The sequence below is a fragment of the Lepidochelys olivacea genome (genome assembly GCF_965140295.1).
Source record: "Lepidochelys olivacea isolate rLepOli2 genome assembly, chromosome: 22".
In the NCBI taxonomy this organism is placed as follows: Eukaryota; Metazoa; Chordata; order Testudines; family Cheloniidae; genus Lepidochelys; species Lepidochelys olivacea.
In genome coordinates, this window is record NC_140432.1 from 20,874,257 (window position 1) to 20,982,512 (window position 108,256).

The window sequence follows — 108,256 nt, forward strand, 5'->3', positions numbered from 1 at the left end:
CAGTGGTGCTGGGACAGACAAAAGCAGGACTGCTTGGGCAGGTCATTTTGAAACCATTTAAAAAAAAAAACCCCACCAGATATTCCTACACGGTACAGAAACCTCATCTACAAACCATTCAAATGCCCTCCACTGACAACTGCGAGAGGCTCTGATGACATGGGCCGTTAGCTGCAGAGGCAGCTACGTGTGGACGCTGAGCCATGAGTTTAACAGAACTACGCGTTGCTGCCCACAGGAATGGTGAAGGGCAGCCCTGTGGCTAAAGCATTGGGCTGACCTGGTTCTGCCACTGACCCCCAGGGTGACTTTGGACAAGTCACTGGCCCTCTTTGGGGAGAATTATCCTTCCTTTCTCCCAGCCTGCGTCCATTTAGACAGGGAGCTCCTCAGGGCAGCCTCTGCCTCTGACCAGGGCTTGGTGCAGCCCCTCGTCCTACGGAGGGGCCACTATAATGCAAGGAACAGAATGCAAAGGGGCTGAACCATGTGAGTTTCAGCCTTTTCCCTTCCAGTACCATGTCTTGCAGCACTGACCTGCCTGTCCACCCGGGTTCTGACACGAAAGACTCGGAGAAAGCAGGCCTGACGTTTCCATTTACAAGACAACAAGAATTGTATAATTTAAAGACAGAAGGGACCCGTCAGTGCAAGACTGTGCCTTATAGCATATTTTCAAGTGCTTTGTCAAGTCCAGTTTTAAATGTCTCAGGTAATAGGGCTTCTGCCACTTCCCTTGGGAAAGTATTTCACCAGCTCACAGGTCTCACCATTGGGACATTTCCCCTGGTATTCTGCTTATATTTCCCATCTTGGTTGTTGGCAAAATGAATTGACTTTGAAGTTCTGGAGGCACTGTGTTTTCAGGGCTTCAGGGCAGCACCAGGTCATAAATCCTCCGGACAGTCCATGCTCAAAGGGCAATCACTGGCATTTCGCCCTGTGACAGCAGACCAGCGCCGAGGATCTAGCTGCACCTGGAGCTGTTAGCAGGAGAAGCCACAGCCCCACTAGATGCCTGCCTCATCCTTAGTCACTCTCACTCTGGGAAGAGAAAAGGGAGGAGAGCACTGGTTAGACAGGAAACACCAAAGCTTCAAGCAGCACGCTCCAGGGTTGTGTTGATTTCCATGATGCACCACAACTGCCCGTAACCCTCTGTATAGGCAGTGGCACAGAGGCAGAGCGGTGCTGCGGGGAAGGGATGTTTTGGTCAAAAGGCACTGAGTCAAACCCCAGTCTTTGGGGAAGCACCAGGGGATCTGCAACACCCACAGCGGGCAGGCAGGGTCCTGGGAAAGGCTGGTGCTCAACATGGCTGCCTGGGCCAGCCTGGAACCCGTGCCTTTGCAGAGTTATTGCAGCCCGAACCCCGTTTTCCTAACAACCTGTCTGCAATGCCATAAAGACAATGGGAGAAATCCTGCCTTCAGGGATGCTGTAACTCCCCTGAGCTAGACACCGTCACTCTGGATTTACAGCAGTGGGACCAAGAGCAGCATCTGGCCCACTTAGCATTCCAGGGGATGAAGCTTTCACCCCATAACTCCCGATGAGCCAACGTGAGGCTCTAGGGCTCGCACTTTTCCTCACTTCCCTCCTTGCTGCCTCTGTCTCAGCAGGGGCTCCCAAGCCAGGACACAAGCTGGAGGTGAGGCGAGCGCTCTGCCAAGGGCCTGCGGCTGATGGCAGTTGCAGCACAAGAGTCAAGCCACCAAGGTCCTTCACGTTTGTTTGGGAGCCATCTGGAAAGCCTCTGCTCTCGCCAGGGTGACTGACCGCGGCATTCGCCTGCATACATGGGGCAGAGACAGGCACTTTCCCACTGGAGCTCAGTCCTGAGGCCAGCTCACCTCCATTTTGCTGTGAATCCAGCTGAGGAGCTCTGTAACTTGAGTGTAAACCCCGGGCTTGTTCTTCTGGCCACAGCCAATTCCCCAGCTCGTCACTCCGGCCACGTACCACCGGCTGTTATCCTCGCAGACCAGGGGGCCGCCGCTGTCACCCTAGAGCGGGAAGGCAGAGTCAGGAGAACTCGGAGGGAGACCCCGCCGTGCACTCAGTTTGCAGAGGTCTCGGGTCACTGCACAGCTGGTGCACACTCCAGGGTGCCGCCGGGTGCAGTGCCCAGAACACAGCACGTCTCCAGGAGCAGCTTGACCACACGTCTGTGCTAAGACGGGGGGTGTCTGTGGATCAATGTGGTGCCCACCCCCCTCTAGCCAACCCCCACCCCTGCTTAGGCTGCAGACCCTTCCAGACTAACATTGGCAGAAACCTCACCTGGCACGAGTCCCTCCCTCCTTGCAAGTACCCTGCACACATCATGCGGGGGGTCAGCTCGCCTTGGTACACGCTACTGCTGTTGCAGATCTTGTAGTCGATCAAGCCCACTTCCGCCTCCCGCAGCTTTGGGGAGGTGTTCTCTGGAACAGTGACAGAAAAGGGACAGGTGAAGCAGTGCCCTTGGCTTGCGCACAGAAAGCGAGTCCCTGGCCACCTGCTGTCACCGCTAGATCGCAGGCTGCAGGCCCCCGGCACATCACAGCCGTAAGTGAAGGTGCCACAGGGATCACTGTAACGTACGACTGCACTGAATACTGAATGAGCTGTTCGTACTACAGAATCCCACAGCAGGCAGGTCGCTGGCTCTTAGCCGTGCCCACAGAAAGGTATTCTCTGAAATCGTATGCCCTGTTTCCATCATTCAGACCACTGGGCTTCCTCTCACAGACATCTTCATGGTGGCTTCACAGATTAAAGTCACCTTAGCAGAACTGGCCACCAGCTTCAGGCATGTTCACTGTGGGGGTCCTCAGATCGGGACCTGTAGGGCCCTGATATTACAGAGGTGCTGAGCCCCCCTGGACTTCCATCAACAGCATCTCAGCGCCTCTGAGAATCAGGACCAGCAGGTCTCAGGTTGCGCCCCTCAGAACTGAGGCACAGAGTCATTGGCCCAGACTGAAAATTCTGGCTCCCCCGTATCCTGTAGCATGAAGCATAGCTGCCTTTTCAGGCCTCCCCCATGGTGCTGCCCGGCTGGACTGAGGCCACAGCAGGGCATGTGGCCCCTCCCCAAAGGGAATTCAGATTCAGTCCCCACTCTCACCTTCGTTCTCACTGGTTTTGCCAAAGCCAGTGATGAAGCACGTCCTCCCAGCCTGGAATGTCTGGCCAGACATCGGGAGACAAGCGGGGCGGACCTGCCCTGGGAGAGAGGAAAACACCAAACAAGGAAAGAGAGTGAGCCTGACACGCACCAGGGAATAGCTGTAGTCACTCGTATTCCAGCAGCCTCCGCAGGGAGCGTTGTCGTCTGAAGGACCTAAACTCGGGTCTTGTCTCACTAACCATCTGTCAATGGGTGGCCCCCTGGAGTGCCCTCCTGTGGCAGGCCACGGCAGAACTGGTGCATCTGCCTCAGTTTCTCCTCTCAGGTAACCCAAGGACTCTGCCAGGCTCTCCTGCCTTGGGCTGATTTATTACAGAAGCATAGTGTAAACAGTCCCTTTATCACCCCAGTGCAAATAGTCCTTCAAATCACATAGCCTCTCAGCCACTGACGGAACACATGCCACCTTCCGGCATCTTCCGCCACACCAGACTCTGTCAGCCCTCCTATGTCCCTCAGCCAGGACAGGCACCCCAGCCCTTCCAGCTGGACTGCACCCACTCTTCCCAGCCTCTCTGCTGGGAGATCATCCACTCCAGGGAGCGCCCATCGCGCCCCTTGGCCCCCTCACTGCTCCCCGGGGTTCAGCTCTCCAGCATGCAGATGTCAGTGGGTAAATTTCTCCGCTGCTCCCACACCTGAAGCCCTCTCCGGTGTGGGGAGGTCAGCCGGCAACCCCCTCTTGCTGCTTTCCTGCCTTCCCCCACGATACACCTCCTGGCTCCAGCAGCTCTCACCTGCCCCTTTTCCTGACCCTTGCTCAGGCAGCTCTGATTCACCAGCCCTTTCCCTCAGATTGTCCCTGGTCCTTCACTGTCCAGGGGCTGCCCTGCCCCCTTGCCTGGACAAAGGGGAGCAACTGTTCCGGCACAAAGGATCCAGGGCCAGCCACCCTGTGACATCCTCACTGTGACCAAGCCAAGCGAGAAGGCTCAGCAAGCATCGGCCTGGGGCGCACCTCCCCGGGGGCTGGGAGGCATGAGGCCCATGCCCGGTGTGCTCCAGGAGCCCCACACTAGCCCACACCACGTGGCAATGGCTGTCAGGCTGGTTCCTTAGCACTGGACGGAGCCGTTTTCAGATTACACGGAGGGAGGGGAAAATTCTTGGCTGTAATAGTGTTTGGACGGCGCTTCCAGGGGGTGCATTCATTGGTGCTATTCGAGTCTCATTCCCAGGTCATCTGCCCAGCATCCCATTAGCCAGACCCTAAACCGATCTCCATAAACATGCCTACGAAGATCCCAGGACCCACTTTTACAGGTATAAATCAAGAGATGTTCTCTGTATGACTCAGCAGTGCAGGGCTGTTCACCCCACATGCCCATGGTGCCCAGAGGGGATGACAATAAACACCCATTTAACGGCTCAGCAGTACCCCCTTGGCCTTCTGTCTGCCCGGTGACGGCTGTCAGCCCCGGTCCTGCCGCCGGACGTGCAGAGGGTCCCTGTGCCTGCATAAAGCCCCACTGTCACCCTCAGGCTCTGCAGGGAGACGGTCTCCGTGTGGGCATGCTCAGTACAGCGCTGTGCACCAGCTGGGCCTTACCCTGATTACAGGCAGAAAAGTGCCTGTGTAAAACCGGCACCTTCTTACCGACGGCATCTGGCTCCCCCCTGCTTCTCATGTGTCTTGGAGTCAGACCTCATTGCCCAAAGACGCTTAGCCCCTGCCTGGCCTGTGGAGCCGGAGCCGCTCTGGCTGGCCAAGTCAAGCAGACGCACAGGCCCTGCAGCTCCCAGTCTGAGGAGGGTGGGAATTAGCCTCACCCGATATCGTTAAGGGCGTGGCAAGTTTCACCAGCGCGATGTCGTAGTCGTCATAGTCATCACTGTAGTTGGAGTTGATGATGATCTGGGAGGTGGGGATGCCCTTGGCAGGATGAAGCAGGTTGGAGGCCCCGGCATACACTTTCCACTCATTGAGGATCTTCACGCTGTTCCTAAGCAGATGTAGACAGGGGGATGTAATGCAGGGACTGCCCTGAGCAGCAGGGCCAGATTCCAGCCTCCCTCCAGCACTTAGTTTCAAGGACTGGAGTTAAAAAATTGGCAGGAAATGCTCTCTCCCAGTTTTGTTCAGCTCAGACCCCGCTCCCTACCAACTTCTCCACCATGCCAATTGAGGTTTGGGTTGCTCAGCCCAATCCAAGCAGGACTTATGTCTGAGCCTGACCGGTATACGCAGGTCAGCGCTTTAATTCGCCCCCTTCAAAGGCAATGTCCCTGTTCTCTTATCTACAGCGCAGGTCTCAGCTGTACATTCTGCACAGATGCTGATTTCTTATTCCAGGCATTGGCCCCGACGTGTGTGTTTGCTATTGGCTTTCTGTCTGCGTGCCCCTAGCCGTGGATGCATCCACCTTAAAATGATTACATATAAACCGAGGGCCTGTGCAAGGATCGGCTACTGGTGTGCACTGAGAGCTGCAGCGGGCCCCAGGAGCCGGACTGGGCTGGAACACAGCTGTGATCCTGCCCTCTAGTGGCTGGCAGCTAGTGGAAATTCTGTGTTAGCTCTTGTGGTGGGGAGCTTCCAGTTTGGGTCCAAAGTCCCAGCAGAGAGAGAGAGCCAAATTCTGATCCCAGGTGACATCAGCGTTGATCCATAGTGACTCAAGCTCCAGCAGAGTCTGTCTGCATTTCAACCCTGTGACCAAGAGTGGAACATGGCTCCCGATAACTCCCATCTTCTGTTCTCCTCACCTAGGCCTTTCCCGTCATCAGCCGCAGCTAAACCAACCCTTGCTGGCTGCACCCAACACAGCCAGTTAGCAGGCATACCACTTACATGAAAAAGCAGTGGGCAGCTGTCAGCACCCACTGGGTATCAATGACTGTCCCCCCGCAGATGTGGCTCGGCCCGTACTGGAGACTAACTTGCCAGGGCCACTTACTCGCCGAAGCTTCGTTCCCCCCAATGATCCGGCCAGAAGTCCTTTGTCCACAGCCTGAAGGAAGAGAAACAAGCTGAGGAGCCAAATCTTCCCGTGGGAGCCTGAGGGGAAACTCAAAAAGGTCCATTAGCTCAGTCAGGTGCCTCAACAGGAAAAATCATGCCAGGCCCACCTGCATGTTACAGGATCACCTAACAGATCGCACACCTGGCAAAACGTGCTCACGGATAACACTCCACCAACAGGGACAGAGCATTTAACACACCAGACCAGAGCAGTGGCCCATCGGTTCCAGTATCCTGCCCCCAGCTGTGGCAACGGCTTTCTGCTTCAGTGGAACTGCAAAGAGAACCCAATAATACCCTAGACAGCTGTACAATGCTGGCTGCATGCTGGGAGGAGAGTCTAAAGTCATTCAGCCTCCACTTTTACAATCCAGCTGGACAATTGGACTCTCTGACCCCTGCAACTTTGAATTGCATGGGCTATTACTTACACCCACAGTGAAATAGGGTAGCTATTATGCTAAGTAATATATATTCCACTGAGCTGGAGGGGTAACAAAAACGGGCCGGTTTTGTTCAATATCTTCATAAATGATCTGGAGGATGGTGTGGATTGCACCCTGAGCAAGTTTGTAGATGACACTAAACTGGGAGGAGTGGTAGATACGCTGGAGGGGAGGGATAGGATACAGAGGGACCTAGACAAATTAGAGGATTGGGCCAAAAGAAATCTGATGAGGTTCAACAAGGACAAGTGCAGAGTCCTGCACTTAGGACGGAAGAATCCCATGCACAGCTACAGATTAGGGACCGAATGGCTCGGCAGAAGTTCTACAGAAAAGGACCTGGGGTTACAGTGGACAAGAAGCTGGATATGAGTTAACAGTGTGCCCTTGTTGCCAAGAAGGCCAATGGCATTTTGGGATGTATATGTAGGGGCATTGCCAGCAGATCGAGGGACGCGATCATTCCCCTCTATTTGACATTAGTGAGGCCTCATCTGGAGTCCTGTGTCCAGTTTTGGGCCCCACACTACAAGAAGGATGTGGAAAAATTGGAAAGAGTCCAGTGGAGGGCAACAAAAATGATTAGGGGACTGGAACACATGACTTATGAGGAGAGGCTGAGGGAACTGGGATTGTTTAGTCTGCGGAAGAGAAGAATGAGGGGGGATTTGATAGCTACTTTCAGCTACCCGAAAGGGGGTTCCAAAGAGGATGGATCTAGACTGTTCTCAGCGGTAGCGGATGACAGAAAGAGGAGTAATGGTCTCAAGTTGCAGTGGGGGAGGTTTAGGTTGGATATTAGGAAAAACTTTTTCACTAGGAGGGTGGTGAAACACTGGAATGCGTTACCTAGGGAGGTGGTGGAATCTCCTTCCTTAGAAGTTTTTAAGGTCAGGCTATACAAAGCCTTGGCGGGGGTGATTTAGTTGGGGACTGGTTCTGCTTTGAGCAGGGGGTTGAACTAGATGACCTCCTGAGGTCCCTTCCAACCCTGATATTCTATGATTCCATGATAAGAAACAGGGACTTTTTGCTTATATATTACAGTGACAGACACCTTAAAAACCCCGAGTTGTGACAGACAGATAGGATACAGAGATGACTAGATTAGGATAGATGAGCAGTTCTAGGGGCAGGCCCCTAGTATTTACTTGTATACGTTTACAGAAAGTGAGCACATAAATAGACAATAGCACAGACTGATATTTTCAGTCTGTCAAGAAAAAGAAAAAGAAAGAAAGAAAGAAAAAGTGTACAACTGTGATAAAGAAAAAATGGCAGTTGACATGATGTCACATGAGATCAGCTGAGCTGATCTAAATTTTGTGAACTGAAATTTTTTGTTAAAATTTTCATTGAAAATTCAAAATTTCAATGAAAAAAATAACCTCCTGAAAAGTTTGGGTGAAAATTCTCTCACTTTTCCAACCAACTGCCGAGAAACTGGGATCTGGCAACATTTCCAAAACCCAGTAAAACCATTTTCACATGATTTTCACACCAGTTCTTTCAGTGGTTTCGAGACCCGCTCTAGACCCAGCTCTCCTGTCACCATGTCTATGCTTTATGGCAATGGTAAAACCTCCCTCTTACTTGTGCATCGGAGGGAGACGTATTTTCCCGTGGGACACTTGGAGCTGCAGGAGAGAACAAAACAAACGAGAGACAAAGTCAAACATGGACCCAGGCTGAGACAGCACAAGAGAAAGAGTCCGAGTGGATGATCCCTCACCCTCCTGTCCATCCTAACATGCTCAGCCAGCATGTAAGCAACGCAGATTCTCTCTTGTTGTTCAGTAAAGAGAAATGGGAGTTCTCTACAAGATCACGTCTCCCCTTCAATTCCTGGAAAATCCCTTCAGGTTGCCTCTCTCTGTCTCACAGCTGCAGCCCCACCTCTGGCAGGTGCACACAGTGGCAGACAGACAGAGGATGACTATTTTGGAGCCACTCCAGATTTACACTGGTGTAAAGTGAGACCAGAGTTTGTTGTTCCAAGGTGTTTCGGCTCCCTTAAGCACCAGGCACCCGTGGGTCATTGCTAAAGCATGGGCCACTCTCCAGCAGGCTCAGACCTGCCCTGACTTTCCTTGCGGGTACATGAAGTTTTGCCTGGGTTCCCGCCGCAGAACGAGTGCAGGGGCTAACTGCACTTCATGGTTCTCTCAGAAATCCAGCTGACGAGAGACTGCTCAGATTGCTCCTCTGGCCGTTAGCGCTCCCATCCCATCAGGGCTGCGGAGGTTGTGCTACAGCCCTCCCCTCCCTTTCCTGGAATTGCTGGAAAAGCTGCCGTGGTGGAGGGGCTCCGTGTGCCCCCCTCCGAGCAGGGCTGCCAGACTGGGCCAAGGCGACACAACACTGTCTCCTTTCTAAAGCAAAGAGCCCAGTCTTGCCAGGTTGCCATCTCTGGTGCCCAGCCCTGCCCCCTGTTTTTGTTCCGGTGTCCACAACGAACTCAGGCCTTTTTCCCCCCGAGTTCGTTCAGAGGGGACCGTGCAGCGAGTGCCATGGGCAGAGAGGGGCCCCGAGGGCACTAGAGGACACGGGGAGGAGCAGGGAAAAGGCAACTGATCCTCTTCATTACCTGTTGAGACTCTGCTGGATCGAGGGGTGCTCCTTGGTGACAGTGAGGCTTTTGCCAGGGAAGGAGGCTGGCACGTACTCTGTGCTGAATGTGCTGGGAGGAGACAGAACAGACATGTCATGCTGCCAGGGTTCCTTAATTCTCGCTCCGCAAAGGGAAAATCAGGCATGCAGCAGAGGGGCTAAAATCCCGTAGCCCAGAGCGGGGCATCTCCCCCCGCTGCTGCCACTCACACTGAACTGCAGGGTGGTGCTGTGATGGGGCCCTGGCACTCGAACCCCGCAAAGCGCTAGTTCACGAGTACCCCACTCTGGATTAGAACCTGGGTCTTCACCCACTGTCGGTTTAGAACAACCCCCTGCTTGGGTCACCAGAGGGGCTTGAACCCAAGCACCCCAGAGCAAACAGCAAGGGCCTCAAAGGTACAGCTCCACTGCAATAAAAGATCCATGGCTTGGGCTTGCAGGGCTGAGGCTGCAGGGCTAAAAGTTGCTGTGACCCTCCCCCTTCCCAGGGTCCCTGAGCCCAAACATCTATCCCACAATTAAAGAGCCCCATGAGCCTGAGTCAGCTGACCTAGGCCAGCTGTCGGTGTTTAGTTGCAGTGGAGACAGACCCATTAGCTGGCAGCTGCAGTAGCCAGATGTGAACCACCCACTAGAGGGTAGCAAAGATCCAAACTCCTAAAGTGGGTTGCACTTAGTGTGACCAGACTGGAAGTGTGAATAATCGGGACAGGGGATGGGGGGTAATAGGTGCCTATATAAGACACAGCCCCAAATATCAGGACTGTCCCTATAAAATCGGGACATCTGGTCACCCTAGTTGCACTAGAGCTAAGGCTGGTCTATCCCGGGGATTTTTGCATTGCTGCACTGACAGTTTAGCCATACAGATGCAAATCCTAGTACACACGCACTGCACTAGTGTAGAAAGTTATTTGCACCATTGCTTGTGAAAACAACCTGGGTAACCTGCACCAGTTCAAGTCACTTCTTGCAAGGGTCCTGTGCATCTGCACTGGGGGTGGGGGGGAGTTTGCAATGGGATAGTGCAGCTACACGGGGGTTTCCCACTGCAGACAAGTGCCTTGACTCCCCTTCCAATAACAGCCGTGCATGGATCAGTGCTATTCCCCGCCATTCCCAGGTCAGGTTCCCCTTGCTGCAAACCCCAGGGTGACTTAGCGAACGCCATACAGAGGGAAGGTGCAGAGAGAAACAGGAGGAGTCCATGCAACCCTCAGCAGCTAGCAACCACAGAGCAGCGGCAAAGGAGGGGGAAGTACCTGGTGGCCGGAAGGAAGCCATTGTGGGAGAGATTTTCAAAGAACAAAGGGCTGGTAGGGGCCAGTGGCATTGCCTGGGGGCTGAGTACTTCACTCTCCCTTGTGCCTTTGGAAAGCTCCCCCTGGATATGGGGAGCCCAGGAACAGGTCATTTTGGGCGTGGGCTGGGTTTCTGGCTTCCATCCCCCATCACTACACGCACAGTGCCCGTCTCTGGGGACCTACCTTTGAAATCCCAGTTGCTGGCAGGTCTTCCTGGAGAAGGAGTCGTTCCAGGCGCTGCTGCAGACAGGCAGCCACTGATTCTCGGTGCTGGAGTAGACGTGGAGCAGAGACTGATCCCACCTGAACCGAACTGCAGCCCAGAGGAAGAGCAGCAGAATCAGCAGGGGCTCCAGCTCAGCCTCTGAGACGGGCACCTGGGCCTGGCAAGGAGCCCAGCCCACTTGTACCAGGCCTGAACTTGGGCCCTTGTGTCATGATCATGCACAAAAGCTGGCAAATGACCAGCCTGATTCCCCTCTCCTGCCCACAGGTGTAAATCAGGAGCAGCCCCTCTGAATTGACAGAGTTCAACGGGCGCCAGGCCCAGGGGGGTGAGGAGAAGCCCGCCCTGCGCTTTGCATCCATGGGCATGGCACATTCTGTGAATGGATGTGCAGCGTGACTGTGAGCTCCACCCCAGCGCCAGGTGACAGCTGGGGACCAAAGGCCTGTTTCTCCAGGGGGCAGGGGCAGCCAAAGGCAGAACTAGCATCCTGCGTGCAGCCCCAGCCAACGTGCCTCACCCTGTTCACTGGAAACCAGTGCAGGGAGAGCCCAGCTCAGCCTCTTTGTCCCCTCCAGCCTTGATCTCCCTGAGGTGCTGTCAGCGGGGCCAGGTGTGTGTAATTGGTGCCAGTTCTGAATCCCCCTGGGAATTGGGAGCACCAGCTAACCCCACACAAGCCTCACCAGAGTCATCACATGCAGCAGCTTCAGGCACTGCCCAAAATGTGAGAGCAAACATCAGGTCTGTGGCTACACCCTGCCGGCCCAGCCGCTGCCCCCTCTCACGCCAGGGGCCCCAGCTCCTCCCAGGTCCTGCACATCGGGGGTCCCAGCATTCCCTGGGCCCCATGCCATCTTTGGCAGCAGTGCAAACTCCTGCCCCAGAGATCTGGTCACGTCTGGGGGCTCGCTCGGAGCCTAGAGCACAAGGCCCTAAGACAGGGCATGGATGAAAGCTGCGGCATGACTCCAGAGCCTGTCCCGCTCCCCACTCGCCCTGCGGGACACCTGCGTCCCAGCTGTGTTACCGCAGTCCAGCTCATCACTCTTCTGGGAGCAGTCGACCACCCCGTCACAGCGTACGGCTCTGTGGCTGCAGCTCTCAGTTGGCTCCTTGTACAGAAAGCCGGTGTTGGACCGCCAGAACAGGACTGCAAACACACAGAGGTGAGCTGGAGAGAGTTGGGTGGGAGGTCACCTGCGCTGGGAGGGGATATTTCCGGCCAGCCAATTCCATCCCAGGCCTGGCAGCTCCTTCACCCCAGGCCCCAGACACCCCAGCTGGTGCATGGTCAGGGTTGCACTAACCTGGGCTGGATTCTTTGGAGCAGTCGCTGTTGTGGTTGCTCCAAAGTCCCGGTCAGGGGCATAGAGAGGATGCTCCCCAGGCACAATCCCCCTCACATGGTATCCTGCTCCAAGGTTTGCAAGCAATAAAGAGCAGGGTCACTCAGCCTGATGCCCCTCCCCCCGATGCCCCCACACTCAAGCCAAGTGATTGTCAACTCAAGCCCCCACCCCTATATCAGTGCTACAACCCGCCCCAACCCCTGCTCTCCATGAGGAACTGTCTGGAAAACTGGGCAGACAAAACTCTTTCTGAAACCTCCAGAACCTGGCCCCCTAGAAACGCAGCCAGGCTCAGTCCCGAAGGGTCACAGACCCACACGCACTCAGACGACGTGTGGCCCATTTACGGTTTGTGCTGGGTTCAGGCAAAGCTCGGTGGTCGCTAGGAGGAAGCAAGTGGAAGTCAACTGAGTTTCCCTTTGCAGTTTTGGGCTCCCCTGAACCAGAGCTCAGAGGGACGTGAATCCACATGGACGACACCCAGAAAAGAGTTCACAGTCCAAACACTGAATGCAACGTCTGAGCCTGGATCATGGTTCACAGCTCAAACCTCAGGCTGTTATAGGCCAAATCTGACTGGGCATCTTCTGAGCCAGGGTTCTGCCCTTGGGATCTCAAGGTCAGATCCAGAGTTTGCTTTAGGCCAATCTCTAGTTCACCTGATCCCCACCCTTGTTCCAGGATATCCAAAACTGCTGCATTTGACTCAGCTCCATTCAAAATCCATTCTCACTTCACGCAGTTTTAATTTGCATCTGCAAAATATTCGCCCAGTAAAAATGTTTTGAATCCACTTGATACAGCACGGGCTCAATAATGCAACTGATAAAAGGAAAACTAGCAGCTAGATTTGACAAAGGAATTTTAAAAAAATAACCGCTTCATCATCTGTAAAACCTGGAAAATAACTTTTCGGTCTCTGCTGATTTTCCCTTTCCATTTGGTGAGCTCTTACTAATTCCCCGCTGGCTGTGTGCCTGGCACAGAGATTAACTCAGAGTAGGAGGGACTAGCATATGTGCTGATGGCTGTGGCCACACCTGAAAATATTTACAGGAAATGGAAAGTGTTGGCCTTATCTAAACATCTAACCATCTGCCTCTGATTACTTGGGTGCATGTCACATCTAAAACACTAGGCAGAAAGATGTTGTTTTAATTTCCTTGTGAAATTCTTTGCTCCCAGGTGTCCAGCAGATGTCAGGAAAACTCAAGAAATAGAAGGATGGAGGCATCTCACCACCTGGGCCATCTTTCCAGGAATCACATCCTTAGCACTGCAGCTGCATTGCCTCCTTCTGACAGCCAGGCAGTGCCATTATGTGCTAGCCTGTAGTTCCCAGGCTGTGGCTGGAGTTGACAGGAACAATTATCAAACCCACCCAGGGGGATATGAAGAGCTAGAAGGAGTGGGGACCAGCTGAGCTCCTAATTAACCCCCTTCTAGTCTGTTATCAGTCTCAAATCAATGGTGTTAAACCAAGAGGTTGTATATGATGCAGAAAATACAGACCATAAATCTCTAGTCCATGTCTGTTAAGCTGAGCCCAGAGTGGAACATCAGATCTGAACCGTCTTCATTCTCAGGGGAACTTTGGACCCAAATCAGAAAATCCCAGCTCATGTCCCTCTATAACGGGCCAATCTGAGCAGCCTTGAACTTTAGAGGAGCATGGGTGCTGACACAAGCTTTACAACAACTCAGACCTATGTCTCATTGCACGATGGGACAGGCCAGAGGTATGCTGGGCAGGTTAAAGAATGTGAGAATGGGGAAATGGCTTTCATTTCTGGCTCTCCAAAGCCCACTGGAATCAGTGAGAGTCTTTGTATTTATTTGAAGGAGCTCTGAATCAGGTCCTTAAGTACTTGTCTTCTTTTCAGGGTTAGCTCCTTACTCATAGTGGGTAGGGGCGTTTGCCAAGTAACTCGGGTGGAAAGGCTAAGACAACTGTTCTGGGTGAAACCCAGATTTCTCAGTACATGAACTGTGTATAGAAGAAGATAGTGTACTCTCACAGGAGTTTAATGAGGTGTCATTTTAAAAAGTGTAGATTAGCACTAGAATCTGTTAAAAATAGAAAGCAAATGCATATCCCAACAGCAGGTCACTAGACACTGAAATTCAACACAGAAATAATCTTTCCACGTAAAAATGCACCACCGCTCACTACAGTGACATCGCCAGTGTGCAGTAATGCTAACACCAACAATAATTTACAACGCAGCGTTTGGGCTGCGCACAGATGCAGTTCTGGGATGGGGAGAAGTGGGGATTTGAGGGAGAAACTTTGGCCAATCCCCTATGCTTAGGCAAAGGGCCCCAGGGCAGGTGATGCCTCTGCTGAGTGTACAGGCCCTGTGAGTTGAGAACTACACATTCAGGCGCATGGAACCCCGTTGGTTCCTCACCCATGGCTAGCAGGGCCAGCCCGGCTCAGCCCCAGTGAGAGTTCCAGTATTAGGAAATGTGAAGGTTAGGCCACTGAGCCATCCCCTCCTGCCACCGCAATCTGAGCAGCACTGGAGAGAGCTCGAGGAGTTTGTCAGATGATTATTTCTGCAGGGATTTTCTCCATTTCCTTTTACAGGCTGTCGGGTTCCCTCCTGTTAGCGTTTCTAGTCCCAGAACCCTGCTGGCAGGCCAGTGGCTGTGCTTGGCCTGCCCAAACCCAAAGCTGGGTGACATATTTCCCGCAGCGGGCCAAGCCCCTAGATGGGCGCAGGGACTTGGCCTGCACCCCAGGATATGCCAGTTTTGCTGGTGGCTAACGAAGGGGAAAGGACTCACAGAGCAGGATGAGGGCAATGAGCAGGACTATCAGAAAGGAGAGGCAAAGGATCAGCACCAGCTTCTTCTGGCCCATGCACGACGAGGCCTTGCACCTTGCCGCTGGGGACACTGGAGATTGGGATGACAGAAACACAGTTACTAGCACACATGGTTGCCAAGACAGTCCCAACGGAGAGGAGGGATGCTCAGCCCTTTGGACACGGCAGTGGTGTTACCTAGGCCTGCGGAGGGATGTCTGGGGATGTGCGATTGCTCCTTCGCCAGCAGGCACATGCCATTTCTGACAGGCAGGGGAGCAGGTGTCCCTAACACACACCGTTCCTTCTACAGCCCAGGGATCCCAGGCAAGCTGCTTCCCACTGTGACTAGACCTCCGGAGAGCAGCCTGGGCAGAGGCAGTGCAAGGATCCCAAGGCTTCTCCTGCCAATACGCCCGGGCTCCTGCTAGGGCTGAGAGAGGCTTCGTTCTCCTAGCACATTCATTCCTTGGTCCCTCTGCTGGGGCTGACAACCCAGCTGCTCACCCCAGTGTTTTCTGGGACCCAGAAATGCAGGTCACATGGGCCACCGCACAGCGGCGCTCCGTCACGGCAGACGTGGGCTGGATTTGAACTGGCAGCCTCCAGGTGAAAGGCTAGATTAGCCCATACCATCATTGTCCCCATTACGGGTAATTTTAGTGTAAACCCTGGTTCTCACAGGCAGGATGTACAGGCCATCCACGTCACCTCCCCATTCCTCAAAGCAGGGCGCATCCCACCCTTGGGCCAGGTGCAGAGGTGATGCACAAGGTGCTGTGAGTACAGCTCCTGACACTAGCCAGGTAGAGCCAGGCCACAGGCATCTAAGTGAGTGCAAAGGAGTGTAACGTACACCCCTTACACATCGCTCTGCAGGAGGGCAATGCCCCTGGGCATTCCCTCCCCTCCTTCCACTGCTGCCACCGCATCCCACAGGCTGCAGGGAGCCTGCCAGCTCCCTGCTGAGGGTGTTCCTTTTAGCCAGCCGAGGGTGATGGGACACAGTCACCGGTAGCTCTCCATATGAGACTGCACCATCCAGGCCTATCTCCCAGTCAGCTCTCCCAGCGTGGCAGGAGCTAATGCATGAGCGACTGGGGCTCACAATTCCAAGGCTGGCTGGAAGCACACGCCCAACCTCTCCAGGAAGCAAGGACTTCCCAGTAGCTGTAGCTGCCAAGAGACCTGCCCCACCCATCTTACTTGTGTTGTCACAAACCACATATCGTGGTGGAGCCAGTCCAGACTCTGGAGCGCACGGCATGAAGTTGCTCCCACAGACCCTCTCTCGTGGATGTGCAGACGGGGTGGTGATGGGGCAACTGACTCACAAGGCATAGGGGTTGGGAGCGAGGCTGCTGTTTGGCAGAGCCAGACTGATCTGTAGGTAAAGAAAACACCATCACTCACACACACTGCTGGAGATTCCCTGATGATAGCTCCCTGTAGCCAAAGGCCAGCCTGGGTGCCCAGGGAAAGCTAGAAGACTTGCCTTCATGAAGCAAGAGCTCATTTATGCAGCCAGGAAATCCAAGTAGCAGAGCTTCCCGAAGGAGCTGGCTGGCTTTGGCAGCCGAACATCCCAGCAGATGTACCTCCAGAGTACAACGGGCCAGCTTATGGAGGCAAAGAAAGCCCAAGAGGTGCCTCTTCCCAGAGCTCTTGTTGAGCTGGAAAATGCTGAGCGTCTCTGCAAAGAATCATGCTGCATCATTCTGGTTTTTCTCCTTTTGGAGGCTGACAACCAAATTTTCCAAGCTGATCACCTAGCTCAGGGCATCTGATTACACGTTTGGTACTCAGCTCAGTCACTGGTGGCTCGTTTCCCTGTCCAGTGTCTCAGTGCCCATATGAGAACCCAGGTGAGGAATTAGGTGCCCCAATTTATGTACCCAGGTTTGGAAACTGAGTATCTATCATTATATAAGTCCTCTGAGTCACTCATTCAGAAAATGCCAATGTAACTTCCAGTTGTTATTTAGTAACATTTCATAATTGGTGTTCCAAGCCCGAAACTTCCTGAGCCCTGGAATGCTGCTCTGCAATTATGTCACAACTGATCAGTGTGAATATGGGACTAAATATTTATCTCCTCTACCCAAATTCATCTCTCCTGAGTGCTTTATTAATTTAATCCAGATACGTGTGTCATGTTCCCCCATTTCTCCTTGGAGAGAGCCTGAGCTTTGAATTTAGAACAAACATTGGTTTTGCTGCTAATGTGGGTTCTGTTTTAAATCCCTGGCTAATTTTAGCAGTAAAAAAGTCACATGCAACAGAGAACTTGCAAAAAAGAAAATTTCACTTGTGCAGGGAGGGAGCCCAGGAATGGTGCAGCAACCACCAGAATTTGCTATGAGTCAGCCTTTTGATATAGTTCGTGCAAAGGGGAAACAAGTCAGATGTTTATGGTTCATAAACATTGAGTTCATAGTTCCTTCTCCATATGAAAAATGCAAGGGCTATATCCTTTGGGGTCTTTCTCCTGGGGGGGTTCCACTCATTTTCAGTGCTTACTTATGATTTGTCCCACAGAAACTCTCTCAAAACCTTAATTCGTGACATAAGCAACAGACCTGGAAAGATCTGGCTTGACCCAAATCAGCTGCTTCCCCAGCGAGGTGCTGAGTGAGGGAGAATACTCACCCAATGAAAGAAGGCAGAACCATTCCATCATCAGGACAGACATCCATTGTTTAATCTGAGATCCTGGGCACTAACCTTTTCAAGGGCATTGGACACATCACTGTGATGGAAGTGAGCCTGAGCTGTTAGGTTTGAGCCTGAACCATTGGCCTTTGGGATTTTTCTGATGCCCATCTCTACACAACATACAGTATCACAAAGGAAGGGTGTATGCCATAAGCAAGGGACATGCCATCGGACAAGCCAGCGCTTAATACCGTTCTGCCAACCCCAAACATTCAAAAATCGTGAGTCAGGCTCCAAAAAGTCATGAGATCAGCTTAAATTCATATCTTTGGAGTTTCTTCCATTTGCCCTCTGGCTTAAGAGCCTGTAGGGGTCACTTTTTCAAGCTTGTCTCCACAACCAGGAACTTCCTTTTTTAAAAAATGTAAACTGAGATGCTGGTGTATTCACATGACTGCAGGAGCTTGGGCTTGAAGAAAACCACCGAACAGCCTGAGACTCATGATGAAATCACAAGAGCTTATAATGCAGTTAATATATTACCCTGATTCCAGCTGAATTTTCTTATTTAGGGTTTTATTTAGCCTAGTTTTGCCCAATTTGCTATGGGAATAGCAGATTCTTTCATGAGTGCATTGAAAGGCTGTCACATTTCACTGTAGACTCAGTAAATACCTTCAAGCCCTTTGTTAAAATGTAATATTTAGCTTCCTTGGGTGAGTCACCACAGATATCCCTACCCCACCTACAATCAGACTATTTTCTCTTTTTTCTCATTGGTGGAGTACAACAACATCACAAAAAGCTGCTGGGACAGGGCTCTCGGCTTGCCTACACTTACCACTTCCAGAAGGTGAATGACTGATTTGTCAGTTCTCTGGCAATTCAGAAAAATTGTAAAAAATGTTTTGGATCGACTTGAAAATGAAATTTTTGGCAAATCATAATGCTGAAAAAAAATCTTGTTTTGGGTCAACCGAAGTGTCTCGTTTGGATTTTTAGCTTTTCTTAACATTTTGACATTTTTTAGATACAACTGAAGGAAATTTCTGAACCAGAAATCCTTTCAGATCAAAACATCAAAATATTTTGACTTTTTTGGAATTTGTTTTGTTTGTTTCTTTTAAGCAATTCAGTGAAAAATGACACAAATTCAGAAAACGTTTCGGCCAAAAAATTTTGCTCCACTCTACTTACACCACTCTTGCAACACTCTTAAAATGAAGGGGTGCCTCCTTCTTGAGCCCTGCCCTGTACATCACCTGAGAGCTGTTCTGATCAGGCCTCTTAATCTAAATGGGAGCCTTTCCCCTTTAGCCTTGACTTCAATGGGCTTTGGATCAGGCCCCACAATCCCAACCTTTTGGAGGTCTCTTCCAATGTTACATGGCTGAGCCAGGCCATTGACTGAAGTCCCCTTAAATCTGGTTGTACCGTGTGGTGTTTGTGGGTCTTGCTGTCCCTTTAAAAACTCGTCAAGGGGATTTAACTGAGCGACACAAAATGATGAAAGGTGGAGTGAAAGCTGCCCATCCCAGAACACGGGCAGTCTACGTACAACACACAGCAGTAATGCTGGTTCACCCAGTGTCTAGCCTGCCCATGGAATTCACTGCACAACAGGTCACTGACTGAAAGATTGTGGGTGGGTCACTGACTGAAAGATTGTGGGTGGGTCACGTTATGACAATTCTAATGACCAACCCCAGTGGCTCACAGCCAGTGCCTCACTGGGGAGGACAGTGAGGCACAGAGGAGTTAGTGTCAACATTTTCAAAAGCAGTGGCTAATTTTGGGGGCTCAGCATGGTGCACCAAAGCCAGATTGCTAGGGATGCTGAGCACCCCACAGGCCCCATGGGCTCCAGCCGGAGTTGTGAGTGCTCAGCGCCTCCTTAAATCTGAGTGTCTCAGATTGAGCACCCAAACTTGCATGGTCACCCTTTAAAATGTTAGCCAGAGGGACTTGCCCTGCAGATCTGGGAGCAGAGCTCTCTGGGATTCTTGGCTTTCAGTCCCATCAGACCACACTGCCTCCTTCAGTAACACGTACAGGCATCTGAGGCCCCGATCCAATGCCCATTGAAATCAATAGAAAGACTCCTGCTGACTTCAGTAAGCAATGGTCAGGTCTTAAGCTAACAGCAATAAGGCCAGTCAAGCCTCATGCTTCAGTGCATGAGCTAAGCATCTGCGTGAGGCCGGAGGGGGGTGGGGGGGCGCAAACCCTCGCCCAGACAGAGCCAGCAGCACACTGGGGGTTCTTCCCTCAATAGGGAAGAGAGGCCCCGTCCTTCTCTACAGAGACCTAAGAGTCTCTATGTGCGACTGCTACCGCGGTGACCTCAGCATCACTCCTGACCAGCTAGTCCCTACACCATCAGCACAACCAGTGAGCAGCCAAGGATTAAGCAAGCTGTGAGTCAGGATCCCGAGTAGGGTGAGAAAGGTGGGCTGTGAGTGGCTCTCTGCCCTTCCCCCAAAAACACACAGAGGAGCAGAGAGGTCACTTCCTACCTGTGCCCCTCCTGAGGCTTTCACACTCCTGGAGTGGAGGATAAGAAGGGCAAGTTTGCCTTACTGTCATTTCCCACAGGACTTGGCATGTCACGGAGTGGCCCAGGGGCTGAGCTATTTTTAATTCCACTGAAATAACCAGCCTCCCTTCTCAGATCCTCCCGCAGAATAGTGTGGCTAACCAGGAGCAACAGGGGCCTGAATTTCAAAAAGGTCCACGCTCAGCTGAACCCATTTTCTGCACAGCCGGAGCTCCTTGCAGTCCCATGAGCAAAGCTCAGGTGGGAGTTCCCGTATTGTCTCGTTGGGTTCATTGGAGGTGGGACTTGTGGCAGACCAGACTCCAGAGAGAGCAAAAAAAGGTCATCTCTGTGTACCAGGTGAAGGAAGGTTTAAGTGGGACTTAAGTAGCACAAGGGGCTTGTGCTGTCTTCTGTCACCCAGACAACATGGAGTGAGAGTTGCTGGCCACTGAAAAAGTGTGCTGGGTAATGCACAAAGGGCCGATCTCAAGTGTGAGCGTGGTTTGAGCCAAACCTGTTACTGAGGTCCTGCTGCAGGGCTGAATCTTCCATCCAAAGTACAAGCCAATTTCAGGAGGCCACTGCAAATTTAATAAATGGCTGTACCAAGAATTCATGTGCTGTGCACAAAACGTTGGGATAGAAACAAGGAGGAGAGAAACTAGAAAACTAACGGGCCAGATCCTCGCTGTTGTCAATCCGCCCAGCACCACTGACTCAGCAGAGGATCAGGCCCAAGAGGTTTGAAGTAGAGCTGGTAGAATAATTTTCTGCTGAATTTCCTGATATTTTGCAAACCGATTTCTTGACAGTTCTTGATTCTCATTGTGTGCCCTGTTCCTGGAGATGGGGGGCGGGGGGAGATACATACACGAGCAGCGCTTTATTAACTGTTTGCCCCTCTCCAGTTTTACTCTTTGAATTAAAACTGGAGCACGTCAGCAATGTAGATTCATAGATGTTAAGGCCAGAAGGGACCATAATGGTAAAATCCAGGCTGCCCTGTTGCTTAGCACAAGCCAGAGAACTTCACCCAGTAATTCCTGCCTCAGTCCCAGAACTTTTGCTTGAGCAATAGTGTAGCTTTTCAAAAGAAATCTCATCTTGACTTAAAGACTGCAAGTGAGAAACAATCTGCCATGTCCCTAACATGAAGTTCACAAGGTAGGGAGACCCGCCACAGAGGGAGAGCATGGGCCGAAGCCCAGTGTTCAGAATCAAACAATGACAGGAAGGCAGATGCAAGAGACAGTTAGAAATTGTCTGCACCTTCAGAGTGGGTGTTTAATTCAAAATGAAAGGACACCACCAAAGGGCTTTAGAAACAGAAAGTCACAGGAATCATTTAAGTAGCAGTCGCATAAGAGGAATGAGATCGGTGGCAGATCAAACAACCCATGCGGTTTTGAATTAGTTGAAATGAGCTGCCTAACTATCTGCTCTTCTTCTTTCCTATTCCCCGGATCATCACACAATCTGCTGTGAGCCTCTGAACTCATTTGCCTTTCTCTGAGCTAGAGTGTAAACAGGGGCCTGGCTCTTGTGTGTGCTTGCACAGTGCGGCTGGAGCCTGATAAATAGTGCATTAACATAATAATAGTGACACTACTGACTGCCTAGCAATTGGCAAAATTCCTCCCACTGCAGAGCCAGCACAAGGTTTATGCCTCACTTGCATCTGCAGGATGGGATTAAGTGGTCAGTAGGCCCCTGTGCTGGCCAGAGTTTTACCCATTGTGAATATAAACAAATGATCCCTTCTCATGCACTATCACAGGAGGAAGTTGAGGTCAGAACATAGACAGTTTATAATGAACCAAAACCTGTGGTGTGACGAAGTAAAACCAAGCATGCTTGATTCTGCAATGCTATCTTGGATTTTTCCTCTGATGCTGTCAAGTACCCTGGGACAGGCAGCGGTCTATTTAGCACCCAGGCTCTGGGATTCTGAGCAAGGAACATGGCCATCAGTCACAGTGACTTCTCCTCTTTGAAATCTGGTCGGACACTTAGAGACCAGATGCTTTAGAAGATGCCAGCACAAAGAAGGGAATAATGCTGACATATTAAGGGAAGTTCTGCAAGGCTAAAACATTGGTTCTGTGTTGAGTCAGCTGGAGCAGGTCAGAAACGGATTCCTGCAAGTCAGTGAGACAAGCCCCTCATCCACAAATCTCAAAGCCCTCTGTAAAGGGAGTGAGCACCCTTCCACCCACTCTACAGATGGAGAAACTGACACAGGGAAGGGGCTTACCCAAGGTCCTGCAGTGAGTCAGCAGCAGAGCTGAGATCAGCCCTCAGGATTCCTGACTCCCAGGTCCATGCTTTCTCAACTAGAGGGTAAGCCAAAATTGCCCAGTGTGACTGCCTGAAGTTAGGTAATTTACTTGATATGTGAGTGTCCAAATGACTGGTCTGATTTTGCAAAGGTGCTGCTCTTCCCTTGCCTTCTAACGTCACTCAGACCTGGACTCAGCTTAGGCCAGACTGCGGGATTGATACTGGGCAGCGGGAAGCTACATTGGCCCAGGGGGAGCTCCAGAAGTGGCTGTCCCTCCCCAGCACATAGGAGGGGTGTACTTGCTGCACCAGCACGAAGGATGGTGAGTGCTGTCAGCACGCCCTGGGATCCTAGAGTCATCAATTATAGAGCCATAAGGGACCCCGGTGATCATCTACCTCCTGCCTAGCACAGGCCCTCGGCCTTGCCTGCAGTCACTCCTGTCGGAGCTAGAGCTGACTGTTTAAAAAACACCCCTTCTTGATTTAAAAATGGCCATGCTGGAAAACCTACCACCCCCAGGTGAGTTGCTCCAAGGGTTCATTACCCTCGCTGTTAAAACCTGCATTTTATTTCCCGTCTGAATTCGTCAATTCCCAGCCATTGGCTCGTGCTGGACCTTTCTCTGCTAGATCAAAGAACTCACTATTTCTTCAGGTCCATGTTGGCCCTAATGATCCAGTTTCCCCATAACCTTCTCTTGGTTAAATGGAACAAGTCCCCTGAGCACAGGGGGTGTGTTCTATTGCGGCTCAGCACCGTCACAGGCAAAGTCCAGCCTGCCCTTTCCTCCTTGCTGCACTTTCTGCCACTGCCACGGGGCCTATGCATGCCCAGCAGCGGGACTAAGGTGCGCCACCCGCAGAGTGGGGCCAATGTCCAGGGGCTGAGGCCGGGGCACAGACAGGGAGGTTTCACCACGACAAGGAACCTACTGTGCCTCAGTCGAAGTCGATGCAGCTGTTCACCCAAGAGGCTGGTTCTTTCTGCTTGGTACCGTGCACAGGGGACCGTGGTCACTGCTCGCCAGACAGAAAGGGAGAAGGCCAGAAAGAGGAGAGACGATTGTTGGATGTTTTCTGCAAAGAGCAGTGGTTCTCAAAGTTTTGTACTGGGGACCCCTTTCACACAGCAAGCCTCTGAGTGCGACTCTCCCCCCTCTTATAAATTAAAAACACTTTTATATATTTAACACCATTATAAATGCTGGATGCAAAGTGGGGTTTGGGTGGAGGCTGACAGCTCGCGACCCCCCATGTAATAACCTCGTGACCCCCTGAGGGGTCCCAACCCCCAGTTTGAGAACCCCTGGCTAAGAGGGTGAAAATCATAATTAGAAATGGGCAGCAGGAGTGGAGAGCTCAGGACTCAGGAGTTCCTGGCTCCCAGCCCCATGCTCAGATCACACTGCCTCTCTGTACCAAACACAGGACCACATACTCTGTGGGAGCACATTGGTGCTGCTCCATTGACTTCACCAGAGCAGGGTGAATTTACACTAGCCAAGCATTTGGCCTTTTCCCTGGTCCTTGCACTTCCATGAGGTCTTGGTCTATTTCACCATGAAATATCAATGCCACTGAGTTAAAAGTAAGATCCCCTTCGCTAGCACAATGCCACCATCTTCTTGGCAAACACTCGTTAAGCCTTAAAGCGCCTTCTGAGGGAGGTAACTATTATCCTGCCCCTTTTACCAATGGGGAAACCGAGGCATGGAGCAGTGATGGTCAGTGTCAGGGAATAGAACCCAGAAGTCATGATTCCCTCCCTACGCCATCAAATTCTCCCATCTCTTACAAAAATGCTGCCTGGAGAGGAACGTCCTACAGAATGGGCAGGAAAACAAACCCAGGTTCCCCCCCAGAAATTACCTGTCGTGCAAACAAAGCAGCTCGTTAATTAAACACTGATCTCAGGGAGGCTACTTCCCTGCATTGCTAACTCTGCAAGGAGCTGGAGGAGCTAGCTTACCAGATAGCTGTCCCGTTCCATGGCCGCCACCAGGGCTGGAGTCCAGGGATTACAGTGCCGCCAACTCCATGGTTTTCTGGAGAGTGTCGGATCCAAAGAGCACAGGCAGTTCTGCGGGAATGGAGCAGGAAGTCTGTCTGCGCTCGCACCTGTGTGGTAACTGCCAGGGTAATTGACAGAGGAAAACCGGCCTGACCTGTCACTCAGCTCTGCTGGCTGTTTGTTTCCAATTACCCAGTAGGTAGTGTAAAAATATCTGCCTTTTACAATCCGGCCCATCAGCCAGTCCTGCCTGCTCCTGACAGCTGGGCAGGGGTGTCTTTATACAGAGGCAACAGAAACTTGGTAGGAACCTGGCAGGGGTCCTAGTTCTCACCACAGGGTCGGACGTATCTTTCTGGAAGAACAATTCCCGGACACCCCTAGTGAGTAGCCAGATAATCTGTTATGGGCAGTGACACTCAAAGCCTGTGGGACCCTCAGAGGTTTTATTCCATTCAGAGATGGTCTGTTCAAGGCAAGTCTCACATTGAGTGGCTCGCAAATGTTCTCCCTGAGCTCAGAGCCACCCCAATCCTCCCCTTAATTGCCTTCCCCTGAGAGCAGCCCAGTTTCAAGTGAACTCCCATGGGCGTGAGGTCACACTCGTAAGGCTCCTAGCTGGAGAGTCTGACTCAGAGGACACAAAGCAGGTGCTGTCATGTCACGCCTCTTCGCCCGATCACTTATTGCCAACCTGGGTGAAAGGGACCCAGCTCCTGCACAGCAGCACAGACCAAGCTGAGGTTTCCAGCTGTGAGACACAGATCTCTGGCTATTCTGTGCTGCCCACAAGCCACAGGGGGGCATGGGAAACAGTATAAATTAGAACATCCCTGAGACTTCTCTCAGTTACACCAGGGGTCTGAGTAGGCCCTCCCACTGCCCCAGAATATGGGAGACACAAACATGGCCCCTTCCCACACCTTTCATCCTGAGCTAAAGGCAGGAGCAGATTGCAGAGGAGTATCAGGGCCCTTATCTCTTGGGAGATTTTGTCAAAAGACCCCTCCCTCTCCCGACCCACATTCCTTTGTCACTCCAAAAGCCACAGCTGGAGGAGAAAACGGAACCTAATGGGTAGCTGTTACCTGTGAACCTTCCTGCTAGTTTAAACGTTCAGTGACAATATTCACTACCCTGGCTCCTGTGGAACGATGTGATGGTCCATTTCTGACAGAGGAACAAACCATATCTCCGAGCAACGTCCTATGACAGAAGCAGGAAGAACTGGGGTGACCAATCTCTGCTGCAACAGGACACTATGAGAGTGGCCTCTGGGCTCCACATGCCAATGGGGAGCTGTCCCCAGTCCCTCCAGGGAGCCAGTGGGCTGGCTGCATTACACGGAGAAGAGTCGCTCCCATGTTGCTGTGTGATCTCGGGCGAACACTGCATGGCGAGAGAAGGGAGCCAGCTAAGGGCAGCATTTCAGACCCTTTCCTGACACTCTGTTGGCCAGATCCCCCATGGCCTGCCCCTCCTGCAGTCACTTACAGCTGTGCAAAGTGTGGCTGGAATGTTCCTCCTGGGGAATTTGGATTGGGTAGCGTTTCACAGCCCTGTGTAAACGATGATAATGCAAGAGCAAGGGGGTGGGGAATCATGCCCTCTGAGTCCCCCGTTGTTCTGCCATTTCCCCGGGGTTCCTCCCTCCCATTCACACTGCAACCCTCTTTTCATCCAGCTCCCTACCCACCCCAAATGCTCTCACTGGAAAGCCAAGGGTGGAGCCAGGGTGTCTGGAGTGTAGAGGAAAGCAGCAGCAGGTTTCTCCCTGCAGGGATTGGGATGAACATTCTCTTTGGTTTTGATCCTCCATATGTGGCTCATATGACTCTGCAAACTCAGTCACCCAACCTGGTTCCCTCTAGCCTCTTGACTCAGCTGTACAGGAGTGGGAATTCCACATGATCTGAATGCCAATCCTGCAGTCATTTCAGCTACCGTAGGGACTGGCCTCTGGTTTGCTCACAGGTTATACAGAACTTCCTGGTCCATGGTGCACAGCTGGGATTGTGTTGATTCACAAGAATTCTAGAGCAGAGCTGGGCAGGGTCCCCCCCCATCCCAAATGTATATACAAAATGGCTTTTGGACCAAACAATTTCATGGGAAATTTTAATTTTGTTTTAAGTTTTCTGTTTTTCCCTTGAGAAACCGGAAACCAAATATTTGTCAGTGAAAACTGTCAGTCTTCATTAAAAATTGCCATGTTTCAGTTTTTGGAAACCGAAAATTTGATCAAAAACAGGTTTTGAAAATGGAAAAATGTGAGCTGGAAGTGACTTTTTAATTCCTAATTTGAAATCCCCCCCTCAAATGGCATTTTTTTTACCCAGCTCTTAGCTATAGTAGAGAAGCCCAGAACTTTGCCCATGACAGTCCCCCTGCGTTTGGTCCACTATCCAAACTCCCAGATGCCACTCCCTGCGAAGGGTGCTGTGACGTGTGACCAGCATGCAGGTTTCCGAGCAAAGATGCACTGTAATTAGAACGAAACGCCTTGCATTGTCAGTTGGAAAGTGGGCTGAAAACACTTCCAGATCCGAAAGCTGCTTGCACAGGAATCAGTGATGCCACAAGCTGCAGGGCTGTGCAGATTCAGCTTCTCTGTGCACTGGATGGTTGAGGCTTCCTTCTGGACACTGATCCCAGACCAAGGGCAGTCCTTCCCAGTGCCTCGGGACTGAAGAAGAGGTCTGTGCTAACACCCTTTATCTCCCCGCAGAATGTGATCAGTCTCTGGCCCTGGGAGGCCCTTCCACACAGCATCCTGGTCCAGGTAAGTACCATTCGAGTCTCTGGGATCCCCTGAAATGGGGGCACTGTAAAGCATGCTGTTGCTATGGGTTTGTGGGCAGGCAGCCACAGGGGAATGCAGCAAATGGCTTGGTGATAACTAAGGCTACGATTTAGTTGCGGGTATTTTTAGTAAAAGTTGTGGACGGGTCACAGGCCGCCACTTTTTGATTATTACCTGTAACCTGTCCACGACTTTTACTAAAAATACCCCATCTAAATCTTAGGTGCTGGGGAGGGGAGGGGCGCTCCTGTGGATGCTGCTGTTCTGGGAGGGAGAGGTTTCTGGGGGACGCTGCTGTTCCTGGGGAGCCGGCGGCCCGGGGGGCTGCTGCTGCTCCCAGGCCACTGCTCTGGGGCCCAGGATCAATTGCCTGGAGCCACCCAAGCAGCAGCTGGTGCGGTTGGCCCCGGGGCCACCCCAGCTGCTCGGGGGGGCCTTGGGGTCAGCCACCCGGGCTGCTCCAGAAATCATGGAGGTCCTAGAAAGTCATGACTTCCATGACCTCTGTGAAAGACTTGCAGCCTTAGAGATAGCCAAAGCCTTCAGCTTCTCTTCAGTGTGTAACTTGTCTCATGGGCAAGTTATTGCTTTTTAGGCTCCATTGCCATAGAGAGCAGCTATTGAGTATCCTCATTCAGAGAATGTTTCTTTAACTTAGGTGGAAGCCACACAACCACAGGCTGTGATCTTATCCACTCTGTGATTGTATCAGCTCTGGCAAAAACTGGCATGGACAGTCCTTGGAAGAGAGAGTACCAGGAAAGCCTAGGATATCTGAAGAAGTGGGACTGGTGATTCAGTGTCTCTCTTTACACTTTTCAGAGTAACAGCCGTGTTAGTCTGTATTCTCAAAAAGAAAAGGAGTACTTGTGGCACCTTAGAGACTAACCAATTTATTAGAGCATAAGCTTTCGTGAGCTACAGCTCACTTCCTCAGATCTTTACACTGAGTCAGTGCTCAAGCAACCCCCACCAAGGAGACGTCTTATTCCAGGACATAGACAATTCACTCCCATAAGACTCAGAACCAGACCACTTCTTGTCACTGAAGGTCCCATGGCACTTTCTGGAAGAGTTGTGGGGGTGAGCCAAGGTTACCTGGCCAAATTCCACTCGGTAACTACATCCTGCATTTGCTCAACCCCTTCTGCAGTTTCAGTTGCACCAAGCATATTTCTTCACTTCCTGTCTTCAGCTGTTATGCAGCTCTGACCCAACAGGGCCCATGAGAGCTGAGACGTCCCTCACCTGCTGAGATCTGACCCAGGAGGACTTGCTTTCCTACATGTCCTCTCCATCAGTTTTTATGGTGCTGCTGCATTTGTCCCCTAAGTACAATCATTGGTAAGGCAGGTTTCCTGCTCTGAGTGGTGGAAGTGAACATCAAAGGAATTAACACCTACTTTCTACAGCCATTGTCTTTGGTTCCTTCAGCCAAAGAGTGACCGGACCTTTCTAATTACTGTTTAGTACTTGTTAGACAGCAGCACAATAACCACCAAACCCACAGCGAGATCTTTAACATTCAAAAATTAATACAGTCATCTTCCACGCCCTTGCCTGTTGCCATTTCACAGATGTTGAGAGATGCAGCAGATCGGGTGGGTTCTTCAGGGCACAGCAGGTTTTCCATCTGCCTATATTCTTTCTGTGTTGTAACATAAAGAAAATAAAGATGAAATTCTCTTGTGCTTGTTGACCTATGGAAGGACTTTCCTAAATATTGACTTAAAGTGAAATAACTCTGCAAGCCATTATTATAAATAATGCAAATCAGGGCTGCTTGGGCCCTTTGCACACCCAGACTCTAGCTGCAAGGCACAATTTCCTAATCTTTGTTGCAGACAGGACCATGACGACCATTCATCCCGACCTCTCCCACTGCATGGCTGGAGAACCTCTCCCCCCCCACATCCCCCGTCATAGAATCAAAGAAGATTAGGGTTGGAAGAGACCCCAGGAGGTCATCTAGTCCAACCCCCTGGTCAAAGCAGGACCAATCCCCAACTAAATCATCCCAGCCAGGGCTTTGTCAAGCCATTGCTCCTTGTTCTGTCATCTGCCACCACTGAGAACAGCCGAGCCCCATCCTCTTTGGAACCCTCCTTCAGGTAGCTGAAAGCTGCTATCAAATCCCCCCTCACTCTTCTCTTCTGCAGACAAAATAACCCCAGTTCCCTCAGCCTCTCCTCATAAGTCATGTGCCCCAGCCCCCTAATGATTTCCGTTGCCCGTTGCTGGACTCTCTCCAATTTGTCCACATCCCTTCTGTAGTGGGGGGACCGAAACTGGACGCAATACTCCACATCTGGCCTCACCAGTGCCAAATAGAGGGGAATAATCATGTCCCTCGATCTGCTGGCAACTCTCCTACTAATACAGCCCAATATGCCGTTAGCCTTCTTGGCAACAAGGGCACACTGCTGACTCATATCCAGTTTCTTATCCACTGTAACCCCCAGGTCCTTTTCTGCAGAACTGCTGCTTAGCCAGTCGGTGCCCAGCCTGTAGCGGTGCATGGGATTCTTCCTTCCTAAGTGCAGGACTCTGCACTTTTCCTTGTTGAACCTCAACAGATTTCTTTTGGCCCAATCCTCCAATTTGTCTAGGTCACTCTGGACCCTATCCCTCCCCCCAGCTTAGTGTCATCCGCGAACTTGCTGAGAGTGCAATCCATCCCATCATCCAGATCATTAATGAAGATGTTGAACAAAACTAGTCCCAGAACAGACCCCTGGGGCACTCCACTTGATACCGGCAACCAACTAGACATCAAGCCATTGATCACTACCCACTGATCCTGACAATCTAGCCAGCTTTCTATCCGCATTATAGTCCATTCATCCAATCCATACTTTTTTTAACTTGCTGGCAAGAATACTGTGGGAGACCATATCGAAAGGTTTGCCAAGGTCAAGGTGTATCACGTCCACCGCTTTGCCCATATCCACAGAGCCAGTTATCCCGTCATAGAAGGAAATCAGGTTGGTCAGGCATGACTTACCCTTGGTGAATCCATGCTGACTGTTCCTGATCACCTTCCTCTCCTCCAAGTGCTTCAAAATTGATTCCTTGAGGACCTCTTCCATGATTTTTCCAGGGACGGAGGTGAGGCTGACTGATCTGTAGTTCCCCAGATTCTCCTTCTTTCCTTTTTAATAGATGGGCACTATATTTGCCTTTTTCCAATCGTCCGGGACCTCCCCCGATCGCTACGAGGTTTCAAAGATAATGACCAATGGCTCTGCAATCACATCAGCCAACTCCCTCAGCATCCTTGGATGCATTAGATCCGGATCCATGGACTTGTGCATGTCCAACTTTTCTAAATAGTCCTTAACCTGCTTCGGCCTTCCTGATTACACCCCTGCATGCTTGAGAAATATTTTTATACTCCTCCCTAGTCGTCTGTCTGATTTTCCACTTCTTGTAAGCTTCCTTTTTGTGTTTAAGCTCATCAAAGATTTCTCTGTTAAGCCAAGCAATTCACCTGCCATATTTGCTATTCTTCCTGCACATCGGGTAAGTTGTTCCAGTGGTGAATTCTCCGCAGCGTGATACATTTACACCTTCTTTCTAGTTTGAATTTGTCTAGTTCCAGCTTCCAGACAGTGAATCTTGTTCTTCCTTTGGCTGCTACACTGAACAGCCCTCCACCATCAGAGATCTCTTCCACACATAGGTACTTACAGGATACCTCACTCTGCAGCTAGGAGCCTGCTTCCCGGCTCGGGTAGATAGACACACCACGCACTAGCTCTGCTTGAGTGAACACTCAAACTAGCAGTTACTGGGGGTAGCACAGACAGTAGCTCAGGTAGGCCACACAAATCCATGCAGACCCCTTGGGTACATGCTTGGGCTGCTAGCCCAAGCCACTCCATGCTGCCCACAGCTACATGGCAATTTTAACCTGATAGCTTGCACAGAGCTAGTGCATGTCTGTCTACCTGAGCCAGGGAAGCAGGCTCCTAGCTGCAGCGTAGACCGTACCCGGAGACCATGATCAAGTCACCTAAACATCTCTTGGCTCAGCCAACTAGCTGGAGCTTCTGAAGTCTCTCAATGATCATCTTTCTCCACCCACACATCCCCCCCACCCCCCAGCTTTGCCATGTCACCCGGGGTGAGGGAAGTGAGTCCTGTGGGGTGAGAGAGAACCCAGGGTCTGTGTCAGTTCTGGGAATGCATTTGTGGAGGGAGCAAGGGAAACGGTGCGGAGGGGAGGGACTGGGGAGGCCACCCTGGGGCGCAACACAGGGGGATGAAGCTCCCCTCACTCAGGCACGCTGAAGTCGGCAGACCACAACTGGTTCTCCACACCATGTGGCACCAGGGCATGCCCTGCTAGCATTTGACTCCGTACCTGGGGCCCCTGCCGCAGCAGCCCCTGACAACAGTGTATTGGCATCATAAACCGTGGCAGTGGAGGCCCAGGTAATGAACAGCTGCCTAAGTGGGAAGTGGGAAATTAACACTAGCTCATTTCCAGCTCTCCTCTCATAAGTGGCTTGCCATAGTGTCCTTTATCGGGGTTTGTCACATGTTCTAAAGGTCAGCATTGCACCTGCTGATCACACTGGGCTGGGTGCTGCATGCATTCAATAGGTCAGCTGCAAATGCAGCCCACACACTGCAAGGGTGCTCATGCCCTTCCCCTCTCCCATGTGATTGGACTGGATGTTGTGATAATGATGCAGAATGGCTGCTCTGGACATTGCTGCATTTCAAACACTGTGTCTGACAAGGTGGATGGATGTAGAGTACATGCATGTTCGTCTTTCCTGCGCCATCATGACTCTGGGGTTCATTTTGTTTTGCCGCCCCTACATTTGTTGTTTTCACGCTCTGTTGTTTGCTGGTGTAGAGCTGGAGGGGGCTCATCAGGCCTGTGCAATGCCAGTGAATTTGTACGTGCGTGCACCAGATCTGAATTTGGCCTGTCCATGTGCTGGCCAGCACTTGGGTTCCCCTTCACCTCGCCCATTGCCTCTGAGAATGATTTACAGACTCACCTTCGGGCAACTCCAACAATGATTTTTACAAAGCCAAATAAGGAAACAATGAGTCATACAAAACTCTTTAACCAACTTCATCCCCACCACCTTTCCATGCAACCTGTGGATTCCTCACACAGTTTGTTCACTTGCCCGAGCTGCATTTTCACATGCTAACATGGCTGTGTAACCAACACATTAGTTACGTAAATCACCTTGAGCAACAGCTATCCAACTAGGCAGCAGTGCTGCAGGGTCAGGCTCCCTGATGCATCCTCTGGGACCAAAGGTATTTACAAAAGGACAAAAGGAAGCCTTAGCAGTTCTGGTTTGAAAGAGCTTTCTCCCCCCCCCCCCCCCCCCCAGCTCTATCTGCTGCTGCATTACCCTGTGAACTGCCAGCATGAAACAAAACCTCAAGCCAGAGCAGTAACTTCCCCAGCTTCCTGAGCAGGTATTATTGCAAAGCCCATGTTGTACGATGCTCGATGCTCGTTTAGACCCCAACAGTGCGCACCTGGTGTCATCCTGGGCAAACTCCTCTGCTGCATGGACTTTTCATTAAAGAGACAGAGGCACCTGCTTCTGGTGAGACAAGGGGGCCCACAACGGGAAAATTAGTCCTCCCAATTAAACAAAACAATCCCCATGGGGGGCAGGGGCCAACTCAATGGACTCCACTGAAAATATGTGCTCACCAGGGAAAATATTTTTCCACTTCTGCTTCTAGGCCGTTTTTACAGTGCTGAGCTGCAGCACCATCCCATAACTGGGCATTTCACTGTAAGACCCAGTCCCTGAGCAGTCCTCTTGGGACCCATTGTTACGTGTGTGGGGAGGGGGTGGAGCGACGGTCAGACTCAGAGGTGCGAGGGAGAGTTGCACAACAGTTCTCATTGCTATTAGCTCTCTTGCTGGGGCACCCTAGGCCCCCAGCCAGGGATTGGGGTCCCAGGACAGCCGGCAATGAACAGGCTGCCTGGCCAAAGAGCTCTCCCCAGCACCGAGAGGCTGATATATTTTTTAGCTTTTTGATATTTTGGTGGAATCTTGAGCCAAGCCAAACTTTCCCCTGGCTTCCTAGTTTTAATCCTTTAACTGGGGTGAATTTGAGCAGAGGAAAACTGTAGGGTGCGGCTCTGGGAAAATCTCCAAGTAATGAGAAGCAAAGAGCTGGGGAACAGACTCCCTGGGGGAAGCCCCATTGCTTGGGCAGTTATAACAGGCCTGGACACTGAGCCCTGACCAGTGCTCTGCAGTGCCTCGCTCACCCTGACAGCAGCACCTGCCCCAAGCTAGCATGGACAATGAGCTCATTCAGTCTCACAAAACACCCCACAAGCAGCAAAAATTCCTCCAGGCCCGAGGTCAAGAGTGAGTCAATGGCACAACCCAGAACAGACCTTTGAATCCCAGCTCCCTGTCCCCTCTTCTAACTCCCTTGGCTGTCACTCGTAGGAACTTCACCGAGTTATCGAAACTCGTGTCACTCTGCGAGGCCTTTGGGTGCTTTCCAGTGTGTTGGAGATGTGGAGCAGGTGGTCAAAGCAGAGATTAGTCAATAGCTTGGAGCATGAAAGGGAAACTCAGCAGCACTTTCATAATCTGATATGATCATAAACCTCAAGCCTCCCCTCCCCAGCCTGTGTCCCTGTGTCCCCTCCTGAGCAGAGCCCACACCCCTCTCCAGGACAGATTGGTGTGTGGAGGGTTATGAAGGTGAGTGAAGCCACTCTGCCCTCGTTTATTATCACCCCCTCGTAGGCCGTGGGACAGGGCTGGAGGCGTCTGCACATGGCTAACTGATGAAGAAGCCTGTGGGATATACAGAAGGCTGGGGCCAAGGAAGAGCAAAGTCTATCTTGTCTGCTGCCTGCACAAGGCTGGGCAGATTAACCCACCAGGGGAGTCCAAGGGCCTTTCCTCTTTCCTTAGTCTGACACATCAGCTCCCTGTAGCAGGTCTCCAAGCCCATGTCCAGGTGGGCTGGCTCGCCCTGGCAGACAGATGGGAGGTGTACTGTGGAACTAGGACTCCCAGAGGCAGTAGGTGAACAGCTGAAGATACTGGGTGTGTCTGCAGTGCCTGGCGCTTGTGAACGGCCCAGGCACATCCAGACCGTACATGCCTGCGATGCTGCCGAAGGGATAAGCCATGTCGGGAACACACGTGCTTGCCCTGCCGCCGAATGCCGCCAGGTCCCCGCTGGGATGCTGAAGGCACTGGAAAGAAGGCACCTGCCGCCCCGCAGAACCCAGCAGGCACCTCTGAATCTCAGGCCTCCCGCGTGTCTAAAACACGTGTGCTGGGAACGCTGCTGAAAGTACCTGACCCCTCTGGCTCTGAGCACACCTTGTGTGCAAAGCCCTGCCGTGCTGCTGAAGGCAGCAGGGTGCAGAGTCTCCAGCAAAGCTCTCTTCAATTCACGAGGAAGCCAGTGTGTATGAGTGGCTGGGGTGGGGGTGGGGGGCTAGGAGCAGCCCTCGATATTTCCTGCCAAACAAGCTCCCTGCAGCGCCAGGCTGGGGTGTGAAACCAGCACTCTCAGAATGAGTGTGCTCCACAGGTGCGATTTCTCCTCAGTCCGTTTCATTTTCTTCTAAACTGTGCACAGCTTCCCCCAGGCCCCTTGGCCCACTGCCCGGCTGGACATGGCCATCCATGCTCTGCTTTCTTAGTGCGTCCTCCTTCTGCATTTCTCTTCCTCAGGCTTTTCACTCCAAGGGTTTTGCCTGAAACAGAAAGTAGCAGAGTGCGGGGAGTGTTGGCGTCTTCATTTCAGGCCTTGAGGGGCCCTCTAGTCAGCATGGATCAGACCTGACTAAGGGGACAGCTGTGAATTGACAGGGGACCGGCAGCTTCCCCCGCTCCAGTCCCCGGAGAAAGCAGGGAGTAGCCGTGCTGATGTAGCAAGTGGAATTGTGCACACCTGCTGCCCCATCTATTGCCCTCCGGCTGCCTCCGCCCGCAAACTCCTGGCTCTTAGGCCACGTGACACAGCCTGGTCCCTAGCACAGTGACTGCCACTGGTCTAGAGCTGGGGTAGCAGTGTTTATTTTCCCATTTGTTGAGTTTCTTATGGGCTTGGGACCTTGCCCTGCATTTCTCAGCTCCTGGGTCCCTGCAAAAGCCCTGACGTTCCTGTAGGATTTCCAGGCTCACTTTGCAGGAGCTAGAGTTTCACATCTGGGCTGGGTGAGGATCTGAATTTAAGGGACTCATCTGCAGGGTGCCAGCAGGGGCATACCCAGGAAAATGGGGAGATTCAGAAGAGAAATTTCCTGCCTCCGAGATCTCGTCTATTCAGTTCTGGAATCGCCTCCTGAGGAGGGCAGTGAAAGCCTCATTGCTTAAGACATTTACAAGTACCCAGGACAAAGCCGCGGCGGACCCAATCTGCTGCCCCTAGGAATGGGACTGGTTAGCTCTTCTCCTTTGTGGAGTTCTGCAAGCCAGTGACCTGAGCTCAGCCCAGGAGCTGGCTGAGGTTGCCCATCATGGGTGTGCCAAGGGGCTGACATCTGCTTAATTTCTCTGGGTCTTTTCTGTCTCATTCTGTTTATTTACACAGAGGAGGCACAGGTGGGAAATTCTCTTTCTCCCCTCAGCTCTACTTGAGTTTCTGAAACAGAAACTGCCTCTCTCACATGAGGGCTGCTGCACAGCTCACCGCCCACAGGAAAACCCCCCAGCCAGGGGCTTGGTTTGGATTCATTTTGCAATAGTAGAACAAAGCATTCAAATAAACTCAGTGGCCTTACAAAGCTTGAAGTACAAAGCAAGTGCCACATGTCCAAATCCGTCCTGGCATGCTGGGCATGAATGAGGCACTGTGGCATGGCCAGACCCACACCCCAGAGCAAGCATGTGCAAGAAACCCCTGTTCAGTGCCTTAGATCTAGATGCTGGGAGGATCGCTCGGAGACCACTTTGGCCTTGGGCTGTAGGATGGCACCCAAAACTTTGAAAATCTGAAGAGCCCAGTGACCCCAGCCAAAAATATAAATACCAAGATGTCTTCAGAAAATCCCCAATGCCTGCTGTTTAGAACAGGACATTTAAACACAACCCAGAGTTTAGGAAGAGCTATCACACCTCCTGCTTCAGGGCATGATCTGACCTCCAACAACTGGGAGTCAGAAAGATCTGGGGGCAGCTGATCTCATAACTTCAGGGTTTCTTGCATCTTGCTCTGAAGCAGTTGGTGCCGGCCACTGTCAGAGATGGGACACGGGCCGAGTTGGCCCATGGGTCTGATTCAGTCTGGCCATTCCCACACCCTTATGTAAAATCATTGTTAAGAGTCACTGCATGGACTGTCTGCATGGGACTGAATTTCTCCCCCTGGCAGGATGGATTGATTTAAATTACAATTTAATCCCCAAGTGGAAAACTGCAATTTAAATAATTGATTTTAATCAACTTTTCCATTTGTACTTCAGTCATTTTCTAAAGCAAGGTGCATTCTCATTGGTTGATATGACCATTAAAATATGTTGATTTACTACTAAATAGAGCCTTTACACCAAATTTGGTACATCTTTTTGCTACCTAGGAGTGAACCTATAACTATATTTATTTATTTAAGCACAGTACATAGCTTAATCTTTTCAGCTTCTTATTAATTACTTGTACATTTTACTATGTTAGAAAATGGTGGGTGAGATATTGCTGATTTATTATATCATATAACTGTTTGCTCATGATTTGTGTCAAGCTGCTTTCGGATGGTAACTGGAATTTAATTAAACACACATCAGGATATCAAATTATTTTATTAAACAAAACAAGCTCTTAGTGCAGTACATGACCTACTGTGCCATATTTATAAAAGCTTGATCTCAAAAGTTGGAACTTTTTCCATTGATAACCTGGATTTGTGCTGGAAATGGCCCAACTTGATGATCACTTTAGATAAGCTATTACCAGCAGGAGAGTGGGGTGGGAGGAGGTATTGTTTCATGGTCTCTGTGTATATAATGTCTTCTGCAGTTTCCACGGTATGCATCCGATGAAGTGAGCTGTAGCTCACGAAAGCTCATGCTCAAATAAATGGGTTAGTCTCTAAGGTGCCACAAGTACTCCTTTTCTTTTTGCGAATACAGACTAACATGGCTGCTACTCTGAAACCTTTCTTTATATAGAAAAGCAGCCTTTAACTCAAAGTTTTGAGACTCATGGATTCAGCACATTTAATTTTTATTTAAATGTTTTAAGAGATTATAACAAATTGAAGCCTAAACATATCTTGTATTAAATTCAGATTTCACTTTAAACCGGTTTATTTTTAAAAAGAAAGACATTATAATTTAAACAAAAAAATAAAAAAATCTGATTTAAATACTTTTTCTTTTCAACATTGATTTTTCTCTACCCTGCCCACTGGCATGAGATGTGCTTTTCCATTCTATTGTAATAGCAAAAGGACCATTGTCCAAGGGGTGGATAGACCATTTGGTGCGATTTTCTTTTTTCTGTAACTAGCAGTTTTTCATAGAAAAGTCCCTGGCGTGATTCGTTATAGGCCAGTTGGAGGAAATACCCAACTGCTGTTGACAAATTAGCCGCGGAGGAGTGGGCGGAAATTAGAGAAATGTGGAAACAGCAGAAGAGCTGTGGTGTAATGCTGACGCCCCCTCAGACGTCATACTGAGCTCAGCCTCCAAGAGGAAAAACAAGGGTGCTAGTGAGACCTACAGAGATCACAGCTTTCTGCTCTCCCAGCTAGGTACATGCGGACAATGCAGGTCCCAGGATGGCACCAGGTTTCTCAGCACTGACAGTGGGGGTTGTGGTGTCCCTCTGCCTGCAGATATATGGTAAGCCATCTTCAACCCTTAATCAGCAGCCAGTGACTTCCCTACTTCTTAAATACTAATCTAGGGGGCCTCCTGCTCCCTTCCTTCCTCAGCACCATGATTCACAGCCCAGGGTTGGGGTTCAGAGCTTGGCTAGGTGGGCTAAGGATAGGGGGAAGTGTGTGGAACCTCTTGGATTTTTAATATTTCATTCATATTTATTTGTATCCTTGCTTTCACATGAGATTTCTCTGGGTGACACTGGCAGGGCGGCAGGAGGGAAGTCCATCACTCTCTCCTCTACTTGAAGTACACATCTTCAATGCCTGAAATCCCCATTTGTCCCCATACATTGTCTGTCTCCATTTGGGGAATGCTAATCTGGACCCCAGTTCCCTATGAACATGGCCCCTTGTCACTGCAAAGACCCTCTGTGAAGTCAGCGTCACCAACCTCCCTGAGCTTTGCTCACTTGTGCTGGCGCACCATGGCTTTGGGAGCAGGTGGTGGGTTAATATTTGTTATTGAACGGCAGCTGCTGCAAAGGAGGTAAACAGGAAAGCAGTAACTGCCGTTAGCTGATAATATTTTGACATTGGACCTGGAAATGTTCCAGCTCAGAAGACACAAGGTGTTTGGAGACCAGAGGTCTTTCCCCTCCACATAGTGGCAGGATGGCTGGATGCAAGCTGAGAACTAAGTCATTTGAAGTTTGCAGTTACCCAAGGTCCCAGAGGCAGTCCGTAACTGTGACCGAGGAGGAAATTTAACCCAGGTGTCCTGCCTCTCACTCTAACCACTGGACCAGCCTTCCTAGGGTTTTGTCTAAAGGGTAGAGTCATTCTCAGATGTGTTCCTTCTCTGAGTGTCTTACTTGCCATTGTATCCATGCTTGTACTGGCTACACCAAGGAAGATGATGTCCCTCCATAGCCCACAAATCAAAATACCCAGGGCTGCAAGGAGCTTGCAGCCCATCTCAGTTGGATTAAATCAGCAGCAGCTTCAGAAAGGAACAAAGTGACAGGAAATTCTTTCAAACAAATTCCACAGACAGTGTTTTGTCTGGTTAGAAAATCCATTCTCCATGCCCATTCCCTAGAATGCCACTCTCACCTGGTCAAGTCTAGGAGCTGGGTTTCCTTTGGCTGGGATTTTTCTGAAAATATCTCTGCACTTTCCTGCCTTCAGCATAATCTGTCACTAGCAAGTACAGCACTTCTGTGTCATTTCAAATAACTGTCAGGTGGTTCTAAGTTCAGCAAACTAGTGTCAGATAACCATCCCTCAGTCAAAGCGGGGGAAGAGGATAACATTGAACAATTTAATTGCCAAAGCACTGTCAAAATATTAAATAAATATTCTTCAGAACACTTCATGGTCCAGTGACTGATCAGGAGACTAGGACTTGTGGATCTGGTTCTATTCCTCGCTCTGCTACTTATTTCCTGGGTGATCTTGGGCTAGTCACTTAACTTCCCTCGGCCTCAGTTTTCCTATCTGCAAAATGAGGATATTGATTAGACTGGTCAGGAATTTTTCAGCTAAAGTTTTCATCATTGAAAAATGCAGATTTGTCAAAATTGAAACTATGGTAAAGAGCCAGTTTCAATGAATTTCCGAACTCAGAAACCTGTGAACATTTGTTTACACATTTTCAAAATGGAACCACGGGTTGGTGCTTCTCACCTCTGTTTTTGTTGTTGTTGTTGTGGTATTAATGAGAAAGAAAGAAAGAAAGAAAGAAAGAAAGAAAGAAAGAAAGAAAGAAAGAAAGAAAGAAAGAAAGAAAGAAAGAAAAAGCTTTCAGCAAGTTCCTTGCTTGGAGTTTCACTCTGTGGCTTTCCTGTTAGGTGTGGACAGCACCTAATGAATATTTTAAAAGTCACGGCAGGTGGTATGTTTCAGAGTAACAGCCATGTTAGTCTGTATTCACAAAAAGAAAAGGAGTACTTGTGGCACCTTAGAGACTAACCAATTTATTTGAGCATAAGCTTTTGTGAGCTACAGCTCACTTCATTGGATGCATACTGTGGAAAGTGTAGAAGATCTTTTATACACACAAAGCATGAAAAAATACTTCCCCCCACCCCACTCTCCTGCTGGCAATAGCTTATCTAAAGTGATCACTCTCCTTACAATGTGTATGATAATCAAGTTGGGCCATTTCCAGCACAAATCCAGGTTTTCTCACACACCCCCCCCCACACACACACACAAAGCTGCTGGCCCCAGGCATTGAGAGTTTAACTGCCAGGGTGTGATCACTGAGAGCTCAGCACTCTGCTTAAAATGTTCTTTCCTTTTCCTTTGAAATGAGCGATCCTGGGGGCAGTGATGGAGTCCAACAAACGCAGCTTCACACTGAGCCTCCTGGGAGGGACACCATACAGTGCAGTAAGAGAGACTAGGGGGTTGTGGACCATATGGCTGGCATTGCTGTCATGACTCTGTTCATGGGCTACTTACGTGGGACTCTGAAGCTCAGGAAGGTTCTACTGGGTGGAACGTGGAGCAGGAGAAGACAGAACATGATAGATAGATGGAGAGAGGGAAAAGCAGAGCAGCTGATGCAGAGATGATGTAGCTGCTCCCAAGGAGGTGATATTTATAGCTATGACCCAATACTCTGCAGAAGCTCCCAGGGGGAGCAGAGTTCATCCCTGTTGTTGTTTGTGGAGGGGGTCTGTGTCTTCTCCATGATAAGTGCAGAGGAGACACTCTCTCGGAGAAGGATGGGCCCTGCTGGAGGATGAGTAGAATGAAAGGGTTGTTGCTTCTAATGCTGGGTTTCCGAGACAGACTGGAACTTCCCCCACATTCCTGTCCACAGTGACATCTCCCCAGGCCCAGCTCTGGAGTGTGTGCTGAGGTGAGCACATCACTGCAATAAGATCACACCCCACAATGCACCTGGACCCCTTGGCTCATCCCCAGGACTGGCCTGCTGCAAACTCTCCCTTTTGATTCCTTCCTGCAGGTGAGAGTCTGTCCCAACCAGGCAAAGTGCGATTTGTTGCTGACATCTTCAACTATGTACTGCACTGGACGCCCGGAGTGAACTACTCCCGTGACACGTTGTATGAAGTGGAATATAAGCTGTAAGTACCCAGGACCATAGGGAGATGAACTCGCCTCTGAAACCCAAGTCACTTTTGCTTTACACTTGCTCTGATATTTAATGTGCAAATCAGTTCACAGAAATCTTGTGCTAACTTTCCAGCAGCCCTAATGCTTCCCACACCCAGAAAACATTTCGTTAAGGAGTGACATTCTCCCTACAGGTATGGTAAGCCTCCCTGGATGGCTGTCCCAGACTGCACTGGGATCTCTGGGCACTCCTGCAATCTGACCTACCAGATGATGGACACTCAACCATCTTCTCCCCGCTATTTTGCAAGAGTTAGGGCAGTATCTGGAAACCGCACCTCTCTCTGGGCCAGGACGAACGCTTTTTCCCCAAAAGAAGGTACCTGGGGTTTTTCCATCATTTTCTCTTCTGGACCCTAAAATCCATAGCCACAAAACTGCATCCTGTAAACTTGATTTAGCTGCTAGCAAATATCTTTCATGTGCTTGGTGTCAGAGCTCTGTTTCTGCTTAGCTGGGGAGCTTACTCCTGACCCCTGCTATATGATTACTCAGGTGCCTAGTCACTAAGTGCTAATAATGACAGCTGCATTCATAAAGCACTCGCAGCCCGTGCGCTGGCCACGGTGCTCAAGAGAGTTCATGGCAGAGTCACTGCGCCAGAGTTCATTCTGACAAACTGTTTTGGGTTAGGTTGAACAAACCTCATGTGACAGATGTTAGTCACAGCACTTAATGCACTACTGCCAGGGGTGAGATGCTGGGATGGTGAGGGTGGGCTAAGAACTTGGATAGAATAGAATAGAAGAGTGCCACTTGAAATGCATGTGGGCCGAGAGCTGTTTGACACTGGGCTCCTGTGATTAGAACAAACCTCTCTTAGCGGAACGAAAGAGAAACAATTCTCATGGATTCTGTATTATGTTTTTCCAGCTACTCTGCGTCTATCAGATGTGAGTCTGTCTGTGAGAGACAACACCATCCACGTGAGCGTGCAGCAGCTGATCCTGAAAGTGGGGAACAAGACGGTCTCATACAAAGACATACAAAAGTATGGTAGACAATACAGAACGTATGTCAGGAGGGCGTCAGACAATCTCCAGGTGAGACAGCCAGCACTTGTGTCACCCAGACTCCAGGGGTGGGGGACAGTGTCGATGGCCTTCATACTTAGGACTGGTTGAGATGCTTTGAACAAGACATTTTTAAGTTGAAAAATTGCCATGATTTAAACTAAATGTTTTGTTTTTTTACAAAAGAATCAACAATATTGAATTTTTTTATAAACAATAAGTTGTGAGGTTTTCACCAACACTGGCACTGGAATAGATCCCAAATCCATCACTGGGACATTTTGCTGAGTCGATTTTCAGTCAATGAGAATGAGCATTTCAATTAAAAATATAAAAGAATTTCACAAAACCCAGAACATTTATGGACCATGAACCGTAAAATGAAAACAACTTTGAAAGAGCAGTGGTTTTCAAGAGAAAGAGTTTAAATGTTTGACCTGCTCTAATATAGACAGACAGAGAGCAACATGGGCCAAGGTGTTCTGCGTTCAGACCTGAAGCCAATCCAGGGATCAGGTGCAAGTAATTGTGATGTGTGTGCAATAGCACCTAATGGCCCCACACTAGAGCAAGGCCCCATTGCACAGACCAGAGTAAGAGACAGATAAGCTCAATAGATGGTTATCCCCATTTTACAGATGGGGCACTGAGACCCAGGGAGATAAGCATCTTGCCTAAAGTCACCAAGGAGGTCAGTGACAGAACTGGCAATAGAACCCAGGAGTCCTGAGCTGCTGCCCCAGGTCCCAGCCACAAGGCCACACTTGCACCCTCAGCTACCTGCACTGTTGGAAAAGTGGGAATCTCATGAGATCAGCTGCTCACGTGAACATCTGGCTATTCCCAAGACATGCCCAAGCCAGCCTGAAAGCAGGCCCACTTCAGACCCAGAACCACAGGGGCCAAATCAGGTGAAAGAACCACCTCCAAATGTCCAAGAAACTCCCCAGGTTCTGGTCCACTGGGCCACTCTGTGCTGGTCACTAGTGCCCAGCCTGCCAAAGGTGACAGTCCTTCTGGTGACTATTTCAGCAGGTGCAGGTGGAGACCAGAGAAGAGTTTGACATCCCCATGCTCCTGTGGGGCGAGGAGTACTGCATCCGTGTAGAGCCATGTGTCCTCTCCAGGCCAGTCGCCTCCAACATGACCAAGGAGAAGTGTGTTGCGATCCCCAAGGAGGACGGTAAACGGACACGCTGGATCTATTGGTCTTACCTGGGTCTGAGCTCCACCCATCACTCTGGCAGAGCCACTGCTGGATATTTCCCTGCCTGCTCCTCAGCTGCCATGCGGACCCTTAGGGACCATATGCTGCTGAAGTATGGTTTGGCAGCTCTTGGGCTGCTCTGACTCACGCCTGGGGTGGGGTCCAGTGCAGACTAGCTCTCGGAATCAGAGAGCTGTGGCCATATCCTGATGCCTTCCATTCCCCAGATCCTCCTGTTCTCCATGTGGAGCTTAGGCACAAGGGAGACTCTGCCCCAGAGAGTTCACCCAGGAAGGATGCTCTTGAGGTGGCATTGAGCCTCCCCACTCGAGGGACCCCTCCATGACACAGCAGAGCCACGTGGCCAGCTCTGAAGTCCTCATGACATTCCCAGAGCCCTGTGGCTGAGATGACTCCCACGCCCTGCGAGGTCAGGGGCACCCAGCCTCTGGGGCCTGCTGCTGCCTGTGCCTAGCGTATGGCAATAGCCACTGCACACAGGGACAGGCGGAGAGGGAGGAGGGGCTGGAGGAATGTGTGTGGGAGGGAAGAAGAGATTGTGATGATATGGCCCTGGAGAATAAAGCTACTGGGGAGCCCCAAAATCCTCTAGCCAGGCCATATACACCCCCAGAGATCCTCCCGTCACACTTACACAGCTCCCTGCAAGATACTCCCCCTCACACACATACTAGCCCTCCAGAGATCCCCCCTCACACACACACTTGGGGCTTCTCAGATCAAAGGCTCTAGAGATGGACACACCTTCACGTCCCTTATCTCTGCAGGGCGCCATGTGCGCCTATTGCCTGGCCGACAATGGCAGCGTGACTCAAGAGCCTGTGCCACAAGGGCGCGCTAACTCCAGTCTTCTGTTCCTTTCCAGAGAGCACGGGGATTATATCTGTCGGCGTTGGCATCTTCCTCCTCGTTTTCTCAGCCGCTCTTCTCCTGGGCACTCTTCTACTCTGTGCATACATAAAGCAACCCGTCAGGACACCAGCCATATTGGTAAGCCGACCAGATGCTAATGGCCACATGTGAGGCTCTCTGACTCCCAGTGTGGCAGGGTCCCTCTGGCGTATTGTTGCTAAGTGCAGTGGGCAGGCAGATCCCTGCCACACACAGCATCGCTGCTCTGCGTGAGCACAGAGCTTTTCGGTTCCCAGGCTTTGGGAGCCATGTTCTCCAGGAGGCAGGGTGCTGACCCAGAATTCAAAGCCCCCGGGTCTAGTTTCAGCTCTTGCCACCAGTCCACACTGCTCATGTTTTCAAAAGGGCCTCTGTTTTCCTGCCCACTTTGCAGCCCCCTGGGCCGAATGGTCAGACATGCAGAGCATGGGTGGCTCCAGAGGGCGTCAATGGGAGTTGGGTGTGCTCAGCACCTCCAAAAGGGGCACGCACTGCTGCAGTGGGTCCACCAGCAGAGCACTGCCCCCTATGGCGAGTGCTGGTGTGGGTGTAGATGTGGGGAGTGAGCCAAGCAACAAACAGTAACAAGTAGAGGATGAGGGAACGAAGCAAGATAACCCATCTTCCTGCTTCTTTCCGCCCCTCCCAGAAATCTCTCCTAAAACCCTCTGGGTCAGAGCATGAGCACTTCCCCTTCGGGGCCAGGGACGTGGTTGTGTGCTTGGATGAGGAGTCAGTCCAGCAACTCTCCATGTGCCAAAAGGACCCCATGCAACACAGCAGCACAGACAGCAGCTCCAGCCCTGCACAACAGCCACCAGACAAGGGCTGCGTGTTCCTGACCTTCCCTGATGACTGTGAACGCCGGCTGGAGCCGGAAGGCCTAGCACGGGGGGACAGCAGTTGCAACAGCACCGACAGCGGCATTTGCCTACAAGACTCTTCCTCTGGCCTGAGCCGGTTCTGGGGCTCAGAGAGCCAGGACTACAAAAGACAGCTGCCAGGGAGTGACGATAGTGGCATAAGCCTGGTGAGGCGTCCCCCGTGCCTGACACACTCCGCCAGCAGCAGGGACTATACATCTGTGGATGAGGGGCAGGACCAGCGTGAAAGAGAGCGTGACTCTTCCCCGCCGGCCAGGGGGCTCAGCCAGGAGGCTGTGGAGTTTCGTGGGTACCTGAAGCAGCCGAAGGGTACCGTAGAGAGGCAGCAGGACAAAACTGAGGGACAGCTTCCCACACAAAGCCCAGGCAGGACCGATGTCACGCTGGAGATGGGTTGCTCTGAGCCTGCCCTAGCCAAAGGCTACTTGAAGCAGGCATCCCCAGAGCTCACCTGCGGCAATGCAGACACGGTGCTCGCTAGGGAGTCAGGCTTCCTGGGCTTTACAAGCAGGCTGGAGTGCAGCGGCTCGAGTCTGCTCAACTACGGGGCGCTGGGCATTTCTGTGCCCTCGAAATCCCTCCCTGAGCTCCCCAAGGTGCCCTTTGCATTGGACATCTTCAACACAGACCTGCTGGGCACCCTGCCTCTCATCTCCAGCTTACATTCAAATGAGCGACTCTGCTTGGAAATCGACTCTCAGAGCCTGCTGGGGGCTGACTGCAAGGATAGTCGCCGATAGGCCAGGCTGGGGAGAGTCTGCTCCTGGACTGGAGTGAGGCGTCACATGGGGAGCTGCGAGCATAGCAGGCTCTCTTTGTATGATTTGTTCTTAACTACCTCATGTAGTGGTGTCCCTGGGGGAGCAGCTACTGTGATAAGCTATTGCCAACACCATGAAAGTTGTGCTGATGGGAGCCACATCAGAACTGCAGAGCTGAGAGAGCTGCAGCCTACCCCCCATCCACAGACACAGCCTCCACCAAACAGGGCAGATGGCCATGACAGAGATTCCCACCCATCTCCATTCAGTACAGAGAACGTGTCTCTCCCCTGCTGGAAACATATAACGTGTCTGTGGGAAGAATGGGATAGAGGCAGTAAGCTGTATTAAAATTGTGCGGCATTTCTGCATGGACATTAGTCCTGGGGCCCAGAGATATCCTTTCCCTCTCCTCTCTCACGCAAGGGCTATTAACAGCAGCAAGACCCCTGACATATTTATGAGTGTTGTATATTGACTATTGGAAATGTTTTGCCTCTTTTGTTCAAAGAAATGTTATTTATTTAATTTTTAAATATATAAAAGACAAATGGTGTCATTTATTTCAGTGTATCTTCTTGTGTGTGAGTATTGAAGCTACAGCTGGGTTTTCCCTTCTAGGGATCAGGGAACTGCAACATTGTGCCATTACCGTGCACATGAGAAAGAGAATTTTTAGATCAGAACTGAAGGAACAGGAGCAAGATAGTCAGCTTCTCTCCTGCGGTTCCACATAAGCTGGCAGCAGTGGAATGCAGTTTTCCCAAGTGAATCCTGTAAATTTGATGTATTTGGTGACAAATCACGAGCAAAAGGCAATGCACCAATTGTCATGTTTACACCTGAGCAAACTGGGCAACTGGGATTGTTCTCAGGGCACACGGCACTGAGAGTCACCTCGTGTTACACCCCTTCCTCCTGCAAGAGAGAGACTTGCTGGTACTTAACTGGGTGTCAGCTCCCTGACAACTCCAGTCTGTTAGCCCCCAACCCATCTCCTCTGGACTATGCCAGCCCTTCCTTTGCCTTGCAAGTTAACAATATATGTACCCCAGTCCCCTTGAAGCATTCCCCCGTAGCGTCCAGACCCTTGTCTGGTGAACACTCACAGTAATACCAGGTTTGCTGTCCCCAAGGGAGCAGTGTACACAGCTTGTACAGCTCAACTCTGGATCAGCTCCTATATAACACCACAGCACAGATCCATTTATAGTCCTAAGACTAAAACTCTCGCGCCGGTGATTAAGGATGATGGAAACGGGATGGTTACATATAAAACAAAGACTAAACGTCGCAGCTAACCTTCTGTCTAAGGACGTTCATCTCACCCCGTTTTAGCCAAGCCTGACTGAGATCCTGTTTTCATGACTATACACGCACTGTCCATTTGCTTCCTCAGGTGCCGGACAAAAGGGGTCTTTCTGCCTTCCCATTATATTCCTCAAAGTTCATTGTCTTCCCTCAGAGACAGGGCAACTGCCTGTGGTTCATTCTCCAGTGTCTTGTCTCCCTCTTGACTGCCCAGCCGCCAGGAGACGTCCCATGTAAATAGGGCTTCCATTACAAAGCTCAATTTCTGTTCCGACAGAGCTACACCTCCTACGTCCTGGCTGGAAGAAACCTGGTTATTCTCTTTGGTTGGTGACAGCCTTTGAAAGGTATTTTCAGCACCTGTACAACTCCTTAAATAGCATCCCTCCACACATCTCGCGCGGACAATGAGCATCAGTGTGACATACATTTTTATTCGTGCCCTCACATGACATCATCAATGGACTCAGCCCATGAAAGAGGTGTGCTCGGTGGAGGGCGTTTGTCAGGCCTAGTAGGAGTTGCTGTTACCCAACAGTGAACCCTTTGACAACTGGCTGGGAGGGATTCTGAAGGTCACAGCAACCCCTCTCCCCTCTGAATGGGAGTAATTTTACCTTCACATCACACAGATTTAAATGATGACACAAGCTACAAAGCAATGGCACATCCCGCCCCATTTTCGCTCTTCTTCTTACATTTAGAAATGGAAACACAACAGAAGGTCAAAGGGCGTTTTGTTGTGGGTTAAATTAAACTCCTACCAGGGCATTTCAGGAATTCTCCTAGAGTCACCCAAACTTCACAGAAACTCCACTGTGGGTTTTTTCAGTAAAACCGGTTACCTAAACACAGCTGATGAGTAGGACTTTGGAGTAATACCACAAAGCAGCTCTCTTCCATCGTCCTTATCAGCACATCAGGAAGTTTCCCCTTGTTAGGTTCAAGTTTAATTTGCAGCATTTGGCAGAGGGCTGGATGCAACTGTTTCTTTCAGTGACACAGTAGAAGTTCCTGTAATGAAAGGAGGAACTGACCCATCTCAAAGTCCAGAGGAAATTCCACCAGTGGGGCACATTTTTCCATGGTATCAGACAGCTAGAGACGTGAAGGGTGGTTACATCTGACTTTTGCAGGAAGGTGCAACTCACTCATGCCAGCAGCATTTCTGCCTATTTTTGCCACTTCCAGTGGGCTTACTTCATAATTTAATTCCAGCTTTGGCTAAAGAGAAATGCTAATTAGGGCTCATTTTTGCTAGCACCTTGAGTGGTCTCTTTATGGCAGGTTTCCGCATATGGAAAAGACCCTCCCCAATGGAATAACGACATAACCATATACACACACACACACTCACACATCTCTGATATGTCTATCTATGCCTGCCCCTCAAGTGCTCTCGTTTGAGGCCTCCTTTCTTTTCAGCCATCAGGTTGCACTATGTAAATGATTATGCTTACTCTTCCCAACCAACAAGATGGCACATGTGCAAATTCCTTTCAACCAACAGGCTTACAGTATGTAACTAAATGTGGACGCCTTCCAAACAATAAGATTAAAGTATGTAAATATTTAAGGGGACCTAGGAGTACAAGGAGAATCTGTGGCTCTGGATAACTTGTGTCCACTGTCCAATGTCCCAGGCCCACCATTCAGCAATGAGCTGCGTGTAGGGTAGCCACGGAGCAGAGAGAAGGGTGAGGGTAAGAGAAGTGGGACAAGGGGACAGGGAAGAGAAGACAGGAAAGGGAGTGGCCTCTGCCATTACAAAGCCGTCGGTCCATCAGTCATCGTGCTAGGATAGATGGACAAATTAGGCAGACAGACGTGCGCATACAAACACAGGGGCGCAGCTCTATGCACGGCTGGAATCCAGCTGAGAAACCTGTGGGAGCCCTGTATCATTTAGGAACCTCCCACCCCCAGAGGCAAAGGCGGATATTAGAACCAGGCTTATTCCAGCCTTGTAGAGAATAACCCTGTCTCTCTGGGTCCTCGTACTTCACCATCGGGCTGTCAGTATCCATCTGTTGTCTCTGGTTTCATACTTGGATTGTCAGCTCCTTAGGGCAGGGACCAACTTTTGGTTTTGTGTTTGTACAGTGCCAAGCGCAGTGGGGTCTTGGTGTATGACTGGGGGTCCTAGGTGCTACAATGATACAAATAATAAAAATACCAATTTTAAGGAACACTTTTTCCAAGCCAATACCCCGAGGAGTTGGGGGGGAGGCAGGAAGGAGGCGAATTTCATCTGGCCTCACTAATCTGGTCTATAAGGGCTGAACACACTCCCTCTGGCTGGCTCCAGGCCCAGGCTGCTACCAGTTTCTCATGTGCAGGAAGTGAGCAAAAAAGCCACAAGGAGTCCAGCCCCCAGTTGCTGCAGCCAGTCTGTAGCTCTCCAGTCACCTCTCCTTCACTTCTCTAGTCCTACTGTGCTCAGGAGTATTTACACAGCGCCCCCGCCCCACCCGCAGGAAGGGGCCATGAGAGAGGACAGCTTCTTCCCCCTGCCCTGACTTTTACCTGTTCTGTTTCCTGTTGATGTCCCAGCTCAGCGCAGCTGCAGGTCTCCAGCACTCTCAGACTTAGCACCCTTCTCGCAGTCCTTCTCTTGTGGTTGTAGCTCTGCTCCCCTGCAAACCCTGCCATGGAGCTAGTCTGTTTTGATTCTGTTCTCATGCCTTCTGCTGAACTAGACCTTTGCTTTTTCTTTGTGTTTTTCCTTCTGAGAAAACATTTTCCCATACATTGTTCAAAAATCCCTTCCCTTATGCCCTGCCCAACCTGCATGCAATCCGCCTAGGGCACCTACCTGCCTATCAAAACCAAACTGCCACAGGGCACTTTCCTGGGGGGTTATTTCTGTGTTCGTGGGACAGTTCATTTGTAGTAAGTTAAAGGTGGTCACTCTTGCTGCTGATGATGACATTTATTGGCAGGTTTGCATTGCACGGCAGAAGAGGCACTGTTACAAAAACTCTGCTTATGGCATGTGTCTGTACGAACACGCTGCAGCCCAAAGGATGCAGAGAATACACAAGTGCACAGAGCAATGAAAGCTGGTTCTGCTGCTCCCTCCCTCAGTGCCGGAGACACTCTCATTGCTTGCAGATTGTCTCCAACTCTAGTCCCTGAGCCTCCTTCCTGCAGTCTGTAGCGAGCTGAACGCCTCTGCGAGAAAGCACAAACGCTCTGCAGCTGGGGACACAAGGGCACAACCCACGATTTGACACTGCTTCTGACAATGTAGCTGACAATCACAGATAACATATCCTAATGCCCATACGTTTCCCTAGCAGTCACTGCACTGCACTGCCCAAAGCCAAACCCACAGCCATGACAAGAAGTGTTCAGGTAGACAGAACAATGCTGTTGGAGTTTGATGCCTCAGAGTCTTTAATGAATGGAGCATCCCCTCAAGGTAGGTCAGTGTTCTTCACTCAGGCATGAGGAGGGGAAATGCCTTTCCCGAGGAGTCGGAGGGAGCCAATGCCCAGTGCAGGGGTAACTTGGGAGTTCCTGCCTCCTCACCCTTTGCTCCAGTGTCTCAACCACGTTTCTCCTCCCGAGGCTGGAGTTTAGCCACACGCTCGCTTTCCCACCCCTCTTATTTCAATGCTGTTCTGGTGATTTCCTATTTTGCCAGCAGATATTGTTGCTCAGACACGCACACCCTACCACACCACTGCTCACACGTGGGGCATTAGGGGACATTCATGTCCTGAAGAGGGCAACCAGAAAACCACGAACAAGCATTTGGGGCTTTTGTGAAGTATTTGCTTTCGTTATTCATGTTGTACGGCCAAATTTCCATGTTTGTTAATTTACTTCACTAAAGAGGGAAGTTTGTTGCAGTCTCATTTTGTACAAGGCATTTTCCCCACCTGTACAAAAATAACTATCAATTTCTGTGGCCCATCAACACATTCTGTAACCTTCTGCTTGCGAGTTTTCTGTGTTCCCTGTTTATTTTGTACCATGCAAAGAGTTCAGCAGAGGGCCCTGCCGCCCTTCTTCACATGTGCATGCTAACGATGAGTGAGTCTTGCCAGGCACTAGATCCTGGCACACAAGGAGTTAATTGCCTTTGCCCCAGTGTATTTTGCATGAGTGATTAGTGGTGGAAAGCTCCCAAATCCAGCTCTACAGTGTGAAAATACAGGTCCCAGTTCCATATAAAATAACAGCATGTGCCTTTCTCTAGCACAGCTCCAGAGAGGATCTCAAAGCGCTCTACAGACAGCAACGAGCTAAGCCTGGCCATACTGCCGGGGGTTATCATCGCCATCTCCTGAAGCTTCCACAGCAGGGTTCCTGACGCCCAGCCCCCTGCACTAGGCTGCATTGCGTCCCTGCAGGAAACAATTCCACAGCAGAGAACGGTGGGAACAGAATGGCTTTCCTTCCAGCAGCTCCCAAGCTGCACGGGTGGAAGTGCAGTGTGGGGTTCAGCACTGAGGAATCTCCCCAGACTCCAGCCCTGGTGCAGACAAGGGAAGCTGAGGTGTGCACTGGTGTCTCTTATCCCCGTTTCAAGCAGGAGGAAATTGAGCCGGTGCACATGCAGCTCTGCTAGTCTACACTTGTAGCTTGCACTGGGTGCGGCTGCATCAGGGCTCACTCCCAATACAGACATGGCCCATGCTTCCCTCCCCACCCCAGGAAGTGAGGCACAGCCGAAGAAATTGAGGATGATATAGTGGATGGAGAAGTTATTTGAGAAACAAAAATTGCAACACTTTCATTTCAGTGGAAATGGAGCATCTGCTTTTTGGGCTCCTTTTCAAAGAAACCGAGAGCCCAGGAATTCCCCCAGCTTTGGTGACCACTCGAAACTAGGAAGAACCCCACACCAAAGCTGAGCACTGTTGAAAATGTGGGGGAGTCAGACCGGAATCAGAGACTATGATGGTTCCCGTTTACACAAAGACATTGGCCATCTTATTTTGGGCCTGGGGCAGACCAGATTTGACCCATGGTCCTAGTGCCTTGCTCCCTGGGCCAGGAGAAGTGGAGAAACCTGCATCCCTTGGAAGGAGGGAATGAGACTTGCTTAGCCAATCCCATGCCCCTGGAGTCACCAGGACTGTCCCCACGGGAGCAGGTCCACAAGACTCCAGTCTAGTCCTCCTGACCTGACATTTGGGTGCTTGGGAAATGGATTCCGGGGTGTGAACAGAGCAGGGTAGGATCCCTGTCACTGGGCAAATGGCACAGCAATAATCCTGAAAATAAAGGGTCTGGGAACAAAATTGCTCAGGGGCATGTTTGATTTCACACCCAGAGAACACCCTGCCACCGGCACCTCCGTATGGGGCAGCCCTGCCTGCAGCCAGCACATTGGCTGCATGTACTTGCCCAGCACGCTCATTAAGAGCAAGCTACTTTGGGCACAGAGCAGTTGTATCTGGACCTGGCCATGGAGAAGGGATAGCACAGCATGGAGCCAATCATAGAATCAGAACTGGAAGGGAACTCGAGAGGTCATCTAGTCCAGTCCCCTGCACTCATGGCAGGACTAAGTATTATCTAGACCATCCCTGACAGGTGTTTGTCTAACCTGCTCTTAAAAATCCCCAATGATGGAGATTCCACAACCTCCCTAGGCAATTTATTCCAGTGCTTAACCACCCTGACAGTTAGGAAGTTTTTCCTAATGTCCAACCTAAACATCCCTGGCTGCAATTTAAGCCCATTGCTTCTTGACCTATCCTCAGAGGTTAACAAGAACATTTTTTCTCCCTCTTCCTTGTAACAACCTTTTATGTACTTGAAAACTGTTACCATGTGCCCTCTCAGTCTTCTCTTCTCTTTAGACTAAACAAACCCAATTTTTTTCAAACTTCCCTCATAGGTCATGTTTTCTAGACCTTTAATCATTTTTGTTGCTCTTTGCTGGACTTTCTCCAATTTGTCCACATCTTGCGTGAAATGTGGCACCCAGAACTGGACACAATACTCCAGCTGAGGCCTAATCAGCATGGAGTAGACCAGAAGAATTACTTTTTGTGTCTTGCTTACAACGCTCCTGCTAATACATCCTAGAATGATGTTCGCTTTTTTTTGCAACAGCGTTACACTGTTGACTCATGTTTAGCTTGTGATCCACTATGACCCCCAGATCCCTTTCCACCATACTCCTTCCTAGGCAGTCATTTCCCATTTTGTATGTGTGCAACTGATTGTTCTGTCCTAAGTGGAGTACTTTGCATTTGTCCTTATTGAATTTCATCCTATTTACTTCAGACCATTTCTCCAGTTTGTCCAGATCATTTTGAATTTTAATTCTATCCTCCAAAGTACTTGCAACCCCTCCCAAGTTGGTATCATCTGCAAACTTTATCAGTGTACTCTCTATGCCATTATCTAAATCACTTATGAAGATATTGAACAGAACTGGACCCAGAACTGATCCCTGAGGGACCCCACTCATTATGCCCTTCTAGCTTGACTGTGAACCACTGATAACTGCTCTCTGGGAACAGTTTTCCAGCCAGTTTCCAATGCATTACTTCTCTGTAGATTTGGACAAGCCCCTGCTCCTGGGGCCAGGGAAGGTGCCGCTCCCACATCTCTGCTCCGGAGCAGGAGGGGGAAGTGCTCAGCTGTTACTTTGTGGGCAGCAACTTGGTGCTGGAGAGGAAGTCACTTCCCTCAGACACCATGCCAGACTGAGGCCATGAGCAGGCCTGTGAATGGGGGAATTGAAACAGGAGCCTGGGGAAAACCCAGGATTTCCCACCACCCAACAGGCCTCAGTCATGGCAAGGGTTTTTCTGAGGGGAAATCTCAATCCCCTGGACAGGCCTGGAAAAGCTGGCCAACAGCAGGACAAGAGATGGCACTAGATAGACCAGTGGCTGCCTGGCTCCCGGGGAGCAGCCCCACATTCTCCAAGCATGAGGCACCAAGGCCAGTGGGGCAGCAGACCAGCCAATAGCTGCCTATCCTTGTGCCCTCTCCTACCCAGGGACTGCGACACGCCGGGGCAGCATGGTCAGCCGGGCTGAATGTGGACAAACCCATCTGCTTTTCTTCCACTCTGGAAGCTTTTTCTGGGATGATCAGCTGTGCACCTCTGAGCTGGGTGTCACCCGGAGGAGTTGGCGAGGGGCCATTTAGTGCCAGCCATCACTGTGCTGTTACCTGGGGCTCTCCCAGTCTGTCTGTTGGGCCCACCTCATTTCTCACGTGATCCTGAGACAGCAGGCTCCTCAGGCAGGGACCATCTCTGTCCTGCGTCTACAGCACCTAGCAGAGCCCTGATCCACAGCATGGGGCCCTGCGTGCTACCAGGATACCAATCATCAGCAGTGAGAAGTGGGACAAGGAGATTTTTCCACTGGGGAATGTAGGGAGCTCCCCAAAAGCCACCCACCCACCATGTTGTAGTGACTCTCAGCCACTGAAGAGCGTGGGCCTAGCACAGGGAGGGCAGGGATGCTTTCTCTTATCAGCCCTTGTGACCCAAACCAGGCTGCTGCCTGAGCAACAGTGCCAGGGATGGAACCAGAGCCCGGTGAGAAGCTGCAGTCCAGCCTGTCACTTGCACCTCATTGCTGCTCTGATCCCTTCTCAGCCGCACACACAAGCTAAGGCGGCCACGTCCCAGCCCAGTGGGGATGGACAGAGAGACAGCGCATGTAGTGGATAGCAGTATCCTGAGCAAAGACACAGGGAAACGGATATTGCTCACACAACCACCTCTGCAGAGCCAATGACCTGTCATGAAAGAGGGGAAAGGTTAGGTTCCCAATACACATGTATTTCTGGCAGGCAGCAATGCCCTGGGGTGCTGGTGGGAAAGGGCTCTCCTTGAGAATGCTGAATTGGGGTGAAATGGACAGGCTGTCTGGGTACAGAGAGGCAGGTGTGTCCAGTCACAGAGGACAAGCCCATTTCCCAGCTGTGTACCTGACACCTGTTCTCATGTGTATTCACTGGGTGTTTTCAGCAGCAGCGGGGCTGATGAAAGAGGGAGCTCCAGCTGCTTGCTCTTCTGGCCCAGTGGCTGACCCAAAGATCACAAGGCCTGTCCTGTGCAGCCATTTAAGGGGACAGTGAGTTGAGGGTGGGCTGTAATATTTTATGAAAAAGCAAGAGCCAGGTACAGAGCTGCCCTCTCCCACCCTGACTCACCTGGCCTGGGCCAGAGAGCACGGCCCCTCCCCAAAGCCCATGCCTATGATCAGAGGAGAAGGCAGGAGAGGAAAGCAGACTGCAGTGAAAAGAGCTGCAGGAGAAAGGGGACTGCCCCACCCAAGGTTTATGAGTGGCACACGCCTCCCCAGTTTCAAAGAGACTTTTTTATGTCGCAGCTGAATCAGACTGAGATTCTTAGGAAGGTCTGAGATAAAGACGCCCACGGCTAATGATCAACCGCCCTTGCTCCCTGCCCTGGAGCGAATGAACCACTGCAGCCTCACCTTGCAGCATCAGTATCTCTGGCTTTGCAGCGTCACATGTTCCTGTCATGAAACCGCATGTAGCCGCTTCCCATGTCGCTCATGGAGCCGCTGACTGTGAACGGCGGGGCCAGCTCCACTTCCACAGACTTCAGGCTGCTAAAGGGAGCCAGAGAGAGGCAGATGCCTGATGGAGCTGCTCCAGGACATTAATACACACACACGATCTGTTTGTACCAGGGGCTGCGTTGACAAGTCCTGAGAAGCCCAAGTGCTGCAGACAGTTATCCTGGATGGAGCAGACTGGAGCCACCTGTGTTACATGCAGAAGTGCCCCGACAGGCCCCAGCATCCCATCCCTGGAATCTCCATCTCAGGCTGAGGGGCCCCATGTCACCCAGATGCTACAGATGTGCTAGTCCAGAGGCAGAGACCCGACCCCACCTAGGGTTTGGGTCTGAAGCTGAGTCAGCACTGGGCTTGGCTCTGGCAGCTGAAATCTGGAAGCTGTTGGCATGGGACTGCAGCCCCAAATGCAGCTCCCACCAGTCAGCGCACAGCACTGCGTCTGGGCTGCAGCCTGACACAGGCAGGCACGAGGCGTGTTTAGCAGAGTAATGGGCCCTGCACTTCTGTTCCCGCCCCGCTCCTGGGACACTCACAGAAAAGGCAAGAGCAGGAAGAGCCCAGCACCTCCTCCAAGCCTAACTCTTCCACCAAGCACCGGGCAGAGACACACACATGCACTGGCCACTCCTCCCCCCAGAGCATAACCAGGCTCTCTGACTCTGCCTAGTGAGAGCGATGATGGGGAGCTGTTCTCCTCTGGCTGGCTTAGCAGATAACACTGGGGAAAACTGCCAAACTACCCCGCTCCTGCCCTGAGGAGAGACCTGAGGCAATTCACCGCACACGCCTGCCAGCGGGCATTAAATATACTCACCGGATGTGATACAGGTTGAAAACAAAATTAGGGCCTGGGCAGCAAAAAAGGGAGAGAGGAGACCGTTAGGGGGATGGAGAAGGGCTGCAGCCTGCAGACTACACAATGCACCCGTATCCACGGCATGGAGTAGCTACAAGGCACTAGGAAGCAGTAGGTGAGAATTGCCCGTTCCTGGCCTGCACTGTCCTGACTTGCCTGCTTTGTGCATCTCGCTGCATATCAGACAGCGAGAGCGAACGGTGTCCACAGACCCAGACAAGGGGCGAGGTGATGTGTGGAGGGGAGCTCCCTAGGCACAGACAGTGACCCCTCCACTCCAGAACCCTGCCTGCCTCAAGCCCCATTCTAACCACCCTGCAGACCCCATTGCCCGTTATCCCTGGGCGGTCCGTGCTCCTGGACAAGCTGAGCCACGGGAGTTCTGGCTTGGCCTCTGGGTGTCTGGCATCATACACAGCAGCTCCTTGGGGATGATCTACCCAACTGAGGCTGCGGCCACGAGGCTGCTAACTCAGACCAGAGGCCATTTGTTCCTCGCTTTCCCTCACTCTCTCTCTCGGTGTGGCTAAAGGGACAATAAGGGTAGCACAGTCCGTGTATTTGTGGACACAACAGGTCAGCCCCACAGCCGTGTGTGCCATCACACACTCTGAGCAAAGCACGAGTTAACAGAGCAACTGCTGCTCTCAATGCGGGGTGTAAATTAGTACAGAGGGCAGGAACCTTTAGCTCCCCATTTACCTGCAAAAAGGCCTCTCTGGATAATGGAATGGGTAAATGTGCCATTGGTGCAAATGTCAGTGCTGATTTACACCAGTTGAGGATCTGGCCCTGCATTCTGGCTGGGCCAGACAGTGCCCCAAACATGCAGTTCAGCACCCCTCCTAAAGAGCCCGATGACTCAAAGCCTTTGGTCTCTAGCCCGCAGACACTGACCCAGGGGGTCCCTTGCTCCCGCCAGCTTGCTCTAGGATGGTCCCAGCCTTTAACTGCCAGCTGTCCTGCCAGACGGGGCCAGGAGCTCATGCCAACCAGGGCAGCTGAGTGGCATGAGGTGGGGGCTGTGCTGATTCACCACGTTCAGCCCCTCTGGCTATCCGCAGCACCAGCCTGGTTTGCCTTTGTCTGAAAACAAGCCATGCTGTTGTCCTGGATCCTCGCTAGTTGGTGAAATTACGCGTGGAGGCTCTCTGTGAGGATAGATAAAGTCCAGGAGTTTCCCTACTCTGAAACCTTTCAGGTTCATATAACCCTGCCTCTTTTCTCTGGTCCAGGCCAGGCAGGTGTGCTATTGACAGGCATTGCTCCAGCATGCAGCACTGGGACATTCTCGAAAAGACTGAAAATGGTCTCCGGCTCCGGGAGCTCAGCTGCTTTCAAGGCAGGCTGGTAGGGTGGCCAGGGCCCTGGCTGGGGCTCATGAGCACTGCATGAGTGGGGAGCTAGTGGACTATAGGAGTTCAGCTCCTCCCTTTGTGTGCTGGTCTGAGTCACCGGGAACAGTCACAGAGCTTCCCAAAGCCAAATGCACCCAGCGCTCCTCTTGGAACAGCTGCACTGGCCTCTCCTGACTCACTTTGGACGGCCTCACCCTGGGATCACACAGAGAGGCAGCCCTTCGAGAGCTAGGGTTCCACTCAGGGAGCCTTTGGGATTCAAGATCTGAAAAGCCAAGCTCCCGTCTGCTCTGCATGGGCACTAAAGATCCAGCTTTGCAAGACAGAGCTGGGTGCCCTGGGGTCTGTCCAAAACCTCCCACCTTCGTAACATCCTGGCTGATGCTGGGTGCTGCTTGTCTGCTGCCTCCTCCCAAGACTGGAGCAATTCCTGCCCACAGGTAGCTTGTTGTGCACACGGGAAATGGCAGGTGCTGTCCACCATTCTGAGTCCGAGAGCATCATGCAGCAGGGGACAGACGCCGGATGCTGCGCTCCTGGCCCTAGTCTCAGTGGGACAAACGCTCCCTGTCTCACTCAGCAATGCCTGACAGCACAGGGACTCACACACCTAGCACACAGCTGGCTTGGGTCTGGCACTGGAGACACAAACATAAAATCCTTGTGCGGGGTCCCGTGGGAGCCCCTTCTCTGACCAGGGCGCTGTCCCATCAGCAGCTCCCATTGTCTCGGGGGCAGCCCCGGCTCAGAGTCAGACATGGGGCCGTACATGGAGAAGTTCAGAGGGGACTGTGGGACCTGTGTAGGTAGAGGCTCAGTATCTGCCTCTGCCTAAGGCCTTCTCCACTGGCCCATACTTACGACGCCAACCTGGTCCTCTCAGGTACCACTTGAGAACGGTGTAGCCAAAGATGCCTAGGAGCAGCAAGGCCAGGCCGATGCCCAGGATAAGCCCGAGGATGCTGATGGGCTCGATTCCTGCAAGTCAGAAACAGGACATGCTCTGCCAAGGAACATTCCCAAGGCGCTGGGGAGGTGACCTGGAGCTCTGGTGCTGCAGGGAGATGGGTCCCGGAGACTGGGGTGGGCTACAGAGCCCTTCCCCGCCAGGTCACCGGCTGCGCTGTTCTTCTTAAGGCATGGTGAGATTGTGCACGGCAGTACTGCTATGTAGACAATACCTAACACGGCACAGTGGAGCCAACCCTCTGGGACTTCTTGAGTCTCAGGGATCCAGGGTTGTTCTTAAAGCCCCAGCTCTTGGAGTCACGGGATTGTGGGAGAATCCCAGCTTTCATTTTTAAAGAAACTAAGTCCTCTCCTGTCTGACCACCCCCCACACCCACACCCCCCACTGGCTCAGTGGGTCCAGGACGATGGTCCTTGAACATCTGCAGCAGTGACACGGGGTATCTGGTAGGAAACACCCTTGGCTCCCTGCTTGTTCCCTTTGACTCCCATGGAGAAGCAAGAGTCTCCTCTCCATGTTGGGCCTCCCCACCCCTCCTTTATCTTGTCTAGTTAGACTGTGAGCTCGTTGGGGCAGGGACGGTCTCTCACAGCACCTGGCACCATGGAGCCCTGGCTCAACCACGGCCTCTCAGCACGCCCGTCATACGCACCATGCTGCTAAGGAGGGACGGGAGCTTTGGGAGACAGGAGCCCTGCACTGGCAAGTGCAAGGCGCCATGTTTGCTTGCAGCTCCCCCACGTTCACCCCAAAGGCAGGAGCGGGATGGGGATATTTGCAGGTGTAACAATCCCCGTGCTGGAAAATTGGCCCGGGAAGGGAGTGTGACGTCTCCACAGTGAGTCTGGGCAGCGTAGGAGACCCTCTGCCTTCAGTCTAAACAGGAAGCTGCACTGGCCATAAACAGGATTCCTCATTCCTCAGGAGCAGGACCCAGGAGCTGCCAAATTCCCGGCTATTCCCGGCCTACGTTTACCGCCAGGAGGTGACAGGGTTTGACCTTGGCTCTGGGAGGCCCGAGGGTCCCCTGGGCTCAGACTGCTCACTCACATCTCTGCAACTCCTTCCCGGCATGGCCAGGCCCTGCTGCACCTGGCTGAGACTGGGACACGGCCATGGGGAAGGGCCTGGTGCTGAGCCCAGATAAGGGATGTCCTCACTGGACGGGTGAGCAGCAGGGAGGGCAAGGATTGTGGGGCCCCCATATCAGGGGGCAGAGCCTCCTTGCCCTGCACAGCACAGCATGCAGCCTTGTGGGGTCCATGGATTCCCCTGGCCCCTCTGTCCTCATGGGCGCTCGTTCAGAGGGGTGAGCCTGCCCTTCCTGGGACATGCCCCTTGCCACGCCCATGGTCCAGCCATGGGAGAAGGGCCGGGAGCACGTTTAATTTGTATTTCAATCAACACAAGTTAGCACAATTTGTCTGTCAGCCTGAGTCTGCACGTTTTGGCCCAAACAAGTCAGCTCCAATCCTGCCTGCATGCCCATAGCCCAGGGCAGGAGCAATACCTGCTCCCTCCCTCGTCCCGGACAGGGCAGTCACAGGTCCGCAGCACAGGGGAAGCAGCCAGTGGTTGCCTGCTCTCCTCTGCTCCCCAGCAGCCCCCGTGGCCAAGGCTGCTCAGTCTCCGGCAGGTTTACGAGAAGCGGGACGGTGGGGCGAGAGTTGTGAAAGCACAATCATCATGGGGGGCGACGGGGGCCAGAGACAAAACTCCAGGCTGCTGCAGCAGCCTCTGAGCCAGCCCTGGACACACTCAAATGTGTGGGGCAGAGCTGCCCAGTGTTTCGGGCACTGGGCCCCCGGCGCTCTGGGGAGGCTCCTGGGTCCACCTGGGATTCAGCCCCTTTGCTCAGCATCACCGCACCGCCCCCAGGAGCCAACTGGGACCCTGCAAGCGTCAGCGGCTGAAGTCTGGGCCTGGCTGAGGGCCCCCCTGGACTCCCTTTCACTGCCACTCTCAGCTTCAGCAGGGCCTAACTCCCCCCATGGCTCAGTTCCTGGCATAGGAAGCCGGACCCAATGCGTTAGGGCATGTGTAGGGCAGCTCCGTGATGCATCAGCCCCCTTAGTGCAGCGAACAGCAGCGTGTCTCCCTGGGCAGGGCAATTCCTGGGCAGCTGGCACCCTCTAGCGGCCATGTCCTGCTGTGCCAGTGGAAGCTGTACCCACCCTGAGAATTGAAGGAGCCCCAGGCCAGCCAAGCCCCAGCTCGATGCTGTCCCGTCCCATCCCCACTGCTCCAATGTCCCTCTCGCCCCCGACTCTGAGGGCACCATCCTGCTGCGGGGCTGGGGGCACAGACATGGAGTGGGGGAACATGGGCAGGGCACTGGGGCCCCTGCAGCAACCCTTTGATAAAAAACGCCCCCGCAAGCAGAAGGGGGAGTGGGCTGATCTCTGCCTCAGAGGGGAGTCACCCCTTTCTGGTAACCCAGTGGCGACGATTCATCCCAGGGCTGGGGCAGATACTTCAGAGGCATAAAGCTTTGCCCCTGGAAGGAACCGATGGCCCCACAGCCCCCATCCTTGCAGCGGGCACCCCCTTTCCAGGGACCCTGGGGCCGAGGGGTCCATATAATCAGCGAGTATCCCAGGGTCTCCCCAGTCATGGGCTCCATCCCCTGCCGAAGAGCAGCTTCCTAGCCCCCTCTCCCTGCTAGCCAGGCACCTCAGTGAGTGCTGGGCCAGCCACAGGCTCTGGGGGCTCTCTGTGGGCAAAGCCGAGCAGCACCCCCCAGCTCTTTGCGTCACTTTAGCTGTTTTCCTGGGCCGTGTGACACTGATGGGTCCGGTGAGCTCAAGGCAGGCGAAGGGGACCCGCTGACGGCCTCAGGTTCCAAAGCACTGCCCACAGCCTGAGCCTGGGACTGCGGGGGGCTTCCCCGAGCCAGCTGTTACCCGCAGCCTGGGCATCTGGGCCACACACCCAGCGCGAGGGAGACGCCCGCGGGCTCGGCACTCTCAGCCCCCAGCTTGAGTCATTGCCTCAGCTGTGCCAGGCCCCTGCTCGGGAGAGTGGTAACCCCCTAGCTGCCAGAGGCACTCACCCCTCAGGCAGGCAGCCCCCCAGCACAGAGAGCGACCAGCAACAGGGCACCGGGCGGCTCAACACAGGGCCACTGCTGGTGGAGGTGCAGGGGCTGCAGGAGAGAGAAAGGCCCCTGTGCATTCGCATCACAGCAGGGACGGGGACGCTGCTCACAGGTGACTGCCTCTGCCCTACCACAGTCAAAACCCCATAAAGAGCTGCCCAGGGGCCGCAGTTTGCAGAGAACAACAAGTGCTATCAGCCCTACAAAACCCAGGCACTGTGCTGCATATCGCTGAGCCTCGTCTACTGCAGGCTTCTTCTCGCTTCACTGACGCGTGAGGTCTATACAGCTACACCGGTCTCTGTACCAGCCGTCTCCTCGGAGCTGACACAGCTGGTGCCAGTGTTCAGACACCAAGCTCTGCCTCCCACTTCAGCTGGGCTCAGGGAACTCAGCATCTCCTCTGTGCCTGCCATGCCACCCTCAGCCCTGCAGTCACCACCCGCTGCCCAGTTAGCACCCAGTTCAGCCACACCCCTGCAATGGCTTTCCCACAGACACGGCACTGAAGCCATTAACCCTTGATACAGAGACTGGAACACAGCTCGGTAACGAGGTTTGGGCCCATATGCAAAGCACGATCAAACCAGGAGTGCCACGAAGCTCCTATAAATAGATGAACTGCAAATGTGGAGGATGACTATGGTATAAGAGAGTCCTCCAAAACAGTCACATCCATGCTGTGCATCGGCACTGGTGCACGGTTTGCTTAGCACAGCTCTCAGACAGAAAATCCCTGACTGTACTGGTCAAGAAATGGAGAAGGAAGCCTGCCAGCAACAAGCGTGGTTGGACACAGCCATTGCCAGCACCGTGCAGCTTTCTGCAACTCCAGCACTGCCAACTTTTGCTGTGTAAGCCAGTGGTTTTCAAACTTTTTTCATTTGCAGACCCCTAAAAAATTCTGAGGGGAGGTGCAGACCCCTTTGGAAATCTTGGACAGTCTGCAGTCCCCTCAGGAAATCCACAGGCTGAAAACCAGTGGTGTAGGGTGTTTTTCATAAACCCCAGCTGCTGGAGTCATGTGATGATGGGAGACTTTCCTATTTCCTGTTTTTAAAAAGCAAGTTTCTAACCCTTGTGTTTTCAGAGCAGAGCTTGGAGACATGACCCCTAAAGGCTCAGAAACCAGAAGGCCAAGAAAACAAAACCCAAATTATTATTTTTTGTTCCATTTCTTATGTATCCTTATAGTGTATAGACCATAACTGCTGTATATAACTGTATATGACATTGGCGTAACTATTAATGATTTCACTACATGATGCATTTTATTATATAAATCCTATGAATTTGCAGCCCATCTCAGGATCTGGCTGGGGGTCAGGGATGCTGTCACTCAGTCACACACCCCAACTAGCCAGTTTGGGCAAGCACAAATCTCTAGTCAAGAATTTCCCACTGTCTGGTCAGTGAAAAGTACAGTAATGCATTGGCTGGTGTGCTAATGGCAGGAATAAGAACTGTTCTATGGTGTGTCATAGACCCCCATGCAGCTGACAGCTAAGGGAGATTCTCCTAGGGGCCTATGCTTTCAGAGCAGGAGGAGCTGAGTTCTGCCCCTGTGACGTTATAAACAGGCACAATGTACCGCACAGTGACAGCTGTGACATCCTAGCTGGCCACAGCTTCTCACAGTGCCCGAGAAAGACGCCTGCAGGGTTTGTCGATATCATGGAGCATCCGTGCCACCTTCCAGCTCCTCTTGCCATGCAGCATAGTAAAGTGGCCCTGTCGCTTTGATGTCAGGGCTCTCCCCCCATAGACTGCTCTGTGGCCTCTGAAACCGCCCAGGGACTGGAATACTCCGGGGTAGCCTGGAACAGCTTTGTGTCTGGGTCAGATCCCCACGCCGTGGCTCAAGGGCAGCAGCACCTGCCAGCTGCAAGTTCCTATACCGAGGCAGCAGAGAGGAAGACCTAACAAGAAGCTCAATTTAGATAAAAATGCCCCTGGGGTGAGAACATTTCCCCAGGAGATCACAGTGTCTGCACCATGTGCTAGATCCCAGGTAACATTTGCACAGCCCGGTGAGACCCAGCTAATGCACTGCGGAGATGCGGCTCCTGGTGCTGTCTAACACCCCCGCTGCTTTCAGAGGGCACCGGCAGAACTTGTTGGAGCCGAGTCCAGATTTCCTGCCCACGGCTAGGCAAAGCAGGGCATAAAACAGAGTGGCTATGCATGGGCGCTCCTCACCCCCACACACCACAGAACCCGCTCCACAGCCGCTTACTCTGCCTCACCTGGGAACATGGACAGCACGGTCTGGAAACTGCAGGGATCCACTGAGCACAGCCCCCAAGCGCAGCTGGAACCGGGGAGCAGCAGGCCTCCAAATGCTCAGACACTGCAGTGCTGGGGGCCAGGAGAGAGACTGAGGACCCCAGTCCCTGGTCTCAGCGTGTCACCACAGCAACCACAAGGGCCACCAAATCTGTTCTGATCTGGGCTTTGCATGCACAAGTGCTTGACAGTGGGCCATTGCACCGCCCTGCCCCACTGTGCCTCCGAGTCAGCCAGGTATGAAGCCTGACAGGAATCCTTACTCCGGACGGACGGCCGGAGGAAGATGTGGAGCCTTTGCCTCAAGGCGCTGGCTTGCACACCCCCCCCACCCCCCCGGCAGGCAGTGACTAAAAGCCAGTGCTGGCCAAGACAAAAGGAACTGCTGGTTTAAGCCCAGAGTTCCTCAGAGCCAGGTGTTAACTGCATCACAACCAGAAAGACGCGAAGTGTGGCACTGGGCCTACGTGGGGAGCAGCCATCATGAGTCCCTGTTGGCCTGGGCCTGGATTGGAATCAGTGAGCCAACTCTGTTACCAGCTCCTTGAACCACCCAGTTCTCTGAATTAAACCGGCCTATAGTGCAATGCTGCTAGAAAAGCAGCTAGGTAAAAATGGCACCCATTGACCCCACAGCTCCGCTCCCTGCGTCTCAGAATCAGACCTGCTCCCTGTTCCCTCCTGTGACCAATCTATATGGATACAGCAGAGGGAGCTGGGTTCTGTTCTGCCTCACGCATCATCAACAGAGCAGCCAGGCCAGCACCCCGGACAGAACCTTTCCTGGGGGATGCGAAGAGCAGGAGGGGCTCAGCAGGGGGTTGGAGCCTGGATGGAGTTTGCTGTCCTGGTGGGGAGAAAAGCCATCCTTTGACTTGCAAACTGAGCATGTTCTTACAGGGCCCCTGGAGCAATACAGGGCCTGTGGCCTTCTGACTGCTGCTGTACATGACCAGAGAATGGTCTGTGCAAAGTGCAAGCCTGCACAGCAAACCAAGGGGGCCGGGTCTACCACCAGATCCACCAGCACTGACAGGCCTCATTTAGGGGCTCCTGGGTCACTAATTTCATGCATCAGTTCAGCATGTTTGGAAACCTAGGGCCGAGCTCACGAGCACAGAGATTTTGGTAGTTTCAGTGCATCATCCGCGTAGAGATCTCTCAGCATCACAAAATCCACCATGCTGCGTGGTACAGGGAGCAGTCTTCACATGCAATCTCCTGCATCCAGAGTGTAGCAGAACAAGACTGAGGTGCACTGGCAGAGGTGGGGGGCAGAGAGCCCCGGGCTGGAATAGCAAGGGGGCTGCAGGTCAGGACTGAGGAGCATCAGCAGAGATTAGAGAGGGTGCCTGGCTGCAGCCAATGTTCTCATCTTTCACCTCCTCCAACAGCATCATTAATGAGCTACCTCAGCCCAACAGGGGAGAGAGGAAATGCCGTTTAATTACCTGGCTTGGGATCCATCTATTTCCTGGGTCCCCAAACCCGTGGGAACAGCTTATGCAATGCACCCAGGCGGGCAGATCATCTTCCTGAGGGTGAGAGGAAAGCAGTGCTGGCTGAGACAGGGCGGTCCTGTTCAGTCTCTCCCCCCTGTTGACACAACCTGCTCCGTGTTTGCCTGACAAGGCACAGCCACTCTTCAAACATCCCCTGCGGTGACAGTGGCAGCTTGGCTCCCAGCCACGTCTCAGCCTTGGAGCCTCCACCTTCCTTTACCTAGGCCAAGGGTGTCCTCCTCTCTCCTTGTGTCCCACACACCTGGGCTTATGGGGCCTGCAGGGCAAATCTCAGCAGATGTGAGACCAGATGTGACTCTACTGCACCATCCTTACAGAACGGAGATCCCCCCGGGTAACAGTGGGTCGAGGGCCCCTCTGCTCTGCACAGCCCTTAAGGGTCCCATGGCCCAACAGCTCCTGCATTTCCACCCTGTCTAAGGGGGGAGTGGAATGGAAGCCTGGGGATGCAGCTGATCTCACCAGCCGGCCCGGAGCAGGCAAGAGGCAGAGATTGGTTGACAGACCCCCTGCAAAGCCCCAGGGCGAGGAATGAAAACCTGCCAGGGTGCTCAGGGGGCCTGCCCCCAAAATAACCATAATAGGAGGCTCCTTCCCCTGAGGCTTGAGCTGCCCTACAGGATGCTGAAACTTGTAGCATGGGTGGATCCAAATGAATGGAAGCAGGGCCCCCACCCCATGCAATGGACAGCCATGGCTGTGCAGGGAGCAGGGCTCAGCTGGACAGCCAGGTAGATACCAAGGGCCTGAGGCTGCAGCACCCAAGGGAGACATGAGACCTTTGGGGAGTGTATTCCCAGCCTTGGCCTCCTGGCCTTGTTGGGGTGGAAAGGGAGTTTAGCCAGGCCCGGGAGCCCAGGAGCATCATGCCCCTCTGCCCACTGCAAAGGGAATTCAGCACAGGGAGCCCTGCCCTGTGAAACTCCTGCAGGTGACTTTCCCTTGCGCAATCTCATGCCTCTCCAGTGTAGCAATGCTCTGTGTTTTCCAGACAGTGTGTAAAAGGAAAACAAACAATGAAGAAAGGGCAGCCGGGCTCCCCCAGGGAGATCTTGAATAGCATGGTGCTAACGTAGATGGTAATAGTCTGGCATTTTCCCTACCCCACTGCAAAACCTGCTGGGACAAGAGAGACCCTCCCAGCTGGAAACAGAGCTGGCTCGGCGGACCTGGAACACAGCTATCTAGGCATCTAGCGTACTGTTTGAGAAAGCCCATCATAAGAGGGAGCAAGTCATCCTCGCTCTGCCTTCTCCTAGGGCACGATTCACACCACATGGCTTAACAAGTGCCAAAGCCACAGGCCAAAGGCATCCCCAGTGCAAGTCCCTGGAAGTCAGAGGAGTTTGCACCAGGCATGACGCTGGACCCATGTGTGGCTGTGTGGCCCTGTAACGCACAGCTGCGAGATTGTATGCTGGATGCTAAAGAGCACACCAGAAGGATGAAGGGGAGCAAGCTCTCCCATGCATGCAAGCATCAAGCCAAATGCTCATCTTCCTCTAGGAGATATCCATCATCATGTCTGCAAACCATAGATCAGGGGTTGGCAACCTTTCAGAAGCGGTGTGCCGAGTCTTCATTGATTCACTCTAATTTAAGGTTTCGCGGGCCAGTCATACATTTTAACGTTTTTAGAAGGTCTCTAAGTCTATACTATATAACTAAACTGTTGTTGTATGTAAAGTAAATAAGGTTTTTTAAAATGTTTAAGAAGCTTCATTTGAAATTAAATTAAAATGCCGAGCCCCCCGGACTGGTGGCCAGGACCCGAGCAGCATGAGTGCCCCTGACAATCAGCTCGCGGGCCGCAGGTTGCCTACCCCGCTATAGCTTATGACCCTGGAGAAGTGCTAATTGCTGCCACCTACTTACAGAGAGCAGGTCTCAGCCCCAGATTAATAAAGCTGTCGGACTATCCCTGCTGTTGGTGTGGTGTCCCAGGTAGTTATTGTTATTATTTACTTGTGTTATTGTCATGGCTGGCAGCTCCAGCCACGGCCCAGGACCCCTTGGTGCTGGGCACTGTGCAAACGCAGGACAAAGCGCTGGTTCCCTTCCCCAAACAGCTGACAATCTAAGATCCCAGCGCTTCCAATTTTATTGCGTCTCATGATATTTGATACTTTGCTTAAAAGCCCAGCTCCTGGAGTGACAGGGTTAGGGGAAAATCTCAGGGGGGATGGTTCTAGCCCCTGTGATTGCAGAGAAAAGCTTGAAGATCTGAACGACCTTAACATCTCCAAGACCAGAAGGGCAAGAAAAAGAACCTTGGACCCTTTGTTTTTAAAACCTCATGATTTGTAAGCCAAACTCAGGATTTTCTGGGTCCTGACTCGTGATTTTTTGAGCACGTGGAGCTGGTAACACTGGAGTCCCTATGTTACCACTGTAGCATTTCACTGGTTCAGTGGGCAGAACACAACCACTTCCCAGGAAAATACAGTCAGCAACAGTGGCTTGGCTTTGCAGCTGATCTAAATCATGAGGGTGCCTTGGTTTGATTATTAGTGTCTGTCTTTGTATCACAGCAACACCTCAATCCCCAAACTGAGATCGGGGTCTACTGTGCCAGGTGCTGCACAGACTCTTAGTCCCTCCCCCCAAGAGCTGGAGTCTAACGAGACAAGAGGGGAGGGGAAACTGAGGCATGGAGTATCTCCAAGCTTTGCCCCATAGCCACAAGACCAACGTTTTCCCAACAAGTGATCCAGCCTCCTGGGGAGATAAAACCCTCACAAGCAATGGCACAGGGGTGTTACGCCAGCAGATATAGCCAGAGATAGGAACCCTTTTTCACTAGAGGGTGACCTAGTGCCATGCACATGCTGACATCCTGCCCTGCAGCCCAATTCCCATCTTGGCACTGCACGAACCAGATCCTGATTTGTGGCCCTGACGCAGGCAAAGCTGCCGCTGACAGTGAGTGCCCCTTGAGTCACAGCACAGCACGCAGTCTCTGGTAAATCCTAGCAAGCGATTGCATCTCACAGTAACGGAGAGACAGGACTCCACTGTGCTGAACGTAAATGAGGTTCTTCCGTAGTGAGGCCATTGGACAAAACAGGAGCTGGATAGATTCCTGCTCTCTGTCTAGCTCCCAGTCTAGCCAGCCTGGCCCATGGAATTTCTGAAGACCAGAGAGAGAGAGGTTTATCCTGCCTGCTAATCGTACCACGTCAGCTTCCCCCCAACGCTGCCGTGCTCCCTGTGCCCCAAAGCAAGAGGGAGCATTTCCGGGAACACAAGGCAGAGACATCGGTGCACTTTCCAAGCCGCGCCTGGTTCCAGCTCAGCAGTTCAAGGGAAGCTTCTCTTTTAGCTAGAAAGAGGAACAAGCTGTCCCCGGAATCCCCAGGGCTGCTGCCCCCAGTATCACAGCTGATACTCCGTTCCCCCTGAGCTCCTGCAGCACCCACCAAGGGAGGGACAGGAACAATGCAGAACATTCACAGCGGGGGACATGAGCGACTGGGCACAAGGTGGGCAATGTAAAACAATCTGCAAAACAGTCCTCAGCTCCAGTGCCCCAGTGGCTCAGGGAACAGCATGGCTGGTGGAAGGGGACAGGGGGAGGGTTGCTGCAGGTTCCTGACCCCGTCTGCTGCACCAAATCCAGATACTGCGGCTTGGCCTGAAAGTGGGGGGAAATTTGCTTCTTAAGGCACAAATTTAAAGATATAAAAACATATGGAGTGAGTGCAAAGCTGAGCTCTCCTAAGGCTCCCGGCATGAGCAGGTCAGCAGCACGTCCTCTCACACCTGTCAGTCTGTGTAACTGGGGTCCCAAGTTACTGAATCCAATTGCAGTACCAGAGAGTGTCCCACTGCAGAGAGCTTGGCCCTGCAACAGAGTTTCCCAGGCCTATGGCAATGCTCATTAGCCAGGCTGCCATGCTCTGAGCTGCCACGGCCCTGGGGTCGACGCTGCCCAATGGATCAACTGGGTCAGCCCTTTCCAAAGGAGCTGTCCTGGGACGTGGGTCCCAAGCTGGGGCCTGGTGTTGCCCTGTCTCGCCTCCAGTTAGTGAGTCAGTTTCCGTCCAAACCCAGATTACCTGGGGGCACGGTTCCAGTTGTGGGGTCTGTTTTCATACTATGTCCCATTGTGGTGACTGCAGGTTTCCGTTTTTTCACATCACTTGGGGCTCCCAGCCAATCTAGTTCAGCCACAAGCCCTGGGATTGCTGCAGGCATCCCTGGGGGAGGCCCCTGGCTCTTGTTCTGCAGGGGGTCAAACTAGATGAACATCACAGTCCCTTCTGGCCTTCCCAGCTATTGTGACTAGTTATTGCCATGTTAAAAAACAAACAGCCCGTCCGTGAGAAAGGAGCAGACAGGCCTCCACGACTGGCTGGGAAAGCTTGCCCCCGGAATGGAGGGTGTGTTGCCACTCAGGTCAATATTACACAACACACATTGTGTCCTCAGCTCCTTTGTGTTCCTGGGTTAGAGCAGCACCAGTGCCAAGAGCCAGCCCCGGCAGACAGGCGAGGCACTGCACTGCTCAGCATCGGGAGAGAGCGGGACAAGGCTGGTGGGGCCTTAGCCAGGGAGCGCTGAGGGCGACAGTCTGTCCCTACACCACAGACCAGTCCCCTGACTTTGTCAAGAGTGGGGGTTGAGTGAACAAGCCCCCCCACCAACTTGCGGTCAGGCAGTGCGGCTGCCATGCACCCCCTCTGTGGCCTATGCAGCCACTAGTCCACTCTATGGGCTGGAGTGGCAGGCACTGGTCTCCATGCACCCAATCTAGGGGGCACCTGGCCACTGCAACTGCTGCCTCCCCTTTTCCAAAGGCTTCTGCATCACACCCATCCCGTGGAGCCTTCCAGCTACAGAGCCTCCCACGGTGTTTGTCCAGGCTGGCATGACGCCACACATGACAAGTTTGCACCTTTAGCTGCCTTTTTTTTGGCACAGGTCCATCACTAGGTTACTCAGGACCTTGTTGCTATGTAACAGGGGCTCCTGGCCCTGGGGCCAGCTCCTCATTGCCCTGCACCATGAGCTGCTGCTTACACCAGAGCCCCGTGCTGGCCAATGAACCAGAACGGCAGCGGTTCACACCCACTTTGCACAGGGCGCGGGGCAGTGAGTATTTAAAACCCTTGCGCTTTGGAAAGTGCCGGGCAGAGAGAAAGAAATGGGCTGTGGAGCCTGATACGGTCACTGAGCCCAGGCAGGTGAGGGTGAGACAATGAGATGGTGATTGCAGGTGGCTAGCCCGGCCCGGCAGTAGAACACAATGGATCAGCGAGGCTCAAAGAATGCAGTTGGGTGGTTTGGCTGCCTCCTAACTTTCCAGCCCAGGGTATCCAGGTGCTGTGCAAACGTTCATGGTTAGTGATTTAACATCACAGCCTCCCCCAGCCCCACCCACGGGACGGCTGTTAGTGCTGCTTATGCAAACACAGAGATTCAGAGATTCCAAAGCCAGAAGGGACCACTGTCTGACCCCCTGAATCCCACAGCCCAGAGACCGTCCCCAGAATCATTCCCAGAGCAGAGCTTGAAGGAAAACATCTAATCTGGATTTCAAAACTGTCAGTGACAGAGAATCCACCACGAGCCTGGGTCAACTGTTCCAGTGGTTAATTACTCTCACTGTTAAAAATATGCCTTATTTCCTGTCTGCCTTTGTCTAGCTTCAACTTCCAGCCATTGGGTCATGTTAGACCTCTCTCTGCTAGACTGAAGAGCCCATTATTAAATATGTGTTCTCCCTGCAGGTACTTATCAGTCACCCTTTAACCTTCTCTCTGTTAAGCTAAATACATTGTGCTCCTTAAGTCTGTTACTATTAGGGTATGTCACACCAAAGCCAAATACGGAGGTAAAATAACCTCTCTACTGCAACCTGAGTTTCCCCTGTTTGTGAATCCCAGGATCACATTAGCACTTTGGTCACTGTGTCATGCTGGAAGCTCATACTCAGCTGATTATCCACCACGACCCCCAAATCTTTTCAGTCACGGCTTCCCAGGCTAGAGTCCCATCTCGTAGGTATGGCCTATATTCTCTGTTCCTAGATGGATGCCTTTAGCCATATTAAAACACTTATTGTTTGCTTGGGCCCAGATAACCAGCCGATCCAGATCGCACTGAATCAGTGACCTGCCCTCTTCGTAGTTTACCACTCCCCCAATATTTGTGTCACCTGCAAACTTTATCAGTGATGATTTTATGAACACACCCGTTCAATGATGACTCCCCATTTGCAATCACATTTTGAGACCTGTCAAGCAGGCACTGCAAAAGACTTTGCTCTGATACTGAGCTAGTTCCAATACTGATCATCTCAACACATTTGCCATGGGTAAGTTGCGTGTATAATTAAGCAGTGAAGACTCTTGCCTACTATTCTGGAAAGCTCCATTATAAAAGAAAATTCTAACTAACCACAAATTAAAATACACACGCCCTCAGTTTCTAATGAGTTTGCAAACACCAGAGCTTTCTAGCAGTGATATTCATGCTCATCTCTAACTACAATCCACAGAAAGAAAAGGAGTACCTGTGGCACCTTAGAGACTAACCAATTTATGAAGTGAGCTGTAGCTCACGAAAGCTCATGCTCAAATAAATTGGTTAGTCTCTAAGGTGCCACAAGTCCTCCTTTTCTTTTTGCGAATACAGACTAACACGGCTGTTACTCTAAATACAATCCACAGACTCACTGATCTGATTTTCCTCCCTGTTTTCACATATTAAAGCCATTAGGCAGCAGCCATAACAGACTCAGGGGGGTGGCATTTTTGCCAAATTCTCCCTCTCCAGTAGGTGCCATCATTTCACTTCTCCTCCACCCTGGTGGCATGTGGGAATTGCGGTGAAGAACACAGCCCACCTCCTTTGATTCATTCGTTCATTTGCTGCTCACCTGCTGAGACAGCACAGAGTCAGGTAAGACAGGTACAGCTGTGTCCATTGTCACTTCTCTGCATGGTCAACGTCCGTGTTTTCAAATGACAGTTGTGGCATTTTGGTTATCCGTGAGGTTTTCCCGAGCCATCATCCCACTTAGCAGCCCCATAGCGCAGGAAGGGCAAGAGTGAAGTTGACTTTTTCAAATGAATTATTTTTTAATTTAGTATTGCATCTGTTTTTTGAGACCGTTTACTAATGATCACTGCACCACTCCCAAACTCCCGAGAGCATCCCTAGTCACGCCAGTATTTAAACCTGTGCTTAATGTACCGGCTTAAGGCCTATGGAAGTGCGTGCTTAAAGGTGTAGCACCTGTGTTCGTGCTGTCCTGAACCAGGGCCCGGGAGCTTATAACACTAGCCCCTTCTCCCGCAGCTTCTTGCCAAGGCTCTCAAAGCACGTGACAAACACTAGTGAGTTCAAGGGCACGGCTCCCGCACCAGGTAGGGCAGTGTTGTTATGTGTCACTACTTCCCTGCTGAGGCACGGCGGTCCAGTGCAGGGCAGAACCTAAGGCCCATGCATTACTCATTACTGTGTTATTACGGGAAAGCCCCAGCTAACCCCAGTGCCAGAGCTGTTAGTGCCTGTCCTGGCATGCCCGGGGGGTCTGTCTGACAGAGGTGCTGAGCATCCAGGCTGCAGTGGAACCCGAGGGAGGAAACTGGCTTTTTGCTTTTAGGGCTCCTGCCACTATCACAGCTCCATACGCATGTAAAAAGGCTCAGGTAAGTCAAGCCCAGCCATTGTGCAGCCTCTGACCGTGCCAGAGGACAGCTAGTGAGCTGGTGCATGGCTGAGGAATCGGCTCTTGGGGTGCCTTTACACCATATGTCACAGCTCCTTGCCGATTCACACAGCACGGAGACCCAGCTTTCCAGAGAGCATGGCTGCTCTACTCCCTGCTGGGAGACTCCCTGGGAAGATGGAGACATTCCAACCTGCAGGTGTAACATCGCGGCGGGACACAGAGAGCAACTTGTGACTCAGACTTCCCCGTGTGCACTCTGGGTGACCCAAGGGAGACATTCTTTGTCTCCAGCGGAGGACGAAACATCTGCTGCCTGCTGTCCTGAGCCTTGCGGTTACAGGGCAGATGGCATTCATAAACATCTCCCCCAGCTGACAGAGCATCCAACCCCTGGTTCATTCCCAGAATGGTGACAAGTGGGTCCTAGGGAGGCAGCTCTGAAAAAGGGGCTGGATTTGTGGGGGAAGGGCACAGACCTTTCTGAGTTCCCCAAAACTCTCTCCCATCGAGCTCCCCAATGTACTGAAATAAGCGGTGTCCTTAGGAACACAGCTATGGCCCTACATGATCAGACCCCTCATGTCTGGCCTCTGCTGATGCCTGATGCTGCAGAGGGAGGAGTAAACAAGGTAAGGCTGCCAGCTGCCTCCTTCACCTATGGGGATTGGCTGCAATTTGTTTATCCCTTCCTTAGCACAGGCACCCTCAGGCTGAATCCCGATCACACCTATTGTCCAACCTGGCCCCTTTGTTATTCATTGGCCTGCATGGTTGGCACTGCCCATGCAGATCCCAAGGAAGGTCTCTGCTCACGGGGCCCAGCCAGCCAACCGAGAAGGGTGGGGAAGAGGGTAGAGTGTGGGAAGAAGAGTTATGGCAGAGAAGGGTGGGGCAGCAGGCTCACTCTTACACACATATTGGCTCCTCTGCTCTGGGGGCTTTGAATGTTGACATGTAATTGCAGGGAGGGCTAGCGAAGGGGGCCGGGGATCTGAAGGAGGAGGAGAGCTTGCACATTCCACAAGCAGCTGCCAAAGGTGGCACTTGGATTCATGGGGCCTGGCACTCACTGTCCCAGCCCGACACATGTCGTGGTGCTTGGCTGTAACGTGCGTGCGCCGGTCAGCTGTGCTGTTTCCGACCCAGGGATTCTCCCTGGATTCTCATCATGAGCTACCACAAGTTGGCTCTAACTCTTGGAGGTGCCATGCTGACTAGCAACAAAAGTCATGTGGGGCGTCTCCTGGAGCTGAGCGGTGAAAGCCTTGGAGAACAGAGCACCTTGTGCCATAAAGCCCCTGGGACGAAGCAGCCCAGCTCAGCAGCGAGAGCTTTCAGTGAGACAGCAATACCATGGCAATCTTTAAAATGCGTTTTCATAACGTAGCTGTCCTTAGCCCTTTTAAATCTGAGGTGCTCAACGTGCTTTACACGTACACACACAGGGTAAGCAAGGGATAAATGAATGGAGCACGGCACCCACCACTGAAACGGAGCCTCTTCCGGGGTGCAACATGGTAGCTGTCTAAAAGTCAACAGCAACACAACACACCGGCTCAGGTCAGGAAAGGACAAAGAACCCTGGACCAGCTGCTGCTGAAGAAAGGAAATTGAGTAAAGAGATGGGCAACTTGTGCTCACTGATCCACGAATGAAACTGGGTGACCCGCCTAGAAATATGACGAGCTAGTGACCTTAGAAGCAAGGGCATAACCATCTGGTAACCTTCCGTCTCACATTTTCTTCTTTCCCCCTCCACCCTATAACATTTCTGACTCAAAACCAACTTGGAGCAATGCGGAAGGACAGACAGACGGAGTGGGAAAAGCCTTGCTCCATCAATTCCCTCCTGATAGGCTAATTTTGGCAATAGCTCTGCCTGTGAGTCACTCTCCAGTGGTAGATGCAGAGAAGATTATGCAAGTGATGTTGATGCTGACAGATGGGTGTCAAATTACAATCCAAATCATAATTCCTGCTTGACGACTCCCGTTGTGGGTTTTAAATAGCACTCCCACTGTCCAGCGGTCAGTGCTAAGGTAGAGCACCAAAGAGCAGGGGCTGCTCAGCTCAGGCAGAGTGGGGAGAGCTGCAGAGCATCTGAGACTCTGGACAAACCACATGGGTTCTGGCACCCTTCGGGCACTCGGTGATTGAAGGGCACGTGCTGCGTTCCAGGCATCCCTTGGATCTGGGAAACTGACTCTTTCCACAGTCTGAAGGACACCTCGCAGCTGGGCAGACATGGTGAGTCACCAGCATGGTAGAACAGCTTTCTTTCACTTCCCAGGGCCCCCTGGCAGATCCCACCATCCTTCCCATAGGGATGGGAGAAGCTCACCTCCCTATTCACTGCCATTTCACTGCTCTCCTGCCGGAATTTCAGACTCAGTCAGATAGAGAGCAGCTCTGTGTTTGAACGAGGTAGATTTATTATCCCTGGGTGTGAAAGAAAAAACCAGGGCACTCCCGTTCCCCCTTTCAAATGACCTGTTCTTCCGTGGCTCTGAATATCCAACAGCAGTTCTGAGCCCGGGAGTGTAACCCATCCTCTGCCCCCTTTCTTCTTCTGGGCTTTGCTTTATTGCTTGCTAAATATATCATGAGATGCTACTGCCCAGAGCCCGTAGCTCCCCAACTTCTGCATGGCTTCCCCTCCTGCCTCTCCACCCTAGGAACTGCACAAATACATCGCTGGAATTAGCTTCCCCTCAAAAGTTTGCTTGCTGGAGTCCAGGGCTCTTCCTGAGGTCAAAATACATGTGTTCTTAGAAGGGTCATTCCCTAAGAGAGTCGCCAGCCTCCCCCAAGCTTCTCAGCCAATGCCCCTGAAACTGGCCTGCCCCAAAGGGAAGGCGCTGTGGAACGTGGGTGCAACGTGCACTAACACTATGGCTGTGTGCACGAGGGTTTTCAGAAAATCTGCCCCCGTGTCTCTCCCCCAACGGCAGCTGCAGTGCGAGCAGGGGCAGTGCACAGGGGTGTCGCCCAATGCAGGCGGAGAACACACTGGCACTGTGAGCAGCAGGATATTTCCCCAAAAGATCGTAGTGCAGACAAGGCTCAGGACAGGAGAATGACCACTGATTTCAATGGGAACAAAGCCCCCAGTCTGCACCCCTTACTCACCCTGAAGAGTACACACGCCTGTTGAAGTTACTAGGATTGAAGGGGGCAGAATGTGACAGTAACTCAGGCTTCTGCAAGGGACGTCCCATTTCCATGTCCCAGAGATCTGACAGCCATTTTTGGAAGGTTCTATCAACTTTCCTTTGCAAAGTCTACACAGAGCACAGCTCACACTAGCTAGCAGGCTGCTCTGATAGAAGGAGTGGGAAACATTTTCATGCAGATGATGTAGGCTGTGACGAAGTGCACCCTACTATAATTACCCATTTAATAGTGCCCCTCACAGAGAGAGCCCTCTATAGACTCTGACGAATCAGCCCAACCACCTCACAGTGAGAGAGGGAGGTAAAGAAATACCATCCCCCATTTTATAGCTGGGAGAGCTAGACAAAAAGGGGCAGCGTGATTTGCCAAAGGTCAGTGAGTTCGTACAACCCAGGAGTTCCTCACTCCCAGTCCAGAGTGCATACCATTTACTCACTAATTAATGAGTCCTTACGAGTCAAAGCAGCATGGGAAGAATTCCTTCCTCTCTTTCTTAAAAGTAAAAAACAGTAAATGTAACAGTTCAGCAGGCAGCTCTGCACCATCACCCCCGTGTTGTCTGTGCCACACAGCCAGAGGAATCAGTAAAGTCAGAATGACCCCTGTAACTGATCCCTGACACAAGCAGGGTGCAGCAAACCTAGGGCTTGGATGAATCCACCCAAATGTCCTGGATTCAAATGCTTATCTCGGAGTCAAACACTTGTTGGTTTGCGTTTGTCAGGACACGGTTTGGGGCACCAGAGCATCAGAAGCTGCATTAATGTTCTGTCAGAGAAGACAGCAAGGTCATTTTAATTAGCCATAGCAGCTCCCAGTTTTCCAAGAAAACTGTGTTTGCTTTACATAAACAAGCTGGCACAGTTCCTGCCATGCTTTGAATTTAACCAATGCAGCTATAATTACAATGGGCTGTGTTTGATGTCAGTTAGAGGGATACTGCACACACACTGACTGGCTGCCTCCAGAGACCAGACTGAAAGCAGAGACTTTCTTTTGATATGAGGAGATTGCATAGACCCAAGGAAAGGCTAAGACCAAGTATAGCTCAGACATTATCCACTCTGCTCAAGAAGGATTTGACATGCACAGGACGTCATTCAACTGGCCACTTGTGTCTCTAAATACTAGTCTAGTCTCTAGGCAAGTTTTCATTCCAGCATTATAGAATCCTAGAAGATTAGGGTTGGAAGATACATAAGGAGGTCATCTAGTCCAACCCCCTGCTCAAAGCAGGACCAACACCAACTAAATCATCCCAGCCAGGCCTTTGTCAAGCTGGGCCTTAAAAACCTCTAAGGATGGACATTCCACCACCTCCCTAGGTAACCCATTCCAGTGCTTCACCAACCTCCTAGTGAAATAGTTTTTCCTAATATCCAACCTAAACCACCCCCACTGCAACTTGAGACCATTGCTCCTTATTCTGTCATCTGCCACCACTGAGAACAGCCGAACTCCATCCTCTTTGGAACCCTCCTTCAGGTAGTTGAAAGGTGCTATCAAATCCCCCTTCACTCTTCTCTTCTGCAGACTGAAAACCCCAGTTCCCTCAGCCTCTCCTTGTAAGTTGTGTGCCCCAGCCCCGTAATCATTTCTGTTGCCCGCTGCTGGACTCTCTCCAATATTTCCACATCCCTTCTCTAGTGGGGGGACCAAAACTGGACACAATACTCCAAGTGTGGCCTCACCAGTGCTCAATAGAGGGGAATAATCACTTCCCTCGATTTGCTGGCAATGCTCCTACTAATGCAGCCCAATATGCTGTTGGCCTTCTTGGCAACAAGGGCACACTGCTGACTCAGATCCAGCTTCTCGTCCACAATAATCTCCAGGTCCTTTTTTGCAGAACTGCTGATTAGCCAGTTGGTCCCCAGCCTATAAAGGTGCATGGAATTTTTCCTTTTTAAGTGCAGGACTCTGCACTTGTCCTTGTTGAACTTCATCAGATTTCTTTTGGCCCAATCTTCCAATTTATCTAGGTCACTCTGGACCCTATCCCTACCCTCCAGCGTATCTACCTCTCCCCCCAGCTTAGTGTCATCTGCAAACTTGCTGAAGGTGCAATTCATCTCATCATCCAGATCATTAAATCTGGGCTGAATTGTCTGCAATGAAACACGTAATAAAGACCAACCTGAGGCAGCCACAGAGGGACAGAGAGTTCAGTTGGTCCAAAAGGCTTCAAGCAGGAAGCTCTGTAGAAGAAGGAGAAGGACAGGAACTCAGCAGAGTCCCCTGCCAGCACCCCGGGGCCAGTGTGGGAATTTGGCCCTAAGTATTTATGTAGAGTGGGCAGCTGCCCATGATTATTGCAGAGGGGGAATCTCCTCAGTGACCTAGGCTGAACCTAGCCTTCTACTTCCCCACCCTTGGCATGGTGGCATGAGCCCTCTTAGTTATAGAAGAGGCTCGGTCTGTGAGGTAGGGCTGGAATTCAGAGGCCGCTGGAGGGGTGCTGACACAAGAGGTCAGAGCCAGGGAGGACTGGTCATGTGTTTGTTCAAAGTCCTCATGATCACCGGAGGCTGCAGGTGGTATTTCATGGGTGAGCAGGCTGGGCTGTTGCAAGGCAATCTGGCATTTATACAGACACCACACACAGAAGATAGCAGCTTCCTGGAAGAAATCAAGTCAGGGATGGGCAGAGGAAAAGGCAGAAAGCTAAACTGACCCCCTAGCCCCAAAGATACACCCCTCCTTCTCCCCCTTACACTCTCACTGCCCCACACACCCACTCCCCAGACAGATTTACTTTTTCACACCAGACTCCTGGATCTCCTTATTGGCAAGCAGCTGGTATGTTGTACATTACCCAACCACCTGCTGCCCTGCCATGACTCACTGCTTCAACATGGGCTTCAAGGACAAAGATCCTGACTAATCTGCCCCAGGGAGGAAAAACTCAGACCATAAACATCTCTCCCTGCCCCACTAAACTCCAGGGACAAGTTTGTTAGGATTTAACCCATTGCACGGGCTATGGTAGAGAAGTGGAAGAGACAGTGGGTATTACGAAGCACTGCCAGACAGCCCAGAGAGCTCAGTAAATAGTGAGTTATGGACACCGTGCTCACGAATTTCCAAAGGGTTTCCAATAATAATAAAAGCTTGCATTTCCACAGCAGCCTGGAGGGTTGAGCAGAGGGCAAGGGATCAGCAGATCCTGGATTCGAATCCTGACCCTGGCCCTGACTTCAGGTTGCAATGCAGGTGAGGGAAGGCCTGTCTCAGGTCTCACTCCCTACCCTGTACAGTGGCCCGCAAAACCAAGAGCCAGCCCTGAGCAGCACTAGGACGGCAGCACTGAGTTCCAGGCAGACAGCACAGAGAAGGAGAAGACAAGAGACCCCAATCCAAACGCCCTTGCCACAGAAGAGAATGGGGGCTTGTGCTGGGGAACCCAGGTACTGTGCACTGCAGGCCAGTGGGCATGTTTGGACCCTGCTAGAACACACGGAGAAGCACTCTGCCCCCATGGCACTGCTGATCACCCGCTCTCTGCGCTGCCCCGTGTGGTTTTATCCCAGACACCCACAACATCTGCGGCTTTTCTTAGCGCCCCACTCCTGGAGTCCGGTGACAACACGAGAATCGCAGCTTTCATTTAAAACAAAAAGTCAGCCTCTAGCCCTGGCGGCTGTGGAGAAAATGCTGACAAGGTGAATGCGTCCCAGCAGCTCAGCAAGCAGGAGGCAAAGAGACAATACCACCACCATTTACTGTGGGTTAGAGCCCATGATTCTGGGGGCCTGACTCGTGATTTTTAAATGCTCGGGGTGAGCAACCCTGCAAATGATTAATAACAGCAAACAGCTGAGAAGTCTGACATCACACAACCCCCTCCCCCACTCAACAAGCAGCTCCCATCCCTGCTCCCAGGCTCCGGAATCTCACTCCCTGTTGAATCTGTCTCCTTTGTGGGCCATTTTGTCTTAGCATTTAACCCCCCTGTTCCCTGCTCATCCTGGGCACAGTCCCTGCACAGAGTCCTGACGCTTACCTGCCATTGCAGCGTCCAGCAGTGACACTGGATGGAATGGTCTCGCGCAGGGCTGGAAGGGACATTAAAGTGACATGGAAATGGGCTGATTTCCATAGGCCAGGAGTTCACTGTGAAAGCAGCCAGGGTCAGAGGGCAGCTCTTGGCAGCACAGTGAAGGCATCCATGCAAATATATAGCGGCCACATGAAAGTCCAGCCACGCTGCCCTGACTCTCTCTGTTTAGCATGAATACATCGACCAGAGAGAAGCTTGGCTGCTCCTAAGGCAAAGCCTGGGTGATGTGTTTATCAGGACTTCTCCTTCTGTAATCAGGTGTGGAGAGAAGGAGGGGGCTTAGTGTCTTATTTATCACTTTCTCCTGAGACTGGCTGCTGCAAAGGGGTTTTTTTACACGTCTCCTAGCAGCTGCAATAGCTGTCCCTGCTCTTCTTTATACTGTTTGTCCCTGTAGGCTGGGGGTGGCTTCCCCGCCCCGCTCTGCAGGGACCACACAGACATGCACAGCACGATGGAAAAAGGCAAAAGACATGGGAACAGCCTCAGGGTGTGGGGCAGCCCAAGCCATCAAATTGGACCTGGGCGGCAATGCAAGACAGATATACTGGAAAAGCCACCTGCCTCTTGCTGCTGTGCAGCCTGCTTTATTCCTGAGCTGGGGGAATGGGGGATGTGCCTCTCTCCAGAGTTCATCCCCTGCCTAGATATTCGTTAGGCTATTCCCACAGTGCACCAGCCTGCACGGAATGGCAGGGTCAGCAAAGTTCTTTCCAGGGGCAGAATTGCCCACACACCAATGCCCGAGTCTCCTGGAAAGGGCCTCCGTCTGCTACCAACCAGTGCTTCCTGCACGCCCGTGGACACTATCAAAAGATGCCCCCAGAAGTGCCAGTTAGGGGGTCTCAGGAAACTCTCAGGCAGGCAAGAGAGGCCACTTCCGGCCAACCGAGAGAGCCCCTGAACAAATCTTGACTCCAACACCCAGGCACTAGGAGCGCTTTCAAATCTGCAACTCAATCTAGTTCTCAATTTTTCATCCCTATTTTTAACATGGATTGAATTCAAAACCCTGAGGTGTTTGAAATCTGGTTCTCAGTCAGCTGGCTGAGGCCCAGCTGTAGTTAATCCCTAGCCTAGAGCTTCACATCCCCTTGAATCAGACCCCGGGCAGCCCCTCTGCTCGGTCTGTGCCCAGACTTTCAGTTCTGCACAACTTCTCAATGCAGTTCAGTGACGCTGAGGTGATGCAATCTGTTCCTTGGCACTGCCAACTCAGAGACTCTACCTGGATTTTAGTAACAAGTTCCCCAGACAATTGTAGCCTTCGTTCTTTTGGAAAATTACATGCGGAGTTTCAATGGGGTTATTTTTTTCTTTGTTGTTAGTTTGTTTTCAATTAACTGTGGAAAAAATTGCACAGGTGGAGAAGCATCCTCAGACATAGAGCCACAGAAACGTGGGGCTGGAAAGGGCCTCAACAGCTCGCCCAGTCCAGCCCTGCCCTGAGACAGGACCAAATAAACCCAGACCCTCCCTGACAGGCGTTTGTCTGACCTGTTCTTAAAACCCTCTGGTGACAGGGATTGGACAACCTGCCTTGGAGCCTGTTCCAGAGCTTAGCTACCCTGAGAGTTAGAAAGGTTTTCCGAATATCTCACTGTACTGCAGATTAATCCCATTACTTCTTATCCTGCCTTCAGTGAACATGGAAAACAATTGATCACCATCCTCTTTATAACAGCCTTTAACATAGTTCAAGACTCTTCTCAGGTCCCCCCCTCAGTCTTCTTTTCGTATGACTAAACATTCAGTTTTTTCAACTTTTTCCTCATATGTGAGATTTTCTAAACCCTTTATCATTTTTGTTGTTCTCCTCTGGACTCTTTCACAGTTGTCCATATCTTTCCTTAAGTGTGGTGCCCAGCTGAGGCCTCATCAATGCCAAGTAGCGTGAGACAATTACTTCCCGTGTCTTACATACGATACTCCTGTTAATACACTCCAGAATGATATTAGCCTTTTTTACAACTGCATCATGTTGTTGACTTATTCAAATTTGTCAACAGCTAGAACCCCCAGTTCCTTTTCAGCAGTACGACCACCTAGCCAGTTTTTCCCCATTTTGTAGTTGTCTTCTGATTTTGCCTTTCCTTTTTCAAGTGAAGTGTTTTTCACTTGTCTTTATCAAATTTCAACTTGTTGATGTCACACAGATTCTCCCATTTGTCAAGGCCATTTTGGAATTCTAATCCTGTCCTCCAATGTGCTTGCAACCCCTCCCAGCTGGGTGTCATCCACAAATTTTATAAGCACAGTCTCCACTCCATTGTCCAAGTCACTAATGAAAATACTGAATAGTGTCAGCCCCAGGACTGATCCCTGTGGGACCCCACTACATGCAGTCTCCCAGTTTGACAGCAAACCATTGAGAACTACTCTTTGAATATGGTTCTTCAACCAGTTTTGCACCCACCTTATACTAATTGCATCTAGACCCCATTTCCCTAGTTTGCTTGTGAGGCTGTCATATGGGACTGACTAAGCCTCATTAAAGTCAAGGGGAAATGATCACATACTTCACTTGAAGCAGGTGAGTAGCCTAATCAGCGGATCTATTCCCCTGCGTATGTCCTTAGTGACCTGGGAGGTCTTGTGTCCACTCGCCATGCTGGGACACAAAGAACAATGCAACGCAGCCCATGTCATTGCAGCCAAAGGATTGCTGCTCTGTCACCTTAAAGATGAAATGGGAACATGCAGGCATTTCCCCCCATCTGGCATATCCTAGTTCATCTCATCTCCAGGGTATTTCTCAGGTGCCTGTCTCCTCAGTACCTAAGGCCTGAATATGGTGGAATAGTATCAAGGTCCAGAACAAAACGGTCAGGAATCTCTCCTTGCGACGCCTGGGAGCTGCAGGGGCACGGCACCTGGGACAGCCAAGCCATAAAGTCTTTGAGGAGACAAGCATGTGATGACAACACAGACTTCTCAGGGATATTTGGTTACATAAGCAAAAGCAGAACTGGGGCCTTAGCCTTTAACATAAAGCACCAGGGTCATTCCATGGGGAGACCATGGCCAGATCCAGTGGAAAGACTCCCCTGACTTCCATGGGCTTTAGATCAGTTAGGATCAAGGTCTTTGGTATCCAAGCAAGCAGCCCTGCACTATGCACACAGACTCCCGTCCCAGGAACCCTCCTTTCCCAGCACCCGTTGTACTTTTAATGCACGTATTCAGTTCACTGACTGCTGTTCCCTTCCATTCGCAGGACACAAATTCTGAGTGGCCCCTGAACAGGAGAGGTAATGGCCTTAGGATCTCAGGCGTGGTTGTAAGTGTTGCTAACTGTGCTGGGCTGTGCTCCAAAACCACGTGCCCATGAGCCACTCTCTGTCTTGCAGGTCCTCCTCTGCCATGCAAACCCCTGACTGGGGCACAAAATTTCAAGCGATTTGGCATCCCGCTCATTGCCACCATCCTGAGCCTGGCCACCATCGTTGTAATTGCCTTCCTAAGTAAGGTCCCTTCTTTCCTGTCCCACTTGCATGCTGGGGGCTTGCACAGCAGCCATACTGCCCTCTTGCTCTACACTCCTCCAGGTGCCCTAGCAAGCTTGGCGAGAGCACGCCTGACAAGGTGCCATAGTGATAGCTCCTGAGGCGACAGTCTTTCCCCTGCGGAAAGGGGACTTCGTGCCTGTGGAGGCCAGTGTGATTTGGGGAGAAACAGGGTGAGATGCAGACTTCAGATCCAGATCCCAGCCCCATCCCAAAGCCTGGGGCTGTTGGGATCCAGGGTTTGGGGGGAGGGACGACTCTAGCTTCAGGGATCTCATCCTAATGCCGCCTTTAGGCCAGGTTGTGTCTGACTCCAGTGTTCACGCAGAAGTTGGGGGGTAAACTGCAAGCAGCCTTTGCCCTCCTGTGGGGGGTGTATTGAGGATTGTTGGAATTTTGCAAGCTATTGCTTTAAGAGTGGGAGGGTTCCCTGGTGCTGCTTGCGGGCCCTGGGGCTCTGTAGTGATGCCTGCAAGTGGAGTCAGTCTGCCAGGCTAGAAACAGACTGCTCAAAACACAGTGGGGTGTCTCATCGCCCTAGAGAGGAGCCTGTTTTCTCCTTCTCTGTTTTCGAGCTCTTGTGTTTTTGTTCTCAGTGCTAAGAAATAAAATTGTGTTACGTTGAAAGCGCCCAGTGAGAGATTTCATCCCTGTGTGCGTATGCCGTGAACACAACTCTGTGCAGAAGGCAGGCACAACTGGGCCCCAGGGCACAGTTCACTCCCTGCTACTGCCCCCAGGGAAATGGGAATGCTACAGGGCTATACTTGCCCCCACTGCACTGGCCAGCTGAGTCAGCTTGGATGGGTAGGGGCACCTCTATGGGCTGGTGCAGAGACATGCACTGTGCATCTAAAACACACACCCCCTCCTGGTATCCACCTGGCCCCTAGAGCTCTTGGGTGTGTGCCCAGCATCCCTACATAGCTTGAAATGGCTCAGCACATGGCTTAACCCGGACCTGAGTCTGCATTGGGAGAGCATACATGGAAAGCTTCCCCCCTCAGAGGCCTGCAGAGTGGGTGCTGCCAAACCCCTTGATCTCAGGAGAAGCCATTTGCAACAAAGATTTAAACCCATCCCCCAAAGTTCCCTGGCAGACATGAGCCAAACATCACAGACCAAGTTGGACTCTGTCCTTTTCCCCTCTAGTCAAGGCAGTTCTGGAACACTACTACTTCCTCTGCAGTAAGACATTCAAGTTCATCCCCATGCAGCAGCAGTGTGACGGGCAGGAAGACTGCTCCTGGGGCGAGGACGAGGAGAGCTGTGTGCAGCAGGTCCCAGAAGGCCCACCCATGGAAGGTGAGTTGTGGGTTTTATGCCAGCACTACCATGCTGTGCAGGGGGCATGAGCAGGTCTGGGGGCTGAAAGCAGCATTCAGAGCCTTTTGCTGCATGTAGAAATCACTGGAACCAGGGGCCAATGGCTGTAACGAGGAATAGCATGCACAAGATACTGCAAATATGCCAAACTGCAGCCACCTGGAGGGGAGCCTGCAATGCAGCTGACTCTGTGTGTTTCTCCCTAGTCCGCATTTCCAAAGACAGATCCACCTTGCAGGTGCTAAACAAAGAGACTGGAGCCTGGTTCTGGGCATGTCATGATAACTTTCATATGACCCTGGCAAAAGCAGCCTGCAAGCAAATGGGCTATAGCAGGTACCTGCCTTCCATCTCACTCCCCCTGCACTCTGGCTTTCTGGTCATCCCTTTTCCCACTTCTCTCTCTCATTGGTATGGAGCTTGCTACCCCTTTAAAAAAACATTTCGGGGGGGGGGAGAGATACTTGAAATAACTATTAATGCTTATTAGCATGCAGAGCTCTGGACCAGTGTCCACAGAGCAGGGACAGCCTAGGTGTCCCCTTCACTGCCCCTCTAGGCGTGAGAGGGAGCCTCGCCTCTGTGGCCCATCCAGTCCTTTCTCTCTGCAGAGGCTGTGCTCGGCTTTGGGGATGCAGGCACATAGACAAACTCCAAGCAGCCCTGCCCTCCCTATCTGGCTGTGGCACTAGGCCTCAGTTTTCCCTCTTCTCCAGGATCTGACTCTATAAAGTCTCAGGCCACCCAGAGCAATCACCCCCAGGTCTCTCCTGCTGGGCTTCCATTTATCATCTTAAACAGAACAGAAACACACCTAGCCTCATGCCCTTGTAGCTGGCTCTCCGAGGCCCTTCCAGGGGTTACGCAGTCACCCTCAGATCAGGGCTTCTCTGCATCTCCCTAGTCAGGCTGGCCACTAGTCTTGCTCCTGAGGTCCTCCCCCTGCACAGGGAGGACCCCCCACCCCACCTCTTAGCCATTGCCCTTCTACCCAGCTCTGCAGCCAACCCAGCACCTTCCCACTTCCCCTTTCTCTGAGTGAGTACCAGGCTCTGCCTTTTATAGCCTGCCTTGCTCACATGATCAGTCACATGATCTCAGGGGGCTATTCCCTCCCCCAGTATTCCCAGCCTTAAAGGATTGAGGGCACAAAACAGCTGGGCTAGCCTGTGTTACAAGCGCTCTGCACAGTCATTTCACGCAGGGCCCCAAGTTGCCGTCCAGGGGTTCTGAATGTTGCTGACCACCAACCAGAGCCAGGTCTGAAAGAGCAAGCTGGCTGTGAAAGGTGCTGTCTCCCCTCTCTAGCCTGCACCAGCGCTTTTCAGCGAACACTCCTGAGCCGGTACTGCACAACTAAGTAAGGCCAGATTTTCTAAGGAGCCTGGCATCCAAAAATCATGAGATTGGCTAAAAAGCATGAGTTTTTTTAAAAAAATAATACAGTGGGGTGGGTTTTTGTTTTTTCCTCCTTCTGGTGTTGGAGCCTTTAAGGTTCAAGTTTTCAAATGTTTCTCCATGATCATGGCGGCTAGAAACTTCTTTAAAAAATAAAAATGAGGATTCTCACCTAATCCCTGACTCAAGGAGCTGGGGCTTAAGCAAAATACCAACTAGGATGAGAGCTGGCATCAGATTATGGGCACCTAACTCCCTTAGGCTCCTTTGAAAATCCTAGCCTGATTGTTTTCACATTGCATCTTCCCCAGACACAGAATCCTTTCCACTAAACCAGCCGCTGATGCATGTTACTAGCAGGTGAGCAAGTAAAGTGCCATCAATCACTACACCCTCCAGAAAGAAAAGGAGTACTTGTTGCACCTTAGAGACTAACCAATTTATTTGAGCATGAGCTTTCGTGAGCTACAGCATCCGATGAAGTGAGCTGTAGCTCACGAAAGCTCATGCTCAAATAAATTGGTTAATCTCTAAGGTGCCACAAGTACTCCTTTTCTTTTTGCGAATACAGACTAACACGGCTGTTACTCTGAAACCTCTACACCCTCCAGGAATCCCACTGGTCATGAAACATGAGAACACTCTCAATTCCTGACACGAATGGAAATGAAAGTAAAAGATAAAGCACACACACACACCCCAGACTCCCATGGGCTCCTTTCTGGGGTGCCTTTGCTGCAGGGACCAGCAAGAAGGGCATCCATGTGCAATGCTTATTTTAACAAGAAAGGCTCCCCTTTGTTCCTCAGCCAAACTGGCTCCACCAGCTGGAACAGCCTCCGTCCTGCAGCGAGGGAGCTGGCTCTGGCAGTGTGACAGGTCACTGAGCTGCCGTGGGCCTGCTGAGCTTGCACTTTGCAAGTGACACTCCAGGATTCTGTGGTTGTTTGGGGCGAGCAGCAGGATTGGGGTCTCCCTTCGCTGTGGCCATTCGGGTTGTTTTTCTCTTTCCATTCCTGTTTTTCTCTGCCTCATTCTTGTTTCTTTCTCTCCTTCACCCTCTGCTTTTCACTGGTCCTTTCTCCTGTGGTTCATGCTGTAAATCCAGAGCGAGTGCCCTGAAGCGAGGCCAGACGTGCTCTGGCACGGTACAGAGATGGACCTGCCCTTCCCCAACCCCAAGATGATCCGAGCTGAGAGGGGTCCATTGTACGGTGCACGCTGCATGGCCGTAGCTTTCTCCCCGGGTGTTGTCCTTCCTGGGCGTCTGGCCCAGACTCAGTCCCACTGCCCGCAAGGGACCACATTCTCCTTGCAGGGACCCCTTGTGGGCTCAGTCTGTGAGCTCCTGTCTTCTCACAGACCCACTGGGCCAGGATCCCCAGCTTTGCCCAACTGAGTGGCACTTTGCCAGGAGCCACAATGCCGTATGAAATGAGGCAGATTGCTGTGGCCACCCCAAACTTTAACAGGGAAATGTCATGTCCCACTATGCAATGCTCCATCACCGGCCCGGCAGCAGGGAGGTCCCAGCGTCTCGGCCACTCACAGCTTGGACAGAGGCAGGCACAGGCCGGCTGCCGCTGGCTGTGCTCCTGGGATGGGCCCGCTCTGATAAAACACTGTCTGTATTTTCCAGCGTCCCAGCATTCAGAGCTGTGGACATTGCAGACACGCAGGGCCTGCCCCTCAGGGAGGTCACATTGAACAATGGGGTCCTCCAAGGGCAAGACTCCGGCAGGTGAGTGGAAAAGCAACCGGTAGATGAGCTGTGGAATGGATTAACTTGGCCACGTCAGTGCCTCTCATGGAGAAGGGCTGCTGAGATCAGCAGGGGTCGCTCCTGGGCTGATTCTCCTGTGGCTGAGAACAGAGCAGCAATGGTTCTTAGCCTTAGCGCTTACGTAGCATTTCCTTGCTCATCGCACGTTATCGGCAGTATTACTGATCTGCTCCTCAGCTTGGGCGGCAGCTCTGTGTCACTCTGCCCATGTTACAGTTGAGAAACTGAGGCACATGATTTGTCTAAGGCCACAGAGGGTATCAGCGTCAGAAATGAAGCCCAGGATGCATTCCTGGCACCCAGCCCTCTGCTCAGACCACCCTTTATCCATGAGGTTTATAGGGGTTTGTTAGCCAATGCCCCTGTGATTCAACACAACTGGCTGGCACACACATTGCTGACGGTTCCCATGACAGCCCCCAAATGTCCAGACTGACCAGCTTCCCACCAGCCACAAGCCTGTGCTCTGTTAGTGATGCTGACCTATAAGCAGGCCCCAGCGTGCTAGTGAAATCCCTTGGGGCCAGGGACAGAGATGTTCCTTTGCTGGGAACAAGGTTTAATCGTGACCAGCTCCCACAGCGATGGGTCAGTAACTCAGGGCCTCACAGCTATGTGTGGACACCACTCTGCTGGGGAGTCGCTGAACCTGGGTGGGCTCAGAACCACACAGCCCCACACACCGTTCCAATGGGACAGGATTTCTGTGCCCTGAGCAGGACCTTTCTGCCAGCCAATGCCCTGTGAGGTGCTTCTGGCAGCTGGCGCTGGGTGCCATTGACACACCCTGGTCAGGGCATCGCTAGGAACACAGCTACACCTTGCCAAACCAGGGAACGTACAAGCCGCTTGCTTTGGACGTCTGGTGAGGAAGCCTCTGACCCCCAGCCTCTCCTCCCCTCCCCAGGGCAGGGCCACAGCCAGGCAGGGATTAGTGCACAGGAGGACCCTGCTCAGCCCTGCAGCAGCCTCACTCTGTGCAGTGAATGCCCCAGGGCCTGGGCCTGAGCCAGCTGCTGACCCGCAAGCTGTCAGCCCAGCCGCTGCAGAGTGTATCGTCTCTGTGGTGGTCACGGCGGAGTTTGTAGCAAGGTGCAAAGGCTGCTGCTGCTTCAGTCCACAGGGACTTTATGAACATGGCTCGGCTCAGGGACTCGGCCTGTCAGGAGCCCAGAACAGTCAGCAGAGCCATGCCACACCTCTGAGCAAGCCCCCGGGCTTGAGGAGGCTCCTCACATGCGCAAGATGGGCAGGATTCACCCATTTGGCGGGGGGTTCAGTCCACAGGCCGAAGAGCTGATTTTAAGGCGACAGTCTACAAACCAATGCAATGTGCGACCCCTATGGCCCCTGGGCAGAGACGGGCTGTGAGAGACACAGCAGGTAACGTGCCATTTTCCTCTTCCAGGCAGTGCCTCTCTGGGACCGTCGTTTCACTCGCATGTGCCAGTAAGTGTGATTCTGTTATCAATGTAGACGCACTTATGGCTTAACCCCTGCTTACACTGGGTTAGCTAGGGTAGGTGAATTGTCTGATTAATTATGCTAAGCCAATTAAGGTTTACAGTTTGAAAGGGAAGGGGATAAATAAACTGATTTAAGCAAGTGTGGCAAAATTCTAAAGAAAGTTACAGAGTCTGTGATATACGTGCAAGCCCTGCAGTGTCAATGGGAGGCAATACATACACAAAACACACATGTACACATATGTTCTTTACCAGCTCTTTGGCTCATAGACATACAGTCTGCACAGACATTCTGGAACATGTATTTTCCCTCCAAAAGGCATGTTCTCGGGTGGTGCGGGGGAGTCACTCTCCCGTGTGCTGAGCTAAGATGTTGACTTGTTATCTCTTATCCTTGGATGCAGCCTGCGGAGAAAGTGTGAGGTCTCCACGTGTGGTTGGTGGGGGCCAGGCCAGGATCGACGCCTGGCCATGGCAGGTTAGCTTACAGCACAAAACCCAGCACCTCTGTGGGGGCAGCATCATTGACCCGAGGTGGATTCTCACAGCAGCACATTGCGTCAAGTGAGTCCCCGAGTGCAATCCGCTGGGAATTGTGGGTGGGGGACTCACATTAACCATGGACACAAGACGAGATGACAAACTATAGATTAAGTGTATAAATACTGGAGGAGTCAGGGCTGCTTTCAGGAGCTGAGGGCTAGAGCTGCTTGGAAATGGCATTTTACATTCCGTGAAATGTTTTAATGAAAATGAAAAAAAAAATCATATTCATTTTTAAAAAGTGTGAATTTGGGAGCGGCGGTTATTGAAAAATTGAATAAACCAAATGTTTTTTGGTTTTCGGTTGTCAAAAAAATGGGGGAAAAAATCAGTTTGGGATTTGTTTGTGAAAGCCACCAAAATGTCCACAAAACGAGAAATTTTCTTACAAAAACCTTCCAGTTAGTCAAAAAGCCATTTCAGATCAACAAGGTCTGCTGAGTGCAGGTAACGCCAGCTGCAGTCAGTGGGAGAGGGAGGAGCTCAGCAGCTCAGCCAGCAAAGGTGACTGCCTGGCTATATACATGCTATGGTCTGATTTGCCCCGCTCTCTGTGCTGTCATTTACACCACTGCAGAGCAAGTGTAAAGTACGTGTGAAATGCTAACCAATCTTTAACTCCTGCCAGTAACTGGAATTCCCCCTTCTTTAAGCAATTTATTTTAATATTTCAAAGTTAAACTCTGGTTAGGTGCTTCTCTCTTTCCGGGTTCTCTTTGCTTCTTGTTTCAGAGTAACAGCCGCGTTAGTCTGTATTCGCAAAAAGAAAAGGAGTACTTGTGGCACCTTAGAGACTAACCAATTTATTTGAACATAAGCTTTCGTGAGCTACAGCTCACTTCATCGGATGCATACTGTGGAAACTGCAGAAGACATTATATACACAGAGACCATGAAACTATACCTCCTCCCACCCCACTCTCCTGCTGGTAATAGCTTATCTAAAGTGATCACTCTCCTTACAATGTGTATGATAATCAAGTTGGGCCATTTCCAGCACAAATCCAGGTTTTCTCACCCCCCCCCCCCCCCAACACACACAAACTCACTCTCCTGCTGGCAATAGCTCATCCAAACTGACCACTCTCCTTACAATGTGTATGATAATCAAGGTGGGCCATTTCCAGCATAGTTTAACCAGAACGTCCGGGGGAGGGGGGGTGTAGGAAAAAACAAGGGGAAATAGGCTACCTTGCATAATGACTTAGCCACTCCCAGTCTCTATTTAAGCCTAAATTAATAGTATCCAATTTGCAAATGAATTCCAATTCAGCAGTTTGTCGCTGGAGTCTGGATTTGAAGTTTGTTTGTTTTAGGATAGCGACCTTCATGTCTGTAATTGCATGACCAGAGAGATTGAAGTGTTCTCCGACTGGTTTATGAATGTTATAATTCTTGACATCTGATTTGTGTCCATTTATTCTTTTATGTAGAGACTGTCCAATGTACATGGCAGAGGGGCATTGCTGGCACATGATGGCATATATCACATTGGTGGATGTGCAGGTGAACGAGCCTCTGATAGTGTGGCTGATGTTATTAGGCCCTGTGATGGTGTCCCCTGAATAGATATGTGGACACAGTTGGCAACGGGCTTTGTTGCAAGGATAGGTTCCTGGGTTAGTGGTTCTGTTGTGTGGTATGTGGTTGTTGGTGACTATTTGTTGCAGGTGAGTATTGTCTGTAGGCAAGGACTGGCCTGTCTCCCAAGATTTGTGAGAGTGTTGGGTCATCCTTCAGGATAGGTTGTAGATCCTTAATAATGCGTTGGAGGGGTTTTAGTTGGGGGCTGAAGGTGACGGCTAGTGGCGTTCTGTTATTTTCTTTGTTAGGCCTGTCCTGTAGTAGGTAACTTCTGGGAACTCTTCTGGCTCTATCAATCTGTTTCTTCACTTCCGCAGGTGGGTATTGTAGTTGTAAGAATGCTTGATAGAGGTCTTGTAGGTGTTTGTCTCTGTCTGAGGGGTTGGAGCAAATGCGGTTGTATCGCAGAGCTTGGCTATAGACGATGGATCGTGTGGTGTGGTCAGGGTGAAAGCTGGAGGCATGTAGGTAGGAATAGCGGTCAGTAGGTTTCCGGTATAGGGTGGTGTTTATGTGACCATTGTTTATTAGCACTGTAGTGTCCAGGAAGTGGATCTCTTGTGTGGACTGGACCAGGCTGAGGTTGATGGTGGGATGGAAAGAAAATAACAAACAAAGAAAATAACAGAACGCCACTAGCCATCACCTTCAGCCCCCAACTAAAATCCCTCCAATGCATTATTAAGGATCTACAACCTATCCTGAAGGATGACCCAACACTCTCACAAATCTTGGGAGACAGGCCAGTCCTTGCCTACAGACAGCCCCCCAACCTGAAGCAAATACTTACCAACAACCACATACCACACAACAGAACCACTAACTCAGGAACCTATCCTTGCAATAAAGCCGGTTGCCAACTGTGCCCACATATCTATTCAGGGGACACCATCACAGGGCCTAATAACATCAGCCACACTATCAGAGACTCGTTCACCTGCACATCCACCAATGTGATCTATGCCATCATGTGCCAGCAATGCCCCTCTGCCATGTACATTGGTCAAATTGGACAGTCTCTACGTAAAAGAATAAATGGACACAAATCAGATGTCAAGAATTATAACATTCATAAACCAGTCGGAGAACACTTCAATCTCTCTGGTCACGCAATTACAGACATGAAGGTCGCTATCTTAAAACAAACAAACTTCAAATCCAGACTCTAGCGAGAAACTGCTGAATTGGAATTCATTTGCAAATTGGATACTATTAATTTAGGCTTAAATAGAGACTGGGAGTGGCTAAGTCATTATGCAAGGTAGCCTATTTCCCCTTGTTTTTTCCTACCTCCCCCCCCCAGACGTTCTGGTTAAACTTGGATTTATGCTGGAAATGGCCCACCTTGATTATCATACACATTGTAAGGAGAGTGGTCAGTTTGGATGAGCTATTGCCAGCAGGAGAGTGAGTTTGTGTGTGTTGGGGGGGAGGGGTGAGAAAACCTGGATTTGTGCTGGAAATGGCCCACCTTCATTATCATGCACATTGTAGGGAGAGTGGTCAGAGAAAACCTGGATTTGTGCTGGAAATGGCCCACCTTGATTATCATACACATTGTAAAGAGAGTGGTCACTTTGGATGGGCTATTACCAGCAGGAGAGTGAGTTTGTGTGGCGGGGGGGCGGAGGGTGAGAAAACCTGGATTTGTGCTGGAAATGGCCCAACTTGGTTATCATACACATTGTAAGGAGAGTGATCACTTTAGATAAGCTATTACCAGCAGGAGAGTGGGGTGGGAGGAGGTATTGTTTCATGGTCTCTGTGTATATAATGTCTTCTGCAGTTTCCACAGTATGCATCCGATGAAGTGAGCTGTAGCTCACGAAAGCTTATGCTCAGATAAATTGGTTAGTCTCTAAGGTGCACAATTACTCCTTTTCTTTTTGCTTCTTGTGCCTTACAAGTCATGTCATGTCTGAAGTACAACAATAGTTTAGAAAGAAAACATATAAAATTCCTTATAGTTTCTCTAATCTTAGTGGACCTAGTCTGCATATTCTTTGATTATGTCTAATGCCTTTCATTTCACATTCTTCAAGGCTTACGGTAATACATAAGCCATTATTTTGAAGGAACAAGACAGATTATCTGTATAGAGAGTAACAGTGCCTTTGAGCCATAAAGCAAACAAATGTACAGCTTCAGAGTTCAGATTAAAGCTAGTTTGTTTGGATTTCTTGAAGCATCCAGAAGTTTGACCTCTGGAACATTTTGTATTCTGGGTCTCGCAGCAAGTTATTCCTTAAACAGTTTATTTGATTCCCCTCTTCTTCCTTCCCATCCATCCCCAAAGGCTGGCACTTAATCCCCTGTAGCCAGACAGTGAGGTGGGAATTCTAGCCACATGCAGATCATGAAAGGTTCCTGCCTAAACAATCATTTGAAGAGTTTCTTAAGCAGGGGAACTTGCATTCTTGAGGAATGCGGATTTCAACCTCAGTTTATCTGAGACTCTTTAGTCATGTCTCATTGTTTGAGTTGTGCATGTTGCTCTTCCAATTGTCCTTAGTTCCTTTAGGAGGGAGCTAACATTGGGAATAAGTGAAGATTACTAAAATCCTGGCTGTAGGCAGTGTAGTTGTAGCCATGTGGGTCCCAGGATATTAGAGAGACAAGGTGAGTGATCAAATATCTTTTATTGGACCAACTTCTGTTGGTGAGAGACAAGTTTTGAGCTACACGGAACAATTCTGCATGTTGTGAAGGGTGATTCATTGCATCCTGACTAAGGGGCAGAGAGGGAGCTATAGTTCTTATTACCAATATATATTCAAGGCATATTTGACATCTATACATCTCACATGAGCGCCTATCATTATGGAGAAGTCATGGAAGGAAAAAAGCCAATAACCATTGGCTGTATTTGTGCATAGGAACAACCTGGCCCTTCAGAACTGGCGAGTGAAAGCAGGATCCGAAATCCTCTCCAACTTCAACACTATCCCTGTGGAAAAGATCTTCATCATTGACAGTAATCATATGTTTCCCAAAGATAATGACATTGCCCTGGTAAAACTAACGTCTCCCTTAAGCATTTCAGGTGAGCGAGAGCCTACTCTCTAAAATCACTTTCAGAAACTTCTTTGAAATAAGCCCCCCACATAAATGCCTTGGCATCCATTGCCTATGGATTTGTCTAAATGTGCTATAGGGCCGGATCCTCAGCTTTGGCAAAGTGGGGAGTGCATGATATGGGTCAGGCGCAAGTCAAAGGCTGTGAGGACACGTGAAGGAGATTGATAGGTCCATCCGGGACTGCATGAAACACCAGTGTGCGAACGGTGCCGTTCGTAAATCAACGTGTGTGACGTAGTGGCCTGCAATGGCTGTGCCTGGCTCAGTCCATGAGTGCGCCTGACTGGACAGACAAATGTATGAGTGTGAATGTGCCTGACTGGCCAGAACTCAACAGAACACGCTCACTTCTGCCTTGGTGCACACTGCTTTTGGCCTGTCAAGCAGCTGTGTAAAACCCACTGTGATAATTCCGGCACGAGTTTAAGATGATCCATCTCTAGTGCCTGGGCAGTCAGGCAAATTTCTCCACAAGCCTAGAATTGAGACCCTCTCTCCTGATTCTATCTGTTCATATTCTCTCCCTTCCAGACACAGTTAAGCCAATCTGTCTGCCTTTTTTTGATGAGGAATTGCCCTCACACGCCCCACTGTGGGTGACAGGCTGGGGCTACACAGAGCAGAATGGTGAGTTCAGTACGTTAGCTCTCTACCACACAGGGCTGAAAACTGCTCTCTTTAACCCTGGCTCTCAGAGAGGCAGGGTGGAAGGGAGGAAGCTCTCATTTGTGTATCATTTATCAAGGTACATTGTCCAAGTCTCTGCAGCAGGCCCAGATCAAACTGATTGACAGCAACACCTGCAATGCTGTCGATGCCTACCAGGGGGACATCTCTGATAGGATGATATGTGCAGGCCTCACGGAAGGTGGTGTCGATACCTGCCAGGTAAGGACCTTTCTCACCTTCGAAAATGTGTTCTTCTCGCTGCACAGGTGGAAGTTCAGGGGTAAATCCTGCATGCTCGTTCCTCCAGCCCCTCTGAAGAGCAGCAGCATGGAGCCCTGAATAACATCCCTCTAATTCCAGGAGCGTTCGGGGCCCTTGCTAGCGTCAGGGACTGGACCACAGGCGCTGGGTGTTGTGGGGGCAGAAGGGAGTCTGGGCCAAGACTTTGAATGAGTCTGATTTTCAGAAAGCATTGAGCACCTGCCCCTGAAAATCAGGCCCCTCTCCGGTGTTTCAAGTTTGCCCCCACAGCTCACTGGTCACTTCTGACGCTCTGGGTCCAGGGCCCTTGGCCATTATGGTAAAGTCACACGACACTACATATGGGCTTGAGCCAGTTATGAACTTTATAACTCGAGCCGAGCTCTGCTTCCTCCATAGCCACTGATATTGGGAGAGGAGCAGGGGATAGGGAACAGCAGGGTTCCCTGTAACACCTGCTTGTGTGTGTCCCTCCCAGGGAGACAGCGGCGGCCCCTTGATGTACAATCCAGGGCACTGGCAGGTGGTGGGGATCGTCAGCTGGGGACATGGCTGTGGCAGACCAAGCACTCCCGGCGTCTACACCAAAGTGCAGGGCTATCTCAACTGGATCTACACCGTCCAGAGGGTCAGCATCCTTGTCTCTGAAACCAGCCACTGATGATGAGTGGATTCCTCCCTGCTGGGCTGGCAAAGGACAGCTTGTGCCACCCCTATTCTGTGAGTGCCAGAGGCCAGTTCAGCTCTTGTGACTTGCCCTACACTGTTATTGCAACAGCACAGAATGGCCAGGCCCCAAACATTCGCCAGCCATGCCCACCAGAATGCTCCCTGCCTCAGGGCCTGGTGGGGTTCACATACCGCACCATGGCTGGGACAGAGGTAGCAATGGTCCATGAAGAATCTGGCTTACACAGCCGCAGAACTACAGTGATGGGAAGTGGCTAGGGCTTCTTGGTGTTTAGTTCCCCAGAAAAAAAATATACATTGCTCCTGGGTGCTGAGCTAATCAAAAATCCAAAGCATTTGCTGCTCCTAGGCTTCCTCAATACGACAAGTGCCACTCAGCAGGAGATCTGGCTTCAAGCTCTGACCCCTCAGCAGTAGGCTCTGAGACAGGGGTGGGAAAACTACGGCCCGCGGGCCCCTTCCAGCCCATCAGACATTTTTATCCGGTCCTCGAGCTCCCGCCGGGGAGCAGGGTCGGGGGCTTCCCTGCTCCGCCCGCCCGGGACTCCCCGGGCCCCGACTCCCGCTTCCCTTCATGAGCACCATCTTCCGGCACGCGGAGCGCCACGCTGCGCAGACGCGACTTCACTGCGCTGTTTCTGGGATCAGAAACACCCCCCCCCCCCCCCCGCACACACATGCACAGCAGCACACCCAGTCCCCTCCTGGTCTCCTACGGCCCCACCCTCGAGAGCCTCGAAACTGCTCAGGGGCTGCACCTGTCCCAGCTAGGGTGCCTCCGCCCTGCGGTGCCTGGTACGGCCACCGTGCTGTCGTTGCCAGCAGGGCCCCTAGGAGTCCCCTGTAGAGCCCCCTCCTCCCCCCCCCTCAGAACATTCCTTATAGAGCCCCCCCCAGAGAGTCCCTCTCCCCCACTGCGCATTCATGGCCCCCCATACAATTTCCATACCCAGATGCGGCTCTCAGGCCAGAAAGCTTGGACCCGCCCTCCCCACACACACTCTGAGAGGGGCACGTAGTGCTAGCTGATCGAGAGGGCCATGACATTGCTAGTTGAACACGTGACAGCAGCTGAATGGAGCCGAGGTGCATTTCTGCTCTTCCCGGCAGAGGAGACTTTAGCTAGCCAGGGCAGGTGATGCAGGGGGTAGACAGCCTTCGGGAAGGCTCAATTCTAGACGAGCTTTGTTGCCCGGGCCCTGGAGGCACCTGCCCAGCCTGTGGGGAATTGCCCCTACAGCAGCTAGGGGGGCCTGGAGGGAACTGGGGACTGAAGGGGTGAATGGAAGCAGGTGGGCCAGGGGTATTATGGAGCATGTTCCACCCTCACGCCTGGCTGTGCTTTGGTTTCCTTAGGAACTGAATTGACATCTGAGGCTAGAATTTGGTTCAATGTTTATTCCGGCATTTTTGTGGTGCCAGTTTTAATGTCTTGTGTGTCTCACCTTCCAGTCAGAGCTCTGAGACTCCCGCAGCGGCAGCTTCCCGTCACGGCCCCTGTGTTAAACACCTGGCTGCCCTGGTTCTAAGACCTGCTGGGAAACTCACTTCCAGCCATTGCACCTGGGACCTGCACATCCCTGGGTTCACTTTCTGAAGGCCCAGCACCATGCCATGATTTAGCAGCAGCTCGGGACTCTGGGGGTGGTTAAAGTGGCAGAGGCCCCCATCACATCCAAGGAATTTGCCTGGCTCAGAGCACCTCCCTGGAGATGATGAGGTATTGCTCTCTACAGCCTCCCCAGGCCAGGAAGGTTTGCTTGGATCCAAGCTGCTGTTTGCTCAGCCCAGTTCTACCCTGTCACAAAGTTAGTGAAACAAGCAATGCCTTTCCCCAGTCAACTATTCTCTCTCAGGAAAAGTTTATCCCTTTTAAGAAAAGACCTTTGCAAAAGGATTTAATCCCTATTCTTTGCAGAGATGGGCTAGATCCAAACCTCTGATCCCAACAGAACCAGACTTTGGGGTCCATCCAGCACCACCAGTGGCCCAGGCCCATCTCTAACCTCTTGGGCACAAACCATTCTTTGTGGCCAACAGAATATGGAGGTTCTCTGACTCCTCTTTAAATTTTCACATTCTTAAACTAAACCCCAGTGCTCAGCTGGGGAAAACAGGCAGCAGTGCCACCTGTCAAACTTCTTTATTTGTCTGAAATAAGAGCACACAATTTTGTACCCCACCGTGGATGATTTTCTGTTGGCAGAACAAGTCCTGTTCTGGGCTGTGGATGCGGATGGCTGTTTGCTGTGTTGGGACTGTTACTGGAATGAGCAATTATATTTAGTTCAATATCAGCCTTAGGAGACACCAGGGCTTATGGTGAACCCTGTGTTAACTATAGGTCCACAAACAATCTCATGCCTTGAACATGAGACCAGCATGCGCCAACGAACTGACCACAGACCTGGAAGCCAGGAACTCCTGCCTTCAAAGCTGAGTCTGCCACTTACCTCGTCAGGACAAGGGAGATAACCAGAGCGCCTCCGGTGCAACTCCAGGGGGTCCAGCGTAGCATAAAAGTGGTTGGAGCGAGAGGGGAATCGGCCGCGTGAGCCTGAAATCTGACACAAACCGTTCGGTGACAATGATCCACTGGGCTCTCAGGCCAAGACTTGGCACTTCTTCCGGCCTATGGCTGCTGCAATGGGCCTGTGACGCAGAAACAAAGAGCAAGTCCCTCTCTTTATGTGCGTGAGACATAAATCAACAAGCTGAAAGTGATGCTTCTGAGCAAGGCTGCAAATGGGTGCCAGTGGCTTGGAGACTGAACCCGTGGGAAAGGAGGGAGAGAGGAAAGACACAGGGCAAATTGTATTTCAGGAAAGAATTCTAAGCAAGTGGGCTGGGAAGCAAGAGTGCAATGCCAGAGGCAGCATATAGCTGGACCCGCAGCGCTCTCTGCTGTTTCTGCAGCACTGGGTCCTGCTGGAGTGTGACAGAGGCTACAGCAGTTTGAAAGCAAAACCAGCAATCACACAGCGTCTCATTAATTAACGATTGTGCGCCAGTGCGTTTCTCCAGAGCACCCTGCAGTGGGAGCCACATATGTGCTACTCCCAGCTCTGGCACAGGCTCCCTCAGTGGCCTTGGACAAGTCATGTCGCTGCTCTGTGCCTCAGTTTCCCAGCTGTGAAATGGGGGCAATACCTGCCTCTCTGGGGTGCCAGGAGGGAGAATCAGCTAATGCCTGTGAAGTGCCTGCAGCCCTCGGGGCAGGAGGTGTCATGGAAGTGCTACGTTGTCTCATCATTGCCTACAACTTACACACCTGAGTCCATTTCTGGAGCCCAAGTTCCTGCAGGTGCTAGGTGAAGCGACTCACCATTGGCTTTAGCAGCTAGGAGCTGGGGCCGGCCGCCCTTCCCCTCTGTAAAGCTTGGCACAGATACAGCCCCAGGGATGGGGTCGCAGTGTCTGTCAAGCACTACAGAAGAAAGGACAGCAGCATGGTCCCCACCAGAGTCACAGTTGGGACAAGTCCTCTCTCAGAAGGAATCATTGGTGTTCATTCCCTGCCCTTCCAGACTCAAGCACTTCACACAGCCCGTGCCCACCGTGGCAGCACAGGGCCTAGTACCATGGGGCACGCCTAGGCCCTACCACAGGTCCCCGGAGCACTGTGGGCCCAGTTCAGCCCTGGCATCATGCTCCATTGAAGTCAGAGGGGTTGCCCCAGGCAGGGATCTGGCCTCTTGTACCTGTCTCAGCCTGTACTAGCCATCTGAGCTCTTTTAAGTGCCGCATTTTCCCCAACCTCTAAAAACCACAGGCTTCCAAACCCTACTAGCCTCAGCCCCCTCTCTGTGCCTTCTGCAGGCCTCCAGCCCACCCGTCAGCTCCTCTAGGCTCAGCGCAAGATCTTCAAGCGCGAAAGCTTTCAGACAGGCTCCTGAGTCCACAGCCAGGCACCTAAACAGAGAGGGTCCAAATTTCAGAGGGGCTGAGCCCCCAGCAGCTTCCCAAATGAAGCCACTAATTTAGGTGTCTACAGAACGATTTAGGAGCCTACTTTAAATCTCCCATTTCCGAAAATCTGAGGCAGAGGCTCTGTTCCAGGTCCCACTACAGCTGCTGCCCCTTCTCCACACTCCTACTCAGCTGCTGCTGGTAGCTGGTGGGACTGGCTGCCCAAGCAGAGAACATTGCGTGATGAGAACCACAGGAGAAGGTTGTCACTGAGTCGCAGAGAGAGAGTAAATGACTAGCTCTTCAGAAGAAGAGAGATTTGGTGAACAGAGAGACCCAGTTATGAATGTGGCCAGGAAAGGAAAAACAAAAATACCCTTTAAAAGTTCATTTGTTTTTAGGCAAATCCTAGTGGGTTACAGCGCTCTCATTAACCCTCCGCTAATAACGATGATTCCTCTGAGATGCCAAGATTACTCCCACCTTGCCATTATTCCTGATTCCCAGGGGAAAAGGGATGGGGTGGAGAATAATCATAGAGTTCAGAGTAAGAGCCGTGTTAGTCTGTATTCGCAAAAAGAAAAGGAGGACTTGTGGCACCTTAGAGACTAACCAATTTATTTGAGCATAAGCTTTCGTGAGCTACAGCTCACTTAGCTCATGAAAGCTTATGCTCAAATAAATTGGTTAATCACAGAGTTGATTCCCTTCCTCTCATGAAGAAAGCTTTATTGTGCAGAAGTAATGAAGAAAATGCCTTGTGATATTCACTAGCAAACTGCATTATTATAGAGGGACACTGTCATCTTGAATTATCTTAAATGACTAATTTGTTTGGGCTTTTTAAATCAACTTTCTGATATATCCCTATTCTAACAAGGAGCAGTCCCATTCACCTTTAACTTGATCATGAGGGTGTCCAGCATTCTAATTAACCTTCTGTTAGAAACACTTTGCCCTTCTACAGCACTTTTCATCTCAGGATCTCAACATACCTTACAACATTAATTCTTACAACACCCCTTTAAAAGATGGCAGCAGCAGATTCCCCGGTTTATAGAGAAGTGAAGAGACTTACCTTTGGTTACACCCTGAGGAAGTAAGAGCCAGGAACAGAACCCAGGAGTCCTGAGTCCAATTCCCCTGCTATGATCACCATTTGGTACCCTGGATGGAATTCCATGTTCTTTTGTGAATGAAAGGAGAGCAAAGCAGCAGTTTTCCATTTATATCAGTCTTGTAAAATCCGAAGTGCCTTTAACCTGCTCTGAATATGCTGTCACACTGCTTCTGGCACAGTTCTGGGCCTGTGCTCAGGGCCACAGCCAGGATCATCCTGCGACCTAATGCACTGAGCCACTCCACAGAGAATATTGCCACTCTAGGCTGCTAGCACGAGCCAGTGGCAGTAGCAGGAACAGAACCCAGGAGCCTGAATGTGCAAGGCGCTGGATAATCCCTTGCCACACTTGCCCCGCCCAGCTATTGGGCACATAGTGACTGAGTGGCACATGCTCAGCGCCTTGTCTCCATGTCCTGTCCTCACTCAAGCATCTAGAGCCAGAGGCTTAGCTTGCGCCAACTTTAACTGCCAGCGTTGCCTTCCAGTGATCTAGTCCTACCGCAGCTGCATGTGACCCAGCAGAAACGGGGACAGCATGCCCAGGATGTCGCATGGCATTGCCACTGCGAGGGCTGCTTGTGGCACCAGCGGTTTCTTGTGGCACCCAGGAGAGGCGACCACTCCACCCCCTCCATTCCCTCGGGTATCATATTGTTCCAAAGTGGCTGCAGTTTTATTCCAGGGCTAACCCTGACCTGGAGGGTGGAAGGAGAGAGAAGTATTTCTAAAGGCAGGATCCCCTCTCAGAGCCTGACGTAAAGCACTTCAAAATCAACAGCATCTCCCAGTCTTCAGTGGGCTTTGGGTCAGGCTCTTAGATCTTCCTGCCACACCTTGACGGCAGGCCCTCAGCTCTGGAACCATTGCCCCTTGATGCATCAGTCAGAGTGTTCACCCAGGCAGCTGACAGGGGTTTCTCACTTTCACACGGGTGTTTTAAAGGTCGGATGATTCTCAGTTTTCCTATGCAGCGCACATGCCCAAAGAGTGTGCCATGGGTTCAGCAGAGGAAGGCAGACAGAGTGCAGGGTTATCTCTGCTGTTCAGCTCTCCTTACACCCCGCTCTCACTGATGCCAGGGGTATGGCTGAGCACACAGGGAGAGCCGAGCATGGGGGGTAACACACTGCTGAGCTGAGAACAGGATTTGCCCAACGGACGTACCTGATGAAGATTAACATGGTACTCGGCTCATCCAGCTGAATCATTTGGAACAAAAAATCCACCAACACAATGACACTAATAATCCCTACAGCTCCCTGGAAAGGTTCAGTGCTGCATAATGCACTCACCCAGCAAAGTCAGGCCTCACGATTCCTGGCCCTGACCAATGGCTCCAGGGCAGGAAGGATTCACGCACACGCACACACAGAGTGTTTAGCACTGCATGGGTAATTGGGAGATGCTGTCTGGGGTTTTGGCCATTCAGGGCAGGAAGCTATCAATCCTGACAGATCAACAATGCAATAAATCCTGTGCTTGCTACTTCTGCTGCACTCCCTGCACACCCACAGGCATCCACACGTGCATCCACACCGAGCTTTGCAAAGGTCCCAAATCAACATCAGAAAGAACCCAGACGAGGGAGAGTTTCTCTACTAAACATAAACTTTTATTTCATTCAAGGCAAAGCTAAATAAAACTCTATAGTGCAAAATGTGTTTTAAAGGCAACAGACAGAATGTTCCTCTACATTCTGTGTTTATTTACAACTATATACTATACGTATTTATATACACATATACATGTGTGTGTCTACAATATACACTCATCCTTAACATCCCCTCTGTTTGAAAGGTTCTAGTGGGACACCCCATTTTAAAGAGAGGGAATAGCTCAAGAATTGGTCAAATTTTCAAGACAGTGGAACCTTCTAAGCATGCCCATTGTACAGCATATCTAAATCCATACAGGTACAGGTACAGAAATGTATCTCAAAAATTGATTGTTAAGTTTTCTCTATTCAAGCCAGAGGAATAATCCATGCATAGAACAGCATTGCATATCATGTGGTAAGTGGAACAATATCCAGATACTACTTCTAAAAAAGACTAACAGGTTATGACACCTAAAAATAATACTTAAAAAAATTAATTTCCTCCCCAAACTTTACTTGTCTATGGAAGTTCTTCACAAAGGCTGGACTGGGGATTTCATGGGGCAACTGGAAGATTTTGTGTCTTTTGGTCTAAAACGTCATGAGCGATGATGATATATTAATAATACTTTGCATTTATACAGCACCTTTCGTCCAAGGATCTTAGAGCACTTCACAAACAGCCCCTGAGGCAGGTCAGTGTTATCAGCCGCATTTTATAGATGGGGAAACTGAAGCACAGAGAGATTCAAATGATTTGCCCATGTTTACCCGAAGAGACGCAGCAGAGCTGGGAACAGAATCCAGGAGTCCGAGCTGCCTACTCTAACCAGCGGATAAGACTGTCAAGCACAAAGCCTACCCTTCCAGAGCATGTCACCTTTGCCCTGCTGAAGCTCCGTGCGCTGGTGTAAGCGACTAGGCCAGGTGCAGCACAGCCATGAATCACGCTCCTCTTGAAAGGCACAGCCACAGATGCACCAGCACAGGGCGCTTCTTGGGCCTCCTCTGTCCCAACAGCTCCTGCATTTGCAGATTTGAGCACAGTTACAAGCCGGCAGGTGGGACTCTGTGCCCATCACACTCAGATTCCAATGGCCACATACTCCTGTCTATAGATGAAGTGGTACCACATCCCCTTCTTCTCCAGTAATCCCCATGCACTGCTTTGGCAAGCCTGTTTGTTAGCTGGGTCAGGCTGGGTCATAAACTAATTCAAGAACACTCCCCTGCAATTAAATGTTCTAACACAGCTCATCCAGAATGGGCTCCCATTCCGTTACAAAGCCAGAAAGCTGTTCTTGCTCCCACCCTCACCCCGCTCTTGAAAAACCAAGACCCAGCTCTGATTCCTGATTCCTACAGGGGAAGGGGCTGGGGAGAAGAGCAGAGTTTAGTTCCTTAGCCTCATTAACAAAGGCAAAGATGTAGCCCACACAGGAAGTTGGCTTGTGACATTCAAACAACAAATCACATGATTTTAAAAGGTCACAGTCAACTAGAATTATTTTAAATGAAGCACTTTTTAAATTTTAAATTCCTTGGAATAGCATGTCTGGGACTGTTTTTAATCCCTTTCAGTTATATGGAGAAGGATTTTCCAGCACCCCATGTACTCAAGGGATTTAAGTCAGAGAACAACCCCACTATCTCACGCCTGTCTCTTCTCCCCCTCCTGTCTCTGTCTCAGGGTTTATATGGCCACCCCATCGCTGCAGTACGCAAGCCCCTCCAATAGCAATGTCCCAAGCAGACTCCATAATGTCTCCGGCATCTCTCTCTGATCACCTGCCTGCTCTCTCTTCGTTTCAATATTGCTGCTGCTGTTACTGAGAGGAGCCTCTTTGCAGGACTGGGGAACAGCGTGCGTGGGAGCTCCCTGTCACCAGGCTGGAGCATGAGACAGGACGACCATCGATCAGCAGTGAATCAGCCAGGCTGACTCTACAGAGCATGGACAAAGTCACCAGACGAACAGAACAGAAGACAACTGAAAAGGTCTCTCAGTTCTCACCAGTTGAGGGGCCAGCTGTACCAACAGAAGGTGTAAGTGTCCAGAGAGAAATCAGATTTCCACATTGACAGTGAAATACAACATGTATGTTTCACCTGATCGGTTTCTAACCTTCCAAGTAGCTCTCTCCTAATAACACTTTGCCCATCTATAGCACTGGTCATTCGAGGATTTCAAAGCACTTTACAAATGGTAACTAATGAAGCCTCAAGTCATCATCTGTGAGGTAGGTCAGTATCATTATCCCCATTTTACAGATGGGGAAACTGAGGCATGTAGAAGCAAAGCGACTTGCCTGAGGTCACACGAGTCAGCAGCAGAGCCAGGAACAGAACCTGAGTCCTGAATCCAAGTCCTCTAACTATGACTAGACCATACTCCCTCCCTGCATAGCAAATGAAGCTCCACATTCTTTCTTAAGTGAAAGGGAAACCGAATGAGCTGTTTTCCCATTTAAATCCTTTATACAAATGATTTGCATAACTAATTAAAGCCTTGGTAGATCAGCTTCTTCCGTGTTTGTTACTGTAAGTGCCGAGCTTTGAAAAAAAAAGAGTAAAACCGGAACGGATGTAAAAAATACGGCAGCTTCTCCCCAGAAAACCAGCCAGGTACAGGCCGCACAGCGGGGAGAGCAACTCAATGTACATCAGCCACAGCAGGGCATGGGACAGGGTGAGCCAGTGCAGTCAAGGAATGTATTCCAGGCTGCTCCGCCTGGCGTGAGCGCAGGCAGGCAGTGCAGAGCACAGGCCCTGCTCACAGGCCTACACAACACCTTTGTTCAGAAGCATTTCACAGTGATTTCTTCTGCATTGGGCAGACGCAGCGACTTTGACAACCTCGTCTTTTGCTGGCTCTGGGGCCCAGCCCGGGAAGATGCTTCGGCATGTGCACGGCGCAGAACAGAAGGAGCCGTGCAGCACTTCCACAGCATGAAAACAGGCAATCCCACCCCCTGGCCTGGGGGATGGTTCCTTGCTGAGAGCCCTATGAAATCCTGCATGTGAACTTAGCCTCAGTGACGTGCCTCCACCCTGCCCATAAGGCGGAGAAGGGAGATTCGCCCCCTGGTTCTCTCTACAGACTTGAGCAGTTGGTGCGGACTGGGATGCGGACCCCTGTCCAGTGGGGACAGAGCTAAAACTCACGTCTCGCAGCCGCCACTGGCAACCGCCACGGCTCACCGAGTTTAAACGTGCGACCGAGAAAGGTAGCTCCCTCACCTGCTCCGCTCCCCGAGCCGTCACCTTCCCCACTCACTTTGCTGTCTGAAGCTGCGTTCCAGCAGCCCCTCTCCCCGGCCCCTGTCTCTGCTGCCTGAGCAGCCCCTCGCAACTGGGGCAACGGGAGCAGGGGGCCAGAACTTTGGGCCCAGTTCTTCTCCCACATACACCAGATTTAAACTGGGCTTATTCCACTTCCTCCTGTGGCTTTACTCCTGATTTACACCCACATAAATGAGACGGTGCAGCTGAGGTCTGCAACACGAAGGAAATGTAGCGTTCGGTGTGAACCACGCCCCCCATTTCCCGATCTCCCCTGAAGGAAGCGCCTGATGGGGCAGGCAGGTGTACGTGTGAGAAGGAGGCAGGCCCATTCACCAGCAGTCATGGGCACCAGTTCTCTGCCCTTGCACACCCCATCACGCACTTCCCGGGCATCAGGAGTGACTCCACTCAAACCAGCGTAAAGCAGGCGTAGGGCAGGAAAATCAGGCCCAGTCCCCTACAGCAATCATCTCGCAGTCCGGATTTACACATGCCAACACGTCAGTCTGGAGCCACGGCCCCGTCCCCGGCCAGCCTCTGGCCTCTCTCCCCGCGCTGGACATTGTCGCTTTGTGCGGCTCTAAGTCTCTCATGATCATGGCCCCTGAGGCACTGACCCAAAGCCCAACGACATCACGAGAAAGACTCTGACTTCGGTGGGCTTCCTGCATCGCTCTGGGCTGTCCTCACCAGCACTGGCCTCCTGGGCTCTCCAGTCCCATTGCTGGGGTTCCTTGTTCATACCCAGCCCTCTCGCAGCCAAAGCCCCCAGGCAAACAACGCACCCAGCTCCTCTCCAAGGACATGGCAGCCACACTGGCTTTTCTTGGGGTGGCCCTGACTCCGCTTGGTTCCGTTCCATGCACTTCCCAGCACATCCCCGCCACTTCTGCTGGCAGGAAAATCCTCTGCAGGGCTGGTGCTACTTAAACAAATTCCCAAAGGATTCCCCAGTCTGCCTGGATTTGGTACTTAGATACTGTGCTTAGTACAATCCCCAGCTCCAATCATGCTGCTCCCCATGGCACAAAGCACCCTGACATGGCAGGGGTGTGCAAACCTGTTCTTTACAATCTGGTGCTCCCTACCCCTGTGGGGCTGAACAATGCAAAAAGCCTGCAGCTCTGCTTGGTTATGCAGCACAGCAGGGACAGGCAGGCAGCTCCCAGGCCGATAAGGCGCTCGCTACTAAAACAAAAACATTCCCAGCACTGCGGGTGTCACCAAGCAACATGGCAACTCTTTGGTAAAGCCAGGTGTCCCCTGCAATGAGACAGGGCTGTGT

The 108,256-nt window shown here is 51.4% G+C and overlaps 4 protein-coding genes across 19 annotated transcripts; 2 read left to right on the forward strand and 2 right to left on the reverse strand.

Annotated features, from left to right (window-relative positions):
- Positions 1 to 631: 631 nt before the first annotated feature.
- On the reverse strand, positions 632 to 24,464 carry TMPRSS13 (transmembrane serine protease 13). 4 transcript variants are annotated; one of them, XM_084611920.1, is made up of 15 exons: positions 24,335 to 24,464; positions 23,299 to 23,442; positions 22,337 to 22,415; positions 16,095 to 16,272; positions 14,869 to 14,979; positions 11,757 to 11,879; positions 10,684 to 10,813; positions 9,171 to 9,263; positions 8,177 to 8,220; positions 5,967 to 6,126; positions 4,946 to 5,118; positions 3,113 to 3,211; positions 2,284 to 2,426; positions 1,854 to 2,006; positions 632 to 1,044 (listed from the first exon to the last, which is right to left on the reverse strand). In XM_084611920.1, exons 4-15 carry the CDS (start codon positions 16,153 to 16,155, stop codon positions 1,030 to 1,032), a joined length of 1,305 nt encoding a protein of 434 aa, XP_084468046.1. In that variant the 5' UTR covers positions 16,156 to 16,272; positions 22,337 to 22,415; positions 23,299 to 23,442; positions 24,335 to 24,464; the 3' UTR covers positions 632 to 1,029. The 4 variants fall into 4 exon arrangements, with proteins under 4 accessions (XP_084468046.1, XP_084468045.1, XP_084468044.1 ...); XM_084611919.1 differs by lacking the exon at positions 22,337 to 22,415 and having other exon boundaries at positions 23,299 to 23,382; XM_084611918.1 differs by lacking the exon at positions 22,337 to 22,415.
- Positions 24,465 to 37,915: 13,451 nt separating this feature from the next.
- Positions 37,916 to 46,391, forward strand: IL10RA (interleukin 10 receptor subunit alpha). Its single transcript, XM_084612049.1, has 7 exons — positions 37,916 to 37,995; positions 40,954 to 41,074; positions 41,258 to 41,442; positions 41,997 to 42,166; positions 43,169 to 43,319; positions 44,230 to 44,354; positions 44,905 to 46,391. Exons 1-7 carry the CDS (start codon positions 37,932 to 37,934, stop codon positions 45,877 to 45,879), a joined length of 1,791 nt encoding a protein of 596 aa, XP_084468175.1. The 5' UTR covers positions 37,916 to 37,931; the 3' UTR covers positions 45,880 to 46,391.
- A 1,233-nt stretch (positions 46,392 to 47,624) lies between these two features.
- SMIM35 (small integral membrane protein 35) lies at positions 47,625 to 80,849 on the reverse strand. Of its 4 annotated transcripts, none has more exons than XR_014709289.1 (6): positions 80,697 to 80,849; positions 78,831 to 78,891; positions 58,824 to 58,940; positions 56,563 to 56,596; positions 55,641 to 55,778; positions 47,625 to 48,225 (listed from the first exon to the last, which is right to left on the reverse strand). XR_014709289.1 is itself a non-coding variant. In XM_084612066.1 (5 exons), exons 1-4 carry the CDS (start codon positions 80,701 to 80,703, stop codon positions 55,673 to 55,675), a joined length of 264 nt encoding a protein of 87 aa, XP_084468192.1. In that variant the 5' UTR covers positions 80,704 to 80,849; the 3' UTR covers positions 50,133 to 50,412; positions 55,641 to 55,672. The 4 variants fall into 4 exon arrangements, 1 of the variants encoding a protein (XP_084468192.1); XR_014709291.1 differs by lacking the exon at positions 47,625 to 48,225 and adding an exon at positions 50,133 to 50,412; XR_014709290.1 differs by lacking the exons at positions 47,625 to 48,225; positions 56,563 to 56,596 and adding an exon at positions 50,133 to 50,412.
- TMPRSS4 (transmembrane serine protease 4) lies at positions 75,271 to 106,208 on the forward strand. Of its 10 annotated transcripts, none has more exons than XM_084612052.1 (13): positions 75,271 to 75,766; positions 83,971 to 84,004; positions 84,104 to 84,217; positions 85,412 to 85,564; positions 85,792 to 85,921; positions 88,623 to 88,724; positions 90,175 to 90,215; positions 90,637 to 90,796; positions 95,236 to 95,402; positions 95,969 to 96,064; positions 96,183 to 96,325; positions 96,846 to 96,995; positions 105,377 to 106,208. In XM_084612052.1, exons 1-13 carry the CDS (start codon positions 75,764 to 75,766, stop codon positions 105,422 to 105,424), a joined length of 1,341 nt encoding a protein of 446 aa, XP_084468178.1. In that variant the 5' UTR covers positions 75,271 to 75,763; the 3' UTR covers positions 105,425 to 106,208. The 10 variants fall into 10 exon arrangements, with proteins under 10 accessions (XP_084468178.1, XP_084468176.1, XP_084468179.1 ...); XM_084612050.1 differs by having other exon boundaries at positions 75,272 to 75,766; positions 105,537 to 106,208; XM_084612053.1 differs by having other exon boundaries at positions 75,274 to 75,766; positions 96,846 to 97,087; positions 104,331 to 106,208.
- The last annotated feature ends 2,048 nt before the right edge of the window (positions 106,209 to 108,256 follow it).

What these genes read in the sequence shown, in the direction of transcription:
- TMPRSS4 (XM_084612050.1), top strand. An exon ending in GTGGCCCCTGAACAGGAGAG is followed by an intron (nt 84,005 to 84,103) that starts GTAATGGCCTTA and finishes TCTGTCTTGCAG; the next exon opens with GTCCTCCTCTGCCATGCAAA. An exon ending in AAGCAAATGGGCTATAGCAG is followed by an intron (nt 85,922 to 88,622) that starts GTACCTGCCTTC and finishes TGTATTTTCCAG; the next exon opens with CGTCCCAGCATTCAGAGCTG.
- TMPRSS13 (XM_084611921.1), bottom strand. Translation starts at nt 16,155, where the DNA reads ATGCCGTGCGCTCCAGAGTCTGGACTGGCTCCACCACGATATGTGGTT. An exon ending in ATCCAGCAGAGTCTCAACAG is followed by an intron (nt 8,221 to 9,170) that starts GTAATGAAGAGG and finishes TCTCTCCTGCAG; the next exon opens with CTCCAAGTGTCCCACGGGAA. An exon ending in CGTCTCCCTCCGATGCACAA is followed by an intron (nt 6,127 to 8,176) that starts GTAAGAGGGAGG and finishes CTCTTCCTTCAG; the next exon opens with GCTGTGGACAAAGGACTTCT.
- IL10RA (XM_084612049.1), top strand. Translation starts at nt 37,932, where the DNA reads ATGGCACCAGGTTTCTCAGCACTGACAGTGGGGGTTGTGGTGTCCCTC. An exon ending in TATGAAGTGGAATATAAGCT is followed by an intron (nt 41,075 to 41,257) that starts GTAAGTACCCAG and finishes TTCTCCCTACAG; the next exon opens with GTATGGTAAGCCTCCCTGGA. An exon ending in TGCGATCCCCAAGGAGGACG is followed by an intron (nt 43,320 to 44,229) that starts GTAAACGGACAC and finishes GTTCCTTTCCAG; the next exon opens with AGAGCACGGGGATTATATCT.
- SMIM35 (XM_084612066.1), bottom strand. An exon ending in GAGAGGACCAGGTTGGCGTC is followed by an intron (nt 56,597 to 58,823) that starts GTAAGTATGGGC and finishes TTTGCTGCCCAG; the next exon opens with GCCCTAATTTTGTTTTCAAC. An exon ending in TTCAACCTGTATCACATCCG is followed by an intron (nt 55,779 to 56,562) that starts GTGAGTATATTT and finishes GGCTCCCTTTAG; the next exon opens with CAGCCTGAAGTCTGTGGAAG.